General features: G+C 45.7%; 3 protein-coding genes, 1 long non-coding RNA gene, 1 other non-coding gene and 1 pseudogene across 13 annotated transcripts; 3 read left to right on the top strand and 3 right to left on the bottom strand.

The window, feature by feature from the left end:
- Positions 1-5,943: 5,943 nt before the first annotated feature.
- TRNAS-GGA (transfer RNA serine (anticodon GGA)) lies at positions 5,944-6,015 on the bottom strand. The gene has a single exon. It is a non-coding gene; the product is annotated as a tRNA-Ser (tRNA).
- Positions 6,016-8,416: 2,401 nt separating this feature from the next.
- LIN28A (lin-28 homolog A) lies at positions 8,417-21,979 on the top strand. The gene is made up of 4 exons (XM_069579497.1): positions 8,417-8,519; positions 8,986-9,182; positions 20,816-21,000; positions 21,684-21,979. Exons 1-4 carry the CDS (start codon positions 8,489-8,491, stop codon positions 21,898-21,900), a joined length of 630 nt encoding a protein of 209 aa, XP_069435598.1. The 5' UTR covers positions 8,417-8,488; the 3' UTR covers positions 21,901-21,979.
- A 4,662-nt stretch (positions 21,980-26,641) lies between these two features.
- DHDDS (dehydrodolichyl diphosphate synthase subunit) lies at positions 26,642-62,341 on the top strand. Of its 9 annotated transcripts, none has more exons than XM_069578921.1 (10): positions 26,642-26,750; positions 27,267-27,380; positions 29,325-29,441; positions 33,939-34,081; positions 37,442-37,558; positions 38,516-38,617; positions 49,828-49,942; positions 51,839-51,946; positions 60,176-60,412; positions 61,097-62,341. In XM_069578921.1, the coding sequence occupies exons 2-9, from the start codon at positions 27,318-27,320 to the stop codon at positions 60,410-60,412; spliced, it is 1,002 nt and encodes a 333-aa protein (XP_069435022.1). In that variant the 5' UTR covers positions 26,642-26,750; positions 27,267-27,317; the 3' UTR covers positions 61,097-62,341. The 9 variants fall into 9 exon arrangements, with proteins under 9 accessions (XP_069435022.1, XP_069435020.1, XP_069435026.1 ...); XM_069578919.1 differs by having other exon boundaries at positions 60,173-60,412; XM_069578920.1 differs by having other exon boundaries at positions 26,665-26,764.
- Positions 61,468-67,255, top strand: HMGN2 (high mobility group nucleosomal binding domain 2). Its single transcript, XM_069578927.1, has 6 exons — positions 61,468-63,817; positions 64,847-64,891; positions 65,094-65,123; positions 65,452-65,502; positions 65,893-65,988; positions 66,389-67,255. The coding sequence occupies exons 1-6, from the start codon at positions 63,803-63,805 to the stop codon at positions 66,422-66,424; spliced, it is 273 nt and encodes a 90-aa protein (XP_069435028.1). The 5' UTR covers positions 61,468-63,802; the 3' UTR covers positions 66,425-67,255.
- Positions 67,256-97,932: 30,677 nt separating this feature from the next.
- On the bottom strand, positions 97,933-98,976 carry LOC138434755 (uncharacterized). Its single transcript, XR_011254850.1, has 2 exons — positions 98,894-98,976; positions 97,933-98,202 (listed from the first exon to the last, which is right to left on the bottom strand). It is a non-coding gene; the product is annotated as an uncharacterized lncRNA (long non-coding RNA).
- Positions 98,977-108,864: 9,888 nt separating this feature from the next.
- LOC138434754 (PEST proteolytic signal-containing nuclear protein pseudogene) lies at positions 108,865-109,459 on the bottom strand (annotated as a pseudogene).
- Positions 109,460-117,429: the final 7,970 nt, after the last annotated feature.

The following is a 117,429-nucleotide window of genomic DNA, read 5'->3' as shown; positions in this document are numbered from 1 at the left end:
CGTGGACTTTAGGGTGCATGGGCTTCAGTAGCTGAGGCTTGCAGGCTCTTGAGCTCGGTAGCTGTGGCCAACAGGCTTGGCTGCTCTGCGGCATGTGGAATCTTCCCAGACCAAGGATTCCCTGTGTTGGCAGGCAAATTCTCAACCACTGGACCACCAGGGAAGTCAAAAGTGTAGATTATTGAATCCGAATCCGAATTCCAGAATCAACCGACCAGTGTTTGAATCCTGACTCTTATCACTTACTCTGTGACCTTCACCGAGTTACTTAAGTCCCCTATGCTCAGCTTCATCTATAAGAAGGGAACAATAACCCTGCCTATCTCATACATTTGGAGTGACAATTAAATGTGATTTTAATTTATGTAAAGCACTTAGCACAGTGCCTGGCACATGGAGAACTTTGAAATGGTGTTAACTATCAAATTTTTCTTTTTTTTAACCATTGATAAATCTAGGTTCACAACCTCAAAATCTAGAAAAGACATCTCCAACCTCAACATCCTCAGAGCAAGTGAAGTGTCTTTCTTCATTTTGCAACAGAGCAGAGTGGTAAAGAGTATGGCTTTGAAACCATCAAAAAAGTAAGGTTAAAAAGCAGTAGGCTCAGACTTGGAAGGCCTAGCATATTCCCCTCCTGAGCAACCTTTCTTGGGCAGTTACTTGAGGATGCTATCCAAGTGTGAACCAAGAAAAAGATTGGCATGGAATCCAGGAAAGCGTGGCTCTGTCCACGGTAGTGAGAGGTTGTGAAGGTGATGGGCTGACTGCTGTGAAACAAGTCCAGAGGGCAACCAGGAGGGAAGTCCTCAAGAAAGGGCTTAGTGGAAAAGATAATATGATGGAGCCCTTGAAAATGGTTGAAGATATTTCAGTGACTAATCTTGTGATGAGGAGGTTAGAGTCCAGGGTGAATTAACAACAAAACAAAGCCGCACAGTCTAAGAAAAGAATTGTTGTCCCAGTATACCACTTGGCAACGCAGTGAACATTTCCATAATTACGACAGTGTAAACAATGTCTGTCAGTTTAGTTGAAAATGGTGATTTAACTGTACTGGGAGGAAAAGGCAAGGAGAAGTAGGCCTTGTACGCAAGGTTAAGTCCTCATCCACCGTAACATGAAATCAATAGATAATATCTAAAATTGATAGATCAAGGAATGGAGGTACACACATATTATTTAGAGACGTGGAAATATTCTCCAGAAGAAATGACTCGTGGGAGTGGAGGGGGTGGGGTATTCAGGGTGCTGTTGTTTTTCATTATAATTCTTTCAATACTAATTGATTTTTTTAGCCACATGCATTAATTACTTTAACTGCTTAAAAAAAATACAGAAGAAGAAAAATATCAGAGTAAGCTAGATCTGGGATGCACTCTTTGTGATTTGCAAGTCGCTTAGCTAAACTGAGCCTCAGTTCTCTCACCAGTAAAATGGGGATCATATTAGGATGGTTGAGGACAGAAAGAGGCAATCCACAGAAAGCACTCAACGCAGGCTTGGTACAAAGTCAGCTCTCAAACAGCAACTGCAGCATCAGAGAAGAGTGAGTTAAGGACTAGGCTAAAGCAGTTTTGGGGTAATGCAGCATTTGGTTAGATCCCCTGCCTTGGTACATGGTACATGACTATCACTGGACACATACAAATGGACACTAGGGGAACCACAGCTGGGTGAATTGTGCCTGACAGGCTAGAGTCACAGTAGGAACATTGAAAAGATCAGCAGTCATGAGGGAAATTACAGCTGGGCTTGGCAAGTTCCACTGCAAGAGAACACCTGCGGAGTGACCGTCGCTGGACAGTGGGCTCCAGCAAGCTCATCATTTCCTCCTCTGGCTTGTACCTTGTGGGGGATGTGTCAGAAGGAAAAGATTTAGAGGCTGTCAGGGTGAGGGTCAGAGGTCAGCTGGGGTCAGGAAGTCTATTTCACTGAGGTCACTCTAGTCTCCTTTCAATGTAATGAAGCCATTATTGGTGAAAGCAAGTGCCTGGCGTCTTGCTCTGTGAAGCAAGGCCCACATGGGGAGCAGAACTGAAAGAAGGAAGGGGACTCCCTTGGCTCACCCTCCCTCTGCCAATTCAACAGGCCTAAGAGGTGAGAGGTGCACAATCCCGCTTGCTGTAGGAAGCCCTGGTCCTTGGAGAGGGATGAAGATGACAGCATGGGGTGAGAACAGATTGTTTCTCAGAGCAATTAGGAATGGGGTCTCTCTTTCACACACACACGCACAAACACATACACACATCATATTGCTTTAGACAGTCAGAAATGGGAGAAATGCTTGTCTAACAGCTAATCCAACTCCCTCATTTTATCCTTAAAGGGTAAAGCTGGGGGCCTTTCTTGAGGTCACAGAACAAATTAACAGGCTGGAACTATATATACTATGTGAAATCTGACTCTTTGCGACCCCATGGACTCTAGCCCACCAGGCTCCCCTGTCCACAGGATTTCCCAGGCAAGAATAATGGAGTAGGTTGCCATTTAAAATTTACTTAATTATTTGTTTTTTGTCTGTCCCTCTCCTCCAGAATGTAAGCTCTAGGAGGGCAGGAGCTTCATCTGTTTTGTTCACTGATGTATTTCCAGTGCTTCCAACAATGCTTCCTGACACATTATACATGTTCAATAAATATATGTTAAATGACTTAGCGAATGAGCAGAAACATTGCACACATCATATTCTCTTCCTCATGAATCACAGAGCATATTACCGTACTAAAAGCTATGCTGCTGCTGCCGCTGCTGCTAAGTCGTTTCAGTCGTGTCCGACTCTGTGCGACCCCGTAGACGACTCCCCCGTCCCTGGGATTCTCCAGGCAAGAACACTGGAGTGGGTTGTCATTTCCTTCTCCGATGCATGAAAGTGAAAAGTCAAAATGAAGTCGCTCAGTTGTGTCCAACTCTTAGCGACCCCATGGACTGCAGCCTACCAGGCTCCTCCGTCCATGGGATTCTCCAGGGAAGAGGACTGGAGTGGGGTGCCGTTGCCTTCTCCGACTAAAAGCTATACAAAGTCCTATATAGGAAGCCTAGTTAACATATCATTTTCCAGATGATTTCACTATAAAGACCTTTAAAAAATGGTAAGGTGTATTAATCATCCTATGGAACTAGTATCCTGAGGGACACATTGTGGAAAATACTTTTCTCAAATGCACACCATCACTCATATTAGCATCAAGGTTTTAACGCCAGCCACCCCGGACCCCACCACAGGGTTCTCAAAACACTTTAGAAATGCAAACTGGATGTGGACGATTGCCCAAAAGAGGAGCTGTTTTGGCTCTGTTCAGCTCTTTGATTTAGACGGTCAATGAGTTTGGGGGAGGGTAATCAATAAACGACAGACTACAGCTCTGGTCCAGGGAAGAAGAATCACAAGCTTGGGTTCTATTTACTGATTATATTGAATATACAGTCTTTCCTTACAGCCTTTTTGTTTGCACATAGCTTGTTTCTCATTGGTAAAATGGGGACAGTACCAGTCATGATAACCATATACTGGGACTGTGGAACGAATGTGAACTTTGGAATCAAATGTATGGGTTCAAATCTGCCTCTGCCAAGTATTAGCTGAGTTACATTACCCAAGCTAAATTGATTCATTAGGCTTGTTTCCTCTCCTGTAAGGTGGCAATATTAATACTTATTACATAGAGTTATTGACAGGCTTGAATGAGATAAGAAAAGTGCCTGGATAAATAATAGCTGTTTTACCTATCAGAATATAAGCCCCACAAAGGTGGGATTTTTGTTTGTGTTATCTATCGCATCACACAACACCACCTGCCATGGAGGAAGTGCTCAATAGCTATAGATATACATATATATACTTAATGGTGATACGTTACTATTATTACTAAGACCTCTTTCAACTCTTCCTTTTATGGAGATATGAGTCTACACAAGAGGAACTTAGCAAGGTACTTTAAAGGAGAGATGCTCCTTGTGTTTGGGAGCTGATGCTGAGTGGTAGATGAAGGTGGGTGACCCCGCACCCACCTTGGCTGACACTAAACTGTTAAGCAGGTGGTATCTTCTGCTTCTGTTTTCTCCAGCACAGCATAGACTGAGAGCTGAGAATCTCTCTAGACTCCAGGTTTTCTTATAACACCTTTTTATCTACAGCCCTGATTCAGATGTGTTCCTTCTAGATCTTTCAGGTAGTGTTAGGAAAGGAGTTTGGAGAAGGAAATGGCAACCCACTCCAGCATTCTTGCCTGGAGAATCTCATGGACAGAGGATCCTGGCAGGTCATTGTTCATAGGGTCACAGAGAGTTGGACACAACTGAAGTGACTAAGCATGCATGCATGCTCTTTGTGTTGATACTAGACACTACACTATAACTTCTTGGATAGTAAGAAATGTTTGTTCTTTACTTTTGGGGATACATTTTTGGTCATTATACTACTTGGTACATATTATGTATCCAGTTCCTCCACCAAATGTATGAGCTAGCACAATGCCTGGATCATGCTGCTAAGCTGCTAAGTCGCAGTCAGTCATGTCTGACTCTGTGCAACCCCATAGACGGCAGCCCAATAGGCTCCTCTGTCCCTGGGATTCTCCAGGCAAAAATACTGGAGCGGGTTGCCATTTCCTTCATAGTAGCTACCTAAGAAGTTTTCACTGAGATGGGGACCCAAGAAAGGAAGAATGTTTAGTCAGGAGCCTCCATCTCCCATGTGGAAACAACCCAATGGAGATGAGGAGTCATTTATGTTGGGAGCCACGTGTCCCTTCCTAAAGCATCCTTTGCCTCTACATATGCAACTTCATGAAGTCCTGACTCTTCCTGGGTTTAAATTGCTTAGACTTGAGAGAGGCAGCCTAGAAGAATAAGTATTATGACTATTGTAATAATATTCATCATTTCAGTCAAAACCTATTCATCAAGAGGGAGGGGACATAGGTATATCTGTGGCTGATTCATGTTGATATTTGGCAGAAAACAAACAAAAAAAATCTGTAAAGCAGTTATCCTTCAATTAAAAAATAAATAAAATTTAAAAAACTATTCAGACTGGTATATATAAAATGGATAAACAACAAAGTCCTACTGTTTAGAACAGGGAACTATATTCAATATCCTGTGACAAACCATAATGAAAAGACTATGAAAAAGAATGCACATATATGTATAACTGAGTCACTTTGCTGTATGACAATAACTAACACAATGTTGTAATTCAACTATACTTCAATCAAAATAAATTTTAAAACCTTATTTAGGAAACTCTTCTTTTTAAAGATTTATTTATTTTTAATTTTTGGCCACACCATGCAGCTTGTGAGATCTCAGTTCCCTGATTAGGGATCAAACCCACAACCCCTGCATTAGAAGGCTGAGTCTTAACCACTGGACCACCAGGGAAGTCTCTCAGGAAGTCTCTCAGGAAGTCTCTCAGGAAGTCTCTCTGGATGTCTTCTGTGGGCCGGCCATTGTGCTAAGTACTGGTAAGGACGTGCGAGAAGGTGCAGAAAGAAAACACAGAAATGGTTCAAGTCCTCAAGGATCAAATGATCCACCAGGTTATAGGACAAAGAGACAAACGTGCATAATAGCTGTAATAATAATAGTAATAATTTACATTGTTAATGGCTAACTATATGTTAGACACTTTTAAGAGCTTTACTTACATAATCTACCTTTATCCTCATGATAACTCTGAGAGTTAAATCTTCATTATCTCCATCGGGCAGAGGAGGAAACCGAGGCATAGAAAGCATATAGCTTTCAGAGCTATAAATAGATGTTCGAACGTAGATTCCAATGCCTGCGTTCCTATGAAAGTGAAAGTGAAAGTGAAGTCGCTCAGTCGTGTCCGATTCTTCGCGACCCCATGGACTGTAGCCTACCAGACTCCTCCCTCCATGGGATTCTCCAGGCAAGAGTACTGGAGTGGGTTGCCATTTCCTTCTCCAGGGGATCTTCCCGACCCAGGGGTCGAACCTGGGTTTCCAGCATTCCAGGCAGACGCTTTAACCACTGAGCCACCAGGGAAGCCCCATAACTGGTGTTAATTAGAGAAATAATATTAAAAAAAGATTAGTCTCTCTAGTCTTATTTTATGTGAATTTAAAAATATTATCTCCTCTTTCTTCACTCTGTGGCCACATGCACCATTTTTCTGAAGAGGAGCTTGAGATACTTACACTACTCTCACAGCATCATGTATGGCTGGAAATGCCCTCTCTTTAGAGTGCAAGAAAGTCTGTTCATTCGTCTCCAATGTGTCAGAGTCTCTGAGCTGGTGGGGGCGGTTTAAGAAGAACCAGGTTTTCTGAGAAGAGCGTGGAGGTGAGAACTCAAGAAGGCATTCTCAAAACTGGGAGCTGGGAACCAGGAGAGCGGGTCTTTATTCAGCACCGTGGACAGAGCTCCAGACGCCCTCAGGACCCTGGACAGTGAAGCTAGTAGAGCCTGCCTGGAACGTCTCACTTGAAAGCAGACCAAGGGAAAGCAGAGCGCTAAATTCTCTTGTCCCCTCTTTTCTTCAGCCAGACCTTAGTCACCTGCTCCTGAATCTTGGGAAGAGAGATACTGAGAGTGGGTACATTTTAAGGGCTCTAGTAAGGGGAGGAGATAAGACTTAGATGGGGAGGATTATGTAAATAAAAAACGGTTTTGGCTGATGTACTTGCACGACTCTGGGAAGATCTAAATTAGAGTCCTCAGTTGGGACTGTCGCATTGTTAGTGGTATTCTTAATAATTTGTATTTTTTAGGCTGAGGGCCACAGTTGTCCTTTTTCTTCCAACTTCCTACCCCCCATTTCTTACACTGAAGTTTTAGTCCCTCGGAGAGCACTCTTGACAGGAGAGAGAAATAATCTCTCAACAGCCCCTTGCTCTCCCCTTCATCTTCCCTTTTCCTACTCCCACTCATCCCTGTTCTCTATTTCTCAATTTCATAAGCGCGCGCGCGCACACACACACACACACACACACACACACGGGCGGGCGCAGGAGCACGAGAGGTTCTGCACACTTAGTGGAGACGACTGAATTCCCAGTGAGCGGATGCCCCCGAAAGCAGGCTCTGTCCCTTTAAATGGGTTGTAGCAGTGGGGGAGGGGAACTGGCCGGAGCTGGCATTGTCCAGTTTGAACTGAGCACCGGAAGTGAAGGGGCAGGGCCAGGGCCGTGCACTGAGCCCCGGGCCATTGTCCATCTCCGACCGGGGCACTAGCCACCCCCCTGGCCAACCCTCTTTCTCTCTTACCAGGGGAGGCTAACTCTTCAAAAGAGGAGAGTCCCTACTCCAGATCCCCCACCAACCTCACTGTGGGGAAGGGAGCGCCCTTAGGACAGGACTCTGAAGCGAGGAGCGCCTGGGAACCTAAAAGTGTCTGGATCCCAACCACGGATGAGGATGGGATGGTCAAGGGGGCAGGGTGAGGTCAGCTGGTGGAGAGAGAAACACACTTTAAGCCTCTTTCGGTTCCTTCTTATGTTCTCTTGGGAAACTCCACGTGGGTCAGATTTTAGACAGATTTGGAAGGAAATGAGGAAGAATTCTTTACACGGAATCAATTGGGAGTGCTTTGAGGGATCCAGAGAAACTCGGTGGGAAACTCAGAGACATTCAGAGACAGACTTAGAGAGGCTGCGCCTAGGTCAGCAGTGGAGATCGGCCCCGCTGGGTCTCCCACCTCCCCCTGCTTCCCCATCCAGCTTCCCAGTGTCCTGAACTCCAGGTCTATCTAAGCACACGGGGGTGGGGGGCGAGAGCGGGTCAGCGCCGAGCTGCCGGGTCAGCTCTGAGGCCTGAAGGGGAAGGGAGGGGGAGGGGCGCTCCAGGGCTGGGGGAGGGGGAGGGCTCATCCATTTCTCCCTTGACAGGTGGTTTGTGTCTCTGATTGGCCAGCGCTGCCAGGCTCACACCTCCCTCCCCCCCAACTCTCTGGAATGTATAATTATCTGCACGGGGGGTGGAGGTGGTGTATAAGTGTGTGTGTGTGTGTGTGTGCGCGTGTGTGAGCAGTCACGTGGCTTTAAAACTGCACCCCCCCGCCATATGCCCCCCACCTGTATGCTGCTTTGGGGACCCCCGCCTAGTTCTTAAAGTGCAGGATCCCAAATTCCCGGGTACTCAAGACTTGAAGGGTTGACGGCCCCAATCTCCAGATGTGCGTGTGGGGAGGGGGTGTCAAACCTCTAGGTTCTGAGAAGGGACACCCCAGAGGTGTCAGAGACCGCCGTGGTGGGGGAGGGCCAGAGCTGGAGCCGGAGGGAAAAGGAGGGGAAAGGCGATGGAGGGGAGGGGAAGGGAGGGGAGGGGGGCTGCCCGCGGGGGGTTGGGTCATTGTCTTTTAGAATTTGGGAGCCTTTGAAAAGCCGTGGGCCCTCCCACCGCTATTGTGCTGGGGAAGATGTAGCTGCCTCTTCCCCGAGCCACCCCTTTGCCTCCGGACTTCTCTGGGGCCAGCAGCCGCCCAAGCGAGGGCCCGGGGCCGCGGGCTCAGCAGACTACCATGGGCTCTGTGTCAAACCAGCAGTTCGCAGGTTCGACCTCGGGACTTACTAGGGACACCTTAGGCGACAGGGGCGCCCCGAAGCCACATGAAAGAGAGGTGGTGAAGTGTCCCCCAGGCTAGCCCAAGGACTCCAAGTCTGTGCGGCCTCCTGCTTCTGGGGGCCATCTCTGGAGCCAGGAACCCTGGTGTCCCAGTGGCGAGCAAGCTGAAGGTCCGGGGGCGGGGGGAGAGAAGAGGAGGGGCCTGTCTGGCCGCATGTCCCCGGGCAACGTGTTGTGGAAAGAAAAGCAAAACTTTCGGGGCACCGCTGGCCTCAGTTTAAGCTGGGGGAGCGCGGGAGGCGGCCGGGACAGGTATTTTCTCGCCGGCTGCTCGGTAGCTGCAGCCTCCTGGTTGTCCAGCCTCGGGCTGGACCCTCGGGTCTCCTTGCCGGCTCTCTGCTGGGGGTCCTCCAATTCCGTGGCCCCCCAGCTGAGCGCCTTCCCAATCTCCAGGTGGCTGCGCTAAGGCGCCGGAGGAAGCGCCGGAGGAGGCGCCGGAGGACGCGGCCCGCGCGGCGGAGGAGCCGCAGCTGCTGCACGGTGCCGGCATCTGTAAGTGGTTCAACGTGCGCATGGGGTTCGGCTTCCTGTCCATGACCGCCCGCGCAGGGGTCGCGCTCGACCCCCCGGTGGATGTCTTTGTGCACCAGGTGAGAGCGATTTTGGTAACTTTGCCGCAGGAACGGGATGTTGGCGCGCGTATCCGAGGGTGGGCGGACGGACTCGGCTGTTGGGATTGAGGGGAGATCCAGGGCCTTCATTGTGCGTTCCCGTCTTTGCCGAGGAACCCCAGTTCTGAGTCCCTATTAACTCCAACGGGACGAGAGCGGGGGAAGAGCCGATGATTAACACCCCCACCCCCTTCCGGGAACCCCTCTGGTTTACCACGTGTCTGTTACCTCTTTCCCCTGGGCAGGGGGCAGGGGGCAGGGAGGTGATCCCATGTGGCAGAACTAAGGTTGTATTGTGCTTGCCAGTGGGGGGAGGGCGAGCGGGCCGGCCAGGGAAGCACATGCCCGGTCAGAGCAGAGTCCTGAGCGCCCGCGCGTTTCAGTATCTTGTGAATGGAGGTCCCGGCCTGAAGGAAGGGAGGAAAACGGCTTCGGGACCCAACGGCGGAAAGCCGAGAAGTCTGCCGGGTCCTCACACCCAGGCGGTCACCAGGCCCTGGGGTTCTGGGTGGGTTTGGTAGATCCTTGAAGGATCTATTTGGGGGGCTTGGAAGTTCCGCAAGAGCACAGTGTCAGGCACATGGATCACTAGCGGGGCTCTTACTATTTCCTATTAGGAAAGAAAAGGCAACGAGGCCGGTCTTCGACTCCTGAGCCAGCCGGGGAGGGAGTTAGGTCGCAACCCCAAGTTCTCAGTTAAAGCAAGGCAGCACAGGGGCGGGGGTTGGGGGGGTGAAATTCAGTGTCGCAGGGCAGGGGGTGGAGAAAGGCTAGCCTCAGGACCTATTCTCCTCAGCTTGGCATTTATGGCCCTAGATAGCCATTGATTGCCGTCCTAACATTCCCAGCCTCAAACAAGGAACCAGAGACTTCGTCTTCCCCTGGCCACCCCTTCCCGAGTATCTTGGAAGCCTCGCATAACCACTATGTAGAGGAAGTTGTTGCTTGCGCTCCCTCCATCTTTGGAGGTTTGGGGCTGGACCTGAGAAGAAATTGCTAATCTCAGACCCAGGAGGTTGACACCCAGGCCGGGCATGGAGGGGTTACTTTGGGGAGGTTGGCTTTAGGAGCAGTGGGGGAGGGGAAAGGAGGATGTGGGGATTAAGGGTTGGAGCCTGAGGGATGGTATTCTGGAGGGGGAGGGGTGGAGAGGGAGATGCTGGGTAGACTGTTTGGAGGGAAACAGCGGGGAAGTCCCCACATGGCCCTCAGTGAGGACGCGGAATGGGGAAACATGGGAGAGAGAGGACGCAAGGAGATGGGGATCCACCAGTTAACGCTGGGATCACCGGGCTCCTAGAACATCTGCCAGAAGGGTCAGCTGCAGAATGCTTGGCTGCCCCCTGGCTTCCCCTGCTTCGGCCACCCCCAGCTTTACCCCCTTCCCTTCCTACAACTAATTCTGGCTGGTGGCTAGCCCCACTTCCTGTCTCATTTACATATGTGAATGATAACCCACAGGAAGTAATTGTGGGCGAAAGAAGGGAATTGGCCTCTTTAGATCTATTAAATCACTTTATTACAGGAACCAGCTTTGAATGGCCCTCCTCAGCAGGGTGGCCAGCTCCCCATTTATCTGATCACAAAGAGATTAAAATCTCTCCCTGTCTGGAGACAACTGGACATCTTCCCCAACTTTGGAAAGCTTGGAATGAAAGAGTCAGACCCAACATTTTCTTGCCTCCCTTCCAAAGGCTGCCACATAGGGAAAGATGGAGGGGAAGGTAGTCCCTCTGAGCTTCTTTGGTGATATCCAACTCCCAAAGAAGGTTTTCCTGAGCAAATGGATCTGTGCCTCAGCCCACTTAACCTTTATAAAGGATCAAAAGCAGTTGGGAAATATGGGATGGCATAAAAGAAAATGGGGACTAGCCTTCAGATTTGGGGAGTGGAGCCCACACTATGCTGTTTCAGATGGGTTTGCTGGGAGATAACCTGGACTTGGGGTCTTGGGATGTCCAGGGACATTCCACAGTTGAATAAGTTATCAGGAGGAGTTGAGCTGGGATAAGGAATCAAGAATTGTCTCCCTAACACCCCCTGCTAACAGCCACAGAGGACAACGGTGGAAATTCCCTGAACTTTATACCTGGTAGCTCTGTCTTCACACTGCTGGGGCTTAGGTTGATCCTGAAACCCTACCGTAACACTTAAACTAGTGATTCCAGTCCTGCATTTGAGAAATCTGAAATATCTCCCTGAGGAGCTAATGTAGAGGAATTAGGTGGATGCAGATCAATCCTCAGAAGTTTTCCCAGGGCAGGAGAGTGTTCCCAAATGGAGAGAAAGTAAGACATTTGTCTTTAACAGTGAAACTTCCCCTTTGGCTGCTGGTGGTGGGTACCTTGGACCTGGTGGTGTGGGTGGTGGGCAGGATAACTGTCCTAAGATAACATCTGCTAGGGGAGGGGATCAAGGAGCCCCTTTCCTAAGGAAATGGGGGGAGGGGGGACACAATTAGACATTTCCAAAGTTGGGCCTATTTGGTTCCCAGCACACTAGTCACTGTTCTTATGCTCCCTGTCCAACTCTCAGTGCCCAGTAGGGGTGGATACGTGGGAAAGAAAACCTACCATTAGACTTTAAAAAAATAAGTTAAACCCATAAACCGAGAAGACTTCTGTACCAACCCTGGTACTCAGCCACAGGTTTTAAGCTAGAACTCTCTTGCTGTCCCCGCATTTGGGGGGAATTTAAGAATCATCATAATGGCAGCTAGCTCACCCTTAAATCCAGGTTTCTCAGTCTCTGCACTACTGACATATATCAAGCAGGATAACTTCTCATTCTGGGCATCCCTCAGTCGTGACAACCAAAAATGTCTCCAGACATTGCCAAATGCATCCCCCGCCCCCGGAGGCAAACTCACCCCCAGTTGAGAAACAGTTAATACATCAAAAAGTGGAGCAAGAAAGAGCTAACTACTGTCTCCTGGTTGCCTGAGAAGGACTAAGAATTCTCAACTCTCCATGGCCATTTAAAAAGTTTGGCCCTTTTAACAGAAACCTCCTGTTTCCTGTGGCTCAACTCCCAACCCCCCGAGATGTGCAAAAGTTGAAAATCAGGAAAAGGTCCACTGTTTTCTCCCACAGCTCTTAGGAACTCAAATCTGTTTAAAATAGCTTTCTGGTTAAACATGGAGGCAAAAGAGCCCAAATTTGACCGAGGCACCAAGTTTGGGTTAAGAGAAGTTTTCCAGTACCAAGAAACTGCTGATGCCACGTGGCCTGCTTTCTCTGAAAAGGATGAGTGGGGTTGGTGAGAGCAACTTCAGTCCGGTCTAGATTAAGACTCGGGTTTGGGGGCAGGGAGAATGTAAAGGGATCTTTCCTACCCGGTTTATAACCTTACTAGTGCCTCTGATTACCCTCCTTATGTTTAGATATTGATGTACCTGTCTTAACTCTTCCTCTAACCTGAACTCTTTGAAAAGAGGGGCTAGTAGTCTGGTTAGTTTTCTAGTATGCACTTGGTGGGCTGAAGATTTGAGTAGGAGGAACGAAGGGGCCCCTGAGAAATCAAGAGTGCACTCACAGTTGGGGGTCCTTGTCAGCAGGTCTTCCTCCAGACCAAAAGCTTGGAGACAGGGAGGGAATGTGAACTGGTAGTTGCTGTCTTTCCAGACCAGGGCCTGAAGAGGGCTTGGCACTCAGTAAAAACACCATGAAAATTTGTGGAGTGATAGTGGATCACAGCTGATCCACTCCAGCTGATCACAGCTCCAGAGAGGATATGGAAGCCATGGGTTGAAGGGTCATTCATTAGTTATTTCTTTTCCATCTTAATAGGGAATTTTTAAAAGGTTATTATTTTATTTTTAATTAATTAATTAGGCCATGAAGCATGAAGGATCTTAGTTCCCTGACCAGGGATCGAATCCAAATTCCTTACAGTAGAAGTGAGGAGTCTTAAGCACTGGACCATCAGGAAAGGAAAGCGTTTTGTTTTCCTCCCAGTCCTCCAGAGTATCTTCCCTGGTGGCGTAGAGGATAGAGTCTGCCTACAATGCGGGAGACCCAAGTTTGATCTCTGGGTCGAGAGGATCTCCTGGAGAAGGAAATGGCAACCCACTCCAGTATTCTTGCCTGGAGGATCCCCATGGACAGAGGAGCCTGGCAGGCTACACTCCATGGGGTCGAGAAGTCAGACGTGACTGAGCAACTTCATGTTCATTCACTCTAGAAAGGATTTTTTAAATGAGTGGATTTTTTCAGGAAGTTATAGAAAAGCATGTGAGTTAATTTGAGCATTATGAGATCTTGAGTCCTTCTGTTAGTGAAGAGACATACTTTCTAGAAGTGTTCCAAGTAAAGGCTGTGCCACCATCCAGAGCAAAGCTTGTGGTTAGTGGCACTACTTGCCATTAAGTGATTTTGTCCAGGGCAAGGTTGTTGCTGGAACATTCCTAATCCAACTATCAAAACTATCATACTCCCCAGCCTGTGGGAATTCCTCGCTGGGGTTTTTTTTTGTTTGAGAAATAGCCTGAGGCACATCACCCCTCCCTTCTTCCTGCAGGTAAGAATAGCAACTACTATCAGTGTTAAATCTGGAAGGTCAGAGGAGGTGAAGGAGGAGAAGAAAACTTTCCAGGGTAGTATGCAATTAGTATAGACTCAGCTTAGAGTTCTTTAGTTCAGACCGGTATAGAGAGTAAATGGCTTTTGTCAACAGAGCAGAACAGCTGGGCTTCTGGTTAAAAACTCCAGGATCTTTTCTTCACTTCTTGAGTGGCTGAGTGGGAGTGGTGGGGAGGGAACAGCCCCATCTTTATCAGGACCTACCCTGGGTTGGATCCTCATCAGAGTTCAGTCCCCTTGTAACTCCATCTTCCTCAGGATCACAGAGAAGATGCCCGTCCCAAGGAGCTGGGAAGATCACTCTAGGTGAATTCTTAGGTGCAGAGTTGAGACCACTGTGCGGCTCCTTCCCCTCTTCTGCTCCAGTCTCCCTCCTGCTACCTGGGTGCAGACAGGCTGATGAGCAGCACCATCTGGTGGAGAACTCCAGGCAGGAACAGGTGGTCCTGGCTATGTCAGAGCCAAAGGGACGTAAAGAGTGTATGCTGGCAGCCTTTGGTTCTGGGTAGATCTCTTTCCCCATTCTCTCTGACAAAATAAACTGCTTCTGATAGAACCCATTGGTTTCCTACCTCCTACCAAACCCTGCCTTTAGGAATGAGGTTTGGGTTGAACTATGAGGACACCTCAGGACTAACTCATTAAAATTAAATTGCTTTTTACTTTTTCAATGTGGCTCTTAGAAGGTCTTAAAATGTCTATGCGCCTTGCATTATATTGCAGAGCACTAAATACGAAGTCAGCTCAGGGCTTTCACACTATAAGTTTGGGCAGGGTGCTTAACCCCTCTGCCTCCATGAATTCAGCAGTTCAGTTCAGTTCAGTCACTCAGTCGTGTCCGACTCTTTGCGACCCCATGAATCGCAGCACGCCAGGCCTCCCTGTCCATCACCAACTCCCGGAGTTCACTCAGACTCACGTCCATCGAGTCGGTGATGCCATCCAGCCATCTCATCCTCTGTTGTCCCCTTCTCCTCCTGCCCCCAATCCCTCCCAGCATCAGAGTCTTTCCCAATGAGTCAACTCTTCAGAGTACTGGAGTTTCAGCCTTAGCATCATTCCTTCCAAAGAAATCCCAGAGCTGACCTCCTTCAGAATGGACTGGTTGGATCTCCTTGCAGTCCAAGGGACTCTCAAGAGTCTTCTCCAACACCGCAGTTCAGAAGCATCAATTCTTCGGCGCTCAGCTTTCTTCACAGTCCAACTCTCACATCTATACATGACCACTGGAAAAACCATAGCCTTGTCTAGACGGACCTTTGTTGGCAAAGTAATGTCTCTGCTATTCAATATGCTATCTAGGTTGGTCATAACTTTCCTTCCAAGGAGCAAGCGTCTTTTCATTTCATGGCTGCAGTCGCCATCTGCAGTGATTTTGGAGTCCAAAAAAATGAAGTCTGACACTGTTTCCACTGTTTCCCCATCTATTTGCCATGAAGTGATAGGACCAGATGCCATGATCTTTGTTTTCTGAATGTTGAGCTTTAAGACAACTTTTTCACTCTCCTCTTTCACTTTCATCAGGAGGCTCTTTAGTTCTTCTTCACTTTCTGCCCTAAGGGTGCTGTCATCTGCATATCTGAGGTTATTGATATTTCTCCCGGCAATCTTGATTCCAGCTTGTGCTTCTTCCAGCCCAGCGTTTCTCATGATGTACTCTGCATAGAAGTTAAATAAGCAGGGTGACAATAGACAGCCTTGACATACTCCTTTTCCTATTTGGAACCAGTCTGTTGTTCCATGTCCATTTCTAACTGTTGCTTCGTGACCTGCATACAGATTTCTCAAGAGGCAGGTCAGATGGTCTGGTATTCCTATCTCTTTCAGAATTTTCCACAGTTTATTGTGATCCACACAGTCAAAGGCTTTGGCATAGTCAATGAAGCAGAAATGGATGTTTTTCTGGAACTTTCTTGCTTTTTCGATGATCCAGTGGATGTTGGCAATTTGATCTCTGGTTCCTCTGCCTTTTCTAAAACCAGCTTGAACATCTGGAAGTTCACGGTTCACGTATTGCTGAAGCCTGGCTTGGAGAATTTTGAGCATTACTTTACTAGCGTGTGAGATGAGTGCAGTTGTGCGGTAGTATGAGCATTCTTTGGCATTGCCTTTCTTTGGAATTGGAATGAAAACTGACCTTTTCCAGTCCTGGCCACTGCTGAGTTTTCCAAATTTGCTGGCATATTGAGGGCAGCACTTTCACAGCATCATCTTTGAGGATTTGAAATAGCTCAACTGGAATGCCATCACCTCCACTAGCTTTGTTCGTAGTGATGCTTTCTACGACCCACTTGACTTCACATTCCAGGATGTCTGGTGAGTGATCACACCATCGTGATTATCTGGGTCGTGAAGATCTTTTTTGTACAGTTCTTCCATGTATTCTTGCCACCTCTTCTTAATATCTTCTGCTTCTGTTAGGTCCATACCATTTCTGTCCTTTATCGAGCCCATCTTTGCATGAAATGTTCCCTTGGTATCTGTAATTTTCTTGAAGAGATCTCTAGTCTTTCCCATTCTGTTGTTTTCCTCTATTTCTTTCCATTGATCACTGAGGAAGGATTTCTTATCTCTTCTTGATATTCTTTGGCACTTTGCATTCAGATGCTTATGTATTTTCTCCTTTGCTTTTCGCTTCTCTTCTTTTCACAGCTATTTGTAAGGCCTCCTCAGATACCCATTTTGCTTTTTTTGCATTTCTTTTCCATGGGGATGGTCTTGATCCCTGTCTCCTGTACAATGTCAGGAACCTCTGTCCATAGTTCATCAAGCACTCTATCTATCAGATCTAGTCCCTTAAATCTATTTCTCACTTCCACTGTATAATCATAAGGGATTTGATTTAGGTCATACCTGAATGGTCTAGTGGTTTTCCCTACTTTCTTCAATTTAAGTCTGAATTTGCCAATAAGGAGTTCATGATCTGAGCCACAGTCAGCTCCTGGTCTTGTTTTTGTTGACTGTATACAGCTGTATGAATTCAGCAGGGGGCATGATAAAAAGCTTGGTGTGTAGGTCACATGTGTTATAGCATATGACATGCTTAAAACTGCTTAGCCTATAGTAAGCATCAGTAGATATTAGTCATTTTGGACAGTAGAGAACTTAGATTTCTTTCTGCAAATGTTTGTGCACTGCTAAGCACCTAGAATTGAGCACCTACCATACTCTAGGTAGTCTTGAGCCAGAATGGCCCTGGATATTGCAGAAAAACCATAAACCCAAGCTTTGATCAATTATAGATAATTATAGAACCAGAGCTTATTTATCCAAATTTCACAGAGCTGTGAGTTTTCTAACTCTGCATTCCCTGAGTGACCCCTAAGGTCCCTTCTCTCTGTGACTTACGAAGGCAGCAGTGAGGTACCGGGGGTGCAGAAGGCCTTAGTGCTGTATCTGGCCCATGCTTCCCTGCCATCCAAAAGAAAAATGCCTCTTATAGCTGTTTTCTGTCTAATTAAATACCGTCTTCCCCTCGCCCCCACTGCAGGCTACCCACACTCCTACCTTGCACAGACAAGGGAAAAAGGAAGATGGGACAGCGGCAGCCCTCCCACCTAAAATATAATTTATCTGAATAAAGAACCCTAATTGGTCCCCTCAGTAAAAAAAAAAAAAAAGAAAGAAAAGGTTTGACTGGAGGCCCTGGAAGGGTGGGAGTGTGGGCCAGAAGGAAAGATGGCTGCAGGTGGTGGCTTTGGCTGGCCAGCAAGCTTGACCAGGGAAGAAAGGTGTCTGTGTCCATTGCTCTCACCGTGACCATAACCCCCTGCATGGAGAGGAAGGAAGGAACTGGTGAGTGTGGTAAATGTGTGATGGGGGGGTCAAGGGGGAATCTGCATCCTCTGGAACTCCAGGAATCTGACACCAGAACCAAGCAGTGTCAGCTCTTTGTTTCCCGGAGCAGGGCTCTATTGGGGGAGCTCAGGCCTTGCCCCTCCCCCGCCCAGGTCTTTTCTTTTTTGGAGGGGATGGAGGGCGGGGCGGGGCTCAGGCCCTGCTTTGTGTGTGGTTGATGGGGTGGGGGGTGGTAGCAAGAATTTCAGGCTCCTTTCTGATGCAGACCCTGTGAGGCAGGCTCAGTGGGGCTGCACGCTGATTACCTATCTGATAAGAGAAGAATTCAAACTATGTGTTTTAGAAAGGCGTGGGGTAGGGGGGCCAAGGCAGCCACCCCTGAGACCACCAGTCTAAATCTTGGCTGATTATGGTGAGGTGCCCACAGGGATTTTTTTTTTTCCCCTTTATCTTTTCAAAGGAAAAGATGGTCTTAAGCTGACCTCAAATCCTCCAGTGATAGAGTAGGTCAACTAAGAGGACTAGTCGATGTCAAATGTCCCCATTTATATTATCCTCTGATTCTCACAGTAAGCCTTGAAAGGTGTAGATGTAGAAGATTGCAGTGCTCAGTAAACTGGAGCTCAGAGGGGATATTTTTCTGAGTTTCCACTGCTAGTTAGCGATAAAAACTAGGGTTAAAATGCTGGGTCTTTTGACACTTCTTTCTCACTGTTACCCCGCCCTCATCCTGTCTGAAAAGGTTGGTGATAATTGCCACTTGGGATTTATATGTGGCAGGCAATGTGTTAACTACTTTTCATGCATAAAACCTCACAGCACCACCATAAAATTAGTATCTGCTCCATTTTGTAGGCTAACACAGAAAGCGGGGATAGGCTGTAGGACTCTAAACCTTTGCTCTTAATCACTTATCTATCTGCTGAATCACAGAGAGAACTGGGAGTGTTCCACCCTAAGAGCCCACTAGGCAAATGGGAGAAGCTGAGTTTACCTGGGTCAAGAATGCTCTTGGTCTGGATCCTCCAGCATCTCCTGACTCACTGGCTTGTCCTAGCTCAATAAGAGACACGTCAGATTTAACATCAAATTCAGGGCGGTGGTTATGCAACTGGGAGGAGGAAAGAATTTTCACCCTTCTGAAATGTTTTAAGGTTCTGCTTTAACCCTCCACATTCAGATTGGGGGAAGGGAGTGAGTCATCACAACCCTGGCTGTTCTGTGAGAATAAGAAGGGAGAGGATACCAAACCTTTGGAATATTTCATTCATTGATATTTATTGAGCATATGTCCTGCCTGCCTAATCTTCATTAAAACTCTAGGTAAATAGCTACTGTTATCCCATTGTCTGAAAGATCTGAGACCCAGAGGTGTGTAACTCACCAAGATCAAACACAATGCCAGAAATTGGTAGAATCAGTATTTCATGAACCAGGATGTATCTGACACCTGAGCTTAGGCTCTTAATTACCTCAATGGAAGTTTTGTCTTAAGCAGTACCATCCAAATTAAAAAAAAAATGTAAGTGACTGAGAAATTGGGGATCCCATCTGGCAAAAGAGCACGTTTCATCTAAGTCCCAGCTTGAAATAGCCACCTTGCCCCATCCCCACCAGCAACGCCATAAAAGGCCTCAAGCCAGGACTAGGTACATGGTGATCCCTGTTGCTTCTGAACCACATTTTCAACAAGGACTACACCTTGTTGACATATTTGACATGTTCTTTGGATATTTTGGAAGATGTCTATAATGAAGTCTGTTTTGTGCAGGGTCTGGGAGAGGCTGTCATTCCGCTAATGTGTTATTGATGCAGAAAATGGCCAGGTGGAATGGGCTATCCAACCCAGAACTCTGGGTTCTTCTGACCCTGCTGTTGCCACTCAGCTGTTTGAATAACTCCTTTTCTTTTTTCTTTTAAATTTTGGTTCAAACAAGCAGTGTTTCAGTGAGATCGTTCCACACAGTATTTGAAGTCTTTTTCTTCCTTTAAAAATTTGATTCTCTTTCCAAGTTATATAATTAAAACCTATCTTGTTCATTAATTCATCCAAAATGTGCTAGGCATTATTTAGGTGTCAAAATGCAACAGTGAACAAAGCAAGGACTTTACATTCTTTTGAACGGCTTTATGGTATTTTTGTTGTCTGTTTTTGTTTCTTTTTGAACCAGTGAGATATTGAATATACGTACCGTGCTAGGCCCTCCTGTAAATTATTCTGTTCTGAGTCTTTCATAATGATGCATAGTAACTTTTTATAGTATTATCAATTTAGATATTTAATTCTTCCAAAATATTTTGCATACATATGATGTGAACTATAAATTTCTGGCTTCATTTTCTAGTGGATAACTGGTTTGTTTCTCAATAGTACTATTTATGGAATTATTTTCCTCACCTGCTGATTTCTGCACTTATTCTTGGATCTTCCAGTAGATTTTCTCTTCTAATCCACTGATCTGTCTGCTTTGGGTCATACTATCTTTTCCCCTCAACTTTCAGTAACATTGTTTTGATAGAATTTCAAACTGGGGGAAAGGTTGGAAGAATAGTTTGAAAAACTGCCATATAAACTTTACCCAGATACATCAATTGTTAACATTTTGTCCTATTTGCTTTATTGTTTTCTTTTTTTCCTTGTACAGATTTCAAGCATCTTTACCTTTACAATATTTCAGCATTTTTCTTTCCCTAAAATATGGCTATTCTCTTAGGTAACTTCAGTACAATGATCAAAATTAGGGAACTTCACACATTTGCCTACATTCCGTGTGCAAATTTTGTCAGTTCTTCTAATATTTTCTCCTGTTCTAAGAGCCAATCAGAACCCTGTGTGGCACTGTCTTTACTTCGTAGGGGTTTGTCTTTCATGACTGACATCTTTTAAGTGTATAGGCCTGTTACTTTATATTTTACAATTTTACCTTGGTTGATTTCTTATAAATGCTATGTTTACCAATCTTTTTCTGCTGTTCTAGTTTATTGAGAACCTTCAATGAGAATAGCTGCAAAAAATGCTATGGCATCTGTTTACATAGTGATTGTTCCTAATGGAACATAGATTTCTTGTTCTTAATGGTGGTGACTCTTCCAATCACAGTGTCTTTACCAATAAAATGGAAACGTTACACCCTTACTCTCCCAACCTTAGAGGAACATGTGTATGCAGGTTTTGATGTTTGGGGTGTAATAATGAAGACTAACATTAAAATCTACCATGCTTCTCTCCCCCAGAGTAAGCTGCACATGGAGGGCTTCCGGAGCCTGAAGGAGGGGGAGGCTGTGGAGTTCACCTTTAAGAAGTCCGCCAAGGGCCTGGAATCTATCCGAGTCACCGGCCCTGGTGGGGTGTTCTGTATTGGGAGTGAAAGGCGGCCCAAAGGGAAGAATGTGCAGAAACGCAGATCAAAGGGAGACAGGTATGGACTGGAAGGCAGCTTCTGTGGGTTGGTAGGGATGATGAGCACTCTTCCTTTCTTGGTTGGACCAGATGCTAAAGTGAAGCCTGTGGCCCCTGGCAACATCTGGATGTGGGAGGCAAAGAGAGGGTGGTATGTATGGAGGGTACTTCATGACCTACTTTTCTACTTGATAAGTAATTAGGTTCTGGGAGCTCTAGCTTTGATTGCTAAATGGGGATTGTGATACTAACCTCACACGCTATCCTAGAACTAAAGAGATCATGGATGTGAAAGTGTATCTGTAGCTGTTGCTTCTTCACCTCATCTCCAAATGACTGGTTTCTTTCATTTTAGTTCTGTGCGCAAACAGATTCCGGCCCTTTAATTTCTTCTCTATTTTAATGAATGAGAGGTACTGATTTTAAGGGTATGGTAGTTCTCAGTTGAGGTCCAGGATTTCCATTCTTGGTATTTTCAATTTGTCATGAATCTCAAGCTGCCATCTAGATATTACAGGCCTGGAAAAGACTCAGAGATATCTAGTCATATACCCCTTTTGTAACTGGGGAAATTGGTCTCCAGGAAGGGAAGTGGGTCCAAAGTAACAGCTAAAACCAGAGCCCAGGGGTCCTCGCTCAGAGGAAATATTGTGGTCTCTTCTCACACCTTCCTCTCAACTTTACTATCTTGCTTGATGCTAGGTGCTACAACTGTGGAGGTCTAGACCATCATGCCAAGGAATGCAAACTGCCACCGCAGCCCAAGAAGTGCCATTTCTGCCAGAGCATCAGCCATATGGTAGCCTCGTGCCCACTGAAGGCCCAGCAAGCTCCCAGCTCCCAGGGAAAGCCAGCCTACTTTCGGGAGGAGGAAGAAGAGATCCATAGCTCTGCCATGCTCCCAGAGGCCCAGAATTGAAGCCACAGTGGGTGGGAGCTATCCTTTTGTGATCAGAAAGCTTTGAGGAGCAGGCATCAATCGGCAGAGTGGAGAAAGTGGGGACAGGGTGGGTAGGGGGCAGCTGGCACTGCCATATATCTGAGGCTGGAGTCCACAGCATCACCCCCTCTTCCCTCTTGGTGGGAAGAAGGGGTGAGGCAAAGAAACTCCAATTAGCTCTTTCCAAATGCATATGAGGGCTTTGGGGGTTAACCTTCCCTGCATGCTTTATCTGAGTCTCCACCCCCAGAATCTCCAGCTTTTGAAAGTGGCCTGGGTAGGGAAGTTGTTTTACTCTTAAAGAAGAATATGGAGTATTATTTCCCATATCAGAGTGTAAAGATTAGGAACAGAACAGATTGATGGACCCAACCAACAAGCCACTACATTCCATGGGAGGAAACATCTCGGTGGGGGCGGCAGGGTTTTCCTCGTCTTCTCTCATAACCCCCTCTTGGGACAGAATGCTAAGAACTGTCCCAAGTAATGGGTTATGATGACAAGTTAAGGGGTGATTGAGGGAACAGCTGCAGACTTGCTCCTTCTAAGCTCACTCTCACCCCATTCTGGGCCAACTCAATTTTATTTATTTGCTGCCTTGGGTGACTGAACCTTGGGTCCCACTTTCTCCAGGATGCCAACTGCACTAGCTGTGTGCGAATGACGTATCTTGTGCATTTTAACTTTTTTTTTTTTTTCGTAATATAAATATTCTGGGTTTGTATTTTTGTGTATTTTAATCTAAGGCCCTCATTCCTGCACTGTGTTCTCAGGTAAGTGAGCAATCTCAGGGATAAGTCAGCAGCAGCTCCGGGTCTGCACAGCAGGAATGCTTTTTGTTGCTGTATCATCAGAGAGAACAACTATTTGGAGTGTATAGCCTATTGAACTACCTCATTTTTGCCAATTAGAGCTGGCTCTTCTGCCATAGTGTCCTCTTGAAACCCCTCCATCTTCAGCGTTTCATGAGAGACTAGGTTTTAACTGGGTTGCCCCATGACTTGGTCTCCTTTCTACTGAAAGATTGGAAATTGGTCTGAACAGGAAAACGTGGTGCAGAGAGGTTAGGAGAGGCTGGGCCAGGTAAGTAGTGCAGAGAGGGGAAGCCAAGATTAGGCAAAGGTCATGTGTATGTGTGACAAAGGGTTCCTGTTCCAGATCTATAATCCTAGGGCACAGGACTCACTTTATATACCACATCCATCCTTCATCTGACTGGGCTAGGCCGACCATGCACAACAGGGTGTGTGTTTTTATAAAAAATGGAAGTTGGTAAGGAGAGGTTTTTAAGAACAAAGCCACTGTACCCATCTTGAGCTGCCCAGGGATGGATATGTGAAGCAAGGACAAGATCTTTACCAATTCTGGGCTTTTCCTTCTTGGCTTCTGGAGAGACCATCAGCAATGGCTTCTTTGTGGTTCCCAGAGCCAGGGTCCTACTCTGCTGCAGCAGTGATTAGTATCATGGCAGCTAAAGGAGAAAGGGCGGTGGGGGCGGGGGGTTCGTTTACAAGCTGTGAGATCACTGCAGACCTACCTCACTGTGTTGTCACGGGGCAAACGCAATAGAACACATTGGGTGATGTGTGTCTGATCCTTGTCTCCCCCGGCTGCTGCCCCCTCTAGTTATTATATTTGTCTGGGCTTTGTAGGACTTCACAAGTAGCTGATTTGGTGATTGCTAGGTGGCCTAGTTTGTGTAAATATAATGTGTTGGTCTTCTCCATGTTCTTTTGGGGTTTTATTGTTTACAAACTTCTTTTTATATTGAGAAAAATAGCCAAAGCATCTTTGACAAAATGTTCTGCACCAGGCAAAAAGATCTGAAACATAAGCTTGGGGGCCCCTCTTGAAGTTAGGGGGGTCTTGAACTACACTTTCGTGTTCCCCTTCCTCTATTTCCTATTTCAAACAAGATCTGTCCTGAAAACTAGATTCCTACTCCCTCTTCTTTCCACCTTTGTACCCCCCAAAATAGACCATATACCTATACGTTTAATTTGTGGGGTATCTGTGATTAAGTGATTTGTGCAAAAATCCTGAAGAAGCTAAGATCGCTCCATCCCTTGTTCCCAATCTCGAGTCATGTCCATTCCTTGATGTGATTCATGCTAAACGGACTGATATATTTGGATGGATAAAGACCAACTCCAAGGGTAGAGAGAAGCAATGAAGGGGGCCTTCCATGTAGAAGGTGGGGCTGGGAGACCATGAAAGGAAAGATGAATGTATATCCAAGTCACTCAGGAACTTTTATGCAGGTGCAAGAAACTTATGTCAAAGTAGCCACAAGATTGTTTAATAGCAGACGGACGAATGTAACTCCATGTTTACTGCTAGAAACCAAAGCTTTGTATGAAATCTTGAATTTATGGGGAGGGAGGGAGGGAGGGTAGAAAAGCATGTACCCATCTGTTCTTCTCCTCATCCCTTCTTCTCATTCCTGAACTGCAGGAGACATAGCCCCTCGGGCTTTGGAGACCCCATCTGGGCAGTGTTTATTTGATGGCTGATTTTGCTGTGCCAGGTACTTCCTTTCCCATTTGCTATCATTTTGTAACACACACGCTGACCCTTTTCCCTTCCTTGTTTTCCTTGGGAATATACAATGAATAAAAACTTATTGGTACTGAAACTGTCATCTTGGTTGATATTTAAGGCGCCTTCCTCCTACCGTTATTTCCACCTTCTTGGATTGGGACTCAGAAGTCATGAGAAGAACCACTAAGTTTTCGGTTCAGCCATTTTCTTAGGAGTGAATCTTGAAAGTTCAGTCTTTTTAGCACCTCATTACAGTGGATTTTTGTTTCTAGTTAAGGCCTCTTGTCCTTTCCTTGGAAGCTGCCACATTCAAGAGGGGATTAAGGGCTTGGCATGCATAAGAATGGGGTTGCCTGTGCCACTAGCTGGGATGAAAGGATGGGGCCATGGCTTGGGGCATGAGACCCTAATAATACTTTGTCCCTTGCTCCTCAAAGCCCTTTACAAATCTTAATTAATTAACCCCCTGTAGCAACCCAGGGAGGGAAATACTGGAATCTGGGGAAAGTGAGGCCAGAGGAGATACACTGACTAGTTACAAACACATGTTAACAAGTTCGCTAGCCTTTCTTAACATCTAGCTCCCCCCATAAAAAGGAGGGTTTACTTGATTGGAAGCATACCAACTATCACACAAAGTACAAGAAACCATTAACAAAAACAAGGATAAGAAGTTTACCTGGTGGCTCACTGGTAAAGAATTATGCAATGCAGATGATGGTTTGATCCCTGGGTCAAGAAGATCCCCTAGAGAAGGAAATGGCAACTCACTCCAGCATTCCCTGGGAAATCTATTGGACAGAGGATCCTGGCGAGCTATAGTCCATGGGGCTGCAGAGTCAGACACAACAGAGCAACTAAACACTCCAGGGACTTCTACCAAGTCAATGCCGGTCATGCTGCTGCTGCTGCTACTAAGTCACTTCAGTCGTGTCCGACTCTGTGTGACCCCATAGACGGCAGCCCACCAGGCTTCCCCGTCCCTGGGATTCTCCAGGCAAGAACACGAGTGGGTTGCCATTTCCTTCTCCAGTGCGCGAAAAGTGAAAGTGAAGTCGCTCAGTACTGGAGTGAGTACTGGAGTACTGGAGTGGGGTGCCACTGCCTTCTCAGAAAGCTGGTCATGGAAGATGTTAAAAGCAGCAAAATACTGGATTTCAGTAAATGGTTTTCCTCCAAAATTGAAGTCATCAGATAGGCAACCTGGACGCCAAGCAGGAAGGATGGAAAAGCTTAAGAAATTTCATGGATGGGTTACTCATCTCTAGCGGGCTTTGATCATTTCACTCAAAAATAACCCTTTTATCATAAAGAGTGGAAGACAAAGTAATGAATTGGGAGTTATGACTGCAGTATCTCTTGCTTCTTTGATGACACTGGAATCGAAAGTTAGAAACAGGAAGGTTCTTTGAAAATGGTAGTTTTTGTTTTCCCTCCTTTAATTTTGAGAAAACTAAACTCCCAATTCCTTTTGTGAGTTAGTAACTCGAATTCCTGCAGCCCTTTTCGTTAAAGGTTTGATACAGAAAGAATACCCCCGATTTTTCTGGCAGGGTTAGCTGATGGCCTTATAGTTTAGAAGCCATTCTTAGAGTTCTTTCTGACCTTAATCCTTTTTTTTAGTTCCTTGGGTAGGTCCTACGAATGCAAACCCTAAAATGTGTGCGCCTTAAAGTCAGCACAAAATGGATTGAGGTTAAGTGTCTTGTGAGACTAACGAGAGACAGGAAGTTCGCAAACGATTAAATCCACTAAATAAGACAAAATGGTGTAAACACATGCTTTTTAAGACTTGTATCAGATTTAAAGTCAATTCTGCAGCCTTACAGTTAGCAGAACACTGTCTTACCCCTTTATCTCAGCAGTCCTAATCTGCTGCTAGCGGCTGAGAAGTCTCGGCATTTCTGACATGACGCTCCCCTAACTCCTAAGTCCTGTCCTGTAACCGGACGGTCTACAGACTTAGCGGCTCTCTCAGGTGGTCTGGATCTCGCCCTCCCCAGCAAGGTCCCTGACACTTGGCCCGGAGCCGAGTCGCCCGCCTCACCGCGGAAAGCCCAGTTCTCGAATTCGCCTCACCCTACCCCGCCCCCAGGCGTTCGAAAGGCCGGGAACGCTCCCCTCATCTCTCCTCCTCCGACCGCGCAAGCGTAGGCCAGGGCTCCGCCCCTTAGGTGACGGAAGAGGCGTGTCCCAGCGCCCAGCGATGACGTGTTCTTCCAGCGCCACGTCGTGAGGAAGTGTCGGTCCACTGGAGCAGTTGGAAGGTGCTGGCGGAGCTTGTCAAGGTGCTGGATTCAGGGTGAGGTGGACTGGAGGAGAGAAATTGACTGGGCAAGAGGCAGCTGTGGGACAGGCAAAAGGGACAGTGGAAGAGACAGTGAGAGAATAAATAATTGGGAAATCTCTAGGTCAGGAGGTAACGGGTGCAGGGTTGAAAGCGTTGTCCACCTGGAGCACCGAGGGAGGATGGAAAAGGAAGAATGGGGAAGGATCAGGATGTAGGCGCTACGATGTGGCAGGAAGCAGACGTTTTGAATAGATGTTCAGAAAAAGGCGGTGCAGACACTGAGGGAGAAGGGACTATAGCAGCAAGCTCCACCAAGCCCGTGGAGCCAAGAAAAGGCCTCTGCCCTCAAAGTCCTGTTGTCTTATAAGTCTGGGTAGAGAAAGACTAGAGGTTTAGGCCAGTGCCTTTGCGTTCTAATGCTGACTGCTCTGTACCATTTTTGGTGAATCCCTGCAAGTCAAACGTAGTTGTTTGCCGGCGTGGTGACTTATGGTTCTCTTTCTTGTTTATACAGTTACCTGGCTGGTGTCTAATCGTCCTGTGCTGCTTCTCCGGGGCAAGAACTATGTCATGGGTCAAAGAAGGAGAGCTGTCATTTTGGGAGCGGTTCTGTGCCAATATCATAAAGGTGAGCAGTGGCTCACAGCACCAGCTGGCCTTTGGTTTGTTGGGTAATCTTATATCAAAACCTGTTATTAAAATTGAGTAATCCCTGACGTTTGTGGATTTGTAATAGAATTTAGCAGTGTTAAAGAATCTTAGAATTGAGAGTCTACGTTTCTGGCAAATTATTGTCCTAACTCCTGCGTTTTCAAGAAACCCAGAACCTCGTGGTGTCACTGGGCACCACCGGCTGTTAGGTCTTCCTGAAATTTGTTTCTGTAGAGCTTTGATCGGTCATGCCGAGTACTGTCCTCTGGGTTTAGATAAAATAACTAATCTTTCTTTGATGTGATGGTAGAGCATAATGGTTAAGAGTTTGGGTTCTGGAGGCAGACAACTATGAATGAACGTCCTATTCTGTCGTGTACTAACCATGTGACTTTATGTGGTGGTTTTGAGGATTAGATGAAACTACATAGAAAGCACTCTGCAGCGTGTCTAGCAGTTTTTAATTACTATTGTTGGGGGTGCCTTTCAGCCATTTGAAGACTAATCACTCTGTTTACTACACTCCATGGTTCCCCCAGATCTTCCCTCAACTTTTTCTCTAGGAATCACAGCAAAGTTATATCCTCTGCATATGAAAGGTTTGAGATTGGAGCGAGTCAGTTTGGTTTCAGCCCCAGGCTGCCAAGCAGTGGGTAGCAGTGAATTTATGAGTAAGCCTTGAACCCCACCTCCCCACACACAAAAAATGCCAAGTGATCTCAAGCAGTGCAGGAAATGGAAAGCATCTCCTTAGGGAATCACTGCAGTCTTATGTTGGGAACAACAAACTTCATGACTTTATTGGAATTTTTTTGGGGGGGTGCCTCTATGTAGGGCGAAGGCGATGGCACCCCACTCCAATACTCTTGCCTGGAAAATCTCATGGATGGAGGAGCCTGATGGGCTGCAGTCTGTGGGGTTGCTAGGAGTCGGACACGACTGAGCGACTTCATTTTCACTTTTCACTTTCATGCATTGGAGAAGGAAATGGCAACCCACTCCAGTGTTCTTGCCTGGAGAATCCCAGGGACAGGGGAGCCTGGTGGGCTGCCGTCTGTGGGGTCGCACAGAGTCGGACACGACTGAAGCAACTTAGCAGCAGCAGCTCTATGTAGGGGCAAAAATAGAAAATGTCAGAGAGTTGCAGGGGAAGCAGTCTATGAAGAAACCCTCCAGTGAGGGCAAATAGTCCAAGGAGTGAATTTTTGCTGTGTTGGACAATGTAAGGCTGCTCTAAGCCAGATAAGAAGTTTTGTTTGCCTCCCAAATGCCTTTCTTGTTTGTTTTGAAGTGGCTCCTGACATAGAAATTTTTATGAAAATCTTGAGTGTCTTCTCTTGTGAAATAAGAAGATCCAACAATTTTAGGCCTCTATTTCTGTGTGACAGGACTCAGATGGAAGTGGATGCCTGTTTTATGAGGAGGATGCCCTCTACATTTGACCACATCCATCATTATCTTTCCTATGTCTTCCAGTTGAAAGCTAATGAAACCAAGCTGGTGGTTAAGGGCATATAGTTAAGACATGTACTCTGAAAGCACATAGACCTCATTCTGAATCCCCACTTTATCTCTTCTTAGCTGTGTAACTTGTGCAGGTCACTTGAGCTCTCTGAGCCTCAGTTTTTTCATGTGTAAAATGCAGATAATACTATTTACTTCATATGTTTGTATGATGAAAAAAAAGCTAAGGTAAAGTATAAAAAATCCAGCATAGTACTTGACATTTAGTAAGGGCTCAGTAAACACATAAATAAAAATAAATAAAAGTGCTTAATGCTTATGTATTGAGCAAAAAAGTACCGCATACCCAATTCCCTCCCTCAGGACTTTTACCATATGACTCAAGCCTGTCAGCTTGGCATATTGTCTCCCTTTATCTCTGAGTAGTATGTGATGTGTCTGTCTTCTTATTTCACAGGCAGGCCCCATGCCCAAACACATTGCATTTATAATGGATGGGAACCGTCGCTATGCCAAGAAGTGCCAAGTGGAGCGGCAGGAGGGGCACTCACAGGGCTTCAACAAACTGGCAGAGGTGGGTGTGGGAGGCAGAATCAAGGGTGAATGGTCTGGGGAGAATTGGATTATAGCTCAAAAACCAAGCCCTGAGTTTGCTGTGGTTTGAGAGTGCTTTTATAGCTGTTTGTTTTCTTCCTTGCTAGCTATAAGTCTCATATCAACATTCACAAAAAATTAAATCTAGTGAATCATCACAAAATATTAGATATAAAAGCAAAATTGTCTCCTCTTACCACTTTAATCAACAGTTTATATTTTTCTGTGTCTCATCCCAGTCCTTATAGTATGTTCAACATGACTTAACATCTGTAAAATTATAGCTTTTGAAAAAAATTATTTTTCAGTTCAGTTCAGTCGTTCAGTCGTGTCCGACTCTTTGCGACCCCATGGACTGCAGCACACCAGGCCTCCCTGTCCATCACCAACTCCCAGAGCTTACTGAACCCATGTCCATTGAGTTGGTGATGCCATCCAACTATCTCATCTTCTGTCATCCCCTACACCTTTCGCCTTCAATCTTTCCCAGCATCAGGGTCTTTTCAAATTAGTTAGTTCTTCGCATCAGGTGGCCAAAGTATTGGAGTTTCAGGAATACTGTGTTGGTTTCTGCCATTTATCAACATAAATTAGCTATAGGTATACATATGTCCCCTCCCTCTTGAACCTCCCTCCCACCTCCCACCCTTTCCCACCCCTCTAGGTTGTTATAGGGGGTTTGGGTTCCCTGAGTCACACAGCAAATTTTCGCTGGCTATCTGTTTTACATATGGTAGTGTATATGTTTCTATGCTACTCTCGCCATTCATCCACCCTCTCCTCCAACCCCCGCCCATGTCTGTTCTCTATGTCTGTGTCTCCATTGCCGCCCTGCAAATAGGTTCATCAATCATTTTTCTAGGTTCCATATATATGTGTTAATATGTATTTGTTTTTCTGACTTTCTTCACTCTATATAATATGCCCTAGGTTCATCTACCTAATTAGAATTGACTCAAATGCGTTCCTTTTTATGGCTGAGTAATATTCCATTGTGTATATATACCACAGCTTCTTTATCCATTCATTTGTCTGTGGACATCTTGGTTGCTTCCGTGTCCTAGCTACTGTAAATAGTGCTGCAGTAAACACTGGTGTACATGTGTCCTTTTCAGTTATGGTTTCCTCAGGGTATATGCCTAATGATGATATTACTGGGTTGTATGACAGTTTTATTCATAGTTTTTTAGGGAATCTCCATACTGTCTTCCTGGACATACTGGAGTGGGTAGTTGTTACCTTCTCCAGCTGATCTTCCCAACCAGGGATCAAACCCAGATCTCCCACATTGCAGACAGATTCTTTACCAGCTGAGCCACCAAGGAAGCCCAAGAATACTGGAGTGGGTAGCCTATCCCTTCTCCAGGGGATCGTCCCCACCCAAGAATAGAACCAGGGTCTCCTTGATTGCAGGTGGATTCTTTACCAGCTGAGCTACCAAGGAAGCCCATGATAGTTTTATTCCTAGTTTTTTAGGGAATCTCCATACTGTCTTCCATGGTGGCTGTATCAATTTACATTCCAGCTGTTACTGCACCAATAGTACAAGAGGGTTCCGTTTTCTTCACACCCTTTCCAGCGCTTGTTGTTTGTGGATTTTTTGATGATGGCCATTCTTACTGGTGTGAGGTGATATCTCATTGTAGGTTTGACTTGCATTTTTCTAATAATGATGTTGAGCATCTTTTGATGTGTCTACTAGCCATCTGGATGTCTTTGGAGAAATGTCTGGGTAGGTCTTTTGCCCACTTTTTGATTAGGTTGATTGTTTTTCTGCTATTGAGTTGTATGAGCTGCTTGTATATTTTGGAAATTAATCCTTTGTCAGTTTCATTTGCTATCATTTCCTCCTGAGGGTTGTCTTTTCACCTTGTTTATAGTTTCCTTCGCTGTGCAAAAGCTTTTAAGTTTAATTAGGTCCCACTTGTTTATTTTTGTTTGTATTTCCATTATTCTAAGAGGTGGGTTATAGAGGATCTTGCTATGAATTATATCATACAGTGTTCTGCTTATGTTTTTCTCTAGGAGTTTTATAGTTTCTGGTCTTACATTTAGATCTTTAGTCCATTTTGAGTTTATCCTTTTACATGTAGTTGTCCAGTTCTCCCAACACCACTTATTGAAGAGACTGGTCTTTTCCTCATTGTATATTCTTGCCTTCTTTGTCAAAGACACAGTGCCCATAGGTGTGTGGGCTTATCTCTGGATTTTCTATCTTGTTCCATTGGTCTATATTTTATCTATAGCTTTGATAACCTTGTTTTTTCTTGACATTTGGGCAAGTATTTTTCTAGGTTCATATATAGCCTTTCTACCTGTATGTTTTAATGACTGTGGAACATTTTATCCTGAGGATCTGACATGGTTTGTTCAGCTGCTCCACTGTTATTAGACATTATAAATGGTGCTGGGCTTCCCTGCTTGCTTTGACAGTAAAGAATCCACTTGCGATTCAGGAGACTCGGGTTTGATACCTGGATCAGGAAGATCCACCAGAGAAGGGAATGGCTGCCCACTCCAGTATTCTTGCCTGGAGAATCCCATGGACAGTGGAGCCTGGTGGGCTACAGTCCATCGGATCACAAACAGTTGGACATAACTGAGCAACTAACACTTCCGCTTTTCACTTTGATAAATGGCACTGATTTAGAATAAATTCTTAGATGTGACCTTTCCAGAGCAAAAGTAGGGGCTGACTACCCATCCTGAGATTGAGGTGTTTTTCAGGACATGGGCCTTTAAGTGCTTAAACTAGGAAAAGTACCAGACAAACAAGGACATGACTCCAACAAAGGTCATTGGCATTTTATGGTTTTAATGCCTATTGCAAATTGGGAAACATTAAATTTAACGATAACAATGGACTGTGTTGATCTTTGTGAAACTAGCTCACGGATCTCAGCTTCCTGGCACAAGAACACAGCCAGCACAATCATACTTTTTGCCTTGAATGAGTGGTTGTGGAGTTCTCTCCAACATAGTGGAGTCTTCAGGTCTGTTGACCTGATGTTTCTCTTTTGTGACTAGAGGCGATCTTGCCCTAGTGCTTAGGAGCTTAAGCTCTGTGGTCACTCAGAATTCATTGGCACCCCTGCTCTGCCACTTCCTGGCTCTGCGACCTGCTTTAAGTTACATAACTTCCCTTCGCCTCAGTTCCTCCATCTATGATATGGGGAAATAACATAAGGGTTAAACAACATGCTTCAGTGAAAAGCATGTGGCGCATGCTGGCGTAAAGGAAGTGCTCAAAAATTGAAGCTCTTATTAGCGTCTTTACTGACTGAGGTCAGTGGTGGGCTCCAACCCGGAGGTACCCACTAAGTTCACTGCCTGGTAAGGTCTTCAGGGCCCAAGCCTATTGGCAGTTAATGTGTTTGTGTGTCTGATAGCGAATTAGAAAGGTGGTTCTTCAGCTTTATTTCTTCAGTTCTGTTTGAATGTCTTCTACCCCTTGCCTTTAACCTCTAGGCTCCCTGTCTCAGCACTGCTGTTCTCAGCTCCAGTTGGTTCTCCACCTTTAGTGGCACTGGGTTAGAGAAGTACCAGAAGTCTGAGTTTAAATTTGAGTTTTACTTCTCTTTTCATTGAGGTGTAATTTCATTCAGGGACATGCACAAATTTGGGGTTTTGACCGTTGCACTCCTCTGTCTATTCCACACCCCTATCAAGATATAGAGCATTTCCATCTTTCTAGAAGGTTCCTTTGTGCCCCCTCCCAGTGAAACCCTGTGCTACCTCCTCTTCCTCTCTACGGGCAACCACTGTTCTGATTTCTGTCACTCAATGTGATGAGTATTTGCTGTTCTAGAACCTCACATAATGGATTCATACAGTAGAACTGTGGACTTTTGATACATTTCTTCACTTTCTGAGCCTCAGTTTTACTATCTGTAAAGTAGGCATGAAAACAATAAAGCCTTTCTCAAAGGGTTGCTTGAAGAATGAAATGAAATAATGTATGTGAAGACACTTTGGAGACTTAAATGCTACACACTTGCGCAGTCGTTGCGTGTTTTCTTATAATTCATCAGTCTCTCAGTCTTCTGGAATAATGATGCTGTGAGTGGTGCTACCTGTGTTCTTATGTACCTTTAGCCACCTGGTGAGGGATGGATTGTGATGCCGTTTCACAGATAAGGAGATTTAGGCCCTGAGAGGTTAAATGATACGCCAGCAGTCACATAGCAAGTGCGTGATGGAGTCAGGGCCTAGGACCTAGAACTTTACTCTCTCAGCGAAGAGTTCTTTCCAGTAAACCACAGCAGCATCAGCATAATAATACTGATTAAGTTCACATTTTTCAGTCTCTCGATTGGTGGCTTTCTGCTTGTTTGGTTCCCTATTCTGGTATTATCCTAGCTCTACCCAGAAGGAAGAAAGTCTGTCTCCCACTTCCAGCACTGAGTTGGGGCTGAGGCATGCCCCATTTCCCTTCCTGGTCTTCCTGTATCCTAGCTCCTTGCCTTCTCCCCCTCAGACTCTGCGTTGGTGCTTGAACTTGGGCATCCTGGAGGTGACGGTCTATGCGTTCAGCATCGAGAACTTCAAACGCTCCAAGAGTGAAGTAGACGGGCTAATGGATCTGGCCCGGGAGAAGTTTAGCCGCCTGATGGAAGAACAGTAAGATGCTGTCAGAGGGGAGCGTGCGTCCTTCCACCAACCTCCAGCCTTATCCTAACCCTCAACTCTTTTTTCTGGGGCTAGTTAAGGAACTCTCAATCTTTCTGCTGTTAATAAGACCTCATCAGTGGCAAGTATGACAAGCTAGTTTTTCTCTTTTTTCAAAGGAATCATTTATTTGAGGGTATAGAGGTATTTCATAGAATTCAAGGACAAGTATGGCCAGCCTCAGGTAAAACTGAAGTCAGGAATTGAAATCCATTAGATAATGGATTCTAAATGCCTGCTTGGACATTTACTTCTTTTGCTCCACAGACCAGCTTTGTCTGCTTCAAGAGCACAGCCCATAATGAACTAAAACCCTAGTTGACTCTAGTTCTAAGCAGCCCACCTTAGATCAGAGTTCTATCCCGGGACTGGTAAGCCGTGACCAGGGGGGTAGAGTGAGAGAAACTTTGAAACAGTCATTTTCTGTGGTGCAGCCATCCCTAAAAAGCTACTACACTTCCCTGTATATTCCCTGGGAAGGAAGGATGATGCACAAAAGGCCTTTCTGGGGATGAGTCAATACTAGTCTCATCTGTCATTATGTTTAAGCCTTAACTTAGGGAGCAAAGCCAGAACGGGACGAAGAGGAAGTTTGGTGGAAATTATTTGCTTCTAAGTGTGGAACTCTCTCCAGCCCGGACTGCCCCAAAGTCTCTTACAACCATTCTCTGCCCAGCTCCTCCTCACTCCAGGACCAGGAAGATGAGAGAACAGAATACTTAGAGCTCTAGCAGAGCTGGGCCTAGGACAGTTCTGTCATTTCTGTCCCTGTGTGGGTCTGGGTGAGGGGAGAGTAGCCAGGCTTCTCTGTCCATGTTAAGATGGTGAGACTCTGGGCCACAGACATTACTGCCTCCTTTGTGGCTCAGAAGTCACACCCAAGGGACTGGGGACGGAGGTAATGGGGATACATTTCAGGTGTTCAGATTCTTCTGTATTTCACACTAATTTTGTCTTTTTAATGTGCTTATACTGTGTGTCAGGCCCTGAGCCTAATGTGCATTCTCGTTTAATATTCACATTATCCTGTGAGAAAGGTATTATTATCCCAGTTGTAGAAAGGAAGAAAGTAAAAACCGGAGAAGTTTAAGTGTGTATCTTGGGTTGCACAGCTATCAGACAGACAGAGCCAAAACAGACAGAATCTTTCTGACTCTGGAGCTAAGTTGTTGTCTACTATACTGCACTGCAAGAGACAGGAGGTAATCTTACAGTTCTTAAATGGTGCTCCTGAGATTGTTCTAGCAGTCAGTAGTAGAGGACATGGTCTTAGGTTCTGAAGTCCTGGAGAGAGCAATAAGAAACCTTAGTGGTGGTTTTCCTATAGTGTGCCACAGAACCCCAGTGTTGTGAGGGGTGGGCGTGCAAGGACCCAGAGGGAACAAGGTATACAGTGCTGCTTTGTGTTTATCTGTCTTATATATGGGGCATCTATTTCAGATTTGATTCAAAGAAAGAGTTGTTTGGCTAAAAGAAGTTTGGAAAACCACTGGTCTAGTTTGGTTTCATCAGTTGGGAAACTAACCCTGGTGGAAAGAAGAGAAAGGTTTGTCCAAGGTCACACAGCAAACTAGTGGCAGAACCAGGCTGGGAACCCAGATCTCCTGGCTCCTTGCCAGCACTTCCACAGCTCCTTCCCCGTAGACATCCTTCAGGTCACGTACACTTTCCCAGTGCGGCACTTTCCCAGTGCGGCACTTTCCCAGTGTGGCACTTTCCCAGTAGGCAGAGATGGTTAGCACCGCCGGTTTACAAGGTAAGAGGCTCCGCGAGGCTAAGCAGTTATGCTAGCTCAGATAGTAAGCAGTAGCACTAGGGCTTGAATCTAGGTATTCTTTCTCTTTTTTGGCCGCATCCCAGGGCATGCGGGATCTTAGTTCCCTGACCGGTGGACGTAGAGTCCTAAAATCTGGACTGCCAAGGAATTCCCAGATCTAGATACTCTTATTCAAATATTGCCTTGATTTTGAGTATACATTTGTCTACTAGCACTCAAGTGGGTTCTCAAAACTAGGCGATTAGATCTTGCTTCACTCTTGGAAGAAATGTGATTGAGCATTGCAGGGTGGAAAGGTTGTGGGTGCAGCCTTCAACTCTGGATCAGGGTTCTCCAGAACCTGCCAGATAGCCTCGCCCCACAGTATACTTCTTGTTATGGAGCTCCTGTTTTCCAAACATTAGTCATTCTGTTTCTCCTTAGCATTCCCAAGTTCAAGAAGCTGACTAGGAAACAGTGAGTTCATGCTCACTGTGCCATTTGGGAGTTACTATATGGAGGCAGTGTAATGTCGTGATTAAAAAGGCCCTAGAACCAGACTGCCTTGATTGAGTATCTGACTTTCTACTCACCAGCTGTCTGACCTTGAATGAATTAACCTCCCTAGGCTTCAGCTTCTTCATCTATAAAAGGGGAATGACAATGGTGTCTGCCTCAAAAGTAGATGTAAAGATGAATGCATGTAAAGCGCTTAGACCAATGTCTGAAAAAGTGAAAATGAAAGTTGCTCAGTGGTGTCCGACTCTTTGTGACCCATGGACTATACAGTCCATGGAATTCTGCAGGCCAGAACACTGGAGTGGGTAGCCTTTCCCTTCTCCAAGGGATCTTCCCAACCCATGGATCGAACCCAGGTTTCCACATTGCAGGTGGATTCTTTACCAGCTGAGCCACAAGGGAAGCCCAAGAATCCTGGAGTGGGTAGCCTGTCCCTTCCTAGCCCAGGAATCAAACCGGGGTCTTCTGCATTGCAGGTGGATTCTTTACCAACTGAGCTATCAGGGAAGTGCAGACCAATGTCTGGCAATTAACAAACATATAATTAATATTAGATGTTGCTATACTTACATTTCATGAGAAGTTAACAAAAGTAACCGGTAATACAACCCCTGCCCTTGAGTTTGTTTGCCTGTCAGAATGGGACAGATAGCATAGAATCCGTGTGATGCAGCTTGCCAACAGGGACACCTGAGGCAATGTAATATTTGGTAAAGAAGTTTTGGGTTCTCAAATCAGACAGACCTAGGTTTCAGTCCGGACACGGCTCTTGATGGTTGTTGGACTTTGGGTAATCCCTATCTGAGCCTCAGCCTATTCTGTCTGAGCCTCAGTTTCCCGCTGAAGAACAGGGAATGTACTAAACTCCTTTCACAGACATTGAAGGCATGCAATGAAAAGATACATGTAGAATGGTGCCTGACACACAGGAAAGCACTCAGACTGGTAATCGAGCATTATCTAAGCACTTTGCTCTCTCCAGCTCAGCAGGTGCTCTATCCCAACTCCCAAACCTGCCTCCTTTCCCCCCTGATCAGGGAGAAACTGCAGAAGCATGGGGTATGTATCCGGGTCCTGGGTGATCTGCATTTGTTGCCCTTGGATCTCCAGGAGCTGGTCGCACAGGCTGTGCAGACCACCAGGAACTACAACAAGTAAGTTTTCAGATTTTTCCCTTAGGGGCCTGTATCAATCTTGGACTCCCTCTAACTTTAGGGAGACTTCCTGGGCCTTTCTTGGTCTGCATTTGGTACAAGAGGCAATAAGGACTTGGTTTTGGATGCTTAAAAGCGTCTTCCTTCAGCTGCAGGGCAGATGGAGATGTTTCTGCAGTACCTTGTTACATGTGTGTATGTTCACACGTGCAGTTTCTTATCTTCATCCTTCATGGGCCTTGCCCCCTCCTATATAATACATATATATATACACACACACATATTTAAGTATATAAATATATATATATATTTGTGCATGTATATATATATATATGTGCACCTATTTACATACATATAATGTGTGTGTATATATATATATACATATTTAAATATATATGTTTGTTTTTGTGTGTATTTTTTAATTGACGGAGGATGGGATAGGAATGTATCAGGCATTATCCCTGTCTCTGAAGACAGATCCCTCAAGAACTTCTCTTTCTGTCCCACTGCTTTAACCAATAGATGTGATGACCTGGGGAGGGCATGCTGATGCAGTTGGGATCAGAGTTTAATAATCCAAACTTCATTATGTGTGGCTTTGCAATGTAATGTATATTTGGCAGTGGATTTGTTTCACATCAGATTTCCTTCCTATTCTTCCCTACTTGTTCTAATAATCACAATGAATTCACATCCTCTGAAAGCTGGGTGCTAGCAGAAGGCAAGAAGATTAAGTGAATAATAAGGATCAGTTAGTATTTTTCTTATTACAAAACTAATTTGTTTTTTCCCAAGGAAAATAGGAAAACTCAAAAAAACGAATAATCTCACCTTTCAGAGGTATCCATGGTTAACCTTTGATGTCTGTTCTACCACAGAGGGGGTGCTCTGTAATCGGGAACTCTGCTTCTTACTCCCTGTCCCTCTTGGTAAATTATTCTGTTCTTCCCTTCTTAGGTGTTTCCTGAACATCTGTTTTGCTTACACATCCCGTCATGAGATCAGCAATGCTGTAAGAGAGATGGCCTGGGGAGTGGAACAAGGCCTGTTGGATCCCAGGTACCCACAGTCGTTCAGCATGGTGACTGATAGGGCAAGCAGGCATGCACCGAACCATAAAATCCCTCCTAAGTCATGTACGTGGGTCAGAAGTCACATAAGGAATGTATGTGGAAAGATTCAGGTGAGGGTGATTCCCCTCACTTAGAGTTTCAGGATGACTTCTTATAGCCTGGTTTAGAATTTCTCTGTGTTTGCCACCTACCAAGAAGTTCCAGAAAAATGGCATAGCAGGATAGCAACACTATGGCGTGCAATAACCATGATGCCCTCCTGGCCCTTTGGCAGAGTTTTTCTAGGAATGATTTTTTAGGAATGCAGCTTTTGGGGGGTATTGTCGTTAGGCCTGTCATGTTACAGTTCATGCAAGATTCAGTGAAAGTTGTTCATCATTAACAACATGGTGGGATTTTTAGAGCTGGGAGAGACTTTGGAAGCCATCTGTCTGCTCAGTCTCTATTATGAGTGTAACCTTTGGTAGTAATATTAGTAAACTAACAACAACAGTAGTAAAATAAAGTAGCAAAAAAAAAACAAACCCCAGGTAATATGCTTTGTATTTTATTAAATTAATATTCTTAAGTGTAAGAGATTTGAGTCTTTTCTCCATTTTATAGATGAGAAAACTGAGCTCACATTGAAGTGACTTTCCCAAGGTCATTCTGCTAACAAGTGCCAGAGCTGGGACTTCTATCAAAAACTGTCTTGATTACAGAGTTTTTTTCCTGACATATGGGGTCTTGGGACCCAGGAATTTTTCTGACTCCCCTCTTGGATATAATTTTACTTTCCTGGGAAACTAAATTAAAAATGAAGAAGTTTCTCAGTGAGAATGAAATTATATAAGAAGAAAAAGAGATAGTTTTTAAGGCTATTTTATGAATCCCTCTTCTCTCCAATAGCTGAATGATCTTTCTGTGCTACATAATTTATTCATTCAATCAATCATTCATTCATTAAACAGATATTTTTTAAGTGCCTACTAAAGGCCAGGCACATTGCTATATACAGAGGATATAGTGGTAAGAATAAAAAACGTGTATTTCCTGTTTTCATGGAGCTCTGGCAAGGGAAGGAAACACTATCAAGATCATACAGGTCAGCATAAAATTATATTGATGCTATGCGTGATAAAGGCATTGGTGTGTGGTTTAATAAGAATTTATACTTAAGAGGAATGGACCTGGTATGGAAGGCTCTCCAAAGGAAATGAATGATAAGTGACCTCCCAAGGGGATGGGAGGATAAGTAATAGCTGGGGAAAGAGGCAGTCGTGTGAGGAGCTTATTAGTTGCACAAGTACTGTTGGGAATAATTCAAGTAGAGAGTACTTGGAAGGGAGCTTAAATTATGGTGGTGATGGTGGAATAGACCAGAGCGCATCAAGAGTAATACAGCCGATCAAATTGAGAAGACTTGGTGTTCTGACTCTGGGAAAAGGGTGTGTTATGGTTGACTCCAGGTGGGTGTTATGGGTGACTTTGACTTATGCAACAGAGGACAGTGGTGCCCTTCACTGTGCTGAGAACCCTGAGAGGATGCAGTTTGAGGAAGAAGGTCAGGAGTTTGGTCTAGGATATCCTGTAGTTGTTGAGCATAGATGTCAGGGCTACAGTAGAGAGGAGGGGTGGGGACTGGGGTAACAGTGTGGTAACTGACGAAAGAGAGGGCCTAAGGAACCTAAGGAGATTCTAGAGTGAGAAGAAGAGAAGGCCTTGGATGGAGTTTTGAGAAAACTGGCTCAGTAGAGGAAAAGGAGCCTTAAGGGGAAAAGAGAATGAACAACCAGAAAGGTTGAAACAAAAGGGCTGCCAGTATTATAGAAACCAGGTAAAGAAGGTGTTCATCATCGCAGGTGGGGTGGAAGAAACAGTGTCAAACAATGTAGAGAGGTCAGCTAGTATGTGGATTGAAAATTAGCTATTAGTGGAAAAAATGAAGATACAGGTTAAGTTGGTAGCATGGGGCTGGGCAGGAAGATGAGCTATAAGTAGATGAGGGATATAGGAGCAGATGCAAGTTACTGGTAATTTTCTGATTCTTGGGTGATTCTATAGTTGTTCATTGTATTCTTAGTGCTTTACAGTTAACATTTTATGCATTTACAAATATTTGTGCTAAAAAGAAAAAAAGCCATTTAGCAAGCAGATTTAATATGCCTTCATGCCTGGGACTAGAACTCTGATCTCGCTTCCTAGTGCAGTATGATTTATATTCCTCCCACATTGCATAGCCACTGACTTCCTGCTTTTTGCCTAGCAAGTTTTCTCATATCCATTTTCTCTACCCTGCATGGTTTAGTAACTTGCCTGTGTGGGTTAGTCATGCAGACATGGCGTGGGCTGGGCAGGTTACTCGGGCAAGGAGGCTGTCTCTCAAACCACCAGTTCAGGAAGCTTGATGTTCAGCTCAGATTGGGCTGATCAGGGCCTGAGGCAGTGCTCTTTGTGTTCTTCAGTTTTAGGCAAATCCATATTTATAACAGAGTCAGTGAGTTCACTACAGCCAGGCTCTACTCTTCTCATAACTGGAATTTTTCTGTTTTCTCATTACCACTATTCAGCTTCTCATTTTCCTTTCTTCCAGGGTATATATATATATTTTTCTAGCAGCCATATTAATAGATTGATTTTTGAGTCTCAAATTACAGAAGAAGGAACTAGGTTGAGCATAAATGATAGTTAATAAACTCTTTGGAGCAGGTCTTAACACTCTGCAGGCCTCTGTCTTCCCCTTAAAACAATAGTGTTAATAATAATTGCTAGTGTTTACTAAGCATTTTCTTTGCAGCCAGCACTTGATAAGTAATCCACGTACATACTTCATTTAATCCTTAGATAGATGCTTTGAAGTAAATACTGTTTTTGTACATTGAACCTCACTATGAGGTTAAATGGGGCTTCTTTGGTGGCTTAGTTGGTAAAGAATCTGCCTGCAGTGCAGGAGGCCTGGGTTCGAACCCTGGTTTGGGAAGATTCCCTGGAGAAGGTCATGGCAACCCACTCCAGTATTCTTGCCTGATGAATTCCCATGGATGGAGGAGCCTGGCGGGCTACACAGTCCATGGGATTGCAAAGAGTTAGACATGACTGAGCGGCTAAGCACAGCACAGCATGGGGTTAAATAACCAAGTTCACATCGTTGACTAGGATTTCCATCCTGGCTCCAGAGCCTGTGCTCTTGTTCACTGTGGTATACCAACTGCCTTATAGGAAGGTTGAAGTAAGCAATAATAAAGTATAAAAATAGAAATTCATATCTAATAGTTATCAGATTTATGAGGCAGGCACGAGACTGAGTTTATCATGCCTAGTCTCGTCTGATTTTCATATAAGGTGGTGACTGTTATTTGTCCCACTTTATAAGACCACTCATGTTGTTTAGTCACTAAGTTGTGTCTGACTCTTTGCGACCCCATGGACTGTACCCTGCCAGACTCCTCTGTCCATGGGATTTCCCAGGCAAGAATACTGGGGTGGGTTGCCATTCCCTTCTCCAGGAAATCTTCCCAACATAGGGATCGAACCCACATGTCCTGCGTCTCCTGTATTGGCATTCTTTACCACTGTGCCACCTGGGAAGCTCCGCTAAGGTTTAAAAAAATTAGTTGGAACTTCCCTGGCAGTCCAGTGGCTACAACTGTGCTTCCACTGCAACCGGGTGTGGGCTCAATCCCTGATGGGGGATTAAGATTTCACATGCCATGTGGCACAACCAAAAAATTAAAAAGATTAGTTGCCCTGCCTAACCTAAAGTCACATGAACTAAGTGGAACAGCCTGGACTCCACCTCAGTTGCATCTGCTTCCATAGCCTATGTTCTTCACCATCTTCTTTATAAACGAATGCTAGAGAAATGTATTATCACAGGGCGCATTTCTGAGTTTGTACCTTCTAGAAAAGGGTCTGTGTTCCAAGATGGTACTGAGAACACAGAGCCACGTTCTTACTCTCCCTTACAGGCCATTCACTGTCTTGTTGATACTCACCGTTGCCAGGCATCCCTTCCCACAGCTGATGTCGTATCTCCATTATAGGTTTTTAATTAATTTTATTTTAGGTTGGCCATATCCTGAAATAAGTAGTTTACTAGGGAGGAGCCATTATCTTGTGGAATATTTGTACCAATATCCTTCCAGAAGATGTTTTACTTTTTTTGTGATCAGACATGCATAATGTAAATTTTACTGTGTTAACCATTTTTACTATAATTCCGTGGCATAAAGTATAGTCACAGTGTTGTGTAATCATCACAACTGTTTCCAGAAGTTTTCCATTATCCTAAATGGAAATACTTCTTTTAAAAAGAATACAACCTCCCCCCAATATATGCATACTTTTATAAAAGTCAGAGGTAATCATTAGAGAAAATTTGCAAGCTATATAAAGATGAATCTTAGATCTCCCAGGATGGAACCCTCAGCAGCAACCCTGGTAGCAGGTTTCCTTTTCTGGCCGTGCTGGCCCTTTGTTGCTGCTTGGGCTTTTCCCTAGTTGTGGTGTGTGGGCTTGCGGTTGCAGCGGCTTCTCTCATAACGGAGACGGAGCTCTCGGGCTTCACTAGTTACAGTTCCCGGGCTCTACAGCACAGGTCCAGCAGTTAGAGTGCACAAGTTGTAGCACACCAGCTTAGGTGCTCTGAGACATGTGGAATCTTCTCGATCCAGTGATCGAACCTGGGTCTCCTGCACTGGTAGGCAGATTCCCTGCCCCTGAGCCACCAGGGAAGCTGCTTGGTAAAGTTTTGATTTGACGTATTTCCTTCTGAGTCTTCTTGTGTGCTTATGTATGTGTGTGTGTGTTTAACTACTGTGTTGATCTTTTCAGGCAAGCTGTGACAATGTCTGTTACTTGTGTTTGAGTTCTAGGTTGTTTGAAAAGGTACACAGTCAAATACATTTTAGATGTATTTATATTTGGAAAACCAGTGTATATTTATTTCTGAGATCTGTTTTCAGTGGGTCATTGCTTGATTTATCTGAACAAGTCTTCCTCTGTCCTGGCAAAGTCCTCTGCTAGAAGAACAGGGTAAGGGCTTGCCCTCAAGCAGTTCACAGTCTGGTGTGTGCACACGTAATCCATGGTGCCATGTACCACAGAAATGGCTGTGATGTGCAAGGCACAGAGCTGATGCTGACAGAAGTGGTGATCAGCTATGGTTGGGAGTTCAGCCAGAGTCATCTTTTAAAAACACTAATCCAATAATGACATAAATATTTTTAACAGAAGAAATTACCCTGTGAACAGCTTACAACCTTAATCATGCTTTGTTTGCTTAATGTTGTAATGTGAGCACTCTTCCATGTCCCATGTTTTTAATAATTCTTCCCTTTATTTATTTGTTTATTTATTTTTGGCTGTAACAGGTCTTAGCTGCAGCATGTGGGATCTTTCCCGGTGGTACACAGGTTCAGTAGTTGTGGCTCACGAGCTCAGTAACCTTGAGGCATGTGGGACCTTGGTTCCCTGACCAGGGAGTGAACCCTCATCCCCTATATTGGAAGGTGGATTCTTAACCACTGGACCATCAGGGAAGTCTCCTTAATAATTCTTCATATCATAATTTTTAATGGCTACAGAATATATCTTGCTTTAATTTACTTAATCATTTTTCTCTTGGTTCTATAAGCTATTTCTAAATTATCATTATTACAAATATGGCTACAATGAAATCTATGGCCTTAATTCTTATGTGCATTTTGGATTGCTTCCTCAGGATCTGGGTCTGGATGTGTCTGTTTCACCTTATTTTTGCCAAGATTTTTATTTAATGTAAACTATTCTAATTTTATAGGTAAAAATTGGTATTTTACTTTTCTTTCATGGAAATTATTTCTTAAGATTTTTCATGTGGCCAGCTAATACCATATAGTCGGTAGATTTTTCTTGGCCAAAGCACAGATATTCTGTTTTCATTTTGTCACTTTTGTCTGTACCTCCTTAGATTTCTCTTCTTTCTGAAAATAATTCTGCCCACTGCATGCAGTAGACAGAACAAACTTTTTGCAGACACATTTGAAATTCAGAGGGCTTATGCGGGGATCCCAAGTCCCCCAGCATGGTGGTAGGTCCGGAAATAATCTTTATTCTTATGTATGTAGCATTTTATAGTTCTTAAGGTACACTCAAATCTGTATTTCACTTGAGTTGACCCTCACAGTAACCTGTAAGTAAACAGTACAAATGTGCCTATTTCAAAAACAAAGAGAGCTGAAAAATTGTTGATTGTACAGATTTTGCGTTTTTTTTTTTTAAATTTTGGCCATACCACACAACGTGCAGAATATCAGTTCCCCAACCAGGGATTGAACCCTGCCCACAGCAGTAAAAGTGCTGAATCCTAACCACTAGACCACCAGGGGGGCTTCCCTGATAGCTCAGTTGGTAAAGAATCCGCTTGCAATGCAGGAGACCCCGGTTCGATTCCTGGGTTGGGAAGATCTGCTGGAGAAGGGATAGGCTACCCACTCCAGTATTCTTGGGCTTTCCTTGTGGCTCAGTTGGTAAAGAATCCTCCTGCAATGTGGGAGACCTGGGTTCGATCCCTGGTTCAGAAGATCCCCTGGAGAAGGGAAAGGCTACCCACTCCAGTATTCTGGCCTAGAGAATTCCATGGACTGTATAGTCCATGAAGTGAAGTGAAGTGAAGTCGCTCAGTTGTATCTGACTCTTTGCAACCCCATAGACTGCAGCCTGCCAGGCTCCTCTGTCCATGGGATTTTCCAGGCAGTAGTACTAGAGTGGATTGCCATTTCCTTCTCCAGGGGATCTTCCCAACCCAGGGCTCGAACCCGGGTCTCCCGCATTGTAGACAGACTCTTTACCGTCTGAGCCACCAGGGAAGTCCGTCAGACACAACTGAGCGACTTTCACTTTCAGACCACCAGGGAGTTCCCATGTTTCAAATTCTTGATGAGAGAATTAAAATTATGCTGTCAAGACAAGACTCGGGGACTTCCCTGGTGGTCCAGTGGTTAAGAATCCACCTGCCGATGCAGGGGACACAGGTTTGATCCCTGGTCAAGGAAGATCCCACATGCCCTGGGGCAGCTAAGCCCCCATGTCAAAACCACTGAGCCTCCGTGCCTCAGCTACTGAAGCCCACATGCCTAGAGCCCATCCTCGGCAACACCAGAAGCCACTGCAGCGAGACACCTGCACACCACAACTAGAGAGTGGCCCCCGCTTGCCACAACTAGAGAAAGCCCGTGAGCAGCAATGAAGACCCAGCACAGCCAGAAATAAATATTTTTTAAACAGGACAAGACTCAGATTATCAGGGAAATCTGAACCAGAACCCTTCCTATTGCCTAGACAAAGTGGATATTATTTCTCATATGATGGTATAGAAAATAAAGCTGTAGTTTGTAGAATGATGACTGAGAGATGGACTTACCCAAAGACACACAACTAGTAAGTGTAAATCCTTGTTCTGAACACTCAGCCCAGATAGCTCTGCTTTTTTTTTTTTTTTAATAATTTTTATTTATCTGTTTTTGGCTCTTTGTTGCTGCACAGGCTTATCTCTAGTTTTGGAGAGCAGGGGCTGCTCACTGTGGTGGCTTTTCTTGTGGAGCAGGGGCTTAGAGCACAGGCTCAGTAGTCGAGGCACATGGGCTTCGTTGCTCCACGGCATGTGGGATCTTCCCAGATCAGGGATCGAACCTGTGTCTCCTGCATTGGCAGCCAGATTCTTTACCCCTGGGCCACCAGGGAAGCCTTTCTGCCTTTTTTGACTACACTCCCAGAAGAATGTTCCCACCAAGAAATTCTGTCTTCTAACCTCTTCCCGAGATGCAACTCTTACCACTTGGAGATTCTAAATTCTGTCTCTTGGTGCTTGGTAGGATAGGTAAACAGCATTCCTAGAACCACCAGATACCAGTCTTGCAAATACCCTTTTTCATTGGACAGAAAAGTTTACCTTAAGATAAGTACTCCCAGTCCCCATTCTTCCTTCATTCCATCTCCTTTCTGAGTGTCTGTCTGCTGGGAAAAGTAGCTCTTATCAGATATAAGAGGGCCGATCATTTTGCTGTTTTTCATATCCTATGTGGATTTTTTGCAGTGTTTCACTGTCCATATGACTTAAATTTAAAGTTTTTATCTATAATAAATTCAAATAATAGCCAAAGTATATAAAGTAAAAAGAGATAGTCTTTCCTTCTTATCCAACCTTCCAGAAGTAATCACCGTTAATAGTATGGTGTATGCCTTTTTAGATTTTGTTTGCATGTATCTATGTTTATATGTATTCACAGGGGTGAGTGTTTCTGTGTGTATGTATGTGTTTTCCACACTATTTTTTTCTGAAACTTCCTTTTTTTCATTTAATGTTACATCTTAGACATCTTTCCAAATCAGTGCACTTAGGTTTATCTTTATTAAAAACAGTGGTATAGTATTTAATCAAATTGCAAGGTCCTAGTGTATATGCATTTTATTATTATTACTTTTTAATTTATTATTTATTCAGTTCAGTTCAGTCGCTCAGTTGTGTCCGACACTTTGCGACCCCATGAATTACAGCACACCAGGCCTCCCTGTCCATCACCAACTCCCGGAGTTCACTCAAACTCATGTCCATCGAGTCGGTGATGCCATCCAGCCATCTCATCCTCTGTTGTCCCCTTCTCCTCCTGCCCACAATCCCTCCCAGCATCAGAGTCTTTTCCAGTGAGTCAACTCTTTGCATGAGGTGGCCAAAATACTGGAGTTTCAGCTTTAGCATCATTCCTTCCAAAGAACACCCAGGACTGATCTTCTTTAGAATGGACTGGTTGGATCTCCTTGCATTCCAAGGGACTCTCAAGAGTCTTCTCCAACACCACAGTTCAAAAGCATCAATTCTTCGGTGCTCAGCTTTCTTCACAGTCCAACTCTCACATCCATACATGACCACTGGAAAAACCATAGCCTTGACTAGATGGACCTTTGTTGGCAAAGTAATGTCTCTGCTTTTGAATATGCTATCTAGGTTGGTCATAACTTTCCTTCCAAGGAGTAAGCATCTTTTCATTTCATGGCTGCAGTCACCATCTGCAGTGATTTTGGAGCCCAAAAAAATGAAGTCTGCCACTGTTTGCCCATCTATTTCCCATGAAGTGATGGGACCAGATGCCATGATCTTCGTTTTCTGAATTTGAGCTTTAAGCCAGCTTTTTCACTCTCCTCTTTCACTTTCATCAAAAGGCTTTTTAGTTCTTCTTCACTTTCTGCCATAAGGGTGGTGTCATCTGCATATCTGAGATTATTGATATTTCTCCTGGCAATCTTGATTCCAGCTTATGTTTCTTCCAGTCCAGTGTTTCTCATGATGTACTCTGCATATAAGTTAAATAAGTAGGGTGACAATATACAGCCTTGACGTACTCCTTTTCCTATTTGGAACCAGTCTGTTGTTCCACGTCCAGTTCTAACTCTTGCTTCCTAACTTGGATATAGGTTTCTCAAGAGGCAGGTTAGGGGGTCTGGTATTCCCATCTGTTTCAGGTTGGTGCAAAAGTAAAAAAAAAATTGCAGTTTTGCATTGGTGAACTTTGCTGTTTGATATTGGAATATATTCTCAAATAAATATGGTTATGTTATACATCATTTTAATGCACATTTCTAGCTTTATGTTTTTTTGCTAATGACATTACTTGCTGTTTATATTTATTTTAGACTATAGAAATGATGTTAGACAAAAAGCAAATTCAAGCAGTTTTTTTATTTGAGTTCAAAATGGGTCGTAAAGTAGCGGAGACAACTGGCAATGTCCACAGTGCATTTGGCCCAGGAAGTACTAACAAATGTATAGTGCAATAGTGGTGCAAAAAGTTTCACAAAGGAGACAAGAGCCTTGAAGACGAGGTGCTTAGTGGCGGCCACTGGAAGTTGACAACGACCAATTAAGAACAATCATCGAAGGTGATCCTCTTAAAACTACACAAGAAGTTGCTAAAGAACCCAGCATCAGCCATTCTATGGTAATTCAACATTTGAAGCAAGTTGGAAAGGTGAAAAAGCTGACTGAAAATAAAAAAAATTGTTTTGAAGTGTCATCTTCTCTTAATTCTGCCCAGCCACAACAAGCCATTTCTCAATCGGATTGTGACATGCAACAAAGAATGATTTTATATGACAGCCGGCGACAGCCAGCTCAGTGATTGGACCAAGCAGCGGCAGAGCACTTCCCAAAGGCAGACCTGCGCCAGAGAAAGGTCCTGGGCGCTGCTCGATGGTGTCTGGCCCACTGCAGCTTTCTGAGTCCCAGTGAGACCATTACCTCTGAGAAGCACGCTCAGCAAATCGATGGGACGCACCGATGACTATAACTCCTGCAACCAGCGCTGGTCCACAGAAAGAGACCATTTCTTCCCCATTTCTTCTCCACAGCCACGCCCGACCACATATCACACAACCAATGCTTCAAAAGTTGAACGACTTGGGCTACAAAGTTTTGCCTCATCCGCCATATTCACCTCACCTCTCACCAACCAATTGCTGCTTGTTCAAGCATCTCAACAACTTTTTGCAGGGAAAATGCTTTCCAAGAAATTTGTCGTATCCTGAAGCATGGATTTTTATGCTATAGGAATAAACAAACAAACTTATTTCTCATTGGCAAAAATATGTTGACTGTAATGGTTCCTATTTTGATTAATAAAAATGTGTTTGATCCTAGTTATAATGATTTAAAATTCACAGTCCAAAACTGCAATTACTTTTGTTCCAACCTACCATTTGGCTATGCTGGGTCTTAGGTGTGGCATGTGGGGTCTTTAGTTTTCGGCATGTAGCATCTAGTTCCCTGACCAGGGATTAAACCCGAGCCCCCTGAATTGAGAGCACGGAGTCTTAGTCACTGGACCACCTGGGAAGTCCCTGGTGTATGCATTTTTAAAGAAAAGATGTTTTACATGAAGGACAACACAGGCTCTGATGGGTATCTGTTTTAGGCCTGCAACTAAATTACTTTGGGCGAAATTTTCATCTGCTCTGAGCTTCAGTTTCCTTATCTATAAAGTAAGGATAGAAATATGTAGTTGTGAAAATTAAAATCATTCATTAATTTATCAAGCATTTATTGAGGGCCTTCTGCATGCCAGGTAGAAGTAATGTATTTGATGGTGTTCTACAAACTGGGAAGCTTTATGTAAGGAAGTTCATCGTGAGAGTAATTCAAGAAGAGATATGTGCTCATCTTTGTCTCTTCCCTACTCACCTTAGCGATGTCTCTGAGTCTCTGCTCGACAAGTGCCTCTATACCAACCACTCTCCTCACCCTGACATCTTGATACGGACTTCTGGGGAAGTGAGGCTCAGCGACTTCCTCCTCTGGCAGGTAGGTCATTGCCAACCACTATTCTGTTTGTGTCAGAACTGAAAACTGTGATTGCATCCACAGAGTAGATTGGAGGGGAAGCTAAAATCCAGAGTGCTGTCTCCAGGCTGTGCCTGGCAACATTTGTTATCCCTTCCTCAGCCTCCCCTGGCTTTGTGAGTCTGTGTGGTTCTTGCTGTCTGGAATGCCCAGAGGAAAAATCAAAGCCATCCTGCTGTAGTGGAAGCTTTCCTTGTGCCTCTGTTCAAGGAACTGGACTTCTGCCTTATGTCCTGAGCACAAGCTCCTGCCTTGGTAACCTGCCATGTAACCTGCACCTCTAGGCTAGAACCTTGCCTTGAATTTATTGATTTCTCTCTTTCAGAATAAAGAGCTGCATTTATGCAAGCACAGTCCACAAGGGATATAAACTATATGCAGACTCTTTCTTTGGGGCCTGCCATTGCCTCTCAGCTCAGTTATCCCAGTGTGGGTAGTTGTCTGAAAGCTCATATTCAAATAAGTTTGTCTTTGTTTGAGAATCTCCATCATCTATTCCCTTGGCCCCTGGGTAGCACTTGGATAGAGGAAATCTTGTTCGAGAGGCTGGAGGAAGAGACATGAGTTGGAAACAATTCACATGGTAAATTCCAGAAATTTTAATGGCCTGTAGTCTCAAAAGCAAACTAACAAGATTCAGCTACTGAAGATACTTTTAGTCTTTGGCTATACTGAAGAAGTGCAGCGTGCAGCTTATGGTCTTATGGCCCACTCTGTTGGTCAGATGATGTTGGAAGAATTTACTTCTGGGCACTGAGTTTTAAGAGGCTGGACTGGTAAACTAGAGGACTTAGCAGAAGAGGCCAACCAGAAGATGGCCAGGAATCTGAGACTCATGTCCTCTAAGGCATAAGTGAAGGATGATGGTCTGGAAAATAGTTTATTCTCTTGTGGGGGAAAAAAATGAGTTCCTCCTTGGTGCTGGGAATATGGCAGAGACCGAGTTAGAAATACTCCCTACTGTCTTAAAACTTATAGTTTGTTAGTAAGGACAAACTGAACAAGTCATTACAACCTTCAGAGCAGATAACAGGCAGCTGTCATCTAGCCTTCCAGTATGTGAAAAATGTCACTTTGGAAAAGAATGTTGTTCCAGAGAGAAGACCTGAGACCTTGGTAGGAGTTCCAGGGAAGGTGACACTGGTTTAGCTTAATGAGCTCTTTGACAGCTAACATATCCCCCTTTCGGCACTGAATTCCTTTCCACTAAAGGTATCAACAGTGACTATCAAGAATGTTCCAAAATCAGTAATGATTGTTAAAAGTTCACTCAGCTCTGTGCTTTGTGTATGTTATCTTGTTCAATTTTTACAGTACCTTATAATACAAGATACTCTTATATACCCAGAGAAGTTAAGTAACTTGCCTCAGGTCAAATAGATGGTAAATGGTGGAGCCAGAATTCAAAGCCAGGCAGTCTGGCCCCAGAGCCCATGCTCTTAACCATTGTACCATACTCTGCTACTTAAAAATAACAATGGCAGCTACCATTTATTCATTGCTAACTTTTATCAGACACTATGTCTCTCAGATGACCTCTGAGGGCCAAGAGCCAATAACATAATCCAGATGTTATTTCATAGTCCTAAAATTGGCTCTTAGAAAACTCCTGGTGGAAATGTTGATCTCGCCTCGCTTTAGTTCCGCCTTGCTACAGGCAGGTGATCTTACTACCTCAGATGACCCTTCCCCCATCAGTGAGTGAATCTGGGCTGGCAACAGCAGCTGCAGCTCAGGATGCCTGGGCCACCTCATCTCTGGACGTGATCAGCCTGCTCCTTCTTTGGAAGCTGACCAGGGATATGATCCAGTGACACGTTACTAAACCAAACTCTCTTCCTTCCCCACCTTTCCCAGACTTCCCACTCCTGCCTGGTGTTCCAGCCTGTTCTGTGGCCAGAATACACGTTTTGGAACCTCTGTGAGGCCATCCTGCAGTTCCAGATGAACCATAGCATGCTTCAGGTAAGAGTTCAGGACTGGCCTGACTGGATGGGATGGAAGAAAATGTTAGCATCAATTGACCCCCATGACTGCATATGTCAGGCACTTGCTAATGGCATGTTAATGATAATGATGAGCAGCTACCGCTTACTGAGTATTTACTGTGTCAGGCACTGTGAACACTGTATATGACTCTCATTTAATGTTCCCAAGAACCCAACGAGCTAGGTATTACTGGCCCCACTTGTGCAAATGAGTACATCAAAATTATTTAGTTAAGGATACAGAACCAATAAAAGACCGAACTGAGATTCAAGTTACAAGTCTTTAATCTCTTCACTGTGGAAACTCAGGAAAGCCTTCTCAGAGAGATTGGCCATTATGCACTGAAGGAATTAGCCTAACAAAAGATCGTAGAAGTGGAACTATGCAACATCCAAGACTCTTCCAGAGGGATTAAAAACAAAATAGCAGTGTCTTCCCATTGCGTAAAGCTGTGTTCTGCCAGGACTTGAAGTTCTGCTTTCAGTTTTGATCACTAGATCTTGAAACAGGTTTCATTAGGAGGGAGATTCACCTATATCTGATTAGGACTGTTCATCATAATGACGATGTGTATGGTGGTGGCAGCTACCTTATTGAGGGTCTGCTAAGGCACTTTGGTGTTTTCATCTGTTTTCTTATTTGGCCCTTCCAACAATCCAGCAGCTCTGGTGCCCTCATTGTTCAGATATGGAAACAGAGGGATACAGTAACTGTCTCAAAGTCACAGAATTTTAACCCCAAAGCTGGAGATGCTTCTAGAGTCTGGAGAGATAATGGCCAGGAGGAAATAAAGATATAAGTCAGGGCTTCTAAGTCCCCCTGGCATTGGCGACTCCTTGGAGAAACTGATGAAAGCCACAGACCATCCCCCTAGAAAAACTGCAAAGGTCACTCTAACACATGGCATTTTGCATAGAATTGCACGAATCACTGAAGCACATAAACTACTTCTGGAGGTTCACATAACTCGTGAAATCTCTCCATGAATCCCAAGTCCAGAACTCCTGGAATAAGTCACTGAGATTGTGTGCTTGATCATTTAGTCTGAGAATATGAGGAAACTGAAAGAGGAAGTTGAGTTCAATTGAAAGGAAAAACAGCAAAGTCTCAATTATCCACTGTCAGTGAGGAATGAATATGTTTTTCCACATGACCAAATCTCCCTTTAAGAACTAAACCTTCTTTATCTCTTTTTGATAGATAACTTTCTGAAACATGTCTTGTGTGTAATTCATTGACACCTACTGTGTATTAGGCACTTGCTAATAATTATGATGATCAGAATAATCACATTCTACTGATGCTGATAGTGATAGTAGTGACTCCCATCTTGAAGCACTTCATTGTGCAGGATGGCCTTGAAAGATGGGATTCTTTCTCTAAGCTAGATGGTCTGCAAATACTTGACTTTGGGATTTCTTGTGTATGGTCAGTGGATAATTTTGACCGCATTCCTTCTTCCCTTCTCTTCCTGTTTCCAGTTTTAAATGAGCTACAGGTAAGAAAACCAGTCAACCAAGCTTGTTAGAATTATGTCTGTAAAGAAAGAGTAAACTGGCCTTTCATGAAGCCCAGAGGATCTTGATGCACGAGCTTTTGTGTATGGCTATTCTTGTCTCTGGGCTTCCCTGGTGCTCAGACGGTAAAGAATCTACCTGCAACGTGGGAGACCTGCGTTCAGTCCCTGGGTTGGGAAGATCCCTGGAGAAGGGAAGGGCTGCCCACTCCAGTATTCTGGCCTGGAGAATTCCATGGACAGAGGAGCCTGGTGGGCTACAGTCCGTGGGGTAACAAAGAATCAAACACGACTGGCTTTCACTTTCACATTATTGTCTCTAATTAGGAAGCTCAGAAGTCTTTTAGTAATTCAGATTTCTCAGATACTTTCCCACATGGCTACCAGAGGAATTACCTCAAGTTTCACTCATTCTGTTCAGTTCAATCCAGTTCAGTCGCTCAGTTATGTCCGACTCTTTGTGACCCCATGAAACACAGCATGCCAGGCCTCCCTGGAGTTTACTCAAACTCATGTCCATTGAGTCGGTGATGCCATCCAGCCATCTCATCCTCTGTTGTCCCCTTCTTCTCCCACTTTCAACCTTTCCCAGCATCAGGGTCTTTTCAGAATCAGCTCTTCGCATCAGATGGCTAAAGTAAATGTCTCATTCTATGAATGTCTATTACTGAGTACCTGGTCTGAGTCAGGCACTACATTAGTATTCCACACAAGAGATTTAAGCAGTTAATTGGCCAGACAAGATCCCTACCTTCATGGAGATTATATTTTTACTTGAGGAGACAGATAATAAGTAAACAAATATATGCAATAAGGCAGTGGAGAAACAGAGTGTTGTCCTAGAAAGGAATGAAGCAAGCAAGAGGTGCCGAGTGGAGCAGTCAAGGAAGGTCTTGATAAGCCGTGATATTAAAGATGAGAAGTAGCCAGACATGTAAAAATCTAAGGGAGAAGAATTATTCTCTGTAGAGGGAGCAAGACGTGGAAGGATGCTACAGTTATATAGTTTAGGTCTTAGAAGAACGAAGAGGCCAGCATGCACGAAGAAGGGTGTGAGATGAAGCTGGGTGGGAGTCAGGCCTCTGATCATTCACGGCCTTGTAGGCTATGGTGACACATATGAAGACTTCCGTTGAGTGGGAATGGCAGGATCTAATTTACATTTTGTATAAGTCACTCAAGATTTTCACAGGGCAGGAGTCAGAGACCAAATTCCTACAGTTGTCCAGGTGGGAGGATGTGGCCTCGAGGTGGGGTGGCGGCTGCAGAGAAGGGGAGGTCTAAGTGGACTGAGATGGAGGAAAAGCAAACATTAAAACAGAAACAAATGAAACTAAGTTGATAATACAACCTTCAGAGACAGGGATTATTTCAAGTTACCTGAACATAGTTCTCTGATTATACATCTTCAGCGGTATATATTCTAAGAATAATACAAACTGGAAAGCAAACTTAAACATTACTTAAGAGGTTTATCAGTGGTAATGTTAATAATGTAATTCTGAAATTCTTTCATGCCTCTTGTAGGAGAAAACCAATGAGCATGAATATTAATATTACTAGGAAGCGAAACATTTAGGTTTTGGCCTGGGCAGTTGGGTGGATGGTTCTGCTGTTTTCTAGAATGGGGTGGAACATGTTTAAGGACAACCGTTAAGAGTTTCATTTGGTACCTAAGAATCATAATTCCAGACATTTACTGAGTTCTTACCACATGTCAGGCATCCTTTTACTTGATTCTACGTAGTTCTATAAGGTATATATTACTCTTAATTGCCTCCATTTTTTGAGAGAGGAGACCAAAGTAATAACAGATATTGACTGTCCTGAACTGTTTCTCAGCAGACCCCATGGGGGTTTTGGCCAGATTTCCTCTGCCCAGGAGCATTCATACTCTGTTTCTAGAAATCTTAGCACCTCAGCAGAAGCACTAGCAGTATAGTCCAGACTGGACAACATCCTGGCCAGGATGCTGTCAGAAGAGAGCTGATCTTTCTGATATCTCCCTTGTATGTGTTCTGTATCCGCACCAAACTGGACTGTTCAGTTCCTTGTTCTCATCCTCTTTGGTTTTCTGCCTCCACATCTGTGTTCTTACCCCATCTCCCAAATTCTTATTGTTCAGTTTGAGCTCCTCTGTCTCTAAGCCCAGCCCAGTATGTCCTGATGTCCTGCAGGAAGCCAGGATAGGGAGCTGGGTTCTTGACCTAGCTCACTGGGATGAGGGCAGTTGCTGGATGCTAATGGAAGCAGGGACTCAGCTACAAACAGTTGGAGGCTAGATCTTGGTATCTGAAGGGATCATGAAAGTTTCCAGGTGGTCACCCTTCATCTTTGAGAATGGGGGCTAGCAAAGGGAAGCAATCTTGACGATGACACAGTAGGACAGAGAAAATCAGGGAGGGGAAGGGGTGGGCAGCAGTACAGGCCACTGATCCTGTTACAAGCTGCATGGGTGGTAGGTCCCCGGGGGCCTTTCCTCAGAGATGAGGAGTAACAGTGTGGTCCACCTGACCAGTAATGATGCAGAGGGAGAAGGCACAGGTTCCCACTAAACTTCCTTTGATGCATCTGTCAGAGGTTAAACACTAGGCTGCATCAATCAACGATTTTATTTCTAGTACTCTAAAGGTAGTCACTGTCTTCTCCTCAAGAGAAGTTAGAAAACTTCAGCTGTCATCTCAGACATTCCTGACTTTGAATCATGGTGCTGCCTACTGGCTATGTGACTGACTAGGCAATTACTTAACCCTTCAGAGAATCACTTTTCTCATCTGTAAAATGAGAGAAGTAATGATAATACCTGCCTCACAAGTTTGTGATCAGCCTTCAGTGAACTAATACACCAAACTGATACACCAAACTAATACACCAGAACTGAGTGCAGTGCTGGAACAGAGTTCATTTTCAGAGACTGGTGGTCAGTATAGTTCACCATGTGTGTCTCTGGGCTCTCCATTAGACTTCATCTGTCTCCAGAAAATCCACAGACACTTAGCACCCTGCTCATCCTGTCTCAAGGACAATTCCCTTGGCACAGAGACTCTGGGTGCTCGTCAGAATATCATGTTTCCAGCAGGGGTGCTGTCTCAGCCCTCCGAAATGCATCCCCCTTGCTACCGACCTGGGGAGATGGGGACTCAGGAGAGGACTTGTTATTAGCTGGTGAATGTTTTGAAGCCCAAGACCTGTATCCTCTTTCTATGCCCTAGTGAGGTCAGCGGACCTGAGGATTTACATACTGTGGAGGGGCCATTACATCTGGTTCCCTGATTCTGCTGAGGACAGAACAAGAGCAGAGTCTTAATGCCCAGGAGAGGTTTATATTGATAGTTTAGAGCCCCATTTCTCAAAATGAGCTCCATGAAGACCTTACACCACAGAAGGTCTGTATAAGAAGTATCTACGGTAATTATGAATGCCCTCCCCCAGTTGCCCCTTATACAGGGAGAGTAGACAGTATGGTCAGGGAGAGAGAAATAGACCATTAGGACTTCCATTAGCCTAGATTTCCAGAGGCTGAGTACCTGAGAAGAACTTAGAACACCTTTGAGGCAGGGTGGCAGGTCCAGACCATCTGGTTGCACAGAGGCATCCAGATGCAGGCCACTGGTTCCCCACTCCGCCCCTAGAGAGTACAGCTTATCCAGAGGCACGCAACATGCGTCCTGTAGGTCTTTCGAGAAGTCACCTTAGTGGGAACCAAGGAAACTCTTAACTCACTGTGTGGCTTAGGCCAGGTCCCTCCCTAGCTGGGTGTCATTATCTGTACAGGAGAAGTATAGAGCCGATGGGCTTTCCGCTCTCCCCTGACTCTGTCATCCTAACAGTGAATTGCTGATTCCTGGCAAATTAGGGGCCAGACTCTGCCCGACTGCCACCTCCCTGCTCAGCACTCAGGCTCGGGCTGCTATTTGGAAAAAGCCAGAGCAATTCTAACCAGCTCCGCGTCTCCTGCCTCTGTGGCTGGCTGCCCTCGTCCTTTCTGTTTGGCTAGAACTTTGCCTACCTAGTCACAAACAGTGGTGACAGAAGAAGAGCTACCTGTTAATAGCCAGGCACCAGATTGGGCATTCATTATCTCCTTTTTCTTCAAACCACCCAATGAGATGGATGTTATCATCCTCATTTTGCAGATGAAGAAATAGGCTCAGTGAGGTGAGGACATTCTTTGAACAGAAACTTCTCAAACCCCAATGTTCCAGGCAGACTCACTAGCCTAATCACCCTCTCTGATTTCATGAGTCTGCCCATTATTCCCTTGCCTAATATTCTCCTCCCCCATACACTCTACCTTTATCTGACTCTTCCCCATTGGTTAAATGGAGAAGGCAGTGGCACCCGACTCCAGTACTCTTGCCTGGAAAATCCCATGGACTGAGGACCCTGGTAGGCTGCAGTCCATGGGGTCACTAAGAGTTGGACACAACAGAGCGACTTCACTTTCACTTTTCACTTTCATGCATTGGAGAAGGAAATGGCAACCCACTCCAGTGTTCTTGCCCAGAGAATCCCAGGGACGGGGGAGCCTGGTGGGCTGCCGCCTCTGGGGTTGCACAGGGTCGGACATGACTGAAGCGACTTAGCAGCAGCAGCACTGGTTAAAGCTCATCTGGATCTGCCTGCCCATGAGATTCCACTGCCCCTTGACCTTCATCAGTCAGTTTCTTTCCTCTGAATTACTCAGCCCTTTCCCTTACCTTCCTGATGACCCTTACCACATTCCACCAGTACTGTGGCATTTGGGTATATCTCTGTGTTCTCAGCCTGTGAGCACATGGATTGTGGTGACTATATCCTGTGCATTTCTGAACCCCCAAAAAGGTCCCACATACGGGACCCAGGGTCCCCCCTGACCAAGGCCAGGAAGAAGCCCTTCTAGCGTGATGGAGACACTTAAGTAGCAACTTCTCAAACTTGTTTAGCCTTCATAGCACCACACGTGAGTTTGCTATCATAGCAGAAGAGTGCCCTTGACTGCCTTGGATCATTTAAGAGCCTAGAGGGGGTATTTTCTAGATTTTTCATTTCTCACCTTTGTGGTGGTGGTGGGGTTTTAGTTGCTGAGTCATGTCTGAATCTTTTGCGACCCCATGGACTATAGCCCTCCAGACTCCTCTGTCCATGGGATTTCCAAGGCAATAATAGTGGAGTAGGTTGCCATTTCCTCCTCCAGGAGATCTTCCCAACCCAGGGATTGAACCCACATCTTCTGTGTCTCCTGCATTGGCAGATGGGTTCTTTACCATTGTGCCTTATTCATGCAATAAATCTTTATTGTTGAGAAGATGCTAGAAAATCACTTCCCTACTCTGAATCTCCATGTCTGTCTCCAGCAGATAGAAAGTCCCTTCCTAGCTTTATTGTGAGGGTCAAGTGAGACAACAGATGAAGCACTTGTGTGTGTGTAAGATATCCCTTAAAGGAGGAACACAGAGCAGTCCAGCTGTTCACAGGCTGAGTAGGACAGACAGGTACCCAAATACCACAGTACAAGGCAGAATGTGCTGGAGGGGGCACCAAAGGTATAGGGTGCCAAGCTGGCAGCAGGATGGGAGTTTCTCCAACATGGAATAGGACTGGCAGGAGGAACTCTGAGGCTAAGGTTCTGAAGCCTGTTAGCAAGAGCAGAGAGCATCAATAAGGCACAGCACGGCCTTGGTTCTGCTCCAAAAGGATTTTCGCCTCCTGTGCCAGGAACATCCTCCATGGCCTCCTGGGGGCATACGGTCAGTCTGTTGAACAGGTACAGGGTGCCCCAAGTGCCAGAAAGAAAGAGCCACAGTCTTTTTCCTCTAGGAGTTCATGGTTTGTCTGAAGACACAGTATGAGAAGTGCTGCCAAGGAATGTAGTCACTTCCCTCGTGTCAGAACTGGTTCCAGGAGCCCGAGGGCTCTACTGAGCCTTCAGCGGCTCCTTTTCTAACAGAAATGGTGGACTGTGGTCCTAATGCCTATTCTAGAGGCAGAATGCAGTAAGTGGCTTAGGAAAGCTGAACCTGCTTCTCAGAATGTTCACAGGAGGGTCATTTGCTGAGCAGGTGAGCCTCTCACATGAGAGGCAGTTCTGGATCCATACCCTGAAAGGTAACTTAGAAAGTTGGGAAGATAACACCCTCAGAGTGCCTGGGGAACCAAAAGAAATGACCCAATGGATATGCCCCAGGCAGGAATAGAACCTTCCTTGCATCAGAGAATAGGCAATAATAACTTGTAAAATTGCTATTTCTGTTTGAGAGCCTCCTAATATGCTGGAGGGGTTTTGCATATATTATCTCTAATCCTTAAAACCATTCTTCAAGATAGGCACAACCCCTACTTTACAGATGAAGAAATGAGGTTAGGAGAGGATTTGTCCAAAGCCACAAAGCTAGGTGGTGGGAGAACCAGAAGTCAGACCCACCTTTGCTGGTTCCCTTCCAAGTGCACACCTGAGAAGAATTTCGAGCAATACAGAAGCTCCCACCCCAAAGAGACCAACATGGAGCCAGAACTGGCAGCGCCCTGCCTGTACAACGCGGACACCACCCATTGCATACCTACTCCCAGATCTTTCCAAATGTGGTCCAAACTCCCCACTGTTCCACTTAACTTGGCCAGTCCTGTGCCCAGTCCCCACCTCCTCCATTCCAATTCCACCCAAGCCTAAAAATGATTTCCCCACCCCAATCCCCGCTTTTCTCTAGCAGAAGGCCCGAGACGTGTATGCAGAGGAGCGGAAGAGGCAGCAGCTGGAGAGGGACCAGGCTGCAGTGACAGAGCAGCTGCTGCAGGAGGGGCTCCCGGCCAGTGGGGACCCCCAGCTCCGACGGACACGCTTGCACAAACTCTCAGCCAGACGGGAAGAGCGGGTCCAGGGCTTCCTGCAAGCCTTGGAACTCAAGCGGGCTGACTGGCTGGCACATCTGGGCACTGCATCAACCTGAGTGAGGCTGGCCTCCTGCCACTTTGCCCTACCCTTGGCCTCCAGGGCCCCACTCCCCTTTCTTTTCTTGGCGAAAGGCATCTCCCTCCTGATGATGAATTGTGTTCCTTGGCTTAGCAAGGGACCCCCAGAGGCTAGGTCTGCGGCCAAATATCTGTGGGCAGCCTGGGACAGTGCCGCTGGGGAGAGGGGTGGGGGCGTGTCTCAAGGACACTGAGCCCAGCTGTGGTCACAGTGGTTTGGGGAGCAGTGGGCCCCAGCTCTTCTGTCTTTGCCACCTCTACCTGGACTCCTAGGTGCGTTTTGTTTTTCTACCAGCACATCCTTCAACACACAAAATTTGGGGGAAGAGGTCTCCCCCAAACCTTAGCCCTTTACCCATCTATCTTAGCCATCACAAAAGATGTGGCCCCACCGTGGATTTGCTGGCAAAGAGCTAATAGGTGGCCAGCGTGATTTAGGCAAAGGGGAGGGAGAGACAGAAAATTTGCCCATCTGCTGCTCCTCCCCCTTGGCTCTCCACCTGGGATTTGCTATTGAATCTTTACCCCCTCCCACCACACTGGGCTGATTGCTCACTGAAAGGCTCAGCGCCCCCAATGGTGCGAGGAAGCCAGGCGGGTGATTACAATCCAATTACCTATTGTCGACTCAGCCCACACAAGCTTTTCTCCTCCTCTTGCAGGGCATGGGGCCAGGCTCCACTCCCCAGTGAGACGGGCCCCCTCCATTGCCACAGGGTAACAGAAGAGCCTGTAGGCCCTGGTGAGTCTAATCTAGCACAGGCCGCCTCCCATGGATCACATGAGGACCAAGAGCACAGAAACCAGCCCGTCTCCCAACTGACTGCCTCCTGCCCTCAGCATCTCGGACTCTGCTTCCCACCTCCACAGCCTTTGAGGCTTTTCTCAGCTTTTGACCTGGCCCCCTAAGTAGGCCGTGAGATGATTTAGTCTCAGCATAGCAGAGTCTCAGCTTGTGAGGGCCAAGGTTGCCCAGCAGGGAGAAGAGGGCCGAGTCAAGGGCTGTGTCCTTTCCCTTACCTCTCCCTGCCAGGCCTGGCTGCAGAGCTGCTGAGAGGATTAGTGCCTTTGAAGAGCTGTCTGTCTGAGCAACTCCGTGCTTCAGGTGCCCCACAGCAGCACCAGCGGGTAATACCAACCAAACGCTGTGTCTTCCCATTTTACTTTCTGCAAACTATTTCCCCAGCACCTCCCTCTAGGGGAGAGGTGGGGTCTTGCAAGCAGTGCTAAGAGCATATTCTTTAAAACCCCTAACTTCCTTGTATTCCAGTCCCCTCCCCTTTCTGTGCCTGGATACCTGGCACAAGAGACCCCTTGGCCATCATCCCTGCTCCCAGAATTAGGCATGAATGCCAGACACTGCGACGGAGAAGCCAATCAGTGCACCCTTTGGCAAGTCCCCCACACACACCTGGCACTCCCCACTACCAATGCCTGGCACAGGGTTCCCAGAGAGCAGGTGCTGTACATTTTCCAGCTTTACAATGAGGCTGTTGACAGCCTTAATTAGGGAGGCATGAATTATGCGGCTATAACGGCAGAGCCCTACAATTAAGGCGGGAAAGAGGGGCTGGAGGCAGCAAACGGAATCAGCCCTATGAGCATGGTGGTTGACTCCTTTCTGGGTCTGACTTTCCCTAACGTGATCAGGGGTACCGCAGAGGTGATTAATGGGCAGGTATCTTTCTGGCCTGAGGGCCTGTATTCTGGGAGAGGTACACGGGGTGGGGGAGGGGCGAGGAGTGGCTGCCTCGGGAGGCACGAGAGGGGTGAAAAGCAGCTGAGGGATCACGGATGTCCTGAACCGGGCTGCAAATAGTTGATACGAAGTCACTGTGATTGCTTTCGACCGGTATGATTTGTACAAACCAGCTCAATCCTTGCCTCAAGAAACTCGGTGCGACCTATTTAAATGTCCTCTCACCTGTGAGCCAACCCCCCCCGCCCCCCCGCAACTTGAGGATATTTATCGTGTTGTGTTCTCTTGGGTGTCAAATAGAATTTTAAAAATTCTTAGAGGTAAAACTTGTTGGCGTACAGTGCAACAGAAGACCGTGTTTTGCTGCAGCAATTGTCCACCTCCCTCAGGTGCACTCGGCCACTTCCAGGATCCCTAGCTTTGGGGGCAGAGAGGGGAAGCCACTGAACAGGGGTTTGCCATCGCAACACCTGTTCCTCTACTTGTTTCCTAATCCCTGGACGCTTTCCTCCACCCTCCTTTTCATCGCGCAAGTGAAAGGAAGCCAGCCTGCCAGTGTGGAAGGAGGGATTTCGCCAGCTGCGTTTGCAGCGCCCAGGCTTGGTGGCCGCGTCGGGTGGGGGCAGCTGAGCTTGATGTCTCCGAAGCGGGTGGAGCTTAGGGGGAGGGGAATGCTAGTAGGCCGCCTTGGCGGCCACTCTCCATCATTCGGTGGCGAGGTTCTGAGGTCCGGGAATACAAGGACCTAAGGGAGCCCAGCCGCCCGACAGGCTTCGGGGGGCGGTGAAGGGGTGGGGGCTCCGTTGGTATTTGGGGAGGCGGCTGAGCAACGGGTGCTGAAAGGACAGCTCCTACCTGCCCCACTGCACCCGAAAGGCACCTCTACGCATAAAGTCTCCCCACTGGATCCTCTACCCCACCTCGAGAGGTCTGCCTTCCAGGTGAGGTGCACGAAAGGCTTCCTCTGAGTGGCAGCTTGGAAGGATGCACGTCCGGCTGCGCCAAGCTGGCTTCCCGGCTGTTTCCCCACTTCAGGCGTCAGCCTCGGCCCTGGGAACTGCAGCCCGTGCCTCTAAGCCGCGCGCTTCCTCCCGCCTCCGGCGGAGAAGGGCAGTGCGGCCAGGCCTAGCAAACCCCTCTTCTGGGGCCCCCAGCGGGAACAGGAAGGAAAGCGGCTGAGATGCGCCCTAAGTGTCGCACGGCTTGGAGAAGTGGGTAGCTCGGTTGCATAAGGTGGAAGGAACTTGGTAGTTTGCAAAAGCCAAGCTCTTGGCGGGAGCCGAAACCCAGAGCCCGCCGACTCACACCATAACCACCACCCCTCGCCCCTCATTTACTGCCTGCGACGCGCGCCTCCCCCACTGCGCCCCCACCCCCTCGGCGCGCCAGCGTCTCGCGCACCCTACCCCCCCATACCCCCCTCCTCACTCCCTCCAGAGGAGGTGAGTTTAAACCCCGCCCACGTGACCCCAGCTGGGCCAATGAGCGGCGGCGGGAGGTGAAATCCGGTTCTAACCGGTCCGGGGCTCCCAGCGCTATAAAAACTTTATAAACCCCCCGGAGCCCGAGCAGTGTGAAGAAGAGGCGAGAGCGACCCCTGGATCGACTTAAAGCCCGCGCCCCACTGCATCCCCGTGTCCAGCGCCTACGTCCCACCGCCGCAGCCACCATGCCCAAGAGAAAGGTACGTGGCGCGAGGGCCCCAGGCGCTGGGCCGCCGCCGCCGCCACTACCACCACCGTCAGTGCTGCTCCGCCGCTCTCCTCGGCTCCGGGGCGCGCGAGCCGGCTGCGATGCTGGAGCAGGCTCAGCCGCCCGGCGCAGCGTCTCGAGGCGGTGTCAGGCGGCCCCAGGCTACCCTGCGCGGTTCGTCTGCCCGCGGGCGCCAGAGGCCATATTGGAGGAGCGGCGGCCGGGGCGGGAGGAGCCATGTTGGCGGCTGTTTATCCCGCTCCCCTCGGGCTCGACGTGCCCGCCCCGCGCCCCCTCCCCCCATGGCTAAGCTCTCCCTCCCTCCTCCCGTCCCTTCCCCGCGGGCGGGCAATTCAAACCCAAAAGGGCGGGAAGGCGGCGTTCTGGGTTGGCGGGCGGGGGGAACGCGCTGCCGCCAAAAAACCGCCGCCGTGAGGGGGCGGGACCCTCCCTCCTGGGGCGGGGCTTCGGTGAGGCCCCGCCTCCACCCGCGCACCGCCCACGGCCCCAGCGCACGAGACTCGGCCCCGGTGCGCGTCGCTGCCGCCCACGGGTTCCCCCGCTCGGCTGCGTGCGCCTGCCGTCTCCCGCCCTCGACGGCTGCCATGGCAACGGCGCTCGGGCCCCGCCCCCGGAGGGGTTTGTTTGCTCCCTGTGCAGCTGTTGCTTCTGCCTGGCGCGGCGGCGCGGGCCGCACTTCGCGCGCCTCGCTCCAGGTTTCCTCGCTTTTCCCAAGGCTGATTGGGGCTTGTACGCTCGCTGTCTCAGCGCGATTCGAGCCTGCTCGTGCGTGCAGCTTGACACAAAAGGTCATTCCTAGAGCTTTCTAAGCACTTGGAGGATTTGCAGAGGAGCTGGAGATGCTACAAACTGACCATTTGTATGTCCTGGAAAAAGTTGTGTACAGGATTCCCATTGATCCCCCCCATCCCCGGGACTTAAAAGTTTACTGAATCATTAAGAATTGCTTCAGAAGCTGCAACTTTCTTAGGTTTTGCTTGTTTGTTTTTTTTCTTTTTAGGCTGAAGGGGATGCTAAAGGAGATAAAGCCAAGGTGAAGGACGAAGTAAGTCTTTCTGCCTTTGGAATCTCACAAAGCTTTGGGCTCCTTCAGTGGAGCCCAAATCATATCCGTTGTCCTGAATTTACCTCAATAAGCTCTCTTTAGTCCCTGGAGTCCAGAACAACTTAGCTCCAAAACTTGTGTTTTTCAGTAGTTCGACTGCCCTATTTGTAATTTTCTTTTTTTTCTTTTTTTTTTTAAATAGCCACAGAGAAGATCTGCAAGGTTATCTGCTGTAAGTGTGTCTGCCTCTAAACTTTCACGTTATTCCCTGAAACTAAAAAGCACTGGAAAACTTCCCTTTACTTCCCATGAGTTACAGTTAGTCTCTTGCCCATTGTAGTTTGCTCGCTGTGAAATTGTGTTGATTGTAGCCAAAGTGGGACACTTCTGAGTGTTGCTTGAGTGGGTTTCTGAAGATAAGTTCTAATACAAAGCCCACTGCAGACTTTACAAAGTTGGAGAAACTTCTGTGCCAGTGATTCTGTGGTTTGGTTGTGGGTTGTTTTCTTTGGTCTATTGTACTAATGTTTTCTACTTTCCTTCTCTCCCCCAAATAAAAGAAACCTGCTCCTCCAAAGCCAGAGCCCAAGCCTAAAAAGGCCCCTGCAAAGGTGAGCAAGATGGTGAGACAGACAATGCCTATAGGATCTATGCAAAAGTCTGAATAGTTGTCTCATGTTGCTGACAGGGAGACCTGCTATAAACAAATTCTTTTGTTGACACAAAGTTGAGACTTGACAGAGTTACTAGGGCTGGTCCTTAACCAAAACCTCTGTCTTCAGTTTACAGCAAATTCTGCACTTGGGTATTAAAACACCCAAGTGTTTAAGCTGTTTTATTCTGTTATTTGCACCTGAAAGATTTTGTATATTGAAGACCACAGTTGGTTTTGTTTCTCTATGGGGGAGGTGTTTGTCTTATAGTTGATAAAGCAGACTGTATCCTGGTGATATAAAATGAGGAGAAACAGCTTTTTCTTTCCCCCTCCCTCCCCTTTTTAGAAGGGAGAGAAGGTACCCAAAGGGAAAAAGGGGAAAGCCGATGCTGGCAAGGACGGGAATAACCCTGCAGAAAACGGAGACGCCAAAACAGACCAGGTACAGCTGCTGTTTCCACTCTCTTTAGGTCTGCCCTTTGAGTTACTGATCCCAAAAGCTTTCATGGCCTTTTTCTTGCATCTGCATCACTCCCCAGTGTCCCTTTTAATCCAGTTTGCTTGTGGTTTTTCCCCCCTGTGAATTTAATCTGGATTCCTGAAGTCTCTGCCATCCAGTATATGGAGCTCTGATTAGAGAGCCTTGTCCTTGGCTTAAGCGTCACACTCCTGCTACACTATGGTTCTCAAGCGGGGAGTAACCTCAGACCTTATCATGCTGATGTGTCCCCATCCCTAGTTTCACAGTAAGATCCAGAGGGGAAGTGACTTAGTAAAGTTACCTACTAAGTCATTTTAAAAAGAAATACTGAGTCTCTAAGGTGGTTTCTGTTTTCTTCCAGGCACAGAAAGCTGAAGGTGCTGGAGATGCCAAGTGAAGTGTGTGCATTTTTGATAACTGTGTACTTCTGGTGACTGTACAGTTTGAAATACTATTTTTTATCAAGTTTTATAAAAATGCAGAATTTTGTTTTACTTTTTTTTTTTAAGCTATGTTGTTAGCACACAGAACACTTCATTGTTGTTTTTTGGGGGAAGGGCACATCACTAACAGAATGTCTCAGAAGCTGAATTGACGTGGGGGGAAAATACCTTTCCTGTCTAGTTTTGAGAGACTTCCTCTTGGTTCCCAGGAAGGAGGGATTCCTTGATGTTGACACACATTAGCCACCTTGGCACAAACGCCTTGTGGTGTGGGAAAACTAAAATTTAGTTTTTATGTCCTCTTCTCCCTCTCCACCTCAGCACAGACTTGACTCCACTAAACCCAGAGACCTGTTGGAACCTGAACCCCGTGCCCCCCCAAAATTGATGACCAGTATGTCAGGCAATCTGGACTTTCTAGTGTCACCGTTGAGATGGCGTCCTTCAAAAGAGCAGCAGTTCCTTTTTTAGACTGTGGCTCCTCAGAGTGATACTTCTGCCATTTTCATTTCCATTTCCTGAAAGTCAGGGTCGGCTTGTGAAAAGTTGTTAAACAACATGCTAAATGTGAAATGTCAACCCTCACTCTAAACTTTCCCTGTTCAGAGCATCACATGAAGATTTCATTGGGTTTTTATAGTGGCTTTCTGATTTTGGTAGTCCATTGAAAAAGGGAGTTTGAAAGTTGTATACTGTTAACGATTGTCTGCCCATGTCCTGCCTGAAATACCATGATTGTTTATGAAAAGTATCTTTAATAAAGCTGGATACAGTTTGGCTTGGAATGCTGCTTTTAATCTTTCCCCAGGAGTGGGGGAGCCTGGTTTCTCCCAAGTCTCTTGGGACAGGATGCATTCTGGTGTGAGGTGTAGACGCTCCATGTGCAGTCGATCTTTATGGTCCATCTGTAGAGCACAGTGCTGCGTGGAGTTGGGAAAGTTCCCAGGAGCAGACTGCTGGCGAGGCTGGGAGCAGAGAAGTGGTTTCTGTACTTGGTTATACCTGAAGTGTATTTTTAAATGCAGGTATCCGGTAGGTCTGAGGTTTTGGCCTGGTAGGTGACAGTAAAAGAGCCTTTCCACTTCACTCGCATTTAAGGTCTCTATAAAGTTAGCAAATTAATAGATACAGCTATATATTTCTTAAGTGAGAAGGAAGTGCTTTTGTGTCTACACAGTTGGCCATAGGATGTGTAAGGCAGATGGCACCCTGCTCTTGAGAAGTGATTATAAATTCTTGTCCTTGCTGGTGAAGTATTCTAGCTCCACAAACAAAGATGTTAGTGGGGACTTTACTCATTGCTTTAGTTTGAAAACCCTTCAGAGAAACCCTTTCTTTTAGGAAAATAGCAAGAACTCATCTGTTAGGAAATCAAACTTGTAGTAAATTGACAGTTGCAGTTTGAATTTGCTTCCGCAGGTCACCTTTTATTTGAGGGGAGTTAACATATTGGGTTGGCCAAAAATTTGGAAGCACTTAATGGAAAAACAAACTTCTCGGCCAGCCCAATAAGTTGGAGGCTAGTTTTTAAAAAAACCTTATGTGACTTTATCCCTTTAGTCAAAAAGGTAGAGCTTTCATATCGGTTAAGCTTTTTTTGGTAACTTTTCTGTTTATTATCTCTGACCTTCAGTTTTGAGACAATTGTGTAATCCAAGTGTTAACACCCTTTTTACTAATGGGGAAATAGATGAAGAAACTTGTTCAAGGTTATGTGTACATCTAAGGAGTAGCAAAGTCCTGGTTCAAACCCCCGACTTTAGTGAAAAATAATTTCAAAGTTCGACTTGTATTAGGGGCCACTATTTGGAGAAGGTATACTTTGCCCACTTGGGCAGTTTTAGGCATTTGCCTCCATTATTGCTGAAATAGTTCTAGGGTGTTGGTTGGTAATTTTTATTCAGGGATGGTGTCATTTTCCAGAGTGGAGCCTGTTAACAACTGTTAAGAGTTGGGGTATGGCAACCTGTTATTGCACAGAAGCTGCAGGATTTGAGAAAGCCACAGTTAAGGTTACCTTATCAGTGTTAAGAGTTCAGGTTGTTGAGACCTGTTGAGACATAGACCAGGCTAGGAGTTTGGCCACTTTCTGTCCTTTAATCTTTGGGTCAGTCCTATGTAGATGTTATCCCCATTTTACAGTTAAGTGATTCAGAGGTGAAATGACTGGCTTAGATTATATTCAGTAACCATCTTTTTCTGTTACTTAGAGATTAGGATAAGGAAGGTGAGCTTGAATTTTCTCCTTCCTGGACAATATTTACTGATTTGACTGACTGTGGAGCATGAGAGTGCCTGGGCTTACAAATCCAAAAAGTAGATGTGAAAACCTTGTAAGGACATTTAAGACAATCTTACAGCTTGATCAGTGGCAGTCCTGACCTGAACATATAAAAACATTCCCTTCCCTGTGTGTCCTGTCTCCAAGCCCAGTTGGGAAGAGTTGCCAGTAACCTACCTTGGGCTTTCTTGACTCTAAAAAAGAAAAAAAAAATCAGATGGTTTAAACAGGATTTCTGTCCCTAAGAAAACTGGCTTAGAGTGGTTCTAAGAACCCAGGTGGGTCCAGCTTTTCTGCCCTGAGAGTGCGGTCCACCCACCACCCCTCCCCAGTCAGCTGCTGCAGACCTCAGCTTCACACCAGTGTGCAGAGGCAGAAGATGTTTTCTTTTTCTTGAGAATAATTATTTCACAGATGTGCCTCAGTAGCTTGGGTCTGATTGGGCTAAAATAGATCACTTGCTCACACTTAAGCCAGTCATGGCAAGAGGGATGGAACCACAGAATCTGTTGAGGATTCAGCCAGAATTACTGAAATTAAATAGGGTAGGGATAACAGAAGAACTGAGTGGATAATCACCACTACACTCCAGTCCTGTGATGTCTCCAAGCCTCACCTTGCCTGGCTTGACTGCAGCATTTAATATTGCTGAGCACAGGCCCCCAAGCTTATTTCAAAGGGAGAAAAAGTTCACCCCGTAAACTCCACCATTTTAACACATAGTTGGGTGGTTTTTCGAATATTCACAAATTTATGCCAGTCTCCACTACGGAATATTTTTAGCACTCCAGAGAAACCTTATAGCTTCTAGCAGTCATTCCCCGTTCCCCTCCCACCAACCCTGCTGCTGAGTCGCTTCAGTGCGACACAGTCCCACTCTGTGTGACCCCGTAGACGGCAGCCCACCAGGCTCCCCGGTCCCTGGGATTCTCCAGGCAAGGACACGAGTGGGTTGCCATTTCCTTCTCCAATGCATGAAAGTGAAGTCGCTTAGTCAAGTCCGACTCTCAGTGACCCCATGGACTGCAGCCTACCGGGCTTCTCCGTCCATGGGATTTTCCAGGCAAGAGTACTGGAGTGGGGTGCCATTGCCTTCTCCGCCCACCAACCCTAGGCAACTGCTAATCCCCATTGTCTTTATTTTTTAAATTAATTTTTATTGAAGTAGAGTTGTTCCACATTGTCCAATCAAAGACATTCCATCTAAATGAAATCTTAGAATACAGTCTTGTGACTGGCTGCTTTCACTAAGCATGTTTTCAGAGTTCGTGCAGGTATTTCATTCCTCCTATTGCCGAGTGTCCATCGGGTGGATGATAAACCGTATTTTATCCATTGATGAGTTGGGCATTCAGGTTTCCACTTTTTGGCTATTATGAATACTGCTTAAAATATTGTATACAAGTTTTTTGTGTGGACATGTATTCAGATCTTTGGGGCATATGGTATCTCTTATGTTTAACTTTTTGAGGAACCAACAGTTTTCCATAGCAGCCGTGCCATTTTACATTCCCACCAGTGATAAATGAGGGTTCCGTTTTCCCCACGTCCTCACCAACACGTATTGTTTCATTATAGGCATCCTGGTGGGTATGGAGTGATGTTTCATTGTGGTGTTGATTTACATTTCCCTTATGACTCGGATGCTGAGCATCTTTTCACGTGTGTTGGCCATTTGTATACCTTTTTTTTATTTTGGCCAAGGGCTTATGGGATTCTAGTTTCCCAACTAGGGGTTGAATGTATGCCTCCTGCAATAGAAGCACAAGAGTTTTAACCACTGGAATGCCAGGAAATTTATTTATTTATTGAGAAATGTTTATTTAGATCCTTTGCCCATTTTTAATTGAGTTATCTACTGTTGAGATGCAGGGGTTCTTTATATACTCTGCATACTAAGATTCTCATCAGATACATGATTTGCAATGACTCCCATCCTATGGGATTATATTTTTTTGTCCTGTGACTATAGCAGTCTTTATATCTGAAATTCAAGAAGGAAACAGCTGTGTTCCAAAGCAGACACTCAGGTCCAAAATATGAAGGTATTTTTTGAACTGCCGCCTTCACTCCAAAGCCCATCCATCTCTCAGCATCCAGAGATTAAGGACACGTTCTGCTTAGCTCTATAATAGAGCGGCAAACTCTGCACCACTGACGCCACAGGACAGTTGCCTGTGAAAACGACGTCTGCCGCGGGGCCCCAGCTTCGCTTCTCACAGCTTGGCATCTTGGTCCGGGAGAGCGGTTGTCTGAGCACCCCTCTAGATAGTGCTCATGCTGTGCTGGCAGGGCAAGAGCAGGCATGGCGACAGACTCCAAGAGCAGGGGCTTTTCAAAGTTGTAGTTACTTTGGGCAGCAATGTCATAGTACTGAAGATTCTTTCTGGGGAAGAGAGTTGACTTTGCCTTAACCTTTCTGTCCTTAACATCTACTTTGTCGCCACACAACACAGTGGGGATGTTCTCACACTCATACCAAATCTCTACCAGTTAGGCACATTCTTGTACATAACTCTCAATACAACATCCAACATCCTGATGGCACACTGAGCCTTGGATATAATGGTCATCCCCATACTCTTGCCTGGAAAATCCCATGGACGGAGGAGCCTGGTAGGCTGCAGTCCATGGGGTCGCTAAGAGTCGGACACGACTGAGCGACTTCACTTTCACTTTTCACTTTCCTGCATTGGAGAAGGAAATGGCAACCCACTCCAGTGTTCTTGCCTAGAGAATCCCAGGGACCGGGGAGCCTGGTGGGCTGCCATCTATGGGGTCTCACAGAGTCGGGACACGACTGAAGCGACTTAGCAGCAGCAGCAGCAGTCCACCAAATTTCTCCTAACCAGCTGTATCACATACGTTGAGTTTAATAGGTCCTCTGTTGGTATGGAACTCAAGGAGATGGCCCTTAACACCCAAGGTGGTGGTGGTTTAGTCTCTAAGTCGTGTCAAAATCTTGTGACCCTATGGATAGGGGAGCCTGGAAGGCTATAGTGGGTTGGGATTCTCTAGGCAAGAATACTGGAGTGGGTTGCCATTTCCAAGGGAGCTACGTAATCTGAGTCACCAGTCAGATGTTTTACCAGTTTAGTTTTTTCCAGTACTGTCACCAGCCAATACAAGCTACTTGGAACTGAACTTCGGGTTCTCCTTGGGCAGCCATCGTGGTGTTATTTCCAGAAGTGTCTCCATGCCCATCTGACTGAGGGGCGGGTTTTATTATTTAATAGTATGTTTTGATTGATTGTAATAAATCCATTGCCTAGTTCAAGGTCATAAAGATTTACATTTAACGTTTTTCTAAAAGTTTTAAATTTAGTTCTTAAATTTAGCTCTGAACCATTTGAGTTAATTTTTTGTATGTTGTGAGACCTAAGTATTTCCTCCTTTTAAAAGCTGTTCTAGTCCTCTTCCTGGGCCTTCCCATTTTCTAAGACACCGTTTATCCAACTCTGCGTTATGACCACTCAGACTCCTTTGAGATCCTGTTTTCTACAGTTTCTCCTAGTAATGTCACCCAGTGACTCCCATTTTCATCTTCCACATCTCTGGAGTTTAGTGTTCCCACCACTGCACAGATTCTCCTGTGCAATCCCATCTAGACATACTATAGACACTCCAAGTTCAGCATGACCCACATGGAGTTCGTCTTGCTCACAAGCTGACCTCCCTGGCTGGTCTCAGGTCTGGTAAAAGCACCATAGCCATGCCATCCCTCAAACTATCCTGAAGTTTAGCCCAGATACCCCGCTCCCTCTCCATCATCACACATTTCCAGTGAGTGCTGAAATCATGGAGACCTTTGGGAAAATTTTTTTCATGAAAAATTTAAAATGTGCAAAAGTAAAATAATGTAACAAACCCCAGTGTACCTATCACGTTGTACAACTGCTAAATCTTGTCTGACTCTGCAGCCCCATGGACTGTGGCATGTCAGGCTTCCCTGTCCTTCACCATCTCTCAGAGTTTGCTCAGACTCATGTGCATTGAGTCATTGATGCCATCCAACCATCTCATCCTCTGGTGCCCCCTTCTGCCCTCAGATCTTTCCCACCATCAGAGTCTTTTCCAATGGGCTGGCTCTTTGCATCAGGTAGCCAAAGTATTGGAGCTTCAGCACCAGTCCTTCTAATGGATATTCAGGACTATTTTCCTTTAGGATTGACTGGTTTGATTTTTCTTGTTGTCCAAGGGACTCTCAAGAGTCTTCTGTAGCCTCCATAGTTCGAAAGCATCAATTCTTTGGTGCTCAGCTTTCTTTATGATCCAACTCTCACATCTGTACATGACTACTGGGAAAACCATAGCTTTGAGTATACACAGACCTTTGTTGACAAAGTAATGTCTCTGCTTTTTAATACACTCTCTAGGTTTGTCATAGCTTTTCTTCCAAGGAGCAAGTGTCTTAATTTCATGGCTGCAGTCATCATCTGAAGTGATTTTTTTAGCCCAAAAACATGACATCTCTCACTGTTCCCATTGTTTCTTCATCTGTTTGCCATGAAGTGATGGGACTGGATGCCATGATCTTAGTTTTTTGAAGGTTGAGTTTTAAGCCAGCTTTTTCACTCTCTGACTTTCTGAGGCTCTTTAGTTCTTCACTTTCTGCCATAAGGGTGGTGTCATCTGCATATCTGAGGTTATTGATATTTCCCCTGGCAACCTTGATTCCAGCTTGTGCTTCATCCAGCCCAGCGTTTCTCATGATGTACTCTGCATATAAGTTAAATAAGCAGGGTGACAATATATAGCCTTGATGAACTCCTTGCCCAATTTGGAACCCGTCTGTTGTTCCATGTCCAGTTCTAACTGTTGCTTCTTGACCTGCACACAGATTTCTCAGGAGGCAGGTGAGGTGGTCTGGTATTCCCATCTCTCAGAATTTTCCACAGTTTGTTGTGATCACACAGTCAAAGGCTTTAGGATAGTCAATGACACAGAAGTAGATGTTTTTCTGGAATTCTCTTGCTTTTTCTATGATCCAATGGATGTTGGCAATTTGAGCTCTGATTCCTCTGCTTTTTTCTAAATTCAGCTTGTATATCTGAAGTTCTCAGTTCATATACTGTTGAAACCTAGTTTGAAGGATTTTAAGTATTACCTTGCTGGCATTTGAAATGAGTACAACTGAGTGGTAGTTTGAGCATTCTATGGCATTGCCTTTCTTTGGGATTGGAATGAAAACTGACCTTTTCCAGTCCTGTGGCCACTGCTGACTTTTCCAAATTTGCTGGCATATTGAATGCAGCACTTTAACAGCATCATTTTTAGGATTTGAAATGGCTCAGCTGGAATTGCATCACCTCCAACACCTTTGTAGTAAAGCTTCCTTTGACCCACTTGACTTCACACTCCAGGATGTCTGGCTCTTAAGTGAGTGATGACACCATTGTGGTTATCTGGATCATTAAGACCTTTTTTAATATAGTTCTGCGTATTCTTGCCACCTCTTATATCTTCTGCTTCTGTTAGGTCCATACCATTTCTGTCCTTCATCGTGCCCATCTTTGCATGAAATGTTCCCTTGGTATCCCTAATTTTCTTCAAGAGATCCCTAGTCTTTCCCATTCTATTGTTTTCCTTTGTTTCTTTGCATTGTTCACTTAATAAGTGAAAAGAAATACCTGTCACATAGCTTCAGTAATTATTAGCTCATACATGGCCAGTATTGATTTAATATGACTGTCTATTTATTCCTCTTAACCATACATAGCCTGACATATTTCATCCATAAATACTTTAGTATATATGGATATGAACTTTTTAAGATACACAGTCATAATATCAGCATATCAAAAATCTTAGTTCCTTAATATTATGAAATATTGAAGTTCTCAAATTTCTCTGTCTTTATTTTTCAGTAATTTGTTTATTTGAAAATCCAAACAGGGTTTTATATTAAATTTGGCATATTCCTTGAAGTCTTTTTGAGCTGGCAGGTTCCTCTCCATCTCTTTCCCATTCTGGCTTTTGCTAAGGTGTCATTTAACAGGCATGTTTACCCTTTGTATTTCCTGTTAGTTAGGAATAGACCTGGAAGTATGAGTGAATTCAGATTTAGTGGCAAGAAAACCTCACAGATAGTGTTGTATGTTTTCATCAAAGATGCATCATGTCTGTCTCTTTTTCCGTGTTGCAGCCATTGAAGCGCAATGCTTAGATCTGTTAATTTATCCAAGTTTGCAAAATGGTGCTACTGTCTTTTTACCATTCCTTTCCCTATGATACCTGAAATACCACTATGAATGGAAACTTGTCTACATTACCGGTCGTATTGGAAAGAAGGAAAGTGTCCAGATTTTTTGCCACTTTCCTGAATAATGAGTTGGTTTACTGGCACCCTTCAAAAGTGACCAGTGGTTTTTTTTTTTACTTTTAGTATCATAGTTACTGAATTAAATAAATTTTGTGTGTTTCAGTTCATTGCAGTTATTAAACATCAGCAGTGCTTCAATTGTCCTTAATTTTGTCCAGTGGCTGTCTCTTCAAGTTGGCTCCCAAGTCCTTTCGATACAGCCCTTTTGATAGTAATATTTGGTAACTTCTTTGCTATCTAGTATGATAAGATGTTCCAAACATATCTTGTTCATTTTCTGCTCCAGACCTGGAGTCAGTTATTTTTAGGGGAATAGAAGAAAACAACAAAGTCCATCCTTCTATTTAGTGATGAGAGGTAAATCTAGGCTCTAGAAGGCCCATTGCTGCTGTTCTGGTCAATGTTTCCAGGCCTTTTTAGGGCACAAAGCTGGGATACATATTTTAAGATAAAACACATAGATAGATACTTTCTGTTCAAATTCAAGACTTGAGTATTTTGTTTTTAATACCTATGTGTTTGGCTGTACCTGGTCTTATCTGCAGCACGTGTGATCTTTGATCTTCATTGTTCGGCAGGCAGGATCTCCAGGTGCAGTATGTGGGGTCTAGTTCCCGGACCAGCGATTGAACCCACGCGAACTGCAGTGGAAGTGTGGAGTCCTCCCCACTGGGCCACCAGGGAAGTCCCTCATTTAAGTTTACTTACGTAAAATAATTACGTAGTTCCAGGTCTAATCGTTAAAACAAGATATATTCAGACAAGTCTAATTTCTGTTCCTGTATCATCCTCTGGCTTCCCAGGTGGCTCAGTGGTAAAAGAATCCACCTGCCAATGAAGGAGACATCGGTTCTATCCCTGGGTCGGGAAGATCCCCTGGAGAAGTGAATGGCAACCCACTCCAGTATTCTTGCCTGGGAAACCCCATGGACAGAGGAGCCTGGAGGCTACAGTCTGTGGGGTCGCAAAAGAGTCGGACACGACTGAATGACTAACCACCACCACCGATCATCCTCTGCCTTAGGCCTTGCTTCCCACTGAGGGGCTTTCTGTTTAAATTTTTTCCTTAAAAGATTTTTTTCGACAGATAAGTGATGTTATATTCCCCCTTTCTTATATGAAGATAACACATATTTCTCCACTTATTCACTTAATACAGTCTGGAGATGTGTGATGCCCCTTTTACAGGTTTTGTGTTATATTTATGTGTATTTCAAGTCTTTTGTATATAGTTGTTCTTACGTAGTGTATTTTTTATCTTTTAGATGTTTTTTAAAAAATTGCTTTTGGTGTTTAAAAAGGTGTGTGTGTTTGCTCAGTGGTAATGAGTAATTAGCATTGCTTTATAGTAAATACCATTACTTTATAGTAATGCCTTTATATAATAAACTTAATCTCTTCCAACCCCAAACTCCCAATTCGTGACCTTTCTTACTTTTTCCCCAGCAGTCACCACTTCTCTTTGCCTCCATTTCCCTTCTCACACCTTAGCTTCCACGGTCCAGCACTGAAGCCACACTCTCGCTCCCTTCTCCCGCCTCCATCACTCTCACCAAGCACTTAGCCAGCATGTGCACACAAGCAGCGGAGCATTGCAGAGAACACCTGCCACCATGCAGCCAGAATCACTTGACAGTGTAGACCACGTTTCAGATGGCACCCAAACACTGCCGACCTCCCTATTACATTTCTCTGAGAGACTCGGCTTTCCTGTCTCAGTCTGTTCCATACCACCACCTCCTCGCCCATCACCACCGTCCCCACCCTTATTGGTCGCTCCCATTCAGACTCCATAGTCACGGAAGATGCAGTTGAGAGGAGCCCCCTGTCTTCCTGCCACCTGCATATCCCCCAAAGGTGGGGGAACACCTCTCTTCTTGAGTCCAAGCCTTCGACTTGGTGTCCAGATCCATCCGTCTCAGCTCCTCTGAGACTAAACCCACACAGGTGTCCCCTTTCTCTCCTGCCTTATCCATTTCTCCTCCCCTGGATTGTTCCTGCCTGCAAACACACCAGGCCTCAAGAGCATCCTCCCTTGGCCCTCTGGAGTCACCACCCCATTTTTCTGCTCCCCTTTACGGCCGAACTACTCAAGGAACTTGTCTGTTTTCTCCATCACCACTTCCTCTTCCCCTAGTCTCTCCTCAGCCCACTCTAACAAGGAGGCTTTGCCTCTCCTCCACCTGTTAAGCCACAGTGGTGTACATCTTGCCAAAGTGAAAAATTCTGCCTCGTCTCCTTTTCGCTCTCAACCAGCCTCTTTTCTTCGAGGTTGATGGCAGTATTGTACCCTGACTTTACCGTCTACATGTGTGAGTGCTCAGTTGTGTCTGGCTCTTTGTGACCCTGTGGGGTGTAGCCTTCCAGGCTCCTCCCTCCATGGGATTTTCCAGGCAAGAATACTAAAGTGGGTTTTCTACTCCAGGGGATCTTCCCAACTCAGGGATCGAACCCGCATCTTCTGTGTCTCCTGCGTTGGCAGGTGGATTTGTTACCACTGAGCCACCTGGGAAGCCCGCCGTCTGCATGACAGTGACTCAAATTCCTGTCTCCAAACAGAACTTCTCCCCTCAAATCCAGACTCAGGCCACTAATAGACCACCAATCTAACAAAAATTTATTAATTTTTCTAACAAAGTATTTTTCCCCATCTAAGTAAACAGCACCATCATCCACCAAAACCTTGATTTCTCTCTTTGCCCATCCATCACTCCATTCACGATCAATCCATCAATAAATTCTTTTGGTCCAATTTGAAAAATCTGTTTTGGACCCAACCAGCTTGCAGTGTCCTAACTGCAGAGAATACAGACTCTATGAGGTCCCTCAGACTCCTCAGCAGCCTCCGCAGCTCTCATTTGGAGCCCCCCTGCACCCAGTCACACTTCTACTTTCAGACTTGCATGAAAGACCACTCTTGGGCCACAAGATCTGACTTCCTAAAAGGCAGCCCAGTGGCTGGTTAATTTGGTCCAGAACTGTGGAGACATTAGCTCCCCAGAAACATGGGGCACGGGAGGGAGGTGTGCTAGTGTGCTAGTGAACGCCTCTGCCTCCAAGTTTCCTCCTTTCAGCCCTCCCAGAAAAGTCTCTTGTGCCAAGTAAATACAGCCTCTGAATGGCCTGCTGTGTCTCTGCAGATTGTTGGGAAACAGTAGCCAGTGTGTCAGGCATCCCATCTCGTGACTCTGCATCTTTCCCCTTCCTCACCCTTGTCACTCCGGGCTTGCTTAGATAAGTTAAGTGGTTGTTTTGGTCACTAAATCATGTCTGACTCTTTTGCGACTCCCTGCACTGAAAAACATCTGTTTCACTGACTATACTAATGTCGATGATAGTGTGGATCACAGCAAACTGTGGAAAATTCTTAAAGAAATGGGAATACCAGACCACCGTACCTGCCTCCTGAGAAACCTGTATATGGGTCAAGAAGCAACAGTTAGAACCCATGGAACAACTAACTGGTTCAAAATTGGGAAAGGAGTATGTCAAGGCTGTCTATTGTCACCCTGCTTGTTTAACGTATATGCAGAGTACATCATGCGAGATGCTGGGCTGGATGAAGCACAAGCTGGAATCAAGATTGCGGAGAGAAACATCAGCAACCTCAGATATGCAGATTATACAGCTATTATGGCAGAAAGCAAAGAGGAACTTGATGAGGGTGAAAGAGGAGAGTGAAAAAGCTGGCTTAAAATAGAAGGAAGAAAAGTGGAAGCAGTGACAGATTTTATTTTCTTGGGCTCCAAAATCACTGTGGATGGTGACTGCAGCATGAAATTAAAAGATGCTAGCTCCTTGGAAGGAAAGCTATGACAAACCTAGACAGCATATTCAAAAGCAGAGACATCACTTTGCCAACAAAGGTCCATATAGTCAAGGCCATGATTTTTCCAGAAGGCGTGTATGGATGTGAGAGTTGATTCATAAAAGAAGGCTGAGCACAAAAGAATTGATGCTTTAGAATTGTGTTGAAGAAGACTCTTGAGAGTCCCTTGAACGGCAAGGAGATCAATCAGTCCTGAAGGAAATCAACCCTGAATATTCATTGGAAGCTCCAGTACTTTGGCCATCTGATGCGAAGAGGTGACTCACTGGAAAAGACCTTGATGCTGGAAAGATTGAGGGCAGGAGGAGAAAGGGCATCAAGAGGATGAGATGGTTGAATGGCACCACTGATTCAATGGACATAAGTTTGAGCAACCTCTGAGAGATAGTGAAGGATGAGGAATCCCAATGTGCCTCGATCCATGGGGGTCACAAAGAGTTGGACATGACTTAGCAACTGAACAACAACAGTAACATGGACTGCAGCCCGTCAGGCTTCTCTGTCCATAGGATTTCCCAGGCAAGAATAGTGGAGCGGGCTGCCATTTCCTTCTCCAGGGAATCTTCTCAACCCAGGGACTGAACCCATGTCTCCTGTTATTGGCAGGTGGGTTCTTTACCACTGAGCCACCAGGGAATCCCCTCAAGTAAAACATCAGTACTTTAACCCTTTCCTCAGCCTTTTCTTTCCCAAGGAACAAGGATAATACCAGAGTAAAACACAACCCCGATCCAAGCCACTGTTCGCTCTCTCTGGGGCAGTGCCTCAGAATACCTGTGAACCTGTGAGCAGTGCAGGTCTAGAGCCCTGCCTGAGACCCACAGAGCTGGATTGCTGGAGAAGGGGCTTAGGACTCTGATTTGAAAAGTTCTTCAGGTGATTCTTGTGCCCATAAAGTTTGAGGAAGAAAGTTTCTAGAGAAGAAAAAACCTGTTGCTATCTTCCTCTCATTAACTCCCTGTTTGGTGGCGTATGAGGGTGTGAATCTTGGAGCGGTAGCAACCACTTTGTGACCGTATGGCCAAATGTTGCCAATACACAGGAAATGACAGAGCAGAACGCCTGGGACAGCCCTGATCCGCAGGCTCATTTTAGAGCTACCAAGTCTAGATACTTTTCATCTGGTAATCTGCTACATGCAGCTGAAAACAGCCCTGACTGATCCCATGTGTGTATGCTCAGTTCTGTTCAGTTCGGTCACTCAGTTCTGTCTGACTCTTTGTGGCCCCATGGACTGCAGCGTGCCAGGCTTCCCTGTCCGTCACCAACTCCTGGAGCTTACTCAAACTCATGTCTGTTGCATCAGTGATGCCATCCAACCATCTCATCCTCTGTAGTCCCCTTCTCCTCCCGCCCTCAATCTTTCCCAGCATCAGGGTCTTTCCCATTGAGTTGGTTCTTTGCATCAGGTGGCCAAAGTATTGGAGTTTCAGCTTAAGCATCAGTCCTTCCAATGAATATTCAGGACTGATTTCCTTCAGGATTGATTGGTTGGATCTCCTTGCTGTCCAAGGGACTCTCAAAAGTCTTCTTCAACACAACAGTTCAAAAGCATAATTCTTCAGTGCTCAGCTTTGTTTATGGTCCAAATCTCTAGTAGTCCGTACATGACTACTGGAAAAACCATAGCTTTGACTAGACAGACCTTTGTTGGTAATGTCTCTGCTTTTTAATATGCTATCTAGGTTGGTCATAGCTTTTCTTCCAAGGGGCAAGCATCTTTTAATTTCATGGCTGCAGTCACCATCTGCAGTGATTTTGGAGCCCCACAGAATAAAGTCAGCCACTGTTTCCTCATCTATCTGCCATGAAGTGATGGGACTAGATGCCATGAAGTGATGGGACCAGATGCCATGATTTTCGTTTTCTGAATGTTGAATTTTAAGCCAACTTTTTCACTCTCCTCTTTCACTTTCTTCAAGGGGCTCTTTAGTTCTTTGGTTTCTGCCATAAGGGTGATGTCATCTGCATATCTGAGGTTATTTATATTTCTCCCAGCAATCTTGATTCCAGCTTGTGCTTCATCCAGCCTGGCATTTCACATGATGTACTCTGCATATAAGTTAAATAAGCAGGGTGACAATATACAGCCTTGACGTGCTCCTTTCCCAGTTTGGAACCAGTCTGTTGTTCCATGTCCAGTTCTAACTGTTGCTTCTTGACCTGCATACAGATTTTTCAGGAGGCAGGTCAGGTGGTCTGATATTGCCATCTCTTGAAGAATTTCCCACAGTTTGTGGTGATCCACACAACCGAAGGCTTTGGCGTAGTCAGTAGAGCAAAAGTAGATGTTTTTTCTGGAACTCTCTTGCTTTTTCAATGATCCAGAAGATGTTGGCAATTTGATCTCTGGTTCCTCTGCCTTTTCTAAAACCAGCTTGAACATCTGGAAGTTCACAGTTCATGTACTGTTGAAGCCTGGCTTGGAGAGTTTTGAGCATTACTTTGCTAGTGTGTGAGATGAGTGCAATTGTGTGGTAGTTTGAACATTCTTTGGCATTGCCTTTCTTTGGGATTGCAATGAAAACTGACCTTTTCCAGTCCTATGGCCACTGCTGAGTTTTCCAAGTTTGCTGGCATATTGAGTGCAGCACTTTCACAGCATCATCTTTTAGGATTTGAAATATCTCAACTGGGATGCCATCACCTCCACTAGCTTTGTTCATAGTGATGCTTCCTAAGGCCCACTTGACTTCACATTCCAGGATGTCTGGAGCTTGGTGAGTGATCACACCATCGTGATTATCTGGGTCATGAAGATCTCTTTTGTATATGCTCAGTCCAACTCTTTGGGACTCATGGACTGTAACCCGCCAGGCTCCTCTGTCCTGAAATTATCCAGGCAAGAATAGTGGAATGTGTTGCCATTTGCTACCCCGTGGGAATTTTCCCAACCCAGGGATCAAACCCACGTCTCCTATGTTGGGAGGTGGATTCTTTACCACTGAGCCACTTGGGAAGCTAAACTGATTCTATAGGTGGTTTCATTTTATCCTCACCCTAATGTGAAGTGGGAATTAGTTTCTCTCCTGTACAGGTGAAGAAACTGGGTCTTGAGGAGGTTGAGGCCTTGTGAGTTCGCACGTGCTGTAGTGGCATAACCAGGAGGGCAGCACAGGCCCATCCAGCTCCAGCGACCCTGCTTTCCAAACTGTCGCTCTGTTCTGCAAGCTGGCTCAGACTGCATTCAGTCTGCAATGTGAATGAACGAATTGGGCTTGGAAATGTGAAGTAGACTCTCCTCCTGGATTCAGCTCTGGATGGGACAGCTGAAGCATTATTGATGGACCGTGGCAGAAACATCCCTGTCATTTTCCCACAAAAATGTAAGAGGTAGAGGATGTTTTTCTCAGTTATTCAAAAAGTAATGGCCATTCACAAGAATGGCCCTGGCATTCTTCAAGACCACAGGAAGAACTGAACAGAAGGGACAGGTAAATTACCTTCTAAGAAGTCTGGGTCAGACGCTTAAAAGAACCAGAAAGAACCCCAGGGATCACTTTCTGCTCTTAATGATACAAATGGGAAATAACAACTCTGCATCCTTACCAAGCCCTCACTATAAACCTGGTACTCTTCTAAATGCTTTGAATTATTCCATTCTCACAACAATCTAGTAACATCATTGTCCCCATTTTACAGATGGGAGAATTGAGGCACAGGAAATTTAAGTAACTTGCCCAAAATCACATAGTTGGCAAGTGACTAAACCTGAGTTGAAAGCTGCCTTAGAAACCTCCACACTATTCTTAGTCCCCAGGAGTTCTCCCTGGGCCGCACTGACAGCAGAGTGAAGACTCGACTCTACACCTGCCTTCACTCGCCGCCAGTCCCAGCCCTCAAAGCTGCCAACTCTCACTGCACCACCTACTGTTTTCTACCACTGAACCTTTGAAGGTACCAGCTTCCCTACTGGTACCATATCCCACAAAGTCTCCAGTAACTCTGTCTCTTTCCGGGGCCACCCGACAAAACTGGCCCTGGGAACCCCATCTCCTATGGAGATGTACTTTTTTTTTTAAATGAATTTTTATTTATTTTTGGCTATGCTGAGTCTCTGTTGCTGCCCAGGCTGTCTTCTAGTTGCGGTGAGAGGGGACCACGCTCTAGTTGCGGTACCCGAGCTTCTCGTTGCGGTGTGTGCTCTTGTTGCAGACTTCAGTAGGTGCAGCACGTGGGCTCAGCAGTTGCGAGTCCCAGGCTCTACAGCACAGGCTCAATAGTGGCCTGTGGGCTTGGTTGCTCCTCGGCATGTGGGCTGTTCCCCAATCAGGGGTCTAATCTGTTATCTCCTGCATTGACAGGTGGATTCTTTACCATTGAACCACCAGGGGAGCCCCTATCCACTACATTTAACAGAAAAAACTTTAGCCCCTCTCACTTCCTTTACCACAGCTGAGGTTTAGTCAAGCAAAGACTAGTTTCTTGAATATTTTTGTTCTTACTATTATCACTTTGTGGGACTTCCCTGGTGTTCCATTGGCGCTCCCAACACAGGGGACCGCGGTTCAATCCCTGGTCAAGGAACTAGGTCTCTCCTGCCATAACTAAGACCCAGCGCAGCCAAACAAGTAAATAAAAATCACTTTGTGCCGAATATGACCTACATTATCTCATTTAATCCCCGTGACAATATTTTACAAAATGAAGACTGAAGCACTGAACCGTTCATGAGTTGTCCAACCTACTGCTGTCCGTGCTGGGAGAAGGCAGAGTCCCTGGGGCCAGAGGGCGCTTCTCCCATGCTCCTGGTGCAGCCGCAGTCCAGACACACCTGGGCTCGCAGCAGGCACCACCGCTCAGCAAGGGCACCATTTCCACTCCCAGTGCAGGGGCCCAGACCCCTCACAGTCCCTGGGCCCAAGAGGAACCTTTTGGGCCACTCTGACCTTTGGCTGTTCTGGAGCTGGGGTAACATGGTGGGGCCCTGACAGGGTCTGTGAAGGAAAGGGCCAGCCAGAGGCTGGACATTTCCCCAGAGAGTCTTAGTGACTGAGCACACAGTGGTCACTGCTGGGCAGTGAGTCAGTACTGACCCCTGTTTCTCATTCTTCCTTGCCTGCCCATATGTTTAAAATTTTCCTCACTGTCCATGTATTCCTGGAGTGAGCTGGGAGGGAAGTGTTTGGGTGGGGGTAGTGTTTGCCTTCTAAACACAGATGTTTTGCCAGCTCACTATAAAAATGTTATTTGAAACAATTTAAGGATTAGAAAAGAATAAACGTGAAAATCCCTGTCACCTCTCCAGACCTTCTCACCTCCCGGAGGCAGCCACAGCCATGCTGGTGTGGAGCCCTTGAGCCACAAGAAAGGCCTGAGGGGACAGAGGTGAACCCAAATGTGTCCAGTCTCCCGCCTCCTCAGTCCCCTCGGCTCTGCCCCTGCGGTCTCTTTGTTCCAACCCAGATGAGAAGCTCAGCCCCTTTCTGGAATCTACACTGAAACTCATGTGCCCTGAGTGTTGGTCAGCCAAGTGGACTTCACAAAGGGTTTGTAAGTTCCTTGAAGGGTTCACATGGTACCCCATGCAGCAAATAATTTTAAGCAGCATCTCTGTGATGGGTTCAAAGTCCTTTCACCCACCTCTGCCAATAAGAAGCGCCCCGTGGTTCTTTGCCCCATACATCCCACCATTTTGCCCCGTGCCCCCATCCTTCCCCGACTCGGGAAATTAAAATTTTCCTCCCTCCTCTCCCCAAGCAGTTCAGCTCCCCTGCTCCTCATGGAGCCAACACAAAGGCCTTCCGTGGTCCTGGGCCCGCCCTCCACGGCAGGCACGTGTGGTTGTACATTTCATTTTTCCCTTCTGCTCTCATGGATTGGGGTTGGTGATCTCATCAGGAGGCTTCTGCTTACATCTGGATTACACGCTTAACATACATAAATAGTTCGGGGTGGGGGGGGATTTTCATTTGTTTCCACAAGTGAAATCTTGTACTCAGTGCTCGGCAACAGGCTGGTTTCACTCAGCCTAAAGGACAGACGTCTTCCAAGTCACCAGTAATAGTGGCTGAACTTCTTAAGAACATAACTTGTGCTGGGCACTTTATATCTGCGCTGTCCCAACCTGATTGCCACTAGCCATGCATGGCTCCTCAGCTCTTGAAATGTGGCTGGTGCTACCGAGGAAGAAAGGTTACATTTTAATTTAATTTAATTTAATTTTTTTAATTTAATTTTAATTAAAGTTTTAAAATTCATTTATTTGGCTGCACCAGGTCTTAGCTGCAGCATGTACGATTTAGTTCCCTGACCAGGGATTAAACCTGGGCCCCCGGCATTGGGAGTGGGGAGTCTTTGCCTTTGGACCACCAGGGAAGTCCCTAATTTTAATTCAATTTAAAAATAAAAATATTTGTCTGCTAAACACAACTTTATTTTTTGGTAGGACTGTTTTATTACATTGCTTAAGATGCTGTATAGCTGAAATGTGCTATAGGTATAAAATATACACCAGATTTTGAAGACTTAGTAAAAGAAAAAGAGTGAAAAGTAGCTCAATAATTTTTATATTGATTTCATGTTACAATGACATTTTGGAAATATTAACATATATATTATTAAAATTAATTCTACCTGTTTCTTTTTACTTTTTTAACATGGCTACTAGAAAGCTTAATAATGTAGGTTGTATTACTTTTCTGTTAGACAGCGCTGCTCTATACATTACCTCATTATTCCACAGACTTGTTCAACAAATGTTTATTGAATAGCTGCTTTGTGCCAGCACTAGGCATAACCCTGAAGATATAGCAGTGACTGAAACAGATCAAAATCCTGCCCTTAAAGAGTTTCCATTCTAGGTTCCAATTTTTTTTTACAATAAGTGTATCAGGTATTGTTGTTAGCCCATCTATAAAATTAGGTGAGGAAACAGAGACACACAAAAGTTAAATAATTTTCCCAAAGTCACAGAGCTAATGAATAGTTGAGCTGGGATTTGTATTCCAGCATTCCAAGTCCACTGAGGTTTTGTATTGTACAGTATTACTATATTAAAATTTATCCAACCAGGCCTTTACTGTTGGATGCTATATAGGAAGCAAACAATAAATGTTATAAGAACAAGTAAACTGTGGTTGAGGGCAAATATAGACGTTGAAAAGAGACAAGCTTCAGGTCTAAGGTCATAAGCAGGGCCAGGGATAAGACAATAAGGGACATGTTCAGAAAAGATGCTCAACATCACTAGTTATTCAAGAAATGCAAATCAAAACTCTTGATACAACGAAATATCTGACCGCACGCTGGTCAGAATAACCATCATTAAAAATTCTACAAATAACAAATTCTGGAGAGCATATGGAAAAAAGGGAACCCTCATACACTGTTGGTGGGAATGTGAATTGGTTCAGCAACTATGGAAAACATTATGGAGGGTCCTCAAAAAACTAAAAATATAATTACCATATGATCCAGCAATCCCACTCCTGGGCATATATCCAGAGAAAATTTCAATTCAAACAGATCCATGCGCCCTGTGTTCATGTGCTTCACGCTGTGCTTAGTCGCTCAGTCATGTCCGACTCTGCGACCCCGTGGACTGCAGCCCACCAGGCTCCTCCGTCCATGGGGATTCTCCAGGCAAGAATACTGGAGCAGGTTGCCGTGCCCTCCTCCAGGGGATCTTCCCAACCTAGGGATCGAACCCAGGCCTCCCACACTGCAGGCAGCTACTGGAGTGGGTAGCCTCTCTCTTCTCCAGGAGATCTTCCTGACCCAGGAACTGAACCTCGGTCTCCTGCACTGCAGGTGGATTCTGTACCAGCTGAGCTACCAGGGAAGCCCCCTGTGTTCACAGCAGCACTATTCACAACAGTTGAAACATGGAAACAACCTAAGTGCCCGTCAGCAGGTGGATGGATACAGATGTGTGAAGTGAAGTCGCTCAGTCGTGTCCGATTCTTTGCGACCCCATGGACTGTAGCCTACCAGGCTTCTCAGTCCATGGGATTTTCCAGGCAGGAGTCCTGGAGTGGGTTGCCATTTCCTTCTCCAGGGGATCTTCCCGACCCAGGGATCGAACCCAGGTCTCCTGCATTGTAGGCAGACGCTTTACCGTCTGAGCTACCAGGGAAGCGCTACAGATGCGTGAGTTGTCTGTATCAGCTCAGTTCAGTCACTCAGTTGTGTCCCACCCTTTGCGACCCCATGGACTGCAGCACACCAGGCCTCCCTACCCATCACCAACTTCCATGTCCACTGAGTCAGTGATGCCATCCAACCATCTCATCCTCTGTTGTCCCTTCTCCTCCTGCCCTCAATCTTTCCCAGCATCAGGGTCTTTTCAAATGAGTCAGCTCTTCACATCAGGTGGCCAAAGTATTGGAGTTTCAGCTTCAACATCAGTCCTTCTAATGAATATTCAGGACTGAATTTCCATAGTTTATTGTGATCCACACAGTCAAAGGCTTTGGCATACTCAATAAAGCAGAAATAGATGTTTTTCTAGAACTCTCTTGCTTTTTTGATGATCCAGTGGATGTTGGCAATTTGTTCTCTGGTTCCTCTGCCTTTTCTAAAACCAGCTTGAACATCTGGAAGTTCTTGGTTCACGTATTGCTGAAGCCTGGCTTGGAGAATTTTGAGCATTACTTTGCTAGTGTGTGAGATGAGTGCAATTGTGTGGTTGTTTGAGCAGTCTTTGGCATTGCCTTTCTTTGATATTGGAATGAAAACTGACCTTTTCCAGTCCTGTGACCACTGCTGAGTTTTCCAAATTTGCCGGCATATTCATCACTGAGGAAGGCTTTCTTCTTGCTATTCTTTGGAACTCTGCATTCAAATGGCTATATCTTTCCTTTTCTCCTTTGCCTTTCACTTCTCTTCTTTTCATAGTTATTTGTAAGGCCTCCTCAGACAACCATTTTGCCTTTTTGCATTTCTTTTTCTTGGGGATGGTCTTGAAGCCTGCTTCCTGTACAATGTCCAATGTCCTGTACAATGTCCTCTGTCCATAGTTCTTCAGGCACTCTGTTTATCAGATCTAACACCTTGAATCTATTTCTCACTTCCATTGTATAATCATGTCCAAGATCCTGGACACTGATTAATGTATTTCAAGCCCAAGTACCCTGCCTGTGGCTTTGGCCCCACTCTTCAGTCCCTCACCCAGGCTCAGAACCTTAGAGACCTTTTAAAAAATGTGTTTATTTATTTATTTTGGCTTTGCTGGGTGTTCATTGCTGTGTGTGGGCTTTCTTTAGCTGTGATGAGTGGGGGTCACTCTCAGCGGCCATGCAGGGGCTGATCCTTCGTGTGGTCTCTCTTGTTGCAGGGCGTGGGCTCTGGGCACACGGGCTTCAGGAATTGCGCCATGCAGGCTCCATCGTTGTGGCGCATGAGCTTAGCTGTTCCACGGCATGCAGCATCTTCGTGCACTGGCAGGCGAATTCTTAACCACTGGACCAACCAGGGAAGTCTTAGAACCTTAGAGACCTTTGAACCACTCCCCTCCTCTTAGCCATGTCTACCTCCGCTTTCAAACTCCATCTCCAGGGCATCCTCCTCCAGGAAGTTTTCCCTGACGCCCTCACCAGCCTAGTTCGGCGCTTATCTCACCAAGCCTGGAGTTGGTTATAGACATTCATGTGCAGATGAGTCTGCAGAGCTCAGGGGCAAGGCCAGGCCCGGCACCAAACAAACGCCCGCCCGGGGCTGGTTTCATTCAGCCAGAGCCCAGCAGGCCCTGAGACTGGACTTCTCTCTTGGGACTTCCGCCCCTCTCCTGTGCTCCGGCTGTGCGCGCCCCTACCCAGGTCACACCTCCTCTGCGGTCTCTCCGTCAGCCTCCTCCAACCCACCGCCTCTGTGAAATGACACCTACCTCCATCTAGGTTCCTTCAACCATTACATATAGCAAAGACTATAGGTAACATTACTGCAATGTATATTTGAAAGTTGCCAAATATATAATAGATGGTAAAATATACAATATACAATATATACATATATACAATAGATGGTAAAAGTTTTCATGGCAGGGGGGAAGATTTGAAACTATGTATGCTGACAGATGTTAACTAAACTTATTGTGGTAATCAATTCCCCATATATGCAAACATTGAATCGAATAAAATAAGTACAATGTCATATGCTGATTACATCTCAATAAAAATGAATAATTTTGAAAAGTATCCTGGGCCCTCTTCGGCATGCTTGGCTCACTCCTGGGTGCTAGGGATATAATGGTAAATAAACCAACAGGTTCCCTATGTCTGCTGCGTCGGCAGGTGGATTCTTCACTGCTGAGCCACCAGGGAAGCCTGGATTCCAGGAACTGTAATGGAAGACTCTCAGTGACGCTGGTTTCTAGATAGAAAGCATAATCTGATGTTATAGTTGCATCATCTGGGTTCTCAATGGGAAATGCAATTCAGCAATTCCACGTGTGTGTGTGCTCAGTTGCTCAGTTGTGTCTGGCAAAAAAAGAGAAAGGAGAAAAAAGCAAAAGAGAAGGGATAAAAAAGGCAGGTTCCACCTATTACAAAGCTCACACTCTATGGACGAATCTGATATTAAACCCAGAAGCCCACCAATGGCCACACAGCTGCAAACTGAGTGCCGCAGAAAAGGAGCCTGGTCTAAGAGTCAGACCGTGGGGGACTTCCCTTGCGGTCTCCCTGCTTCCACTGCAGGGAGCACGGGTTTGATCCCTGATCGGGGAACTAAGATCTCCCATGCTGCATGCCATGTCATACAGCCAAAAAAAAAATTGAAATCAATAAATGGCTTTTTAAAAAGAATTAGATGGTGGGAAGGAGGGATAAATTGGGAGGTTGGGATTGATATATACACCCTACTATATACAAAATAGGTAACTAATAAGGACCTACTGTGTAGCTCAGGGAACTCTACTCAATACTCTGTCATGACCTATATGGGAAAGGACTTTAAAAACAGAGTGGACATATGTGTGTGCAAAGCTGGCTCACGGTCCTGCACTCCTGAAACTAAAACAACTATTGTTCAGTCGTGTGGACTCTCTGTGACCCCACGGACTGCAGCGCGCCAGCCTTCCCTGTGCTTCACCATCTTTTGGAGTTTGCTCAAACTCACATCCATTGAATCAGTGATTGCCATCCAACCATCTCATCCTCTGTCATCCCCTTCTCTTCCTACCCTCAATCTTTCCCAGCAATGGGGTCTTTTCCAATGAGTTGGCTCTTCCCATCAGGTGGCCAAAGTATCACAATGATTTTTTAAATGTACAGATCAGAAAGGCATGATTAATTAAAAAAAAAAAAAAAAGATGAAGAACCAGACGGTGGTCTTCTGAGGCCAGTATGGGAGTGTGGAGGGGCCAGGTGAGGGACTGAGGCCGGGGAGGGCATGTCAGCCAGGGGAGCTGCTGGAGGGGCCAGAGTGGAGTGTGATGGATGGAAGACCGGCTGGAGACAGAGGGGCCAAACGACACAGACCCTGCATGCACGTGAAGGCCTGCTCGCCCCTGCTGGTCATCCCCCTGCTCCAGACCTTCCGTGGGGCCTGCTGTTGCCCTCCGTGACCCTTAGCTGGCCTTTGAGGTCTGCTCTACAGAGAGAGACCCGAAGGTCATTCTCTCCTTTCCCCTCTTTGCCCCTCCATGTCCAGCCAGAAACATTTATCAAATGTCTCTGGTAACCAGACAACTGGGCATATATACACAGCAGGCATGTCTGGGCTTACAGCAGGCAGCAGAGTGGACGTCACTCCTGCCCTCTGGGAGGTGACAGGCCACCTGTGTCCTGAACGGCTCCCCGCAGCGCTCCAGCCATCACCTTGATTGCCAGTGGCTTCCTGTCTCTGACCCCACGAATGTTCCTCACGTGCTCTTCTCTACACTGAAACAAGGCGCATAGTTTAAAGACACAACTCTGCATTTCTTACGTCTGAGTCGTCCTGCGGCTGCTCATGTCTCGGTCTTGGGTTTGTTTGCTCCGTAGCTATCACAGTCTGTAACTATTATTTCTTTTAAAAATTTATTTTATTTATTTGGCTGCACCAGGTCTTCATTGCAGCATGCATACTCTTAGTTGAGGCATGTGGGATCTAGTTCCCTGACCAGGGATGAAACTTGGGCCTCCCTGAATTGAGAGCACAGAGTCTTAGCCACTGGACCACCAGAGAAATCCCTCAGTCTGTAATTATTCATCTGTTTACTGGCTTAGGTAAAAATGGAAGCTCTGAAAATTATGGCAAATTGAACATATGCGTCTAATTTCACTCTCTTCCCAAAGTTCACTAAAGCCACAGTAAAGGGATTTTGTTTAAGGCACAAACCCTTTAACATGAGCAGAATGAGGGAGAAGACAAGAGTAGGGCATTGGAAGCTGGAAAGCAGATGGTCGGGTGGTAACTACACTGCAAACCCAAGGAAACCACTGCCTAACCTGGGTGTGGGGAAGGAAAGCCAGCCCAGGTTAGATCCCCAGCTCCCCTAAAAGGCTTGGGTACCTCTTTAAATGGGGGTGGGAAATGAAAAAAGGAGAAGAGGTTGGAAGATGTTTCAGGATCAGAACTGTTAGGTTCCTACGTCCCTTCCCCAATCCTGGAAGGAAACTGGAGGTTTATTCTCTAGACAGAATTAAACAGGATCACTGGGACGGTAGACCGTAGGCATAGTAGAGGGTGGGGGTATCTTTCCCAAATCAGGCAGTGAAGTGATTGTATATACTGGGAGAGCTGAGACACCTCCCAGCCTGTTTCCCAGCTTGCCTTCCAGAAAGCTGGCAGCCATAGCTTTGCTCTCTGGGCAAAAGGATCAGAAAAGTTCTCTCAAAACTAATCTGGCCCGACTGAGAGGAAGGACCTACAGACACATCTTCAGAGAGATAAGAGAATTAGTGCATCCAGGAGATAAAATGGGAGGTTCTTTTAAAAAGAAACAAACATCAACAACAAAAAATCCTTGCAAATTAAAAATTCAGTTGGGACTTCCCTGGTGGTCCAGTGGTTAAACATCCACCTGCCAATGCAGGGGACACAGGAAGATTCCACAAACCTGGGGCAACGGAAGGCACGCAATTACTCAGTTACTGAGCCTGGGCTCTAGGGCCTGAGAGCCACAGCTACTGAAGACCAGGGGCCTTAGAGCCCAGGCTCTGTCACAAAGGAGGCCACTGCAGTGAGAAGCCCACTCACCATAGCCAGAGAGCAGCCCCCACTCACAGCAGCTGGAGAAAGCCCTGGCACAGTCATGAAGACCCAGTGCAGCCAAAAAAGTAAAATAAGGCAATAACTTAATTAAAGCTGCAGGGGAAGAGTTGGAAGACAAATTTGAGGAAATCTTTCAGAAAGTAAAACAAAGAAAATAAGAGAGAGAAAAGCAGAGAGAGAGAGAGAGAGAGAAAAGAAAACTAGAGTACTACTCCAAGACACTCAACATCTGAATAACAGAAATTAAAGAAAGAGAAAGCAGAAAGAAACAGAGAGGAAGTGTCATCAATTAAAAATCGAAGAAAATTCCCAGAACTGAGGGACATAATGTTTTCATGTTGAAAGGCGTCTCCAAGGCAAAAATATACAGTGGAGAAAAGACAATCTCTTTAACAAGTGGTGCTGGGAAAACTGGTCGACCATTTGTAAAGAATTAAACTAGAACACTTTCTAACACCACACACAAAAATAAACTCAAAATGGATTAAAGATCTAAATGTAAGATCAGAAACTAATGGGACCTGATTAAACTTAAAAGCTTTTGCACAATGAAGGAAACTATACGCAATGTGAAAAGACAGCCTTCAGAATGGGAGAAAATAATAGCAAATGAAACAACTGACAAAGAATTAATCTCCAAAATATACAAGCAGCTCATGCAACTCAATACTAGAAAAATAAATGACCCAATCAAAAAATGGGCCCAAGAACTAAAGACATTTCTCCAAAGAAGACATACAGATGGCTAACAAACACATGAAAAGATGCTCAACATCACTCATTATCAGAGAAATGCAAATCAAAACCACAGTGAGGTACCATCTCACGCCAGTCAGAATGGCTGCCATCAGAACGTCTACAAACAATGAATGCTGGAGAGGGTGTGGAGAAAAGGGAACCCTCTTACACTGCAAACTAGTACAGCCACTACGGAGAACAGTGTGACGATTCCTTAAAAAAGTGGAAATAGAACCACCATACGACCCAGCAATCACGGCTGGGCAAACACACCAAGGAAAGCAGAATGTAAAGAGACGTGTACCCCAGTGTTCATCATGGCACTGTTTACAATAGCCAGGACATGGAAGCCACCTAGATGTCCACTGACAGACAAATGGATAAGAAAGCTGTGGTGCATATACACAGTGGAATATTACTCAGGTATTAAAAAGAACACATTTGAGTGAGTTCTAAAGAGGTGGGATAAATCTGGAGCCTATTATACAGAGTGAAGTAAATCAGAAAGAAAAACACCAATACAGTATATTAACGTACATGTATGGAATTTAGAAAGATGGTAATGACCACCCTATATGCAAGACAGCAAAAGAGAAACAGATATAAAAAACAGATTTTTGGACTCTGTGGGAGAAGGCAAGGGTGGGATGATTTGAGAGAATAGCATTGAAACATGTATATTATCATATGTGAAATAGATGACAGTCCAAGTTCGGTGCATGAAACAGGGCACTCACAGATGGTGCACTGGGACGATCCAGAGGGATGGGGTGGGGAGGGAGGTGGGAGTAGGGTTCAGGACGGGGGAACACGTGTACACCCATGGCTGATTCATGTCAAAGTATGGCAAAAAACATCACAATATTGTAATCAGCCTCCAATTAAAATTAATTTTAAAAAAAGAGAGAAAGGTGTCTCCAAGTGCTCAGTGCTATGGATGGAAATGGACCTGTCCCAAAGGTACCGTCTTGAGCTATCAGAGCTTGGGGGTGGCAGGTGGGGGGGCAGGAGGGCAGGGGCCGTGAGATGCAAAGAGAAGACCATGTAGCTTCCAGAGCAGAAAAGAGACCCCACACAAAGCACCAGGGATCAGGATGCCTTTGGACTTCTCATAACACTGAAAGAAAATAATCTCCAATGAGAGTTTTTTAATAATAATGAGAGCAAAACTCCTGTCACTTACGATGTGCCAGGTACTGTTCTAAGAGTTTTCATATATCCTGTACTGAGCCACATTATTAAGGGCGAAGATAGAATGAAGATATTTGCAGACTTGTATGGTCTCAAAAATCCTCTTTCCCAACAAACTGTTAGAGGAGGTACTCCACTGAAAGGAGGGTAAAAAAAGCAGCAGTCCCAGGGATATCCAAAGGAGGAATAAGGTCAGAGATGGCCCTGAAGACCCCAGGATCAGAAAGGCGCTCATTTGGAAGCCTAAGCTTCTGATTCCTGCGACTCTCCCCAGGGCTCTGGCATGCTGGGGTGGGGGTGGGGCTGTAAGTGTTCTCTAAGGAGGCGGGGAAAAGCCAAACAGAAGAAAGCATTTCCGCTGCTTTGTCCAATCAGAGCTCAGAAGAATAGATCCTGAATCTCCAGGGATCTCAAGCTCCAGGAATTTATTGATTTATCAATCCAAATTAAATATACCTAACTTTGTATACCTATTTTTTTAAGGGCCCCCAGATTGTATAAACTTGAAACCCTACGAAGTCTGGATCCTTCCCTACTCAGAATGAGAACTGTTCACCAAATAGAAAGGGCCAATACTCCAGATTGGAGCAGAAGGTAGGCTCCAGGGAAAGTTCCCTTTAAGAAGATGGAACTGACAGAAAACCTGATGTGGTGGTCATGGAGCTCGTCTCCCAGAGCCCTCTTCAAGGAACGGCTGGTGGCCCCGCTGAGGGGGCAGTTTGGACAGCTGACCACCTCCAGCTGTTAGCTCCTTCAGGGTCGGTCTCTGATGCAGAGAGCTGCATTGAAAATGCAGATCCTTCCTGGGGCAGCCCATAGCGGGGACTGAGTCAGGCAGAAAGGCCTGGCCATTTCAGCGGGCTTCAGGACACTCTTAGATGGGCCATACTTGCTCCAGGGCTCCCTGCCAGGCGAGCGGAAGCTTTCCAGGCCTCAGTAGAGTTCCTTTCGCCCTGCCCCCTCCGCTTCCAGCACTGCCACTTCAGAGGTGTTGATCCCTAGTAAACGTCTCTGTCTCCATCTCTGCTGCCAGAGACCCCACGCTGAGACACCTGATTCATAGGAACCTCTTGAGAACAGATTCAGATAACCAGTGGAGGGTGGGACATATACAAATTAAGCAAGTGACAAAACAGGACGCTTGCTAACTCTGGGGAAAACAAAAAGGTGGACAGGACAGGACAAATAACCATAGCGCACATATGGCAATGCACACGGTGACGACCGAGCTAACCAAGATTATGCTGGCAATTTGGAGATGTGGGGATTATGTGTATGATGGAGCCGGGGATGGGGAAAGAGGATTAAAACTGTATCTTCATAGTAGAGAATCAAAAGATAGTGTTTAAACAAGAAACATCTAGGGACTCCCTTGATGGTCCACTGTTTAAGGACTCTACCTTCCCACAGGAGGGGGCATGGGACCTCTCCCTGGTAGAGGAACTAGGATTCCACATGCTGTGGAACAAAAAAAAAAAAACAAAAAACTTTCAAACACCCCTAAAAAACCTGAAACATCTACAAGTGGCAAGATGAGAAGATCAGAGATGACGGAGATGAATCTAAAATATAGTCAGTTAAGAGCTGAAAGTGTCCATAGATGTGTCTGTGAATGTGGAGATGAGGGAAAAGCGTAGTGGACCAGACCACCTTCTGTTTTCATAGAAAACCTTACAATCCTTGGTATGTCTTTAAACCACGTGTAAGTATCACTTGTTTTTCTTTTTTTTTTTTTTTTTTTTTAAGAATATAAGCTTTCTGGTGGCAGGGACCATGAGAGTCTGGTTCTATAAAATCCCCACTTGAAGTAGGTGTTCAAAAAGTTGTTATTCGAATAATTGAAGTCACCTTACTTGAAGCTCTGAACAGCTCCTCATAAGGCATACATAGTATGATGATCACAATGCTTGTGATGCCTCCAGGGACTGCAGGTGGGGTCTGGCCCCGCAAATTCCTCTCCCTGACTCTTCCTCTCATGCCTCTTTCAGGTGCTCACAGGCACACTGTTCCTTTCTGCCTCAGGAACATTTGCACATGCTGTCCTACCTAAAAAGCTCTTCACCAACATCACCTAGTTCTCTTCCATAAATCAGACTTCAGCTCAAATGTCACTTCCTCCAGGAGGTCCTCCTTGTCTTCTGCCTCCCTCTCTTTACCACCAGCAGGCTTATCCCAGGATCCCCAAGGACCTTGTAGGTTATGTTACTACATTTACTCCTTATCTAGAAGACAGGGAGCCACCAAAGTGTTGCCAGCCAGGAAAGATAAGACCAAACATTCTGGTAGGTCTGGGGCTCAGAGAATTATGAACAGTAGCAAGCAGCTTACTTGGGACACAGATGACCCTTGCTCAACAAAAAGCGGCCTCATCCTACCTCCCCAGGCTACCTCGGTAATTCCCTATGTGTATTTTCCAGAATGGAGCATGGCTACCACTGGGCAGGGGGGATAATTTTAGTGGCATATGGCCAAATATTTTTCAGAGTTACATATTTTCTTAATGTACTGAAGAGTCGTGTCCGACTCTTTGTGACCCTATGGGGTGTGGCCCGCCAGGCTCCTCTGTCCATGGGATTTCTCAGGCAAGAAAAATGGAGTGGGTTGCCATTTCTTTCTCCAGGGGATCTTCCCGATCCAGGAATCAAATCCGAGTCTCTTCTGTCTCCCGCATCGACAGGCTGGCAGGCAGGTTCTTCACCACGAGAGCCGCCTTGGAAGCCCTAATTTTTATTTATTTATTTTTGACTGTGCTGGGTCTTCGTTGCTCTGCAGGCTTTTCTCTAGTTGCAGCGAGTGGGGGCTACTCTCCGGCTGCAGGGTGCAGACTTCTCACTGTAGTGGCTTCTTGTTGCGGAGCACAGGCTCTAGGGTGGGCAGACTTCAGTAGCTGCGGCACGTGGGCTCAACAGCTGTGGTTCCTGGGCTCTAGAGCACAGGCTCAATAGCTGCATCACATGGGCTTAGCTGCTCTGCAGCGCGTGGGATCTTTCCAGATTAGAGATAGAACCCATGTCTCCTGCATTGGCAGGCGCATTCTTTACCACTGAGCCACCAGAGAAGCCCAAAGACTTACATATTTATTTCAACTGGTATTCAAAAATAAAACTTTCATACTAAACCCATGATTTCACGGCCATTATTGCTTAGGACAAACTTCATGAGGTTGATACTCAATTGACCAATTAAGATTTGGAGCCTCTTGGTCAAGTCAAATTTGTCACATACCCTAAAAATCCCTCCACGTCTTTCTCTATACAAGTCTCCTGCCTGAAACGCCTTTCCTATCCACTGCTTTGGAAATTCTATGTACCCTTCAAAGTCCCAGTTGAATCCCTGCTCAGTAACGTGGCCTTCAATTAGGGTAGGAGGTTGGCATAGTGGTTAAAAGCCAAGACTTATCAAACGAAAGTTTAGGCTTTGGGTGATAATGACGTATCAATGTAGGTTCACTAATGTAACAAATGCACCATTCTCACTGTGAGATGGTCAAAGGGGGAGGAGGTTATGTGTTGGGGCAGTAGGCATAGGGAAACACTGCATCTTAACTTGATTTTGCTGTGAATGTAAAAATGCTGTAAAAAAAAAAAAAAACAACAACAACAAGGGAGTTCCCTGGTGGCCGAGTGGTTAGGATTCTAGGTTTTCACCGCAGAGGCTGCAGTCAGTCATTGGTGGGGGAACTGAGATCCTGCAAGCCCCATGCTTGGCCAAAAAAAAAAAAGCCAAGGCTTAGAAATTTGATCCTTAGCTAGCTGTGTGACTTTGAGCAAGATACTTAACTTCTCTGAACCTTTCCTCATCTGTTGGCTAGGAATAATAGTGCCTACCCTTAGAGGATTGTGGTGAGAATTTAATGTCATCATGCATATAAAAGTAATCAGTAAATGTCTATCATACAGTAGACATACAGTAGCCCTCTTCAAAAGTAACCTGTTATTTTCATGAGCATGGGAAGCAAAAAATATGACTTTCCCTAGTTACTTTAATTACTCGTCTTTGTATGTCTTTCACATAGTACGTGCTTAGGAAAAGCTGGCTGGTTGTTGGAGAATTTGCTGCCTTTGGAAGGTGCCATTCTCCACATCTCCTTATTCAGTGAGCAACAAGATGCTGGCGGTTACTGGACGTCCACACCCGAGTCCCATGCCTTCCTGAGTAGGATCCACGGCGGCTGGGGGAAGCCCTGGTGACCGCTCCGCCGCCGCCATGGCAGCTTCAACCCCATTTCTGGAAGCTATGGAGAAGCAGGGTATCTAAAGTCAGTCTCCCCAAGGCGGCCCTCCCGATGTCTTCGGGAACCTGTTCTCCCGCCCCGGCAGTCAGGAGTCTCTCCAGGAACCCGGCAAGGCGCTGCTCCCGGGGGCCACACGGTGGCGGCGTAGAGCCGAGTTCCGCGCCCCACCTGGGAAGCGCTGGCAGAGGCAAAGCCCCAAAGGGTGGCCTCCTGCTTCCCACCCTTTTACCAGGACAGGTCACGGCATCCAGGCCGAGAGAACCGCGGGCCTAACCTCACTTCATTACCTCCGAGTGGACCCTCGACTCCCGACCCTAGGCCGGGCACTCCCGGTTCGCTTGACTCGCCCTCCACGCCCGACAAACGCTGCCGGGGCTACCCCGCCGTGCCGCCAGTCCCGCGCAGCACACCTGGAGGGTACCGGGCCCGCTCGTGCTCAGAGTCAGGCTCCGAGCTCGCCGGACGCAGACCAAGCGTCCAGTCCCAACTCCCACAGTGCCCGGGCCCGAGGGATGGAGGTGGGCGTGGGCTCGGACTCTGAGGTCCTCACAGCCCGGACCTCCGGCCCGCTCCATCCTCGGCTTCCGCTTCCGGGCCTGCATCGTCTCCGAGCTTCTCTGAATGCCGCGAATCCCCTTCCTAACCATCCGAACGCAAGTCTCAAGGACTGAAAGCATCCCCAGGGCTCTACCTGTAGCGGGGTCCCCTTAACGACCGGGAGAGGCAAACAGGGCTGGCGCTAGCACATGCCGGGGCGGGGCTTTGGGGGCGGGGCCTCGAGCGGCACTTTGGGGCGGGGCCCTGGGGGCGGGGCCTCCGAGCTAGCGCTCCCGCGGGCCGGGGAGGTACGAGGCGCGCGCAGGGTGCCGGGAGCGCGAACTACGCGGAAACGGGGTGGGGGATCAGGGGGAGGGAAAAGCGCGGGACTGGGGGCTGGGCGGACGCCGGGGGTGGTTTGAGTGAGCGAGAGCAGGGCCGGCTAAACCTGGGAGGTGAATAGTCTGGCCCTGGGGTTGGGCCCGGATTTGGGGCCCCAAAGTGGGAAGGGCAAAGTGGGAAGGGTCTGGGGTGGGGGGGCGAAGGGAAGAAATAAGCAGAAACCCCGCCCACTTTCCGACCTGGGTTTCTTGGAAAGAGCCAGGAAATCTTGGTTGGGGCTTGATCTGTAGGCCATGGTGTTTATAGAGAGGGCTGATAGGGGGCCCCATATGGTTTTTATAGAGATGGCTGATAAAACACCCATTTCCCCCACATTCCAGGAAGTTCTCAGGCTTGTGCCCCAAGTGTTTGGGGGTGCTCAGCAGCCCCCTCCCCCACACGCTGAAGGGTGAGCCCCACCCCGAGAACCCAGGAAGGCCCTGTGGTCCCTCCAGAGCCTGCCTTCATCTTCAGTTTCAACGAGATTTGGGGGGAGAGAGGAAGTGTTGGGGGCCACAGGCCACATACGTCTAGAAAGATCTTCAGGCCCGAGGGCCTTCACTCTTTCCTCTAGCCTGGCTCCAGCAAACCTTACCCTCCTTAGCAGAGGTATTAGAGGGGTCCCCATGGGGAGAAATGGAGCAATTTCAACTGGCTTTTTTCTGTTGCAGTCTGCAAAAAAGGATGTCGGGGGAGGACTGAAGATGAGGTGCCCTGTTAACTCTTCCTGCCCAGCCTAGTGGCTGGCAGGAGCTCAGCAACTGGGCTGAGGTGCGCAGAATCTCGGAGTCCTTTTGTTTTCTGGTGTTCGGGTCTGCTGTAGGCCTGGGAAACACAGCTAGAAACTCTCTATGCCTGTTTTTTAAGCCCTTTAAGTGTTTCTCTTTTGTGTAAAAATAATTCATGCATATTATATTTTTAAATTAAGCTTTACAAAAATATGGATTTGAAAATTGAAAAACGTCTTCACTGATAATGGCTTAACATGTATAAAAACACAGACATGCATAAAGGGGTCAAACCACATATGGTTTTGCAACTTGCTGTACACTGGACATTTTTTATGTGTGTCATTTATAGAAATACTTCATTTTTAAGGAGTTCATAATATTCCAGAATACAGGTACCCCATAATTCTTTTGATCTTCTACTGATAAACATTTAGGTTTATGCTTGTGTTTATAATGACCTTCGTGTTGTTTCATTTTAAATGACAAATATGTGCTTATTGGAAAAAATGTAAATAAAATACTGTTAAAGGCAAGAAATATGGATAAAGGCAGCACCATATTCGTACCAGCTAACTCCTTTATTTTGTAAGCTACATTTTATGGAACACTTACTGTATGCCAGATACCATGCTAAGTCATTCACGGAACAGCAATCAGGTTTGGAGAAATGTCTCCAGTGAGGCTTGCCCAAGGTCACACAGCTAGAAAGTGGCAGAGCCAGGACCCAACTTTATCTGATTCCAAAGCTTTCCTGGCATCTCCCTGTTAACATTCGGGTGTCTTTCCTTCCAACTTTTTTTTTTTTTTTAAACATGCAACAGGACAAAAATACTCACATGTAAATATGCACTGTTTTTCCTCCTCCCCAGGCTTAGTTCTAAGGAACCTTTGTAAGGAGGGCAGAGGGAGACGAATAGACCTAAGTAGAAGACTGGAGAGACCTGGAGGAATTTCATTCCAGCCCCACTCAGGAAGAGCTGCTACTGAGAGAAGGGAGGGGAGTTGGCAGAGTTTGGGTGGTCAGGGATTTGGAAAAAAAGAGAAAAAAGGGAGAGCTTGGGGAGCTGCTGTAGCAGTGTGGAACTTTGAGGAAGAGAGATTTGGGAGGATTCTGAAAAGAGGTCTTGCCATGCATTGTGCTGCATAATCCCTTTGCAGTGTCCTCCAGAGAGCTTTGGTAACAAAGCCTTCTGTTTCCTGTCAGTGCTTTTTGCAGTTGGATCGATTTCTTTTGGGTGAGAAGGGAGCAAAAGAAGACGAGCTTTCTCCAGGTTCCCATGCATTTTGTTTACTTTTTCTTTTATGAAAATGAGATAGCCTCTCTACCCTTGCTCACTCAGTACCCACCCCCTAGAATGCCCTGTCTTTCCCGGATCCCTCTCCAGTCCCCTCATCACTGAAGGCTCACCTCTCCACCTCTTTCCCTCCTGTTGGCCCTTGCTTTTTCCAAGTCCCTCATGATAGCCCAAATCAGGACAGATGACTGGCCCATTGCTGGTAGGCTATATTGAGTACGAATTTTGCCACCACCAGAATCTCTTTGGTTACAAAAAAGTGTGCTGGTTTGCTGGTTTTAGAAATCTCCTGGTGTCAAGCAGAGTACCCACGTTATCATTACCAGGGGAAGACTCTCTAAACGCGTCTACCCATTTCCTTTTGGCATCTGAGTAGTCGAGGAAGACCCAAAGCAGTCAAACACCGGATAGAACAATGCTTTACTCACGTAAAGACAGAACAAGATCAACTTCAGGAGTGGGTGTTGGTCTCTCATTGCCTGGGGATCTCTCGCAGTGATCAGCACAGGGAATTCACTGTATTCACTGTTTTGTGCCACAGAGGAAGGACCTTGTCCCCTCTAAGAGGAGGACAGATACAGCAATGGGGTTGGCTAGATGCCAAATGACCGACATGCTTTAAGCAGAGATGAAAGAGTACTCATGACACCTGAAACAAGGAAGGGAACACACACACAAGTGATAAGTCCAGCACTGGTTGCAGGGACTCTATCTCCTGCTTAGGAAGAGTTCCAGGCCCAGGGCCCACTCTTATGTGGTTGAATAAGGGTTAAAAAACTGCAGACAAGAGACGTTCTCAACATTTGGCCATCGTGACTCTTGTTTCCGTCTTTGTTTTGACTGCTAAGAAACTCAGAACTTAAAAAATCAACATTTTGTTTATTTAAAATGTTTATTTTTGTCTGCGCTGGATCTTTGCTTCCTGCGGCTTTTCTCTAGTTGCCGTGAGTGGGGACTACTCACTAGCTGCAGCGCATGGGCTTCCCACTGTGGTGGCGTCTCTTGTGGCAGAGGCGAGTGGGCACGACAGTTGCGGTGTACGGGCTTAGTTGCTCCACTGCACGTGGAATCTTCCTGGAGCAGGAATCGAACCTATGCCTCCTTTGTTGGCAGGCAGATTCTTAATCACGAGACCATCAGGGAAGTCCCACAACTTTCCTACTGCTGGATCAGTATTTTCTCCTTGTCCCAATTTTCTCAATTACTCATTTTTAGCCTTTAAAAAACGTTTTATTATGGAATATTTCAACATTTGTTTATTTATTTTTGGCTGCGTCAGGTCTTAGTTGTGGTATTCCATCCACTGTAGTTGTGGAGTGCAGGCGTAGGTGCCCCAAGTCATGTGGGATCTTAGGCCCCGACCAGGGATCAAACCAGCATCCGCTGTATTAGAAGGCGGATTCTTAACCAGTGGACCACCAGGGAAGTCCCATTATTATGGAAGATTTCAAACACATGAAAGTAGAGAGAATGTAATAAATTGTCACATACCTGTAACCCATCCTCAATAATTATCAACATTTTGCCAATCTTGTTTCATCTGCCTTCCCACATTTCCTTCCCTCTGAAGTATTATAAAGCACACCCCAGACATCATATCACTTCACTGGAATTATTTCAGCATATGTCTTTAAAAGACAGGGCTTTTTCAAACACAACAGCAATGCCACTATCATACCTAACAAAATTAATACAAATTCCTTAAAACCTTTTAATATCTAGTTCATGTTCAGATTTCTTTAATAGTTAGTTAGTTTCAATCAGGACTCAAATAAGGCTCACATAGTTCATTTGGTTGATGCATCTCATAACTAACTTTTTATCTGTAACAGTTTTCACTTTTCTTTCCTTTCATTTTTCAGGCTATTTATTTATAAACGAAACCAGAGCATTTGTCTATAAAGCTTCCCACATCCCAGAAGATTTGGCTGATTGCTTCCTGATGGTGTAGTTTAACTTGTCTTCTGTCTCTTGAATTTCCAGTAGACTGAACGTTGGATCTAGAGCTTGATCGTGTGTGTTAGTCGCTCAGTCATGTCCGACTCTTGGCGACCGCACGAACTGTAGCCTGCCTGGCTCCTCTGTCCATGGGATTTTCCAGGCAAGGATACTGGAGTTGGCTGCCATTTCTTTCTCCAGGGGATCTTCCCGACCCAGGGGTTGAACCCGGGTCTCCTGCATTGCAGGCAGATGCTTTACTGTCTGAGCTACTAGGGAAGCCCCAGAGCTTGATTAGGTTTAATGTCTTTGGCAAGCATACCTTATTGGCGATGGTGTGGTCTACTGGTTATTTTGTCATTAATCAGTTCAGTTCAGCCGCATCCGACTCTGCGACCCCATGAACCGCACGCAGCACACCAGGCTTCCCTGTCCATCACCGACTCCCAGAGTCGACCCAAACCCATTGAGGTGATGCCACCCAACCATCTCATCCTCTGTTGTCCGCTTCTCCTTGTGCCCTCAATGTTTCCCAGCATCAGGGTCTTTTCCAATGAGTCAGCTCTTCGCATCAGGTGGCCAAAGTATTGGAGTTTCAGCTTCAACATCAGTCCTTCCAGTGAACACCCAGGGCTGATCTCCTTTAGGATGGACCAGTTGGATCTCCTTGCGGTCCAAGGGACTTTCAAGAGTCTTCTCCAACACCTCAGTTCAAAAGTATCAATTCTTCGGCGCTCAGCTTTCTTCACAGTCCAAGTCACATCCATACATGACCACTGGAAAAACCATAGCCTTGACTAGACGGACCTTTGTTGGCAAAGTAATGTCTCTGCTTTTTAATATGCTGTCCAGGTTGGTCATAACTTTCCTTCCAAGGAGTAAGCGTCTTTTTATTTCATGGCTGCAGTCACCATCTGCAGTGATTTTGGAGCCCAGAAAAATGAAGTCCCCCACTGTTTCCACTGTTTCCCCGTCTATTTCCCATCAAGTGATGGGACCAGATGCCATGATCTTCGTTTTCTGAATTTTGAGCTTTAGGCCAACTTTTTCGCTCTCCTCTTTCACTTTCATCAGAAGGCTCTTTAGTTCTTCTTTACTTTCTGCCCTAAGGGTGGTGTCATCTGCATATCTGAGATTATTGATATTTCTCCCGGCAGTCTTGATTCCAGCTTGTGCTTCTTCCAGTCCAGCATTTCTCATGATGTACTCTGCATATAAGTTAAATAAGCAGGGTGACGATATACAGCCTTGACGTACTCCTTTTCCTATGGGAACCAGTCTGTTGTTCCATGTCCAGTTCTAACTGTTGCTTCCTGACCTGCATACAGATTTCTCAAGAGGCAGGTCAGGTGGTCTGGCATTCCCATCTCTTTCAGAATTTTCCGCAGTTTATCATGATCCACACAGTCAAAGGCTTTGACGTCGTCCATAAAGCAGAAATAGATGTTTTTCTGGAACTCTCTTGCTTTTTCAATGATTCAGCGGATGCTGGCAATTTGATCTCTGGTTCCTCTGCCTTTTCGAAAACCAGCTTGAACATCAGGAAGTTCACAGTTCACGTATTGCTGAAGCCTGGCTTGGAGAATTTTCAGCATTACTTTACTAGCGTGTAAAGTAAGTGCAATTGTGCGGTAGTTTGAACATTCTTTGGCATTGCCTTTCTTTGGGATTGGAATGAAAATTGACCTTTTCCAGTCCTGTGGCCACTGCTGAGTTTTCCAAATTTGCTGGCATATTAAGTGCAGCACTTCACAGCATCATCTTTTAGGATTTGAAATAGCTCAACTGGGATTCCATCACCTCCACTAGCTTTGTTCGTAGTGATGCTTCCTAAGGCCTGCTTGACTTCGCATTCCAGGATGTCTGGCTCTAGATGAGTGATCACACCATCGTGATTATCTGGGTTGTGAAGATGTTTTTTGTACAGTTCTTCTGTGTGTTCTTGCCACCTCTTCTTAATATCTTCTGCTTCTGTTAGGTACATACCATTTCTGTCCCTTATTGAGCCCATCTTTACATGAAATGTTCCCTTGGTATCTCTAGTTTTTTTGAAGAGATCTCTAGTCTTTCCCATTCTGTTGTTTTCCTCTATTTCTTTGCATTGATTGCTGAGGAAGGCTTTCTTATCTCTCCTTGCTATTCTTTGGAACTCTGCATTCAAATGGGTATATCTTTCCTTTTCCCCTTTGCTTTTCGCTTCCCTTCTTTTCACAGCTATTTATAAGGCCTCCTCAGACAGCCATTTTGCTTTTTTGCATTTCTTTTTCTTGGGGATGGTCTTGGTCCCTGTCTCCTGTACAATGTCATGAACCTCCGTCCATAGTTCATCAGGCACTCTATCAGATCTAGTCCCTTAAATCTATTTCTCACTTCCACTGTATAGTCATAAGGGATTTGATTTAGGTCATACCTGAATGTTCTAGTGGTTTTCTCCACTTTCTTCAATTTAAGTCTGAATTTGGCAATAAGGAGTTCATGATCTGAGCCACAGTCAGCTCCTGGTCTTGTTTTTGCTGACTGTATACAGCTTCTCCATCTTTGGCTGCAAAGAATATAATCAATCTGATTTCAGTGTCAACCGTCTGGTGATGTCCACGTGTCATATCATATCATGTCCATGTCATATCTGCTGCTGCTGCTAAGTCTAGTGGTACATAATATTGACTCAAAATATTTTTATTGACTGATTCATGATTTCAGGGCCCTTGGCCTACTCTCTTCATTATAGAATTCCCCCCAAAGTTTTATCTGTTAGTTTTAGCATCCACTGATGATCCATTATTTCATTAGGTGTTACAGAATGGTGATTTTCTATTCATAATTCTATTATTCTTTTTGCATTCATTAGCTGGAATTCTTCCATAAAGAATAACTTTTCCTCATCCATTATTTGATTTTCCTGAAATAGTTTGTACAGGAAAGTTAAGATAAATGCTTGATTCCTTTTATGTATTTTTAATTTTTTTGGCTATGCCATGCAGCTTCAGGATCTTAGTTCCCTGACCAGGGACCAGGCCACTCCAGTGAAAGTGCTGAGCCTTGACTACTGGACTGCCAAGGAATTCCCTCTTTTTTTTTTTTTTTTAATAAATTGCCTGAACTCCTTTGTGGAACAAGGTGTTACAAAACAAAGGGGAGTGGGTAGGCAGAGTAGTGGAATGGAAAGAGCACAGGCCTTGAATTTGGACAGCATCCTGACTCCATCGCTTCCTAGCTGTGTGACCTTAGGCCAGCCTTCCGAGCCTCAATTTCCTTAACTGCAGATTGGGGATATTGATCCCTGTTTCCCCACACCTTCAGTAGAATCATTTCTAGGCCTAGATCAAGCAATTCCTTGCACAGGAAAATAAAATATTTTATTTGTTGTGGAAATTTTAGAGGATGCAGATAAATATAAAGAAGAGAATACTAAAAACTCTGAAAAGCATCTAGCGCATGATTGGCATATGGGCTTTTTTAAAATCTTTATCCATTTGGCTGTCTTCATCGTGGCACACACAATCTTCTTTGGGACGCACAGGGTCTCTAGCTGTGGTGCGTGGTAGAGAGGACTCTGAACTGTGGAGGCTCAGTAGTTTCGACATGCAGGCTTAGTTGCTCTGAGACATGTGAGATCTTAGTTTCCCAGCCAGAGAGCGAACCCATGTCCCCTGCATTGCAAGGCAGATTCTTAACCACTGGACCACCAGGAAAGTCCCTATATCAGTATTTTTGACAACTCCAGCTTGACTCTCAGGCTGCCCTGTGTTGGCATCCTTCTGGAAGAGAGTAAATTTAACCAGCCGTGACTCCAGCCTCAGCCTCAGAAAATCCTAGCGAGAGCAAGGGAGGGGGGCCTTTGGGAGGGAGCAAGAGGTGGACTCCTCCGTTCTTATGTCAAGAGCTAGTGAAGTTAGACAGACCTGCCACAAACTTGCAGTGAGATCCTGGGAGAATCACAAGCCCCTGAGCCCTTTTCTCACCTGTAAGCTAGAGGTTGTCAAGGCTGACCTGCCAGAGTCATTGGGAGATTCCCATGAGATGTTGATGTGGAAACACCCACCTTGGAGACAAGTGAGAGGTGTTCAGGAAATAGGGGTTAGCTTGATCTGTCTGGAAACCTCCTTTCTGAGCCCCCATCAAGTGTAAAGTCGTAAGTGCCTCTTGTCACTGAAGGGCTGTGTAAGGCCTGGCTTGAAGTCCAGCTCAAAGTACTGTGTGAACTGGGTAAACCTCTTCCCCTCTGGGGCTTGGATTCTTCCATCTGTGAAATGGCTACATTAGGGGTCCAAATCCAAGCCCCCAGGAGCAGTCAGGTAGCAAGTGAATGAAATGGACGAGGCATTGGGACAATAGCGGGTGGTGGAGACTGTGGTAATCTGATGAGCTTGTTTTATCTAAGAGCGGCTGCCTGCTGATGGTCACAAAAGTGGACTGGAGCCCAGGTGGCCTGACTTTTAAAGAGGCAGGAAAGTTCTATTTTAAATTTTCTTCTTCCTGTTTTATATATATATATATATATATATATATATATACATTTTCTTTTTACAAACCCTTCTCTCTGACTTTCAATAGATCCCAGCAAGGGAGCTGCCGTGTTACGTAGGAAGCTCTGATCCAGAAGCAGGTCATCTATGAATGGTTTAACCCCAGGTTCCCCGCCAATGTGCGTTGTGTGACAGGTGAGGGGGTGGCTGCCTTTCAGTCTGTGCCTCATGTCCCAAGGGCTTTCCCTGACCAGAGGGGCAGCAGAATGTGCCTCCCTGTATTTTTCATTTTAAATTCAAAATTTAAATTCAAGTTATTTGAGGTATTTAGCAACCCGTATGGACTACACAAAACGTACATATAAACAAAATGTAAAATAGGGTTAAGAGCATGGACTCTAAGAGAACTTCATACACCGGCTTTACCACTTAACTGTATGACTTTGAGCAAATCATTTAGCTTCTCTGTGCCTCACTTTTCTTATCTGTAAAACGGAGGTAATTTTTGCACCTACTTCACATGATTGTTGAAAGGATCGCATGAGCAAGGACAGGACTAGGCTGAGGTTACTAGAATGAAGTTAATGAGGAATCATCACGGATGCAGAATTTAAGGGGAGCACCACCAAAAAAACTCAGCGGTGTGTGGGCTTCTCATTGTGGTGGCTTCTCTTGCTGCAGAGCATCAGGCTCTAGAGCGTTTGGGCTTTAGCATTTGTCTGAGCCTTCTGGGCCTTAGTGTGCAGGCTCAGTAGTTGTGGCTCACAGGCTTAGTTGTCCCACAGCGTGTGGCATCTTCCTGGACCAGGGATTAAACCCATGTCTCCCGCTCTGCATTGGCAGGCGGATTCTTTACCACTGAGCCACCAGGGAAGCCCCACACGTGTCTTTTTGAATTGTGGTTTCCTTAGGGTATATGCCCAGTAATGGGATTGCTGGATCTTATGGTAGTTTTTTCCCTAGGGTTTTTTTTTTTTTTTAATTTCAAATTCTCATTAGTGTATCACTCAATATTTAAAAAAAGAAAAAGAAAAAAGAGGCGGCTCCAAAGATAGTCTTATACCATTCCTTTGGCCACCTCATGGGAAGAGTTGACTCATTGGAAAAGACTCTGATGCTGGGAGGGATTGGGGGCAGGAGGAGAAGGGGACAACTGAGGATGAGATGGCTGGATGGCATCACGGACTCGATGGACGTGAGTCTGAGTGAACTCCGGGAGATGGTGATGGACAGGGAGGCCTGGCGTGCTGCGATTCATGGGGTCACAAAGGGTCGGACACGACTGAGCGACTCAACGGAACTGAATTGATTCCTTAAAAAAGGAAATTGTTCCTTTTAACTTTACACCCACCCCACACCCTAATCTCAAAACACATCATTTAATTGTCTTGGTCATGGACATTTCCAAGATGAGATTTTATATTTCGCTTCCATAGCTTCTGGTTATCAGAAAACCCATGCTTTCCTTTATTGAAGGAATTTGGTCCTGCTGATGTTGGTGTATCCCTTCCAATATTCTTCATCCTCATCTTTACTTCTGGAGGCTTTCCTCTGGTTCACTATCTTCATTAAAAGCTGCTGCTACTGAAAATGTTTTTGGAGCAAGTGTTGGAACCTGTTCTTTAGGCTTACTTGAGCCAAGTTTGATGGATATGGCTGAGGCTTTCTTTGCCGTCTGACTACCTATGGCAAATCCAAACTTGGAGATCTTTGTAGGCTTTGTTGGGAGGTCTGCAGTTTCATCTTCAGCTGATCGCTTCTCAGCGCTGCAACTGGAATTTTCCCCTCCGTTACTGGAAGAAACAGTCTTAGTTTTCACAGGTTTTTCTGCTTCTTCTTCAGGTCCTCTGGTGGCTCCAGCTCGCTGCGGCTTCTCAGGCTTCTCCTCTCCCGCCTTCCTGTCCACCATTTTCTCCTTTTTCCCTAGTTTTTTAAAGAATTTCCATACTGTTCTCCATGGCTATATCAGTTTGTATTCCCACCATGGCTTTATTCTTAAAACATGATGGTACACATAGAGAACACCCATTCCACCTCCAGGTCCAGTGGTTCAAGGGTAAGAGAGAGAAAGCATTCGACTTTGTTCACTGTCATATCCCCAGCACCTACCATGGTGCCTCATACATGGGTAGGATCTCAATAAATATTTGCTAAGTGGGGAAAATAACAGGATGACACATATCAAACTTTAGAACAGTGCCTGGCACCAAGTAGGTGGCTCAATAAAATAATAATGGTGATTATGTTTGAGAAGATAACAATGTCATTGTCTGTGGGTCCTATTCTGTCTTCAGACCAATGGTGAACTTGGTATGTTTGACACCCAGAGTGTATCTTTGTTCCCCCCAAGTTATCAGATTTTATTTTTCATTAACTTCTTTAACTTATATTTTCTGGTAATTTTTCAAAAAATATTTTAATTTTTATTGCAATATAGTTGATTTACAATGTTGTGTTAGTTTCAGGTGTACCACAAAGTGATTCAGTTATATTTATTCTTTTTTAGATTATTTTCTCATATAGGTTATCACAGAATATTGAGTAGAGTTCTCTGTGCTATACAGTAGGTCCTTGTTGGTTATCCATTTGTATACAGTAGTGTGGGTAGAATAGATCATTTTTTTAAGGCCAACATGACAAGATTATCTTCAATAATAATTATGAAATAAAACAAATAATAATAATGGCAGAAAAGCAACAAAAATAGTAAAAACTTGCTTTTATTGAACCTCATATATACACTCAGACCAATAAAATTTTTAATAAATTTAAAAAAAATTGTAGTACAAAGGGGAACAAAGTAATGGACTAATAATTTTTGGTTACATTATTTTTTTTAACAAAAAGGGACATACACACACACGACAAAATGCCTCTAAAAGAGGCAACTTGTGAAGTTCAGAGAATGATATGCGCAGAGGATGACAGAACTGCAGTAACAATTTACTGTTTTACCATCATTGTGCTATCACTGTTGATTTCAAATCTGCTGTTTACATGCAGGGACATGGGAACTTCCCTGGGCATCCAGTGGTTGGGACTTTGCTTTCCAATGCAGAGGGTGCAAGTTTGATTCCTGGTCAGGGAGCTAAGTTCCCACATGCCTCACAGGCAAAAACCCAAACCATAAAACAGAAATACTGAAATTCAATCAAGACTTTAAAAATGTAGATAAATGGAGGGACACAGGAACATGAACACTCCCGATGTGAGCTCCAATGATGCTGACCTGCTACGAACTCTCACCTGAAGGTGTATGTTGGGGCCGGTTGTATAACGGAATTCTTCACATTCACTTCCACGTGGAATGCATTATTTATGAAAGGTTAGGTGATAAAATGTACTAATTTGAAGCCTATATATATATACATGTTGCTGCTGCTAAGTCGCTTCAGTCGTGTCTGACCCTATGTGACACCATAGACAGCAGCCCACCAGGCTCCCCCGTCCCTGGGATTCTCCAGGCAAGAACACTGGAGTGGGTTGCCATTACCTTCTCCAATGCATGAAAGTGAAAAGTCAAAGTGAAGTCGCTTAGTCGTGTCCGACCCTCAGTGACCCCATGGACGGCAGCCTTCCAGGCTCCTCCGTCCATGGGATTTTCCAGGCAAGAGTACTGGAGTGGGTTGCCATTGCCTTCTCTGATTTTATATATATATATATATATATGTATATGTATATATGTATATATGTATATATGTATATATGTATATATATATATATATATGTTAGACCATAAAGATCTCTTCAGGAGGGAGGGTTTTATCACCAAGGACATTGTTTAGAATTGCCAGGGCATGGTGATAATAAAAGCTGACACACCCAGTTTCACTAATGTTTTAAACCTCTGCACAGACAATGCATGCCTATGTCTTGCACATGGAGGACTGGCCACCACCCTTACCTGATTCACCTCTTGCCTCAGGCCATCAGTTTCCTATCTCTGGCTGAGACAGTCTCAAGGGCCCTTCCAAAGCTGATGTTGCACTACTTTTAATCCTGGCTCTGCAAGCTATTTCAAGCTATGTGACGCTGGTCCTCCCTCCAAGTCTCAGTTTCCTCATCTGTAGGGGAACAGTAACCCCAAGCCATGTCTTATCCTGTAAGAGCTCAAGGAGATAGTGTGAGAGAAGACTCTGTAAAGAAGGAGACACTGCACACAGGCGGCGGGCACCCAGGTGGCAGGCCTTGATGACAAAGGTGACGATGTTCCTCCAAAGTCATAAAGGAATTGTTCCTAGATCGAGAATCTGAGACAGGGGAAGGGGATCTAGTGGGTGCTGGACTTCACGAATCACTGACAGTGACTTTTTCCTTCCAGGAAAGGCTTGATCCTCTTGGCCCGGAAGCAAGGGGCTGGTCACAATGACCCAGTTCCTCTCTTGCTCTATTACATCCCAGCTGGAGGGAGCAACTTCCCTTCCAGGGGAAGGTGGCCGAGGCAGAAGCAGGGTGTGAGGAAATGCTGATGCCATCTGGCTCTGTAATTAACTTACCTGTTTGTTTAACCATTTCTCCAAAGAGAATGCAAGTTCCTAGAGCAGGGGTTGACAAAAAAAAAAAAAATTTTTTTTTTCCTGAAGAGCCAGCTAGTAAACATTTTAGGCTTTCTTGGCCATATGGTCTCTGTTGCGACTGCTCGACGCTGCTGTTGTAGTGTGGGAGCAGCCCTAGACCGTACGTAAACGGAGCGTGGCTGTGCTCCAATAAAACTTTATTTATGGATCCTGGAATCTGAATTTCACATAATTTTCACACATTATAAAATATCCTTTTGATTTTTTTTCAGTCTTTTAAAGATGTAAAAACCGTTCTTAGCTCATAGGCACATAAAAGAGGCCAGGTTTGGTCCATAGGCCATTCATAGTTTACTCACCCCTACTGGGCAGAGACCCTCTCTGTGTTTTCCTCCACGGTGTCCTCAGTGCCCAGAACAGTGCCTGGCATATAGCTGCCCATTAGTATCTGTTGATGACCCCCTGCTTACTCTCCGCCCGTTGTCTCCAATTCCATCCTCATCTCTTGCTACTGCTGTATCTCCCTCTCCTGCCAGCTCCCATCCTCTGTAACCAGCAGCGAGAAGCTTCTGCATCTCTCTGCCCTCCCGCCCCTGGCCCCATCTCCAGGTCAGTGGAGGACCCCACTAGCTAATTCTCCAGTAGCCCTGGGACTGTCTCATCTGGATGCTCACATGTCTCCTCTTCTTCTCTGACAGCCCTTGGCCTCATATTTATTTCTCCAGCATCCAAAATCTTTTTACTAACAAGGCAGGATCTGGGGCTAGTTTTTGTAGCAGCAGCTGGCCCACTGGTTTCCGGCACACTTAAACTTCTAGCCCTGGGAATGCAGGATTTGCCTGTACACCTCTCAGTCTTCACCAGGACCAGAGAGCAGGCCAGCACCACAGCCCTTGGGAGAGTCCAGGGACAGCTGGTTGAAGGTTGAGGATCTTGCTCCAGGCCTTGGAGATGATGCCCTGGGTTTGGCTGCTCCTGGGGCAGCCTACACACCCTCAGTTTGGTACCTCCTGGGCAGGCACAGCATCAGTTAGAGTCCCTACAACCACAGTTGTTTTGCCTTCCTGGCCAGGAAATTCCATCTTCTAGATCATCCAGGAAAGGGCCAGAGGTGGCTGATTGGTGTAACTTATGAACAAGCTCTTTAGCACAACTTGATCAAAGGAATGGGTTCATTTGGCCAGAAACCTGTACAGCTTGACCAACAGCCTAGTCCTGGCTTTTGGCCTCATTCTTTACCAGCCTCTTGATCACAGTCATGGGAATTCCTTCAAGCTGAAGCCTCTTCTTACGTCTTCATCTCTCACCAATGGAGAACTCACCCAGTGAGCCCCCCAAGCCCCAGTCTACTGCCCTCTTCCTACTTTTCAGGGGCAATAATTTGGAGAGAAGGGAGAGGGTCTAGGATTCCCACATACCCTTTCCAGTGAGCACTGATCGTGCACCAGACACCGCACAGGTATTTTGTTCTCTGACTTCACCTAATAACTCATAACCACTCCTATTTTACAGATGTGGAAACAAACTCAGATATGTTAACTGAAATTCTCAGTCAGGCCACTAGGAAGCGGGCAAGCAGGGGTTAGAGTCCAGGTTGGTGTGGCTCTATTCACAAGCCTATTTTGAGGGCTTGCAGTGACTGCCATATCCAGCGAGTATCAGTAAACAAAACAGACAAGTCTTACCTCATGGAGCTTTTTTCCTAGTGGGAGAAACAAACAATAAACCGGTAAATATACAATATGATTGCTGGTAGAGAGGCGTGCCATGAAAGAAAGATGAGATAATACCACTGGGACTTCTCTGGTGGTCCACTGGTTAAGAATCCACCTGCCGATGCAGGGGACAGGGGTTCAATCCCTGGTCAGGGAACTGGATGCCACAGGCCACGATGAGGACTGAAAACCCTGTGTGCCACAGCCAAGACCTGGTGCAGTCAAATAAATAAATAAAATATTTTTAAACGTTTAATTATCCAGATTAAAAAAATAAGCTGTCATAGCTGCTGCTGATGAGTATTTAAATGCTGAGCCAAGTTCTGGTTAAAGGTAACTACCATTATGATCGTTCCCCACATGTTGTTCCACCTGCTACTGGGAGACACATGTGCCAAGACCTTCCTCTACTGAAAGGCCAAAAAAAAGGAGTGACAGACTCCCTTCCTGGGGCAGGGAGCATCCAGAACCTGCACTCTTGAACACTATAGCAAGCTCATGGCCAGGCTACAGGAGAAGGACCTAAAACCAGGTACTCAGCCCCTATCAGCTCAGACCGCTGCTCCAGGCCAGAATAACCTCTTCCACAGGGGACAGACTAAGAACCTCACCTGTGTCCAGCACACACTTATGAGTCATGCATTTAACAAACACCTCAAGTGACTGCCCAGAACAGCCTGTTTTCATCCTATTATGAATAGTAATCATAGCTAGCTTTTATCCACGCCTCAGAGTGTATCATTTCAGAGCCTGAGATAGATTGGCTGCCTGGATCCGAGTCCCAGGTTTACTGTGTTGCAGCCAGATGCTGCTGCACATATCATTTAACCTCGCTGAGCATCTCCTATGTGCCAGGCAGTGTCAGGTGCCAGGAAAACAAGAAAGAGCCAAGAAGAGCTGATTGCCGCCCTCTCACAGCTTACTGTCTAATTGAAGAGCCAGATGTTAATCAAGCAATCACAAAAACAAATGCAAAAGTATACCTTGAGGTATACGTCCCTGGTGGCTCTGACGGTAGAGAATCTGCCTGCAATGCTGGAAACCTGGGTTGGGAAGATTCCCTGGAGAAGGAAATGGCAAACCACTCCAGAATTCTGTCCTGGAGAACATCATGGACAGTGGAGCCTGGTAGGCTACAGTTCATGGGGTCTCAGAGAGCTGGACACGACTGAGTGACTAACACTTTCGCTTTCACACCTTGAGGAGCACTCAGGAGCAGTGTCCATTGTCCATAACAGGGAGGTAAAGAAAGATGTCCTGGAGGAAGTGATTGCGGAGATAAACTGGCTTGAGGAAGATGGAAGACAGTTTTAAGAACAAAGAACAAGGTGCTGTGGCAGGGGAACTGCAGGAAAGTCAGGAAAGTTCCAGTCAGGGGAACTGCTGGAGCTGGAGAGAAACGGAGAAAACTGTGAGCTGAGGCTGCAGTGAGCTGAGGCTGCAGCGGGATCAGCACATTGTAGGCTATAGATTGGTGTCTTGATGTCCACAGCTCTCTGCTGAGTGACCGCAACATCCCTACTACAATGATGGCAAGCTGACCTGCCCAAGCTCCCAGGCAGGGCCCAGGTGCCCTCTGTCCCCTCCCCCACCCTCCGCTCCATTTTCCATCATGACCTGCTGCCTTTCAGAGGACATGGGAAATGAAATACTCACAGGAAAGCACAATCACTACTGGGTCCTTAAATTGAGATGATGCACTTGATAGGGAATCCTTTCGTGTAAGAAGGGAAAGGACAAGAACAGCAGCTCCAGGAAGGGGGCAGACTGAAGGGAAAATCATTCCAGTTTTGCCTTCACCTACACACTTCCCACTCATCACCTCATTTTCCTCACCCAGTCCTTTGCCCTTATTCTCTGGGTCTCAGTGTGTCTTCCCAAGTTTAACTTATTTAAACTGGTTTGCAGCCAGATATTCGGCACCTGTGTGCAATCTGTTCTGAGTCCTGAGTAGGATGACTAGATTTAGCAAATCAATGGGATACCCAATTAAATCTGAATTCAGATAAGCAATAACCATTTTTTAGTCTCAGTAGGTCCAAATATTACAACGCTATCCCTGAGCAGCAGGGGCTGGGGTGTCAGAAACTGGCTCCAGTCAACTGATAACTAACGCTGATGATAATAACAGGTGCCAACATTGGCCCAGGTTACCTCCGGTTTGGCCCTCATCACGGAAGTAACCAAGTGAGTGAACAAGAGAATGAACTCTGGGCCCAGACTACCAGGGTTGTCTGTCAGCTCTGCCATTTTCTAGCTGTGTAACATTGGAGGGACCCAACAAATGAAATGCTTAACTTCTCTGTTCTCAATTTCTTCATCTGTATATTGGAGTAATAACAGCACCTACTGTATAAAGATGTTGTGAGGATTAAATGCATTTACAGGTGAAGTGTTTAGAACAGTACCTGGTCCCTGGTAAGTGCTGTGTTAATGTTAGCTGTGATTATTCATCTAAGCACACCAGACCAAATGTAAACTCCATGAGAACACGGATTTTCTTTTGTTCATTGCTAGGAGTGGGGCTGGTTTACAGTACATGCTCAAGAAGAGGGCCTGGCATGTAATATATACCCATAAATATTTACTGAATTAAATCTAGTCCTCAGGATATACCAGAAAGATTGGAATCATGATTCCCTTTTTACAGATAAGGAAACAGGTTTAGGGACACGAAAGGAGTTTTCCAACGTTAAGGATGTAGCAAGGACAGGATTCCAACCCAAATTTGTTAGGTTCCAAAGTCTTTTCCACTCAAAACTCAATTCACTTCAACAGTTGAGGTGCTACCCTTGGAAAATCATGAAATAATGGGAGCATGTGGATTCAGGAGAAACCTTCATTGACTTTTTTTAAGGTCCTATAATCCGTTCCCAACCTGCTGTGTGACCTCGGGTAAGTCACCCGAGGGTGACTTTCTGAAGCTGTTTTATGACGTGTAAACCGGGAGGTCATAAGTTGGTGAAGCCTGATCAGAAGAAGACCTCTGATAAACAATCCTGCCTTAGAACAGCTTTGCAAATGGCCATTCTTCCCCCTCCCTGAAACCCGCAAGCCCATCTCTACACTCTTCCAGGGGTGAATCTCACCACACCTGGACTCCTAACACCGCTTTAGATGGAGGCTGAGTCTCTCCAGGGGGAATCCCTCTCCCTGGCCTCTTACTACAAGTGCAGCCCAAGTGTCGGTGGATCCTGGGAGCCTCCCCAGAGGGGGCACAAACCCAAATCAGCCCGGAGCCAGGTTTGCAGCTGGAGAGATTCTGGAGAGACATGGCTTGAAAAGAGCAAAGCACACGTATTAAGATATCAGTCTGGAGGCACTGTGGGCCCTGATGGTGGCGAAATAAGATCCGTACCCTGCCCGGAGCTGGGGCGCAGGGGATCCCACTGTCGCTTTGGGGGTGTGGGAGGGTGGGATGCGGAGAGTGTCCTAGGGCCTCGCAACGAGGGGAGTACGGCTTAGGCTCCTTTCCTTTTCCAGCTTCTCCCTAGGTCAGGCCTAGGACATTCGGTGTGACTGGGAGTGGGGGGGAGGGGCGGCGGTGGTTTGAGGGGAGATAGGGGAGGTAAAGGGAATAAAGGGGTACAGGCCCGCTGGAGAGAGAGGGGGCATCTGGGGAGCTATTCCAAATGAGCTGAGTGTGG

This window comes from Ovis canadensis, chromosome 2 (genome assembly GCF_042477335.2).
Source record: "Ovis canadensis isolate MfBH-ARS-UI-01 breed Bighorn chromosome 2, ARS-UI_OviCan_v2, whole genome shotgun sequence".
NCBI classification, from domain to species: domain Eukaryota; kingdom Metazoa; phylum Chordata; class Mammalia; order Artiodactyla; family Bovidae; genus Ovis; species Ovis canadensis.
This window is presented reverse-complemented; position numbering and strand designations above follow the sequence as displayed.

Coding starts and splice junctions, on each gene's coding strand:
- HMGN2 (XM_069578927.1), top strand. Junction 65,124..65,451: donor GATCTGCAAGGTTATCTGCT/GTAAGTGTGTCT, acceptor CCCAAATAAAAG/AAACCTGCTCCTCCAAAGCC. Junction 65,989..66,388: donor GAGACGCCAAAACAGACCAG/GTACAGCTGCTG, acceptor GTTTTCTTCCAG/GCACAGAAAGCTGAAGGTGC.
- DHDDS (XM_069578919.1), top strand. CDS start 27,318: ATGTCATGGGTCAAAGAAGGAGAGCTGTCATTTTGGGAGCGGTTCTGT. Junction 37,559..38,515: donor ACCACCAGGAACTACAACAA/GTAAGTTTTCAG, acceptor TTCCCTTCTTAG/GTGTTTCCTGAACATCTGTT. Junction 51,947..60,172: donor TGAACCATAGCATGCTTCAG/GTAAGAGTTCAG, acceptor GCTTTTCTCTAG/CAGAAGGCCCGAGACGTGTA.
- LIN28A (XM_069579497.1), top strand. CDS start 8,489: ATGGGCTCTGTGTCAAACCAGCAGTTCGCAG. Junction 9,183..20,815: donor TGGATGTCTTTGTGCACCAG/GTGAGAGCGATT, acceptor TCTCTCCCCCAG/AGTAAGCTGCACATGGAGGG. Junction 21,001..21,683: donor CGCAGATCAAAGGGAGACAG/GTATGGACTGGA, acceptor GCTTGATGCTAG/GTGCTACAACTGTGGAGGTC.